Below are 139,583 nucleotides of genomic sequence, written 5' to 3' on the forward strand. Positions count from 1 at the left end.
AAATAAAGTCACCTCCCTCCCCCACTGGCAGACACTCCCTGTCTAATCTCATGCCTGCAGGGTCCGCCACAGACTGTACAGGAAAATAGGACTTCCCTCATGTATTCTGATGTCCATTGTTATCACTGTTGATGTTTGAAGCTTGTTTTAAAGTCTTGTTATGAATTCCCTGAGCGCTGAAAACCACAGGAGTTTGTTCTCTCAGTTCTGGAGGCCAGAAATCTGAGACCTGGGTGTCGCAGGGCCGGTTCCTTCTGGGGGATCTGAGGGCAGATCTGCTGCTGCTTCTCCCGCTCCTGGAGTGGCGGCCCCGGCCCTGTGGACCACGCACTCCGGTCTCTGCTCTGGCCTCGCCTGGCCTCCCTTCCGTGGGCCCCCATCCCCCCTTTCTCTCCTCCCTTAGGGAGCCAGCCACTGGCTGTAGGGCCTGCCCTAACCCAGGATGATTCATCTCAAGATCCTCACTTTAATTCCACCTGCAAAGACCCCGTCTCTAAACGAGGTCGCATTCACAGGGCCCAGGGTTGGCACATGGACGTGCGTTTGGGGGGCTGCCATTCGGCCCACGACAGTCGGAGGCTGCTGCGACCCACCTGCCCCACCTGCCCCACCTGTTCTCCCGCAGGTGACTGCTCACAGCTTCAGCCAGGGCCCTGGAAGGCAGCGCAGAGACTTCAGAGGAGAAGTCAGGTGGGCCCTGTCCGCGCCCGGTCCAGGCTCGGGGTCACCCATGTCCCCAGGAGCACGACAGGTCCCCCTCCTCCCCTTCCTCTTGGACACCAGTGTGCACCTCTTCCAGGGAGAAACACGAAGCCACGAAGCCTGAAGTTCCTGCCACCAGCCCTGCCTGCGCCTGCCTTTGCTCCTTTCTCCACGGGGGAAGCTCTCCCCTCCTCCCCCCCGGGGAGCCTCTTCCTGGCTGCGGAAGCCCCTCCATCCCGTGTTATCTCCGCCCTCGCTTCGCTCTCCTGCACATCCAACCCGCCCGCTGGATGCTTCCCAGCCACGCTACGTGAGCTCGCACTCTGTCCCCCGACCGCCCACCGCAGGGCAGAAAGCCTGACCTTCTCTGATGAAGCGTGAGATGCCCTCGTGATTGGAACTCGCCCCTCTCGTCCAGGACGCGGTCAAACTGTGCCTCGGGCTGCACGCTTCTGGCCTCCCTGCCTCGTCCTGACCGCCGCTTCCCTCTTTCTTGCCGAGGCTCAGCCACTCCAGCCTGCCCCCGGTTCCAGAAGGTTCCCCGACCCCGCGCGGAGCCCGTCCTCAGCAGGTTCTCGCGGGATGACCCTTCCCTTCTTCACCTGTCAGGGCCTCCTGCTCGGCGGCTTCCTCCAAGGAGCCGGGCACCTGCCGGCTGCTCAGACCCCCTCTGCTACGTGCAGCCGCGGGCCCTCCCCAGTGCACAGCGCCTGTGCTCTGTGTGAGTGAGGCTGGGGCCCGAGCTGCCGAGGGTGTGGGTCTGTGTCTGGCCCAGAGAAGGGGCCGCGCCGGGGCCTCCACGGCTCCTCGGGCAGGGCCAGGGCCTCTGCATTCGGACAGGCCCGTGTGGGGTCACAGCCACCACGGGGCGGACGTCAGACTGCAGGACGGCAGCCCCGGGGGTGCACGGTGGGGGGATGCTTGTGCATGTGGGCCCTGAGAGGCACGGCAGCCTGACTGCGTGAGGTCAGGGTTCCCGAGACAAGAGCGACGCGCCTGCACCCCGGTCGCCGGGGAGATGCGAGCCCGCTTTCCGTCCCTGCCGCCCAGGCGTGGCGCCCAGCCTCCGTGCCCAGAAGAACCAAAGTCCGCGCAGACGTCAGGCTTTCACGCCGAGACGACGCGCTGCGGCCTCCTGGCCTCTGACCCTGGCCTTGCTTTCTGCAAAGCGGCCTTGGTGACTTATGCAAACCAGCATTTCCCCTCTCCACCCGGCCGCATGCCACCCACTCCGGCCAAGTCAGTCAGGCCCTGTCGCTGCGGGGGGCACACACGGGCACGCGCACGCACGCAGTCACACACACCACACTTGTGTGCAAGCACGCGCAGCACACACCCACTTGCAAGTCACCTCCACGTACACACACTGCACACACTCACACACACGTGCACACCTGGCAAAAAAGCGATCCCCACCCCATCCTGAAACAGCACTCAAATCTCCTTGCATGCCTGTCTTTGTTCACATCTCTGTTTTGGAAGCACACATAACTAGACGTGGTTTTGCAGTCAAAGGCGGGCTGTGACTGTGGGCACTTGGGTCGGTAGGGCTAGGTCACCCCCAGAAAGCGCCCACTTACTCTCCCTGTAGCGGGAGAGGCAGTGCCCGCCCCCCTCCCTCCCCGTGACCTCATGCTGTTCTTTCAGCCCCAGCCGGTCTAGCGGTTACAGTGATAGTTATGGATGTTTTAATCTGGATTTCTTTGGTTTCCCCATAAGTGCACTGGCCGTTTGTTTGTCTTTCCTCCTTTGTGAAGTCTCTTTCTGGGATGGGCGCAGGCCTTCCTGCGGGACGTGGGGCGGCGCTGGCTTGAGGACGCCGTCAGCCTGGCTGAGACTTTCCAGCTGCACCTCTGACTGGGCTCCCCGGCCCTGGTGCTCCTTCCTCCTGCTGTCCCGCAGGGGCCAGACCTGCTCGGTCTGAAGACGTCCCTGCCCACTCTGGTTTCCTCCCTCTCACCCTCTGCAGGCATTTCTTCCAATAGATTTCCTGTACCTCTCATCTGGTCTTGGCACTGAACTGACACAGTCGTGTACTGGCTTCAGGCATAGATTGATCCAGAGGCTCAATCACTGCCTCAGGGTCTTAGCTCTTCCCATCCCAAGGTTGTAGTTTCCCCAGGGGTTGGCTGCATTGTCCTTTGGGTTATTTCCATGCAGCGGCACTGGCTGCACCAGAGTCACAGCTCACAGCCCCCAAATCCGTCTTTCCTGGTCACTCAAGCGGAAGTCTTGGGTCACCTCTGACCAGATCCAACAGCCTGGTCACTGTCCATTTGCAAGCCGATCACGGTCACCAGCACAACACAGCGTCTGATCCGCCCACCTGATGCCTGCCTGCCACGGGGTGAGTGTGGGGTGGCAGGGGAGCCATGCAAGCCCCTGGACTGTGGCTGAATGAGGGGTGGCGCCCCCAAACAGACATTGTTTCCAGAAGAAGCGGTGATGGGTGGGCGGCAAGAAAACAGAGGTCCACCACAGGGCCGGTCACTGTCCAGGCCTCAGCACCCCCGTCCCCCTGCGAGGCTGCCGACTGAGCAGTCAGAGGGCCCCTCAGATAGCTTCTGTTCCTACATGGAGCTTAAAAAGAAGACCATGTTGGGACTTCCCGGTGGTCCAGTGGCTAAGACTCCAAATAAATAAATAAATATTACAAAAAAGAAGGCCATGTTAAGAACACGTGTGGCATGGGTGTGTGTGCGCATGTGTGTACAAAGGAATATAGTCCAGCCTTAAAAAAAAGGAAATCCTGTCATTTACAACAACATGGATGGACCTAAGTGAGATAATCCAGACACAGAAAGACAAACACTGTATGATCTCACTTACACGTGAAATCTGTATAAAAGCTGAAATCAGAGAAGCAAAAAGAGTAGGATGCTGGTTTCCAGGGGCTGGTGGGAGGGGGGGAATGGGGAGATGCTGGTCAAAGGGCACAAAGTTCCAGGTGCAGGTGGGATCTAACGTACAGTGTGGGGACTATATGTAACAACCCTGCACTGTGTACTTGAAATTTGCTGAGAGGAAATGTTAATTATTCTCACCGCACACACAGAATGGTAGGAAGTGGGGTGATGGATGTGCTATTAGCTTAATTGTGGTGATCGGTTCACAGTGTATACGCGTATCAAATCATCACATTGTACACCTTAAGTATCTACAATTTTTATTTGTCATTTATACCCCAATAAAGCTGGGGAAAAACCCCGATCTTATCGTGCGATTGTTCTGTGTCTACAACCTCCTCCAACTCCGCCCCGACGCTGATATCTTTCCAGGTCAGGTGGAGCCACAGAGCATGTCCCCGGGACAGGGACCCCTTCTGGGGGCCTTCTGCTCGCTCCCGAGCCACTGTGTGTCCCCCGGCTTCCTCTGTGGTCAGACCCCGCCGTCAGCTCACGAAAGTCCAGGCTGGACGCTCCCAGCCTCTCAGGGGCGTGTGTGGCCCGGGGCCACCTTTGCTCACTCACCCGCGCCCCATGCCGCCCTGGGAGCCGCGGCCCACGAAGGTCTGACTCCGGCCGGCCTTGGCGACTGCGTGGGTAGCACACCGCAGCCATCGGCGACCCACAGCTCCGTGCTGGGGCTGCTCCCCAGAGGCCGCAGCCTCCCTCTGCTTGGACAGGACCCCGCGAAGGCTGGGCAGTGACTCCACTGGGAGCCGTGGGTCCCTGGAAACTGTGAATGCTGTATTTTCAAGTCAGCCTAGGTTATTAGACCCTTTCAAGGGACCCGATAAGGGCGGGCTGGCCAGCTTACAGGTCTACTCCAGGCCTGGGAGCCGATGGAAATGAAAACTGTTTAGGCGGAGATTTTCTCCTCTGGCAGAAGGAAGAGTGTCCAGTAATGGCCTTTTCCAGCTGAAGTGTCCTCTGTGAGCTCTGAGCTGATTCTACCTATAGCAGGAAGGGAAATCAAAGACCTCCCTCTGCAGATGATGGTAATTTCATGTTCCTGATGCAAAGATGTCTGTTTGTCTTTGGTAGCACGCTGACCCAGGTCACATCTCTTCCCAGCACGACAGCAGCAGGAACCCTGGACAAAGGCCCTTCGTCGTGGTCTTCCTGGGCCTCAGGAACTGGCTGAGCCCCCTTATCCCGTCCTGGCAGCACACCGGGCACCTCAAAACGTGTCCTCCAGGGAAGGGGAGGTGGCAGCCCTGGGCCTGCATGACGGAGGCCCCGCCCTCTGGATGTCTTGAGATCCAAGTTCGCTTCCAACGGGGCAGAGCCTCCTGGCGGGGTGTGGACCTGGCGTACGACTGCCCGTGTGCCGACCCTGGCTGTGCAGCTTCCCCACTGTGTGGCCTGGCTGGTCACTTCACGTCTCTGAGCTTCAGTTTCCTTGTTTGCAAATTGGTAGTGATGACATCATTACCAGCCAGCCGTGTCCGGGGATTCCTGGGGGGGACAGTTGAGCTCGAGCACAGGGGCACGGGGCAGGCTGTTGGGGCAACAGCGCAGGTTTCCATTTTATCAGCCAGTGGTGAGGGGTGATGGGGCGCAGCAAGAGATGATGCTGGGGACATAGCGGAGGGCGAGCGTGCAGAGGCCTGAGGCTTGCCGGGGCAGACTTTATCCTGGAGGCACTAGGGAGCCATGGAAGCGTGTGAGGAAGTGTGGCACCCCTGCTGGAGCTGTGCTTTGGAAGGAATCCTCATGCCACCGTCAATGACGGACGGCAAGAGGGATGGGGGTCACGGGGAACAACTTTTTTAAAAAATTAATTTATTTAATTTATTTATTTTTGGCTGTGTTGGATCTTTGTTGCTGCGTGTGGGCTTTCTCTTCGTTGCGGTGCACGGGCTTCTCATTGCTGTGGCTTCTCTTGCTGCAGAGCATGGGCTCTAGGTGCGTAGGCTTCAGTAGTTGCAGCACGTGGGCTCAGTAATTGTGGCTCGTGGGCTCTAGAGTGCAGGCTCAGTAGTTGTGGCGCACGGGCTTAGTTGCTCCGCGGCATGTGGGATCTTCCCGGACCAGGGCTTGAACCCGTGTCCCCTGCATTAGCAGGTGGATTCTTAACCACTGCGCACCAGGGAAGCCCACGGGGACCAACTTGAAGAGGTGATGAAGACCTGCACTGTGTGGTCTGATTGGGAAGGAAAGAAAGGTGTGGTGTGGAATGAAGATTACGAAGTGCGGACCACCGAACCACAAGATGGGCAGAGACCGGGATGGGACCAGTCACCTGGACGGACCCGGGGAGTCGGCATCTCCATCTCGCTGAGGTCTCTGCCATTCTGGTCTTGTATCCGCAGGCTTTTCTCCTAAGCTCCACAATATGGGAAGAAGATGCTGACTTGGGACGTTCGGACAGAAATGGAAGCGGGTATGGATGCAGTCGGGTGGAGTGCATTGAAGAAAGGTCTAAGGACAGGGCCCTGAGGGGCGCCACACTTCAAGGCTGAGCAGGGAAGACCAGTCCCCACAGGAGACCCAGAAGGCGAGGCCGGAGGCACAGGAGGGAATCCAAGGAAGGGTGGTGCCACCCAAGCTGGAGAACAGTTTCTGAGAAAGGTGAGCGACCTGGTGTCAGGGCCGCCGAGAGAGGGGCTGGCCGGGCGGTGAGGCTCCACCCAGTGCACAAAGCCCGACCGGACCTGTCCCCAACTCTGCGTACAGTGGTGTCACGTTGCCAGCTTGAAACCAGCCATGATGGGAGTATTTACACCACGGAAACTGGCAAACCCTACACAAGTGCTCTCTTCCCCCTGCAGAGCTGATCGTTAAACACGTCCCAGCGCAGCAGGGGAGGGGCGTGAGGGAGGAACTGAGAGCGGGTCCCTGAGTCTGGCAAGTACCTTCACGAGAGCCCTTCTGGTGGAAAGGCAGGGGTGCCACTGAAGGAGGAACCAAGGATGGGAATCCAAGCAGGAAGTGAAGGCAGCCGCACCAGGAAGCTTAGCCACAGAGGGCAGGAGAGAGGGACAGGGATTCAGGAGGCCCTGGTGGTCCATCTACTCCACGGGGGCCAGATTCCAGGTCAGCACGGACCACAGAAGGGGCCCCATCAGAGAGAAGCAGGTGTGGGCTGAGCCACGCCCAGGCAAGGTGGGCACAGGTAGGATGGGGGTGGTGCCATGTGGGGCTGGCAGAGCCTGAAGCAGCATTCCCACCTGGGTGCAGGTGCCCCTCCTCAACCCGCAGGGCACTCGGCTGATGACAAGGCTCTGAGGGCGAGGACAGCCAAGGTCATGGGAAGCTCCCTCCCTGCCTCTTTCACTGCAAGGGCACCAAGCTGCCTGCAGCCTCTGGCCTTGGACTAGCCTGGGTGCCCTGGGCGAAGTGACAGCCCTGGACGCACACAGCCCCAAGCAGAGGCCATGGGCACTCAGGGCAGATCCAGGTTATAAGTGTTGCTTTGGCAACAGTTTGCTAGTGGCAGTCACTAAAAGCTCCTTGCTCAGAACACAGGACGGGGAAGACACATCACCCTTGTTCTCCAGCTAGGGCGGTAGACATTTATGGGGGTTAGTGAGTCGGGGACCATGGAAGTTGTGCTTGTGGTGGATGATTGAGTGGTTCAGCCGGCCCCAAACCGTGGAGCAGCTCATGAGGTATATTAATTAGGAATGCAGGGCTGAAAGCCTGGCTAATAGCAGCTCAAGCAATAGCAGTTCATTTGTTTCACATAACAGGATTCCACAGGCCAGCAGCCCCGTCCTGGAGAGCTGCTCAGCGATGCTGTCGGGACCTTCCTCCTTCATTCTTCTGTTTTGTCATCCTTAATGGGTGTTGACCTTCATCCATATGCTTGTAGCTTCATGGTTACCAAAGGGCTGCTGTTCCTCCAGGCATCACATTTGAGTGCCAGAGAGGACAAATGGAAGGGGGAAAGGGAAAATTGGCCAGATCAGTAGAATCAGTGCCTTTTAATCACGGAAGAAAACCTTTCCTACAAGCTCTACCCTGAAGACTTCTGGCTACACTCTAGGTCACAGCTGGCTAATATGACCACCTGTCTTAGTCCATTTGAGCTGCTATAACAAGGTACTGCAGACTGAGTAGCTTATAAACAACAGATACTTATTTCTCACAGTTCTGGAGTCTGGAAGTCCAAGATCAAGGCACCAGCATGGTCAGGTGAAGGTCCTCGCCAGGGCTACAGGCTGTCGACTTCTGGCTGTGTCCTTACATGGTGGAAGGGGCGAGGGAGCTCTCTGGGGCCTCTTTAATAAGGGCACTAACCCCACCCATGAGGGCTCCACCTCATGACCTAATCACCTCCCGAAGGCCCCACCTTCTACGAATGCCATCACCTTTGGGGGTTAGGATTTCAACATATGAAATTTGGCGGGGGGAGACACAAACATTCAGACCATAGCACCTTCCATAGACCTATCATGGGTTGGTTTCAACTAATCAAGATTTACTTCTTGGTCTGAAATAGGCGTTTGTGGCCAAGAGGCGTTTGTTGCTGCTCTTGCATCAGGGAAGGAAGGGAGGCTGGGTCAGCAACTGATGGCATCTGCCCAGCTGGGACCCCAGCCCGGGATTTATGACATTAGACTCACCTGCTCAAGTGGGGTAGCTGTTAAAACCTAACTGCAATCAAGAATAATGCCCATATGAACGAGACCCCTGGCTCCACCAAGGACTGGTCCTCCGTGCAGCTAGACTTGAGCCATATCCTTCCAACAGCTGGGAGGTGCGAGCAAGAGACATTTCGTCAGACTGGTTAGGGGAGAGGTCCCCAGGTAGAGTGATTCCAAAACATGTCCACAAAGAGATGTTGTCTGTGTCCCTCCCCTCAATCTGGGTGGCAGAAGCAACACTGTGTGACTTGAGGCTGGGTCACAAGAGGCAGTGTGGCTGGCCCTCTAGGCAGGCTTGGTCCCAGAACTGGCAGTCACGTTGTGAGGAAGCCCCGGCCACATGGAGGGGCCAGTGTGAGCGGAGGGGCCAGCATGGGTGTTCCGGTAGCCCAGCCCAGGTCCCAGCCAACCACTGGCCACAACAACAGCCACGAGTGAATGAACCTTCATATGATCCCATTCCACTCCTTAATGCCAACTGGGGCCCCAGACGTCATGGAGCAGAGATGAGCCTGACCTGTGAGCCCTGCCTTGGTTGTAGACGCACCTGCTGAATGACTGAATGCTGTTGATTTAAGCTGCTGTTTGGTGGCGCTTTGAATATCTTGGTGGATTAATGATTCAGCAGCCCAGGCACCTGTGATGAAGGGACAAGTTAGCATTATGGGCGAGTAGGAAACAGGAGAGATTAATCTTCACTATGACAAAAGGAAGAATATATTTTAGATAGCTTACTGGCAGCAGAGGCATCTGAGCGTAGAGTTTAAAAGCTGGAGCCAGGTGGCCTGGGTTGCATCCCAGCTCCATCTCCGATACCTGTGTGACTTTAGGCAGTTACTAAACCTCTCTGTACCTCTATTTCCTCATCTACAAAATGGGCATAATGGCGCTTCCCTTTGAGGGTTGCTATGAGGGTTAAGTGAATGCATTTTGTAAAGTACTTGGACCAGTGTCTGGCATGTGGTAAACGCTCTTTAAGTGTCTGGTAAATAAATTAAGAGTCAGACAGGGAAGGCCTCCTAGATGAGGTTTTTGTTTTACATGAGACCAGTGAGGAACAGACATCTGAACCTGCTGACAATTATTGTCAGGAAGTAGACGGTGCTGTGTGCTGGAGCAGGTGTGAAGCTGGGTTATAGCTTCCGAGCCCAAGGGCCAGAGGTGATGCAGGCAGTGAGGATGCTTGCAAATTCGATCACCATTTGAGAATGCCTTGGGGAGAAATGACAGCAGGAAGCGACACCCAGCGTCTTCCATTGCGATGGACGCTCCTTTCCACCCCACCTCCCACCGAATTCTCTTTCTCCTCCGCCCTCCCTGTCCTTCCCCTCTTTCTCTCCCTGTCCATCTCTCTCTCTCACAGCCCCCCGCTCCCCCCTCCCCACCCCTTGCACTCACCTTCTGGTCATCCTGGCACTACTTTCCTCTCTTGGCTCAGTGGAAGGTGCCCTTTGTGCCCGGAGAAGGCAGGTGGTGGCCTGGCCTGCAGATCTCAAATCTCCCTGCCTCTCCACCCACTGTGGACCTGCATCACCTGCCCGAGGACTGATGTACCCATCTGTGGGGGTAAAGGGCTGCGGGCCCACCAGCTGGCATGGGGGGCATCCGAAGGGTCCTGTGGTTAATGAAGCGACTCTGCCAACATCTCTGTTGCCTCTTTAAAGCTGCTTAGAGTCAGACCTGGTGGCCTAAGTCAGAGGCAGGGGAAGACAGGACTGGAGTTGGGATCCTGGGGGTCATTAGCTCCCCACTTTGTCTCTGGTCATGAACTGGAGCTGTTGGAGCGTTCCTGCAGCTCCGCGTCTGGGGGTCAATCGCTCAGCGAGAACTTGGCCCGCACAACCTCTGCCCTCGTCTTGGGCCCCTGCCAGCTGAGAATCCCCAGGGGGAGGAGCCCCATCATTCAGAAGCTCAACTTTCAATTCTCAGAGGATATTGGCTCAGGAGCAGATGCCTGAGATCCAACCTCATCAATGAGTCTTGTCTAAACCAAAATTCACTGCACTTTTTTGGTTTTTTTGCTTTAGTCTTCCATAAAATGGTTGCATTAAATTTTAATTTGACAGCAATCATGTGCTGCTACCCTGGGGAGCCTGGTATTTGGGAGTGTGGGGGGAGTTTGGAATAAAGTCCTAATTTTCTGGAAGGTTTTTGCTATGCAGATCCTGAGTGTTACCCAAATATCTCCAGATCGCCCTCTTCCAAGTGCACAGTAGAATTTCACTTCTACCCCAGCTGTTGGTGCAGGGCGGTCCACATGACACTTTCTGGATGATACATTTTGAGTAGAAATAGCAGGTGTCACGTCTAGGCTGGGGGTTTAGTGACCAGCGTGAGGCCCTCCTAAGCGCTGCAGGCGACCCTCAAGGTGACTGCTCTCGGAAGACTGGGTCGCGAGGTGAGTAGTCAGCAGAACTCCCCTGTTGACCCCCGTGGATATGCAGCTTGTTCGAGAAATAGCCCTGCATTGTTTGAGCTGCTGAGATTTGGCCGTTTGTTTCCGCAGCATCATCCAGGCTCTCCTGACTGATACGTTTAGATAATAAAACACCGCAGGCCATATACTCAGGCTGAATTCTGAACAGGAAGTGCCCTCCTCTCCATGAGCTAGGAGAGAATCATCTAGTGAATCTTGAGTTTCAGTTTGTGGTCCACAAAAGGGCAAGGCCCAACTCAGAGTGAATGCTGTTCAGACAAGAGTGTTGTCTCAAGGCAAACCTCGGGAGGGGGGCTGATTTCAAGGCCATCAGAGGACCTAGCACGTCCCTCCCCAGGGCCACTTCGTGTTTCCATGGTTCCGCCTACCCGTGGCCTGCACCAGCACAGACGCCTGCCCTCCGCAAGGTTGTGACCACAAGACGCCCTTAGTCCCGTGGACGCCTTCGCACTTGGTATCCGCAATTCCAGTGAGGGTTTTCCCAGGCTGGCAGATCAGCACCCTGGATTGCAGGCTCCCTTGCGGCTCCTGAAGGGCTGGCATCTGAGGAAGCCCCTGGGAAGCCAGAGCTTTGTCAGAAGGAAGATGGTCATGGTGGAAGGGGGGTGGTTCTTCTCCTTCCATGGCCCTGCGTTAGATCCATATTACTGCAGCACATCTCACAACTCACTGCTGAGCATTCAGTAGATTTAAAAAATCAAATGAATGCCAGTTTGCTGGACTGATGCATTTCCCTCCCTGCAAAGTACCCCCCAATTTTCCCAAGTCAATGTGCTTGTATTTCAAATGAAATGTAGCCATATATTAATGCATATTGGGGATGTATCATTTCCTGCTAAACCTTAGAATGCAGCACAATGTATTTACATGACCAAAATAATGCTTCCTTCTGCAAAAACACTTTAACATCATGTTCAATAGACATATAATGAAACGTGCTTGATTTTTTTTTTTCTTGAGTGACAGTGGCTAATAAATTTGATTCTGGAGCCAAATTGTCTGGGCTTGAAGCCCAGATCCATGCTTTGCCCTTGATGTGACCTTGAACAAGGCATTCGCCCTCTCACTACCTCAGTTTCCTCATAGTTTAATTAGGTCATGCCAGTTGCTGTTGGTCTTAATCGGTTAATGGCCATAAAGCACCTAGAACAGGGTCTGGCACAATCTTACCAACTGTGTAAATGTTAGCCGTTTGTATTTTTATTCCAAAAGCCATCCTTGTAAAATGGGGAAACATCTTACAACTTGGCATTTTATAAACAGAAAAATACAGTATTTCTTAAGGAGGGACAGGGGGATGGTTATTTATCAAGAACAGACCAGTGTTTATCAAACTTGCTGCATTGTGAGACTCTCCCAGAATGATGATGAAAAACAGAATCCCAGCTTCCTCTCAGAACAAGTGATTTATCTGGTGAACACCCTGTAGACAGCTGGCCTCAAGTCCCAATGGCTGGGTCCTTCCTGGTGATGGTCTTCTGCATTTCTCGGACAAACTCCCTGAGAAAGAAAAGAAAGTTTTGATGAGGGAGAGGAGCAAGGGGTGTTTCGGCTCAAGAGAATCTACCAAGAGGCACAAAACCTCCATGCTGGATAGGCTAGTATGTCTGATGTTTAGAAATGTATGCTTGCAAAAAGAGCACTGGGGGCTTCCCTGGTGGCGCAGTGGTTGAGAGTCCACCTGCCTCACGGGTTCGTGCCCCAGTCTGGGAAGATCCCACATGCCGCAGAGTGGCTGGGCCCGTGAGCCATGGCCGCTGAGCCTGCGCGTCCAGAGCCTGTGCTCCGCAACGGGAGAGGCCACAATAGTGAGAGGTCTGCGTATCGCAAAAAAAAAAAAAAAAAAAAAAAAAAAGAAAAAGAGCACTGGACTAAGAGCCAGAAGCCCCCAAAGTTCCCCTAAACACTCATACATGGATACACACACATACACACATGAACACACACATAGACACATGCCCATGGACACATACATAAATGCACACATGGACAAATATGCACATGTACACATATGCACACACATAAATGCACTTTTGGACACACAATTGCACATACGTGGACACACATATGAACACACACACTCAAATGCACACACAGAGGAACTTCCTTGGCGGTCCAGTGGTTAAGAATTTGCGCTTCCAGGGCTTCCCTGGTGGCGCAGTGGTTGAGAGTCCGCCTGCCGGTGCAGGGGACACGGGTTCGTGCCCCAGTCCGGGAGGATCCCGCATGCCGCGGAGCGGCTGGACCCGTGAGCCATGGCCGCTGAGCCTGCGCGTCCGGAGACTGTGCTCAGCAGCGGGAGAGGCCACAACAGTGAGAGGCCCGCGTGCCACAACAACAACAACAACAAAAAAAAAAAAAAAAAAAAAAAGAATTTGCGCTTCCACTTCAGGGGACACAGGTTCGATCCCTGGTCAGGGAAGTTCCACATGCCACGTGATGTGGCCAAAAAACAAAATGCACTCACAGAGACACACGTGCATACAGACGTGCACACACGCACACACGCCAGAGCTCCCTGAAGCCCAAGGGCCAGTATCTTATTCATCTCTGTATAGTGAGGGACCAGCACAAAGCCAGCTTTTTTTAAAAAAATTATTTATTTATTTATGGCTGTGTTGGGTCTTCGTTGCTGCACGCAGGCTTTCTGTAGTTGTGGCGAGCGGGGGCTACTCTTCGTTGCGGTGCACAGGCTTCTCATTGCGGTGGTTTCTCTTGTTGTGGGGCACGGGCTCTAGGCACGTGGGCTTCAGTAGTTGTGGCTTGCGGGCGCAGTAGTTGTGGCGCACGGGCTTAGTTGCTCCGCGACATGTGGGATCTTCCCGGACCAGGGCTGGAACCCGTGTCCCCTGCATTGGCAGGCGGGTTCTTAACCACTGCGCCACCAGGGAAGCCCCACAAAGCCAGCTCTTAATGCATGTTCCCTCAATTATTCACTCAACAAATATTTACTGAGCACCAACTAAACATCAGGCACTGGTGAGACAGCGTGAAGCAGACAGAACCCCCTGCCTTCTGGCCGCTTAGTTTCCAGCGGAGCCCAGCTGTCTCATCTATAAAACGCGAGCTTGGGGCTAGATTGGAGATGGGAGAAGGGACGCGGTGAGCCGGGTTTGCTCTCCCCTGAGGTCCGAGGACCCCGACCTGGAGCACCCGACGCCCAGGGTCTGCGCCTTTTCCCCCTCCTGGTGGGGTTCGCAGTTCTGCCTGGAGGTGCCCCTAGGTACCACCGACTCTCAAGCGCGGTCCACCCGTCCTTGGACTCAGCTCTCCCCAGCCTTCAGCCCCAGAGAGGGGCAAGGGGAGGGAGGCCGGGAGTAGATTCGGTTTGGCCTAGGGAAGGGGGAGACGAGCCACCGAGGTGGCTTTGACCCTACTGTCCCCACTCCTGCTCATAAAGACGCCGCCGCCTACCCCTGCTCATCCGGGCGGACTACACCGCCCTGACTAGGCGGCCCCCAGGACCCCGCTTCGGCCGGTCAAGTTTGGGGAGGGGGCGTGGAGAGAGACTGCGCGCGCGCTCCGCCCCCCTTCCCCCGCCCCGCCCCCGCCCCCGCCCGGATGCCCTTGGTCTGGGTCCCCTGAGCGCGAGGCCCCGCCCCACCCTGCTCGGGCACCCGGAGCGCGCGCCGGACCTTGCGCCCCGCAGGGGAGGGAGGGGAGGGCAGGGTGGTCCCGGAGGGGGCGTCCCGGGAGGGCGGGCCTGCGGGGGAGGGTGCGGGCCCCGCTTGCATGCTGATGAGCTGGGCGGCCGCGTCACTCCGCACCGGCGCCGTGGCGGCGGGGCGGGCAGGAGCCGCACGCCAGCCGAGCGCCAGGCGGCCCGCACCTCCGTCGTTTCTCCGGGCCCCGAGGACCCCTCCCCGCCGCCCCCGAGACTGGGCCGCGCCCCTCTGCGGAGGATGCCGGGTGCCCCCTGCATCCGCGGCCCCGCGCAGCCCCTGCGCGTGGGGAACCCGGGAGGCGGAGGGGCGTGCTGAGCCGGCGCGGGCGGTGCTGAAGGGACAGCTCCCGGGGACGGGCGGCAGAGCGCGCGGCGGGTCCGCAGCCCCCCAGCCCGCGGCAAGCCGGGCTGGCTCATGGTCCCCGAAGCAGCGGGCCAGACGGAGGCTCCTGCGGCCGCCGGGCCCACGGGGATGCCCCGCGGGTGAGGCAGCCCCCAGCTTCCAGCCGCGTTCATGGCGGTGGCCAGGAAGATCAAAACTTTGCTGACGGTCAACATCCTGGTGTTCGTGGGCATCATCCTCTTCTCGGTGTACTGCCGCCTGCAGGACCGCTCAGAGGGGCCGGTGCAGGTCGTGCGCAGCGCCGACCGCCGGGTGCGCAGCCGGCACGCCACGGTGGGCGCGCTGGCGGAGCGCGAGGCCATTCTGCAACGCCTCGACCACCTGGAGGAGGTGGTCTACACCCAGCTGAACGGTGAGCCGAGCCAGCGCCGCGCTCGGGACAGGGGCGCTGGGCAGGGGGGAAGCGTCCCCGTGCTTGGGACGCTGCACTGCGCCCGACCGCTAGACCCTCCGAGGACCCCAGGAGCCCTATGGCCAACCAGGGCTGGGATCGAACTCCTGTTTCTTGGGAGGGAATTAGGCAGGAGGCCGATAGCGATGAAGCTTCCGTGTGGCAGAGGGCACTGGCCTGCTTGGCCACTCACGCATTCACTCGCCCAGTGGACCCTTGAGTACTGCCCGCCCCCCAGCACACATGAGGGGAATCCGCCTTGTCCCCCGAGGGGATGTGAGAGAACTTCTAGAGGTTGTAGGACCTGCGTTAAGAGCAGGCGGTGCCCAGGACAAGAGCTGTGATGCCCCGGGAGATGTGGAGCATCGGGGCTTAGTCCGGACTCACTCCCATCCCTCGGGGAGGAAGTGCAGAGAGGTGGGGTGGTGACAGTGCCCTTCAGAGGTGTCCTTTAAATGTTGGTGGAGAAAGGTACCCCCGGCCACTGGGCCCGTTCAGCCCCCTGTCCTGGGGATGTTCGGGGCTCACTCCACAAAGAGTCGTGGGCCACGTCTGAGGCCGTGAGCCTGTGGCTCATGGATGAAGAGACTCCAGGGCCTAGCAGGGGCTTGGCAGGTGTTAGTTACCTAGATGGACCCTGGAGTCCTTGGGAGCTTCTACAGGAAGCCCAGCTCCTGGAGGTGGGCTCCTTGTTTCATCCCAAGCAGGTGTGGGTCACCCTGAGAGTCAGAGTGGGAGCCAAGGAGGGTGAGGGCCAATGTGCAGCCGGGGGTGAGGGGAAGGGGGGAGGAGTACTTTTCCATTTGGGGATGCAGCGGAGCAGAAGAAAGCGACTGCTCCCCCCTCGGTTCACTCGGTGCCGAGGTACAAGGGGGAAGGAGGCAAGTTTGTGCTTACCTCATTCGTGGGCTCCCCTCTGTCCTGTGCTATTCTGGTTTCTGCATCAGCAGACCCAGCAACACCCCTCAGGCAGCATCAGTAACAGCTCCAGCAGGAGCTGTCTGGGAGCCAGCTTGCACAGGCAGGGCCTGTTCTGCATGTCGCCCCCCACCCCCACCGATGTGAGGGTCATCTCAGGATTTTCTTCTGGAGGCCCAGCCGGCCTCGGAGCAGCGGCTCTGAACCTGAGGCTTGGTGACGCCCAGGAGGCAGGAGTTGTCTGCAGCCTTGCCCACCTGCTCAGGGAAGGCAGAGCATCCTCTGACTTCCCAAGCACCTTCTCACCACCCCCGAACTCCTGATTTTTCTCTGGAGGTGCTTGTGCTGGGCTCCGTGGCTTTTCTGATCTCTCCTGCTCAGCTGAAGCCACAAAGGGAGAAAAGTTTGGTTCAACTGCCACTTGACCATTCCGGCAGTGATTCATCTCCGGGAAGGCGGCGTGCCCCAGTAATAGCACACAGCTTTATTGAAGTGTACTTGCCAGGGTGTTATGGTCTGTTTTATGGGGAAATCAGAGGATTATATAAAAACACTGGCAGCGCGTCGGGCTGTGTCACATCATGACGGCCAGCCCAGCACCGAGAGCCGTTCTCCCCACCCTTCAGGGTGAGAAGGGACCAGGATTCTTGGAGGCAGAAAAAGCCAAGACCTTCGACCGACTGTCCCGACACTGATGGGAGATGGTGAAGGGCTTCGGGAAAGTGGACTGTTATCCCCAGCCCCGCCCCAGCCTCTCCCTCTCCTGTCTCCCGGCTCCTCCCTCCTTCCTCTCTCCCTTCCCCTCGCTCTCCTCTTCCCCCTCCTCCCACCCTTTCTCCTCTCTTCTTTTTAAAGTCTTTCCTCCCTCTTCCCTTCAGCAAACCTCTTCCTCCTCCTCCTTCTCCTTTCTCTACCCACCCCTTCCTCCTGCTGTCTGTCCCTGTGTCCCCTCCCCCCAACGCCACTCTCTTTGATGAGTCCATCTTGCATCCCTCTCTTAGGCCATAGCATCTTACCCAGGGGTCATTCAGTATTTGTTCCTGGAAATGACAAGAGAGCCCCACTCTAGCACTCATCCCAGGTCGGTCCCTAAGGATAGGACAGTGCAGGAGTGGGGTTGACCGTTGTTCACAAGAAGCTGTGTGAAAGCCGTGCTCACCCCTTCAAACTGGCACCAATTCCTGTGTTAAAGGATGTTGAAGAACGGCAAAGAATGCTTCCTGGAAGAGGCGAGCCGCTGCCCTTTGCACTAGAGTCTGTTGTGTTTTAGATCCAAGAAATATGAAATGGATTCCTGGCGTTTCTAGTCGACACGAATTCAGCTGAGTTTAGAAAGGAGAGGGAGAAACCCAAACAAAATTGATTTATGGCTTATATTTCCTTTGCTTTGACTGCTTTCTAGAAATACCTCTCCTGGCTTGAAAGAGCTGGTGGGAAGGAAAGGCTGTCCCTGGGAGCAGGACCCAGAGGCAGGGTATTCTCCCCATCTCTCCCCACACCCTTTCTTTAGCTGGTCCAGTGACCTTTACTCGAGATGTCTTCTTGACCTCAGTAAAGGCTTATTAAGTGGTGAGTGTAGATTCACATTCACAGGCCCTGGGGGAAAATATTCTTTAAGGAAATGTAGTGTAGTCACATCCTGTATGTACACGAGAGTTCGCTTCTAAATTCAGTGCTCAAGGCAAGAAAAAAATGTTTATAGACAAAAATCATCCTTCTGAATATCTTAAGCTGCACATAAAATACATTATCCCTGGTTCCGTTGCCTGCAACTGGCACAGTGAGTCTTTCGAAAGTGGAATTGGAGAACCTCTAAGCTCAGTGAGAAGGGAAAGAGAGTCCCATTCAGTTGATCGTACGTTCAAGCCCTTCTGCCTTCTTATGACCCCTTAGGAGCAGAGGCTGAATGCAAGCTGGGGATGGGATGGGAGGGTTTCCATTTGGGTGGGTTGGTTGGTTTTTAAAATTCAGACACATGTGCGTTAATTCCCTCTAACCAGACCCACCCCAGCCCAAGTGCTTTACAGTCAGAGGTCAAAGCCATTACAGTCAGAAGTCAAAGCCATGGGCCCATTGTACAGATGGAAAAGCTGAGGGCCAGTGAGACAGAAGGACTTGCCCCAGGTTGTTTAGAAAGTTGGTGGTGGCAGCTGCTAAAAGCATACTTGCTTCAGAATGATCTACATTTCTGCACTTATTAAAAGTTCAAGTTAAAATAGCAGAAGGTCCAATTGTGGTCTATCGGGCAAGGGCCTTGGGCATCTCAGGTGCAGGCCCCCTCCCGCCAGCCCTGCCAACGCCACTTCCCCTCCATTGGGAAGAGGTACTTGCTGCCCCTGCTCTCTCTCAAACGAAAGACATTCACAGAAGCCTGGTACTGTTTTACCATATTTGTGCACGACACCTGTTCTGCTATTCATCTCAGGGTGGGGATTTTTGTCTGTTTTCTTCACAACTCTAAATGCCAAGGGTCTAGGGAGGTACCTTGCATATAGTTACTGCTCTATAAATATCTGTTGGATGAGCGAGTGAGCGGATCTTTCTCTAAACAATTGATTGTTTTTGTTTAGAATAAATTTATTTTAAAAGACAATTGCAAATCACCACTGTACCCATAAGCAGGAGGGGACTATGTGAATGAACGCAATGGAAACAAAATCATGCTCTTTAATTCCAGCGTGACGCAGCTGTCACCGGAGGCTCTGAGCCAGAAGCCTGCCCTCTCTTTGTTAAAAGGGAGATTCTCAAGTATGGGGGATATATTGGCATGAAACCAAGACTTTCTCCTTGAAGAAATCGGGAGATTGAGACAGACTTTAAAAGGGGATAAGTCGCAGGGCGTGCGTCAATGCTGTTTAACACTGTGTTCATTTTCTGCCAACAATCCTGTCCTGCGTGCCGGTCCTGCCAGGGTTCCGACCCCACACTTTGGGAAGCCCGGGTCTGCATGAGAGCAGTGGAGGGGATGGTACGGGGGGTGCGGGCATGGAGGAAGGGCTGGGAAGAGTGGGGAGCTGGGCTGTCATGTTGCCAAGGGGCGTGTGTCCCCGAGGCTGCCTCCGCTGCAGCGGGGCCCAGGTTTCAGATCGGGAAGCTGAAATCCTACCAAGAGTCTGAGCACCATGAGTTTTAATAATCGAAGCTTATAGGACCTGGGACCAGGAGGCCCCCTGGGGAAGGTGAGAAGCAGAAGGGTGGAGGGAATGCATTTACCTTGGACCCTCGGGCCACAGAGGGAACAAGTATCTCCTCGTGCAGCCGTCCTCCCCGTGCTGTGGTGCTTGCTTTGGCAGTAGGCAGATGTCACAGCTGAGAAGCTGAATTTGGGGAGGCGTCCAAGGTTTCCCCACCTGCGACGGGGATTCAGACGTCACACTAGAGCACAGGCCACATGAGGACAGCGAGTGCCTCAAGCTCTGGCACCGGGAGGTTGCCTCATCAGTACCGTTTACGTGACAAAAGTATGAATGACACGCTTGGGTGGAGCCTGCAGGAGAGCCTCGTGGAGAAGGGGCTGGGTGGGAGTCTGAGGAGCGCATGGAAGGTTCTTGAGGCCTGAGAGGGGCTGGCCGCCCCACTGGACCACCCCTTGCCTCCGTGGCACTCCTGTCCTAGCCCTCCCACCCCTGAGAGCCGGCTTCTCAAGAGGGGTTTCCAAGCCCCTTCTGTGCATGAGCAGCTCCATTTTGAAGACCATATTCCACCTGTAGGGCATGTGCATTTCATCAGAAAGCTTTCCCTAGTCACTGTGAGTTTTAATTCCAGAAGTAGCTCCCCGCTGGTTCTGGGGCCTTTCCAGCTTGAGTTCATCTATCTCCATGCGCCTTGAATCTACTTTATGAGTTAAACTGTCCTGCGTTGCCAATCCCAACAGTCCAAGCCACCGTGGCTGAAAGAATAGCTGCCGTTCGCTCGGGATTTAATCACGGGTCCTGGCAGGTCTTGCTTCAAAATGGCAGCATTTAATTGGTTGGCCGTTTCCCACCCACCCACCGCCGGGTCATTAATTGAGTGGCCTTATCCCCCTGCATCCGTCTCACACCTCCCCCACTGTTGTTGATTTACTACAGAAAGTGAGAAGGTAGTCGGTGCTCCCAACAGGAGCCCAGGCCTCACACAGCCTCGGCCGGCGGGGTGTTTGACAAGAATCACCTTTTCCCTTCTCCTCCGCTGGAGCTGCCTGCAATTACATTTCACTCACCCTGAGAAGATTAAGAGCATGTTGGTTTTGCTTTTTTTCCTCTTCTTTGCCTGTGATCCTCTGCCTGCTGGTCTGGCTCTGACCCCAACTGGCCACACTGGTGAGTAAGAACAACCGAGGCCACTTCCGGTCACAGAGGTTAGTGCTGTGCAGACCTGGGTCTTGGCATTTTCAGGGGACGAGAGGCAGGCATGCTTCACCCTGAGATAAACACACCTCACGTAATTCCCTTGGGAGGAGCGGACCTCACCCGGGCTGGCTCTATCCGCAGACTTCTGTCTGCAGATCCAGTGGGGCCGCGCTTCTAGGAATAATTCATGCACGCGCTGATCCCCGCCTCGGGAGTGTGCTGGGGCTAAGTGATTGCATTTACAATTCAGCTCAGCCATCTGCATATTTCAAAGTTTCGGCACTATATTCTGAAAGGACAGCTTATCCTTCATTGGCTGGAAACTCGACAAAAAAAAGTCTCTATCCGTTTCCATATCCGATGTCCCACTGAGGACATTCCCAGATGGGGTCCAGGTCTTGGAACAGCTTCTTGGTCAGCTTCTCTGTTCTGCTCTCAAAAAGCACAGGTACCCTTGAAGGGAGGTTGGCCAGGTGTCAAAGGAGGGAGGGGCAAGGCCGATTCACGGGAGCGGGGTCCTCGGAAACCCCCCTGCAGGAAGCTCTCCCTCTCTGGAATGATGGAAAATCTTTTTTTTTTTTTTTTCGGTACACGGGCCTCTCACTGTTGTGGCCTCTCCCGTTGCGGAGCACAGGCTCCAGACGCGCAGGCTCAGCGGCCATGGCTCACAGGCCCAGCCGCTCTGTGGCATGCGGCATGTGGCATCCTCCCGGACCGGGGCACGAACCCGTGTCCCCTGCATCGGCAGGCGGACCCCCAACCACTGCGCCACCAGGGAAGCCCAATGGGAAATCTTTTATCCATGTATTGTTCACTCCTCACGTGTTCCTGATGCTGAGTCAGGAGTGACTGAGGCACAGGTTCCTGCCTCTCGGGGCTGACGTCCCAGGGGGGACGTAGTGGTGGGATTTGGAGCCCTGCACGCTGGCGCCAGAGTCCTTGCCCTGGACCACCTCCCTGGGGACAGACTGGGAAAACATCAGCCTGGTCAGCTCGGTGGTGAGGGCTTATGCCTCCGGCTAGAGAGAAAAGAACTGCTTGTACTTTTAGCAGAATAGTCCAGTCAAAGCCAGCTCTGGGTGCAGCCTGCATCTGAAACCCAGCAAGCCTTGATTTTATTTCAGAGAAAGAAAGTAACAGAAAGTGCCTGGGTTATGCAAGGGACTATTTTCACACTATGTGAACAGACTGTGGAAAATGTGTTAATATTCCATGTGCTTGAGCTCTTAGCAGTGGACGCAGGGAAGGAAAAAAGCTTATCTTCCTTGGTGGGGCAGAGCTTTGCAGCTAAAATGTGGCTGCAGAGCCAGACCACCTGGGTAAGCAGCCCTGCTCCCTGCAGCCTTGGGCAGTTTCCTTCACAGCCTTGCTCTCAGTTTCTTCACCTGTAAAATGGGATGAAATACTAATTATCTCTCAGTATCACTGTGAGAAGTGAGGGAAGCATGTGAGCTCTTGGGCGATGCCTGGCACGTGGGTCTTGCTCAGCCGACTTGGCTGAGAGCTCCAGCTCTCCTTCCGCTTGTCCACCGTCCCCTGACCTTCCCCCCACCGACTCCACCAGCCCTGTGGTTCCCTTTCTGATGCAGCCCCACCCCTGCAGAAAAACGCATGGCCCCCAGGCATCCACGGGAAGTTGGGGAGTGGGGATCAGGGAGGTGGATTCATCCAGTTCACACTTTATTCACAGAACCAACGCTGGCTGTTGTGCAGAGCACAGGACAGGGTGCCCAAAGCTCAGAGCCTGGGTGCCTTCCTCTGAGAGTTTACAGCCAGGTAGGGGGGAGGCAACTGCCTGGCGTTCTCTGTTCTCTAAGGCAGTGAGTGTGAGTGACAAGAAAGAGCTTTGTGTTGCTGGGCTGTGTTGAAGGTCAGGAGGGTTTCCTGGAAGGAGAGGAGTTTGGAGCTGCACACTGGAGTTGGATAGATGACCCAAACCCCAACTGGGAGACCGTGGCAGGTCAGTTCCCCTCGCTGAGCCACGGTTTTCCCATCTGTGAAATGGGGAGGGTGATCATCCTTCCATGAAAGGATTTTTTTTTTTTTTGCAGTACTCAGGCCTCTCACTGTTGTGGCCTCTCCCGTTGCGGAGCACAGGCTCCAGACGCGCAGGCTCAGTGGCCGTGGCTCATGGGCCCAGCCGCTCTGCGGCATGTGGGATCTTCCCAGACCGGGGCACGAACCCGTGTCCCCTGCATCGGCAGGCGGACTCTCAACCACTGCGCCACCAGGGAAGCCCCATGAAAGGATTTTGAGGTGATTAGACAAGATGATACATGTGAAAGTGCCTGACACATAATAGGTCCTCAGAAATGTGAACAAAGACAATGGAAGGAAAAAAATTGAAATGAGGCAGAATTTGGACAGATGGCTAGCATGATGCCTGACACATAATAGTTTCTCAATAAATGTTTGTTCACTGGATGGGTGGATGGATTTATAGTTGGGGGGAGGGAGGGAGGATGTTTGAGTGGACAGGGGGATGGGTGGGGAGGTGGATGGATGATGGATGAATGAATATGGGAGGAGGACAGGGGGCCAGGAAGGCGGGGGCCCCGCGCACCCTCGTGGAGGTGAACAGCTGGCCTGGCGCAGGTGTGAGGAGGACAGCCTCGTATCCAGCGTGGCGCTGGTGTAAGGGCGGCCCCGCCCTGTGGCACAGTCAAAGAGCGCTAGGCACTGCCCGGGGCTGCAGGAAGCCCTCGCTGCCCCCGCGAACAGGGCTGTGAGGCACGTGCTCCCTCCCGGGCTGCAGATATCAGAGCAGCTGGGAGTGAGTGTGTCCGGAGAGCTACCCAGAGAAAATTCACGCGGTTCTGAGACCTGTGGAAGTCACACTGCCAAGCTCTAGGCCTCCATCTCCTCGCTTCCAAGGTCCCTCCGCTGCTGGAAGGGCTGGCATCTCTGTTCCTGACCTGGTGGCCTTTGGGGTCAGAAGGACCCAAGAAGCAGGGACCTGCTGGTCCTCACTCAGGGCCACTTAGAGCAGGTATCTTCACGCTGCACCCCACCTCCCTCCGGAAAGGCAGCTCTTCCGGGCCCAGGACTCTGCCCCCGACCTGGGGCCCTGCGGCTGGAAGGGCCTCTGGGGATTAGAGGGAACCCCCTCGGGCCGGTGGGTACCACAGGTCCCCAGCCCTTTTCCTGGTCTCACTTCATCCCAGCTCTAGCGAGGAGCCAGGAGGCCACAGAGCTGTGTTCAGTGAACTTGGAGCCGTCGAGGGCGATTCTGAGGGTGGGTTGGGGACAGGCACTGCCGGTCTGATCTGTCCTGACTCAGCAACCAGCCCTGCTCACAGCGGTCCTGCAGATTGGAGCCTGCAGACCGTCCCCCAGCAGGAGCTGGTCTGCCTACTGTAGCCTCGCCCAGCCATGCGTTCCCTCCTCCGCCCAAGCCACGTAACTGTGGTCGCCGTACCTGCCCACGTCTGGCTGCCCCTGCAGCACTCTGCCCTCGGGTCTTCCCGAACGCCCTTGACAGTGGGCCCATGACTCTCCTGTCTTGGTGGGAGTGGCTGGGATGCTAAACGTGGGTGAGAGAAACCCAGACGGCAGGGAAATGCGAATAGCCCCTGTGTCAGGAGACATTCGACTGTGTGTTGCCAGAAGGACAGATAACACAAGCACCTGTCGTCCTGAGCACCACATGCACCATCTCGTTCAACCCCACAGCAGCCCTGGGATGGGGGCACTGCCCCCTTCACCCCAGTGGAGGCACACAAAGGCTGAGCGTTTCGCCTGAAGTTAGGACGTGGGTGAAGGTGGGGTTTGAAGTTTGGTGGCTTGGCTCCAGCCCCCAACTCAAACACATTCCAGCTTTATTTAGGGTGGGCGGGGGAGGGGTTGGACCAGGAGCAAAATGAGACATCGGACTCGGCCCCGGCCTGCTCTGGGTGCTGGGGAGCCCAGCACCACAGCCGTCCAGCTGGCTCAGATTTGAGGGCATGTGAGTGGCTGATACACATTTAGAGAAGCCCTTGACTTGAGACTTCCTAGTTGATGCTAGAGCGGATGAAGGCTTTGGGGGTTGTTGGGAAGGAGTGAGTGTATTTTGCATGAGAGAAGGACATGAATTTGGGGGGCCAGTGGTGGAATGCAATGGACTAAATGCAATGGAAGTTGAGACTTCCTAGTTGATGCTAGAGCGGATGAAGGCTTTGGGGGTTGTTGGGAAGGAGTGAGTGTATTTTGCATGAGAGAAGGACATGAATTTGGGGGGCCAGTGGTGGAATGCAATGAACTAAATGTCTGTGTCCCCCAAATTCTTATGTTGGAGCGCTAATCCCAGTGGGCTGGTGTTAGGAGGTGGGGCCTCTGGGATGTGGTTAGGGGGAGGTGAGGTCATAAGCGTGGCCCCCATGATGGGATTAGTGGCCTCATAAGAAAAGGAGGTCGGGGATCTCATTCTCTCTGCGTGCACACACCGAGGAAGGACCTCTGAGGACATAGCAGGGAGGCTGCCATCTGCAAGGCAGGGAGAGGGTTCTCATCAGGAACCAAATTGCTGCCTTGAGCTGGACTTCCAGCCTCCAGAACCGTGAGAAACAGATGTGTGCTGTTAGGCCCCCTGTCGGTGGTACTTGTTACGAAGCCCAAGCTGACTGAGCGGGGGGGCACCGTGCCGCGGGGCGCGCTGCATCTTCAGGGTCGGCGCGAGCTCTTAGGCTTGTCCATCCTTCTTTGTCTGGAAACACACTCTCCAGACGGAGCTTGGGGGCAACACCCCGGCTCCAGTTCCGTTTCCTTCGGTGGGCGCCCTGCAGTGGCCCATTCATTCATGCATGTGTGCCTTCATTCATTCATTCCTAAGCACCTACTATGCACAAGGTCCTGGGGCTCTGGCCTGAGCAAGGCAGGCAGCCCCTGCCCCGGGATGTCAGCAGCTAGGCCCAGGGCGGGGCCGGGCCCTCTGTACCCACCCAGTGGGGCTATGGGGACAGAGCCAGCCTCACTCTCTGGGCTGCCCAGACTCTCGGCTCCCTGGGGACCTGAGTGGGGGCTCTGAGGTCTCCTCCTGCCTGTGACCCCCAGAGCGGGGCTGGCCCACGGGACAAGCATTTCACGGGAGATTCTGCCGTCGGGAGCAGAGCCCGATGCGGTGGGCGTGGGGAAGTTCGGGCCCCAGCCACCCTGACATCCTCGGGCAGCTTCGCTCAGAGCCAGGTCACCACTGAAGGGACAGGACGCCCAAATGTCCCCCGTGCCCACTCCCCAGCAGTGACCAGGCCCAAATTTGGGGCAGGTTGGCACAAGAGCTGGCCGAGGGACATGCCATGGCCTACGTGCTTTACAAAGTGAAAGAGCTAGGAACGCATTTCGCCAGGTATTTCCAGTCATCCCTTATCTCCCAGGCTTCGGCCCCATAAATATTCATATTAGTTGAACATGAGTATTATATATGAAGATTTATCAAATACTATGTTAGTCTCACTGAGAATATACTTTACAGGTATTGCCGTGTCCTGCAAAATATTCATGACTTCGTAGTTTCAGGGCAGTCCGTCCTCCCACTATTGACAATGTGTTATTGGTTTGGGTCCCCAGGGCATCTTAAAAGACCTGTCTGTGATGGACTTAGCCGTTGTGTTTGGAGAGAGTGGCCACAACTGAAGCTGGGAGGGACGCTATCTTTGAAGGCGAACCACGGGCTCTCGCTTTAATCTCCGCTTTGTAATCATCCAAATTACTAACCAGGCACGTTAAATCAGCCTAAATCCTCATGGGGAGGAAAAGAGGGAAGCCGGGGCCGCCGGGGCCACCCCTCATCCCCCAACCCCAAGGTCACAGGCACTGGAAGGACACTACCTGGAGCCCGGCAGGTGACGGGCAGGTGACAGGGGATTTCTCCACTGCACACTGTGGAGTCCCACTTGCTGGGTGATGTCAGGAGAGGAGACTGATGGCCTCTTTGATCCGAGGGCAGCGTGAGGACCCACCACCCGGCAGCGCCCGTCTGAAGCCCGTCTCTGTTCTCTCGAGTGTCCTGTTGTGTTTGCTGCGTGCTGGCCATCGTCAGGAAACATGGAGTTGTGGCCTCATTGGAGGCCTGGACGGGTAGGATCTGTATCTGCTCCTCCAGGCTTGGGGTTGGGGGCGGGGGGTGGGTCTCTTCAGTGGAGCCCCTCCCACCCCGTTCAAGGCCTGCCGTTCCCCAGGCCTTAGGGAGGCTGTATACCCCGCACGGGGGTCCGTCTGGCCCTCTGACTTCCTCCCCCCTGTGCCCCCAAGCCCACAGAATTCAGAACATCCTCCGGGGAAAAAGCAAGTCCTGGACTCATCTCCCAGATCTCCACTGCTCTTCACGTTCGTCCCAGTAATTTCTCCCCGTCTTGTCAGATACTTGGTGCTTTTCCACAATTGATTTTGTTACTTTGTTTTAAATCTTAGTGGTTTTAGGGCGGCGGGTCAGTCCGACTGGCCTGGCCTGTCCCTGTGGGGACCCTGCTGACGGAGTCCCCTTCTCTGGGCCCAGGGGTGTGTGTGTCCCCAGGGGTGTCCCAACACCGAGGCCGTACCTCATGGGCCTGTCCAACCCGGTTCCCAGAGGTGTCTTCATTCTGCTTCTTCCTCTCAGATTATCTTGTGACCGGCAGCCTCTCCATTGGGGCTGTTTCCTCTCTCAGAATATTGGCTTAAGTTGCTATGACAGATGGAAATCAGTGATTCAAAGAGAAGCTGGAAGCTTGAAAGCCACGCTTCCTTCCAAGTTGAAAAATCGCAGCCGCCCACATAGCCCAGGTTTCTGTGCTGGAAAGAGTGGGTTGGCCAAGTGTGAAATGACTCTTCTGGGGGAGAGGATGCTCAGGGGGGTGGTCCTCGGGAGCTGGCGGCTCCATCCACGTCCCTGGAAGGCTCTCGGCTCAGGATGAGCGGCCAAGTCCTCCTTGGGTGGGAGGCCACTGGCTGGGGAAGGCGGCTTGGCCTTTCTTGTTGCAGTGTCCTCTTATTCCTAACTTGAACCCCCTTGCCTCTCTGGGTGAAGAATTCAGAGTCCTGACAAAACCCCAACTGACATGACCTAACTGCATTGTGCTTTGTTTTTCTTGTGAACGTGAAATGCCGAGGCTGGTAGATGTCCTCAAGAGCCCAACCCCATTTGAATTGCAACTCCCCCCTTCCTCTTGTGTGGCATTCCACCTCATGGTCACACAATGGCTGCTCCAGCCCCAGACATTGAGTTCCTAGTTCCAGGTAGGAGAAAAGGGGAAGGGCTGTAGATAAAAGGCAAAAAACAGAAACAAACCCCACATATACCAGCTGAGTCTCTGCCCCTTTTAGACACGTTTCCCAGAAATTCCACCCAGCAAATTCCATTTAAATTTTATTGACCAGATCTTGGTCACATGCCACTCCTAGCTGCAAGGTCAGCCCAGGGAGGTGAGCCTTTTAGCTGAATGCATTTCTCTCCAAAACAAATTGAGGCTCTACTAATAAAAAGGATGGAGAGAATAGATGCTGGCCAAGCAACCACAGGGTCTGCAGCTGGCCCTTTTCCTCCTCCTACCCACCCCTCCCTCTCCACCCCCCCCCACCTCCTTCCCTCTCCTAGGAGCTTCCTGGGGCTGCTATAACAAATGACCACAAACGGGGTAGCTTTAAACAACAGGAATTTCTTCTTTTACAGTCCTGGAGGCCAGAAGTGTGAAGTGAACTTGTTGGCAGGCTGATCCCTCCTGGAGGCTCTGAGGACGTCTGTTCCAGGCCTCTCCCCAGCTTCTCGTGCCCCCAGCAATCCTCGGCAGTCCTTGGCTTGTAGACGCCTAATTCCAGTCTCTCTCTCCCTCATCATGTGGCTTCTCCTTCTGTGTCTCTCTAAATTGTAAGGACGCAGGTCGTTGCATTTAAGACCCACCCTCATCCAGATGATCTCATCCAAAGTCCTTACCTTAGTTACATCTGCAAAGACCCTTTTTCCAAATAACGCTACTTTCACAGGTTCCTGCTGGACAACTCCTTTGGGGCCACCATTCAACCCAGCACCCCTCTCTACCCATCTAAACCAGGGGCACACCCTCTCGACCTCCAGGGCACCGTGCAAAACCTGCAGGGAGGGCGAGAGAGCAGAGGCCCTGCCTGGGTCAGGGGTGGAGCTCTCGGCTGCAGCCCATCGCTGCCCTGTGGAGAAGCAGGCCCATGCGGCCAGCATGCCGGATCCTTCCAAAAAGCTGGAGTCAGGCTTCCACGTGAAACCTGCTTGGGCTGATTTCCAAGAGCACCACGTGGGGAAAACACCATGACCCCACAGCGGCACCCCTGGGACTTCATCCCCACTCCAGCCCTGCTGGTTCCTCCTGTTGGCTGCTCCTCTGCAGGGTCCGGACTGTCTGCATTAGCTGAGGGTCAGCGCCCGAGGGTCCTGAGGCATGTCCAGCTGCCGGGCACCTCAGAACCCAGGCACCTGCACTCTAGCCGGCTGCCCTGAGGTTTTGAGGTGCCCAGCAGCTGGAGAATCCCCGGGCCAGGGCTCATCTCCAGAGCACCTGGACTCCAGGGCCAGTGTACCTGGGGCAGCTGCACTCCAGGGCCAGTGTACCTGGGCGCCTGGACTCCAAGGCCAGTGTACCTGGGCGCCTGGACTCCAAGGCCAGTGTACCTGGGCGCCTGGACTCTAGGCCTGGCCCTGCCTCCACCAGCTCATGTGGCTCCTCAGCAGATGCCTTTGCCCCTCCACCCCGCAAACCTCTGGGTCTGACAATCTGTGCTCCCGCCACCCCTGGGGCACCACGGCTCACGTGTGCTGACGGCAGATGAAATGGCTTCGACTGCCCAGCCCAGGGTTACTGGCAAGGGCTGGTGAGAGCGGACCAGCCCAAGACCCCAGCTCTGGGCGCCTCCCCACCTTGGCGGGCAGCTCTCCAGCGAGCGCTCTGCCTGGTCCCCTGCCACATCCTGGGGACGTCAGGGCCCCAGGGAAGAGGAGCGAGGGAGGAATCACCCAGGACATCAGCTTCCCCTGCTGTTACAGCAGCTTTGTCTGTCGAGTTCATTTCCTGGAGCTGCTGTGACAACTCATGTGCTGGGGACTTAACGCCACGCAGATTTGTTCTCTCACAGTTCTGGAGGTCAGGAGCCCAGAATGGGTTTCCCTGGGCTACAGTCGGGCTGTGGGCAGAGCCACGCTCTCTGAAGGCTCCGGGGTGGGGGGGGCTTCTTCCTGCCTTCGCCGCCCGCTGAGCCTCCACGTCACGTGGCTCCCTCTCTGTCTCTGTCAAATCTCCCCCAACCCTCTCCATTCCGGGACACTTGTGATGGCGTTTAGGGCCCTCCTGGGTAACCCGTCTCTCCCCATCTCAGGGGTCTTAACTTAATTCCACCTGCAAAGTCCCGTTTACCATTTAAGGCAATGTGTCCACAGGTTCTGGGGATTAGAACCTGGTATCTTTGGGAGCCATTACTTAGCCCACCACACCGGTCCTGGCTAACTAACAGATAGAGACCCTATTTGTTAGTTAACTTATGCGATTTTTTTCCAAAATATGAATGAGTTGCTGATAGTTAGAGAGATGAATCTGTACTGCTGCTTTCTCTCAAAAGTCTAGAAGATCTGGTGTCTTTGGACCTGTTAGGTCTGGAGCAGTCGTCCCTGCAGGTGGGATGTGTGCACCCACTCGCCGCAGTCCCCACCCCTCCCTATTGCCCTATGACACATGCTGAACGACATTTCCTATTTATCATGAAATGCCATTGTCACTTTTCTCGGGGCACAACAAGAGAAAGCGTCTGGGAAACGGGCTCCAAACTCCTCCCCTCAGCTCCTGAGTCGTCTCCTCAGTTGCACCTTCCTGATGTCCTGCCTTCCGACCCAAAGTCAGTCCCCTGCCCCCCGTGTGAATAGGGTCTCCCACCCGCGCTTGGATAGAGCCATCTCCTCGCCACTGCGTCTTCCAAATTATCTCTTGTAATTAGAGAAGTGTGCTCCCTCAGGTCGTGGGAAAGGAACTTCAAATGATTATTCCATAAAAGCAGAATTGCTGTGGGCGATCGGCGGCCTTTCACATAAGTGCACGATCCCTGCCAGTTACCACAGAGATGATGAATTTGAGACGGTTCACCCAGGCCCTCAAACGGAAGACACTTTACCTCTGGAGAGTCAAACTGTTGCCTCTGAAGCCAAATGCGTTTCACCAGAGGTGTCCCCTCGGGCTCTGGGCAAGAGCAGCAGAGCAGAGAATGTTCTGGAAGCAGTGGGCACCCCGACGGGCACTCCATCAGTAGGAGCACGCTGGGACTTCGGATTTGGAAAGGGCCTTGAGTTGTGCCTGCCCCTCGGAGCCTTGCTTTCCACCCGACCTTGACGACTTGCTTCCTGCAGCTCGGGACCCACCTCTGCCCCCTCCGCCTGGGATCCCAGCTATCTGGGCCCCTGGGAGAGCCACCCACCCACCAGGCCTCTGTGCTGGGGCCTCAGGCTCTATTCTGCCTTGGCCAGCTCAGCTCCTGTTTACCTGGGCTAGGCTGGGCTGGAGTGTACCTGAGTGGGCCCCCCACCCGGGCTGGGATGGAGCACACCTGAACGGGCAGCCTCCCTCTGTGTAGACCAAGATGGCCCTCAAACCCCTTATTCTTGGTGCTCAAGATATCAGAGGAGGGGGCTGTGCCTCCTGGTTATTCATCTTCCGGGGGCACGTGCCCACCGTTGGCCAGTGTCCGGGGGATGAAGTGTCTCATTGGAACCCTGTGGTGGAGAAGACAGGCCACATGGGTGACAGCCATGGAGAGGGCTGGTTCCTGAAAGAACTAGAGAGGGTCTGCTGAGGTCGCGGGGAGAGAGAGGGAGGGAAGGTACTGGGTCATCCGTGTCCACAGGCCGTCTTGCCCGCAGGGAGCCCTCATCCTCTCCCACCTGGACACCGCCGCCAGACCATCAGACAGCACAGGCCCCTCCGAGCCCCCCACCCGATGGTTAGTGTTCCTGCCCCTTCCGTGGGCCCATTTTCTGCAGCTCAAGAAGCTCCCTGGAGGCTCCAGGAGGCTGTATCTGACCCCCAACCCCAAGCTGCGGGGCCAGCTGCCGTGTGTCTTCCCATGAGCGTGGCGGACCTCAGCACACTGGCCTACGATTGCCTGTTTGTGTGACTGTCTCCTGCCCGGACAGTGAGCCCCTTGAGGGCAGGCATTGTGCCTGTTCCCCCGGGTACCTACGCATAGCACCTGGCACAGCTCTTGGCATTTGAGATGCTTCATATATTTTTGATGAATGGTTGAAGGAATAAATGGTACAGCCACAAGATGAGATTTTATGTTTGCAGTCATAAAAAGTTATGCTTACGCAGAATTTTTGTGCCATAAGAAAATGCTTAGGATGTAGTGATAAGACCAGAATGCAGACTTGTATATACATCATGTGTGTTTATTAAACTTAGTTGAAACTATTATATACAATCTTATAAAAATAATATAGAGCACTGAAATACTGATACTGCTTTTCCCTGTGGAGTGGGACCCTGGGTAGTCCTGTGGGCGTGTGTGTGTGTGTGTGTGTGTGTGTGGCTTCAGAATTTTCTGCAATAAGTATTTATGATCTTTTCAATCAGAAGAAATGTACTTTCTAATGAGAAAAGTAAGAACATACATTGCTGGCAACAATATAAAACAAGTCTAAACTTTCTGGAAAGTAATTTGGCACCAAGATCCACAAAAGTATTTCATCCTCGACCCAGTAGTTCAGTATCTGAAATAAGGAAACAAAGCTAAATGCATAAAATAAATAAATAAATAAATGTATAAGCGCATAGGAACTGTTAAGTAAATGTTTAAATATCGTGGTGGTTTAAAAGGTGATTATTAATTATAATTATTATCGAGTCACATAAAACAGCGTAGGAGACACTCACAATAACTTGAAGTGTCAGCAAAAGCAGGATGCAGAATTGCCCCTTGGTGCCCCCCCGGCCCCTCCCCAAAGGCAATGCAGAAGCGGGGAGCCAGTGGGCGCTGGGGAAGGCTGCATCATCCGACTCCCACTGAGCTGGAGAAGCTTCCTGAATGCCAGTTGGCAGCTCATCTTTTGAGAGAGATGTGAGGCCCCTGTGGGTGTGCAGAGAGGTTCCATAGATCTCCTGACCAGGGCTCGTATTCAGTCTGGGTGCTGTGATATGGCTGCACCTGTTATCCACCGTTACCTGGTCGGTCCTCATGCCATGCTGACTGTGGGTGTTCCCAGCACCATCCCTGCCTCTAGCCTTGACTGGCATTCCCCCCCCCTACCCACAGAGGGAGCCCCTTACCTGCCTGGAGGGGAAGTGTGCAACCAGGAGCCCCGTGGACCCGCAGGTGCTGGGAGAGCCTCCTGTGGCTCATCTGTACTGTGGGCCTGATACTCACCCCAGCGCCCTCCACCTGCCTGGGCAAAATGAAGTCCAGATGTATTTCACTAAAATATTGTCATGAGGTGCATCCTTCCTGCCCAGGGTGGGTATAGTGCAGGACCTTCCTTTCATGAGATGGTAGTCATAGTGACAAGTAATTGTAATTAAAATGTCCTTGATGTCAAAGTGAAAAGCTAGTGACCTCTATGAGTCCCCTCTAAGAAGCTTCTATGAGATGCTTTGAAGTTTACAGCACGTGGCTAAGAGGCTGGGCTCACCACCTCCTAGCTCTGTGGCCATGGCGAGCCTTGGTGGTCTCCTCTGTGAAGTGGGGGGATGAAGGCACCTGGCATAGAAGGGTCCGTAGGGAGTAAAGGAAGCAGGTGTGGGCAGTGCCTGGCACGGGCGGGCCAGTGCAGCAAACGTCAGCTCTGACCTCCAGTCCCAGAACTGCGTTGAGGATGCTGGCTTTTGTTTCTTTTGTCAGAAAAGCTGTCCAACAGAAGTTTCCGAGCTAATGAATGCAAATTTCCCATTGTTCTCAAAATCACGTCTATTCAAGGATGAAATGACGATTTGCGGCACCCTCCGCTGGAGGAGGCGGTGGAGGGTTTCAGACAGGAAAGACAACCCCCTGCTCCTGTTAAGGAAGCCGGGCGCCTCTGGAATCTGCACCCACATCCGCGCAGGTCAGCCTGACGATGGCCTGAGCGTCCATCGGATGTGAGGGATGCTCCACCTTGGCACGTGCAGTGCTCAGGATCCACTGGCTGCAGGTCACGTCCCAGCGGGCGGCGTGAGTGGTGGCTCTGTGTGTTCGTTTCCTGGGGCCACCCTAACAAAGCGCCACACGCGGATGCCTGAAACAAGAGTCATTCGTTCCCTCACGGTTCTGGAGGCCAGCAACCTACAGCCAATGCGTGTGCAGGGCCGCGCTCCCTCTGGAGGCTCCAGGGGAGGGTCCTTCCTGCCTCTTCCAGCTCCTGGTGCCCCCAGGTGTCCTGCGCTCGTGGCCGCCTCTGTGGTCTCATGGCCATCTTCTCTGTGTGTGTCTGTGTCCAAAATTCCTTCTTTTAAGGGGCTCAAGTCATTGGGTTAGAACCCACCCCAATTCAGGATGCCCTCATTGTAACTGACTACATCTGTAAAGGCCTATATCCAAATACGTTTGCACCCACGGGTCCCAAGCGTCAGGACTTGGGCGTATCGCTGGGGGCCACAGTTCAACCCAGAACCGTCTGGAGAATCTGGTTTCTTGCTCTTTCAGGGGCCCTCGCACCGAGGCTGGCTAATTGGAGCAGGAGCCCCCAGAGGCAGGGCGGGAACCGGGCACTTTGCTGCCTCCCCCCACCCCCCCCACCCCTCCGTCCTCAGCCCCGCCCCCGCCCCACCCCGGTCCCACCCCCCGGCGCCCCTGGCCCCGGCCCCGCCCACGGCCCCACCCCCGGGCCCACCCCCTGCGGACTGCTTGGTGAAGCCAGGAGCTGAGAGATGAGAGGACAAAAGCCCAGTTGCAGGCGTGGCTCCAGCAGGCCTCGACAGGCCCTGCCTGGCCATCGGTTCAGTGGGCCTCAGACCCTGCAGTAACGGCCGAGCCATGTTTGATCTTGACAATTTTCTTCTCTCTCCGTTTTCCCTCATTTCCCGGGGGTACCAATCAATCCCGCCTCTTTAGAAGGAATTCTCTGGGAGAAGAGATGTGAGTCAACGCTGGGATACGAGAAAAGGGTGGGGGGGGGGGATGAGAGCTCCGGGAACCCCGCGGGGAAGCACCGATGTGCGCGACTTTCCTTAAAAGCGAAACGAGATCCGTGGGTTCTCAATCAGGCGAGGGGTTACAGATCTTTACTGCTCCGGAGACTACGAGGGGGACCATCGGAGACCCGCGGCGGGCAGCTCTGACCCCTTGCCTCCCCGCAAGGGTGCTCTGGGGGGCCAGCCTCTGAGAGCCGCTGCAGCCTCCTCTGGGTCGGCCATCGCCGCAGGGCCAAGAGGGCCCAGGGTGAGGCCCAGAAGGTGCCGACCCAGGATCCTCCCCTTGCTGCCAGCCCCACTGGAGCCCGAAGGCAGGGTGTGCACCATGTTCTCGTCTGCAGTTCGTCTTGTACCCGTGGCGGGGTGAAAGGCGGTGAGCGCCTGTTCCACGACAGAGGCCCTCCGAGTGGCGTCCCCAGCCGGCAGCATCAGCATGCCCTGGGGGCTTCTCAGAGATGCCAGTTCTCCGGCCCACCCCGGACCTGCGGAATCAGATGCTCCGGGTGGGCCCCTGCAGTATGTGTCCTCCAGGGGTCGCTGCCCAGGTTTGAGAACAGCCATCTAAGGGCAGCTGTTTCTCCGCGGAGCCCCCGACTCCAGGGCCCAGCAGGAGAGTGTCTCAGGGGTACAGCCCCTTGGGGTTGGCGTGCTGGCTCCCTGCCCACCCTCTCTGTCCATCGGGCTCAGGCATTCATTCTCCATCCACTCTCCCAGCTCACGTCCCTCCGGGCTCTGTGGCTGCTGGGAGATCAGCAATGAAGAGCACGGACAAGGCTCCCGGGGCTTTGGTTCCAACGATGGCCAGTGTCCAGCTGGTCCCACCAGCACGTCCGCAGCCGTGCTTTTGTGGTCATTTGCGGACGTGGGCACCTGGCAAATGGCTGATTCAAGGAGCAAAGTCGTGGAGAACTTTGAGAGACAGGGACCCTGAAGGCGGTCGTCTCCTTGAATCTTGCACCCAGGCACCTCACTCTAGTCCCAGCTCTGCCGTAAGGAGTGTCTGCAAGAGGAAACTGGACCCTGTCTCACGAGGCAGGTGATTCGGAAGCTCCTGGGAGAGTCGGCAGCACACAACAGTGAAGCACCTTCCCTTGGTGCCACGTTGCCTGCGTACAGATGCAGGTTCTGGTGCTTGCAAACTATGTGACCTTGAGCAGGTCACTGGACCTCTCTGTGCCTCAGTTAACTCATCTGCAAAATGGGGTGAATTATAGCCCTACCTCACAGGGGTGTTGTGGGGAGTGAATGTGCTGGTATCTGCAGGACACATGCTAGCTGAATGTTACTGTTATTCATCTTAAAAAGCTGTACAGAAAGTCAAGATGCAAACCTAAAGCAAACCAAAATATGCATACTTCGGGAAAATTAACAGAGTATCACAAAAGCAATCAATACTGCCTTGACATTTGGAAATTCTTCACTAAGTGCACAGGTTCAGTTAGTGATAGAATTCCACTTCAGTCCTCATGGTCCCTCACTGCTTGTCTCCACAGTGAATAATATTTACATAATCACAGTGTGGCAAATGTGGACTCCTCTCTCGTTTTGGAATCAACCTATGGACAAATCTGAGGAAAGCCCAAACGCAGTTACAGAGCAAAATGTAGATGTTAAAAATGATCTTTGACACCATAAAAGGGATGGCCCAGCTAAGTGGGAGATGCAAAGGAAGGATGTTAATGTCTTTTCTTCTTCTTTTGCAATTCAACATTTTATTTATTTATTTATTATTTATAAATAAATAAATAAATAAATATTTATTTTTATTGTGGTAAGAACACTGAACATGAGATCTGCCCTCTTAATACATTTTTTTTTTTTTTTTGGCTGTACGTGGGCCTCTCACTGTTGTGGCCTCTCCCGTTGAGGAGCACAGGCTCCGGACACACAGGCTCAGCGGCCATGGCTCACGGGCCCAGCCGCTCCACGGCATGTGGGATCTTCCTGGGCCGGGGCATGAACCTGTGTCGCCTGCATCGGCAGGCGGACTCTCAACCACTGGGCCACCAGGGAAGCCCCTCTTAACACATTTTTAAGTGCACAATACAGTATTGTTAACTAGGCACTGTGTTGTACAGCAGACCTCTAAGTTTATTCAGAGGTATATGTGTGTGTGTGTGTGTATATATACCCCTGAAACAAATATATATAACTGAAACTTTATACCCATTGAACAGCAACCCCAGGAGTATGTTAATTTCTCCTGTAACCTGGTGAAGAGTCCATAGACAGCAGCTAACGTTGATACTTCCAGAAACAGAGCCTTAAGTGTTCCTTTTTTTTTTTTTTTTTTTTTTTTGCGGTATGCGGGCCTCTCACTGTTGTGGCCTCTCCCGTTGCGGAGCACAGGCTCCGGATGCGCAGGCCCAGCGGCCATGGCTCACGGGCCCAGCCGCTCCGCGGCATATGGGATCCTCCCAGACCGGGGCACGAACCCGTATCCCCTGCATCGGCAGGCGGACTCTTAACCACTGCGCCACCAGGGAGGCCCAAGTGTTCCTTTTAAGGTCACAAAAGTAACCACCAGAACAACTAAAAATAATAACATAGCTAAGAAAAATCAAGGGAGGCAGGAGCGGGGTGTAGGAGGGTGGAGAAATGGACTAAATCCTCATCTTTCATGCCAAGAAGTCAAGGGAAATAGTCTCTGGCTGACAAAAACTAGACCCATAAAATGACTATGCGTGTCCACAGTGGACAAAATGAGAAGGCCTCAAACCAGAAAAAATCATTTCCTTTGGAGAGAGGGAGAGAGCATAGGAGACGTCAGCTCTTCATTTTATAGCTTTCTGGATGGTTTGAATTTTTCAACATGTGCATATTTTACTTCTGTAAGTGGAAACTGGTGTGATGGCCTCAGCCACACTACCAGGGCCTGGCTGCTGCAGGCGGTCCCACCCTGGGCAACCCCTGCCTTCTGGCCACCTGAACTCACTCTGAGGCTGGGCTGCCATGAGCAGTGAGACTCTCTCTTCAGGTTTGGAAGTACATTTGCCTGTGGGAGACGTCTATTTACAGACCTTTCAAAGAAACTGCAAGTACAGTACAGACGTTTAAACACAGCATGATTATATATATATATATATATATATATTTTTTTTTTTTTTTAAGGTGTTGGGGGTAGGAGTTTATTAATTAATTAATTAATTTTTGCTGTGTTGGGTCTTTGTTTCTGTGCGAGGGCTTTCTCTAGTTGTGGCGAGCGGGGGCCATTCTTCATCGCGGTGCGCGGGCTTCTCACTATCGCGGCCTCTCTTGTTGCGGAGCACAGGCTCCAGACGCGCAGGCTCAGTAGTTGTGGCTCACGGGCCTAGTAGCTCCGCGGCATGTGGGATCCTCCCAGACCAGGGCTTGAACCCGTGTCCCCTGCATTAGCAGGCAGATTCTCAACCACTGCGCCACCAGGGAAGCCCTATATATATATATATTTTGCAGTATTAAGATAAGTGGAAGTGATTTGTGTCATGTGATTTTTCAGCTTTACATCCAGTGAATATCCTTCAGTCCTACATAGATACCAACGCTACATTTGTCATTTACAATGGATTATTCCCAGGACTTCCCTGGGGGTCCAGTGGTTAAGACTCTGCACTCCCAATGCAGGGGCACGGGTTTGATCCCTGGTCTGGGAACTGGGGGCGGGGGGCGGTCCCTGGAGCCTGCAGCCTTGGCTCTGGTGATCAGAGGAGCCCCCGGCTGTGTGGAGGATGGATGGAGGTCGGCTCCCCACCCCTGCCCTCGCTGGGAACCGCTAAAAGACAAACTGAGGCATATTGCAAATCTTAAGATTATATTGGACATGGGAACTTCCTGGTGGTCCAGGGGTTAGGGCTCCGGGCTTCCACTGCAGGCGGGCGTGGGTTTGATCCCTGATTGGGATCCCGCATGCGCGCTGCCAGCCAAAAAACAAACAAAAAGGATTGTATATGGACAAAAACTGATTGGAATGGGGCAACCTAGAACTGGAAGTGGTTAGGAGCGCCCCACCCATAGCAGCTGGAGAAAGTATAGATTAAGCGCTGAAGCAAAGCAAAAGTGATCGTTAACTGGTATGGCTTAAAGCCCAGCTGTGAGTGGTTGGCTGTGATTGGCTGTGTGTGATTGGCTGAGGTTGGCTGTGTGTGGTTGTCTGTGGTTGTCTGTGATTGGCTGAGATTAGCTGTGTGTGATTAGCTGTGTGTGATTGGCTATGTGTGGGTGTCTGTGATTGGCTGTGTGTGGGTGTCTGTGTTTCGCTGTGTGTGATTGGCTGTGTGTGGCTGGGTTTCCATTTCATAACCTTGAGGCATTCACAGGCTTAGGTTTGGGTTTGTTTGCATAGAGGTCATGTATTAGACCCCCTCAGCCAAGTGGCCTCCTTGTTTAATTTAAAAACCTAAGGAGGGAGTGGGTGTCACAAAAGAAGATCCTGGTACCCAGTGTGGGGCAGCATGTGACATCAATGTTAGATATTTCCCCGAGTTTATACTTCTAGTGGCCTGAGCTAGGACCAGAGACTTCTCTGTGGAAGCTAATAAATGCATCTCCAGGATGGGAATTCATCCCAACTCTTTCTGGCTTAAACTTCTGCTCCCTGGACCTCACTCCCAAAACCAAGATGCCCCAGAATCATCCATCCCAGAGAGAGCAAGGGGTGTTGTCCTTGCTTGATTGGCACTGCTCTGGTCCCTGGCATCAGGGGGATGATGTCTCCTCTCCTGGCACAAGTGACCAAAGAGAACATTCCAGAAAACACTCCCTTAGCCTGGCCTTCTCAGGCACCCACACATGCACACACACCCTGGTCATCCCGGGAGGGCTCCTTTTCAGCCAATGCCACCTTCCACCCCGGTGGTCCCTGCTTTCACTGCTGTCACCATAGAGTAGCTTCCTGTTCTCACAATTTTGTAAATAGAGTCGTACATATGTTTTCCTCTGTGTCTTTGGAGGCTTCTTGCTCAACATAATGCTTTTGAGACTCATCCAGATTGTTGCATATTTGGTTAGTTCCTTTGTTTTTATCCCAAAGTAGCATTCCATTGTGTGGATGTACAATTAGTTTAAATTATAAAGACCAACAATATCAAGGATTGGTGAGAAAGTGGGGCAGCTGCTTTGCATTTTTTAAGTTAATTTATTTTTATTTTATATTTTAAAAAAACCCATGGGACTTCCCTGGTGGTCCAGTGGCTAAGACTCCTTGCTCCCAATGCAGGGGGCCCGGGTTCAATCCCTGGTCAGGGAACTAGATCCCGCATGCATGCTGCAACTAAGAGCCCACATGCCGCAACTAAGAGCCCGCATGCCACAGCTAAAGACCCCGTGGCAGTGAAGACCGGGGCAGCCAAAATAAATAAATAAATATTTTTAAAAATAGCTTTTGCTTCTTAGAACAGTTTTGGGTTTATAGAAACATTGAGTGGCGAGTACAGAGAGTTCCCACATAGCCCCGCCCCCCCGCCCAGTTTCTCCTATTATTAACACCTTGCATTAATGTGGTGCATTTGTTACAATTAATGAACCTGCACTGACGCATCATAATCACTGAAAGTCCGCAGTTTACATGAGGGTTCACTCTTGGTGCCGTACTTGCTCTGGGTTTGGACAAATGTACATGGACATGTACCCACCATTACAGAATGAGAGAGTAGTTTCACTGCCCTAAAGGTCCTCTGCGCTCTGACTATTCATCCCTCCCCACAAACCCCGGCAACCACTGATCTCTTTACTGTCTCCATAGCTTTGCCTTTCCTGCAATGTCCTAGAGCTGGAATCCTGCTGTATGTAAGGAATTTGCTGAGTTTGCACCTGAAAGAAAGGGCCCTTTAGGGTGAGGCTGGGAGAAGCGTGGGGGAAGGACACGGTCGGTCCTGGGACGTGCCTGACCCCCTCTTTTCTCCTTTCTGCCAGGGCTCGCCAAGCCCATCGGTCTGGTGGAGGGGCCGGGCGGCCTGGGCCAGGGCGGCATGGCGGCCACACTGCGTGACAACAGCCAGGAGACAGAGGGCAAGTTCGAGGAATACGGGTACAACGCACAGCTCAGCGACCGCATCTCCCTGGACAGGACCATCCCCGACTACAGGCCCAAAAAGTGAGTACGCGGCCCCTCCCACAGACCCCTCCAGGCAGCCCCCCGCAGGCCTGGGCTCCTGGCACCCAGATGTTCACAGGAGCTGCTGGACAGGCAGAGTGGAGGGAGGGGGGCCCTGGCAGGTGGGGCCCTCCCCATCTGTCTTCTCTTCTCTGGTTTCTCTGCTCTTGGCCATGGGCATCCTCTGCAGGTGCCCAGTACAGGACTGAGGCTGCTCAGGGACGGCGCTGCCCAGGAAGCTGTGCAGTGCCATCTCCGATGCTCCAGGTGCCGCCACTTATACAAATGACACAAGTGACAAGTGACACAGCTTGAAGCATAGTCTCTGCCAAATGCATTTGTCCTCCCGCTTTTGGTGCAGGAGCTGCGATGGTGGGTGGAGGTCCTGCTTGACATGAGCATCGCCCGTCTCTAAAAGGCATTCCATTTCTGTCACTTGCCTGTAAACCCCTGTCCTCCCCACTCTCAAAGCCACAGCAGTTGATTAGTCAGAAAAGTCAGACCCCTCGATGGCTGTGCCTCGCCTTCTGGTCACTCAGGACTCCTGGACTCAGATCACTGCATCTTGTAGTAAAGCAGAGGCGAGACTGGAACAAAACTCCGTGTTGAGTGGACCTCATTGCTTTAATAACTTCAGCCAAGCAGGGCGCCTGCACCCTGGACATGAAGCCAGGCTCCTTTCTGTGGCCCTGGCCACAGGAACTCAGCCTGCAGCTGGCAGCCTTGAACAGGAAAGCACTTTCAGCAGCACCTTCTTCCTGGCAGGGGCTGCAGTTCAGGGCTGGGCTGGGCCGGGCAGCCATGTGGTCAGCGTTGCCACTCTGAGTCCTAAGTCCGCGGAGCAGCCTTCAAGGAAAGGTGGATGGGGGGTGCGGGGGAGTGTCTCCTTTTAGCTCCTGTCTTGGTTTGCCCCTCTTCCAGCTGTGGCTTCTGAGCTAGGACTCTGGTTTGGGAAGTGGTCCCAGAAGCCCTGGGAGGGGGTGGGAAGGCTGACAGGGAAGGGCCCAGAGCATGAGAAGGTGCATCATCGTTGCGGGTACAGGTGGTCGGCAGCGGATCAGCTCCACTGGGGACACAGGGCCTCGGGGCTACCCCAGCCCAGGGAGGGCCAGGAAGCGGTTCTCACAGACTTCCTGTTCCTCCAAGCTTGAGGGTTTGCTGTGCGAGGAGTGAGGTGAGATGCCCAGAAACGAGTTTCTAGGGCGCTGGGGCAGGGCTGGCAGTGAGCGTGCGGTGGCACCAGAGAGTGCTGGGGCCTGGGGCGCGGGGACCAGTGCATCTGCCTAGTCTCCGTGTTCTAGCACAGCTGGGATGCATGGTGGGAACCGGCTGGCCTGAGCTGCGTAGTGGGAGGTTAGGCCCTCTTGTGACTCCATTCCTGAGAAGCCCCCTTCTGTCGCGTTATACCCAGAGAGCCTGGAGCGGGCGGCTCCCACTGCCTCGACCATGCGCGGCTCGTGATGGTGCTATTTTATTTTCATCGCATTTATTTTCATGGTTACCATTGATTTAGCATAAGTAGTGCTGCTTTCCATTTGCAGAGATGTTGAATTTAAAAAATGCATTTAGGTGTAAAACAGCCCAATTTGGAGAAACATACAAAGTAAATAATAACGCAGGTGGTGCCGAGATGTGACGGCAGTCCCGGACACAGACCTGAATGAGTCAGGTGCTCTGAGGTTGTGTGTGCACGTGTGTGCGTGTGCATGTGTTTGAGTGTGAGTCGATTTCTGAAAGCCCCCGTTGTGTCCTGACTTTTGGAGGATGAACTAAGTTGCCCACCAGCGGGGTCAGCACAGCTGCTGGCGTTTAGCTCTGAGCACCTGGGCAGCCCTGGTGCGGTTCGGAGGACCCCCAAGGCCAACCTCAAGTTCAATAACTCACTAAAAGGACTCATAAGGCTCAGCAAAGCTGTTACACACGTGGTGCAGTTTGTTACCGCTGAAGGACACCAGGCAGGAGTTTCCAGCTGGCCCTCATGGTGGGGCTCACAGGGACGCTGCCGGATTACCCCAGAAGCGAGGTGTGAGCACGCTATGACATACTGCCAGCCGGGGGGCTCCCTCGACCCGTTTTATTTTTTTCCCTTGAGCCTTGGTGTCTGGGTTTTTACTGGCTGACCTCAGTCTCCAGCCCCTGCAGAGGTCAAGCCGAGACCCCACATGAATCCCACTGTGGCAAAGACTACCTGGCAAGGCCCCAGGCCCCCAGGTGAAGGTGACGCTCTTCTCAGGCAGGATGTTGCAAGGGCTCAGAGGTCACCTCCCAGGAGGTGCAGGGCGTGGACAGGCCAGACCTGTTGCCTTGACCCCTTCCTGTGCACGTGCTACCAGTGGGGACACCTCAGCCGATTTGGTACGGAAGTGGCGCCGTGCTCCACCTTCCTGAGCCACGCGGCACATCGGGTCACAGCACCCCGTCCCTGTGACTACGGGGGCTTTTGCAGCCCCTGGACTTGGGTCGGAGGCAGTGGGCGGGGGGCGTTCTCCTGTTGCGTCTCCTCCTTCACCTCATGGCGTTTGTTGTCATAACTGAAGAAAGCCCCTTCCTGCCCGGTTTCCCAGAGATCGTGTTCTTTTGGTGGTTCTGCAGAACCCTCTAGAACCCCTCCACGCTGCCTCTGCATGGCTGGACACCTTGCCCAGTGGGCATTGGGCTTGAGTCCAGTCATGACCAAATTATGATGAAGCTGAAGCCTCTCTGTGACCCCCTGAATCCCCCCAGGGCCTGCTTTCAGAGCAGTCCCAGCTCACAGGGGTCAAGGCCACCAGACCTCTCACTGTCCAGCCCACCCCACCGAGCCCTGGGCCAAGGGCAGAGGTCTCCTAACGGTCCTGCCGCATCTCCCAGCATCAGAGCAGCGGCGCTTACAGAACAGATGTGCGTCTGCGTGTAGCAGACGCTTCTCTTTCGCTGCCTCAAAATCCAGTTCTCTTTCTTTGGGCAGTAGCTCCCTGTTTCCATGTGGGGACCCATGGCAACTTCCCACCCCTGCTGCAGGGTGGGTCACATGACCAGGGCTAAGCCAATCAGAGTTCACAGTCCACCAGCCACAGTGATTGGCTCAAGGAGATCACATGGTCTAGGCCAGTCCAGCGTGAGCCTTGGAATTACCTGAGGCCATGGCGGGGAAAATCAGGATTTTCCCCAGAAGTAAAACTGCAAGTTTAGGAGCCTGGGGATCTGCACTATCTTATCATCATGAGGGGAGAGCTTGAGCTCCCAGGGCGCACTTGTGAAACCGAAGAAAAAAATCCCGTTGCAGGGCATGGCAGAGATGGGAGGTGGGGAGGAACTGGGTTCCAGTGCTATGAGCACCTGGATCCAGCTGTCCCTGAAGCCACTTGCAATAAATTACAAATAAATTTAAAAAATAAGTCCTCTAGACTGTGTAGTAAATTAGTATACACACATACACATATATATTTTAAATTTTTTGCTTAAGCAAATTTGCACTGGATTTTCTGCTTTTTAAGCTGAAAGGGCTCCACCCGATGTGTGTGGTGTGTCACTGCACACTCTCCTGTCCCCGGGAGCACTCGCCTCCCATGTCTTGCTGGGCCTGGGATTTGCTCAAGCAGCAGGAGTGGTTCTGGCTTTCCCTTTGAGGATTCAGATGCCCCGTAAGAAACCTCAGCCTGAGGAAATAAAACCTGACAGAGTGATCAACCCCGGTTGTCAGTCTCACGTCACAAAAGAAGACATCAGGGCGGACTTTGAAAGAGCTGACCTTTACAATCTGCCTTAATTGATAGAAACCTGCTTTACAGAAACTCTGATTTAAAAGGGCAGAGCTCTCTGCCTCCCTGAATTAGAGAATGTGGATTTTATTTGGTTACTTACCTGGTTGTTTATATCCCATTTCTTCCCAAAAAAGAAATGAGGAGGCTTTGGCACCGGGCACATGTGCAGACCACCCCTCCTACCCCCATGGGCGATGTGGCTGATGAATCAGAAGTGGAAAGGGGCCTTCCCACGCCCCGCCCCTCACGCCCCTCCCCCCAGTCCCCTCCTGTCCCGCAGGCTCTGTCCAGGGCCTCTCTGGAGCTTGTTGCCGCTGTCACTCAGCCCAGAGCTTCCCTCTGCGCTCAGGGGACTGCATCACGGGGATTATTCAAAGCAGTGACAGCCCTCATGAGAGCCTCGCTTAAAACACGGGCTCCAGTCCCCCAGGGGCCTTTCTGACGAGGAACTGGGGTCTCCTCATGAGCATGACCAGGCATCCAGTCGTCTACGTTTGGAAATGAGATCTTCCCTGAAGCTTAGTCCTCCAACAGGAATTCCCCTTATTGTCTACCATTCTGGGGGCTGGGCTGGTAAGACCTAAAACCCAGTTTGAAACGGCTTAGGCAAAAAAAGGGAATTTATTGGCTCAGGCCCTGAAGGGTAGGCTTTCAGGCACGGCTTGATCTAGGGGCTGCTGCTGTTAGCCCTCAGCTCTGCCTGTGTTCAAGTCGGCCCTTGGGTCAGTCAGGATCCTGGAAGGAAATTGGTGACATCCTCAAGAGGGATGGGGGCAGAATCTAGGAACCCCACGAGGGATGTTGAGGCACCCAGGGAGTGCAGCAGTGGGTGAAAAAGCTGCTCAGTAAAATGTAATATCCTTGTGCCTGATGTTCTGCAGTGGGCGGTCTCAGAAAACTTTTCCTGAAAACGGCCACGTGTAAAAACCTCACTGTTTTTCTTTACTCTCACAAGACTGCCACACTCACAACACTTGTGACATCAGATGTGTGGGGCTTTCCCACACCAACCAAGTCTCTGACACCAGCTGGGCGTCCTACACTTCGATTCAGTTCTGACACTATCTGCCTGGAGTCAGCATCGGACTCCACAGGTGCAGGGCTCAGACGCCAACCTCAGATCCAGGCTGCCCCAGCACTTCTGACCCCTGCTTGGTTTCAGACACTTGCTAGGACTGCTCACGGAACTTAGGGAAACACTTGCGTTTACTGGCCTGTTGTAGAATGAAGACGTGATGAAGGACATGAGGAAGAGCCAGAAGAGCTGCATGGCGGGAGGTCTGGGAGGGTCCTGAGCACAGGAACGTCTGTCCCTGAGGAGCTGGCGTATCCCACCCTCCTGGCACTGGATGTGTTTGGGACCCCAGAAACTCTCCAAATCCCGTAATTTAGAGGCTTTTACGGAGGCTTCATCACGTTGGCATGATCCATTTTTAGCTTCACTTTCAGCCCCTCGTCCCCAGAGGGTGGGGAGGAGGGGCTGAAAGCGCCAACTTCTAATCGTGGTTTGGTCCTTGTGGTGACCAGTCCCCAACCAGGAGCCCACCCAGAGTTGCCTGATTAGAACAAAACTCCCTCCCGTCAGCCAGGGGCTCCCAAGGCACTGGGGAGCTCAGTATGAACGCTCCGACCTCGCCCATCGCCCTGGAGGTTCCAAGGGTGCAGCTCCGTGTCTGAGAAATGGGCGTGAGAGACCAGTGCATGTTCCTCATTACTTCATGAACCAGATAGTACATGTTTCAGGTTTTGGGGCCGCGTGAGAGCAGCCACAGCTAATAGGTACATGAACGGGCATGGATGGCTCTGGCCCCAAAAAACTTTATTTGCAAATCCAGGAGGCAGCCTGCATTTGGCTGAACCCTGTTGTGTGGCGTGATTTCCCCCAGAGCCTCACCTTCCTCACGTCACCTGGTGTGACCCATCGTATTTTCCAAAGGTGGATGCAAACCCCTCGTCTGGAACCTTGCCCTGCCCGCATCAAGAGGTGGAGACAGCGCCCGTCCCCTTGCAATCAGGGGGGCTTTTGAGGCTGGTCATCCCGTCGAGGAGGGCGGAGGTGAGGCTGTGGAGCTCTAGGGCTCCCTGCCAGCCTGGCAGGGGCCCTGGACCAGGGGTCGCCACGTTGTGAGGAAGCCCCCGCGCGCTCCGGCGAAGCGTCCATGCGGCCGGGCGCTGAGAGCCGGCGCTCAGAGACCGGCCAGCCGGGGCCGCCTCAGGCCCACCCGACAGCCCGCTCCCCAGTCCCTGACCCGGCACTGCCAGCCGAGGCCTTCCAAGGGGCCTCGGCAGGAAATGAGATGACGACGATCCCGCGCTGACGCTGGCGCTGCAGCAGGCTGACGTGCGGGCTTGCGAGGCTCGCTCACGGGCACTGGGGAGACTTCCGCTCCGCAAACAGCAGCAGCTGCGCGTTGTCACACACCGGTGGCCGTGCCTGGTGCTTAGGAGCCCCTCAGGAAATATTCATAGAAGATTAAATGAATAAATACATACATGCAAGCTCCGTCTATGCCCGTTTGAAACTTTCAGAGTTTGGTTTCCTGAACAGCCTTTAGCCCCCGGAGCCCATCCATCCAATCTGGCAGGTGTAGTCATCAGAAACACACGCGGGTGTGGGAGCGTGTGCGTGTGTGTGCGGGCACACGTGTGTGGGCATGTGTTCCCACCTCAACTGGCAATTCCATCCACTCTCCAACCAAAGTTCTCTCTACCTTTCTCCATTAGATACATTATTGATTTCCCTTTGTCTGCAGGTAGATAGCTTTTCTGATTAAGCGGTGGCTTTAATTATGCCACAGAGCACATAACAAAGATCTTGATTATTAAGACTGGCCCACGGGATAATGGAAGGAAGACCGGCAAACCCAAATTAAACAGCATCATAAAAACGAACGGCCCTGTCCGAGGCCCCGTCCTGCATTCCCGTGCAGTGATGCCCCCCCATTAGGTGTCGGAGAAGTCTTAGTGCGTAAGAGTCGTCTCTGCCGAGCATGGCTCGACGGTCAAGCGCAATGAGTGCGGATTTAGTGGATGGTGATCGCGAGGCACTGGAAGCAGGCACCTCATGCCACGTGCCAATCCGGCTCCACGTGAGGGCTCTGATGCCGCTGGCATTGAGGGTCTGCAAGTGGAGGCAAGGGTCCCAGATGACGGGATGGAAAGCAAGGTGCTGTCAGGGAGACGGGCTGGTGTCCTTCCTCCCGCTGCAGCCGGTGGACCCCCTTCCCTTCCCACCAGGCCTAGGAGCTCAGGGCAGGAGGCGCTTGGGGAGGGCGGGGGCCCCTCAGCTGAGCCTGCTCCTCGGCCTGGGATGCTCGCCGAGGGGCACAGCCCCCACCCGCTTACCCTCCTGTGCGCCGGGCTCTTCCTTAGAGCCAGCTGGTCCCCCTGCAGCAGGGTTGGAGGCTAACAAAGCCAGACAGGAAAATCGGGGGCCACCTGCCCCGTGGCTCCATCTCAGCTGGGGATTTGCTGGGAAGAGGGAGCCCACTCAAGGGCCCCGTGGAGGGTCCACTCAATGTGGGGCTGCCCCAGATCCCGTCGGGGGCCGGACAAGCAAATGCCGGGGTCCCGCCTCTCCCTTCCCTTCCACTGTCCACCCTAAGGGCTCACTGATGATCCTCAGGGCCCTGCTGGGGCTGCTGGGGCAACAGAAGACATCTGTGCTGAGCTGGACCCTGGCATGGGACGGGTCGTCGGCCTCTGGCCCAGCGACCCCAGGGACTGCCCTCTGGAGGGGCTGGGGGTCACAGGCCCTGAAGGTCGCACACTTGGGCCCCGATGGACCTCACTGCCCAGGCAGAGACACTCCAGGTGGGCCCAGGGGTCCTCTGCAGCACTGCACCCAGGGATGTGTGGTCTGGCCACCCTTGCAGTCCACTTGCTCTCCTGGGCACCGGCAGGCCTCCAGGCAGCCAGACGGCGACCGTGCCCATGAGCGCACGACCCCACGTGTTACAGTCCCACCGGGCTCCTATGAGGGGTGTGTGTGAGGGACCTTTCTGTGCACGGTCCAGTGTTCTGTTTCTGACCGGCTTTTGCTCTGAGCTCTGAGGGTGGCGTGTGTGCTCATTTCTCCTTGAACATGTGGTGCAGTGATTCTCATGCATCTCAGCCCAAGTGTCTCTCCAAAGGTGCGTGTGGGTTGCCCGCAGCTGTGAGTGAGGGCCTGGGTGTGGAAGAGTGAGTCTGAGATCTTTACTCAGCCTTAGCTCCGCGCACAGGCTCCTCCAATAAATATGAGCCATTAATGTCTCCACAGAGTGTGGCTGTGCGTAAGGTGCCCTGTGAGTGCATGCGTGTGAATGCATCATGGGCATGTGTAATGCGCGTGTGTACATCTGTGTTGTGTGTGTGCAGTTGTATGTATGTGTATTTGCATAGTGTTTTACTTGTGTGCACGTGTGCTTGAACACGTGTGTAGTATATGCACATCTGGGTGTGTGCACGTACATATTGTTTCTGGGAGGTCTTGCAGCCAGCTGCCTGGACGGATGGGTGGCCTCAGGCTGGGAAAGACAAGACCCCAAAGCAGGAGGCTCTGGCGTTTCTCGTTGCTCAGGTTCCCTCCTCCCCACCTTCCCAGGCAGCCTCTCTTGTGCCGGTTTTCCGTGGGGCTGCCCTGTCTCTGTGCCCACCAGGATTCTGCCTTGGGCTGGCAGGAATGCCAGGCGTTGGTGTGGGATGCACTGGTCTGGGATTCCAGGCTCGCACCGATGTTCCCAAGAGGGCAGGAGCATGTCAACCCAGCAGGCAGATGCTGCTGCCAGGAAGGCATCCCCGCTCCCCGGTGACGCGCTTCCAAGAACCCCCTCCTGACAGCCGTTCCCAGAAACATCCCTCTCGGTTTCCGATGGTACAGCTTCCTGGGTCTGTGCTCAGCCCAGACCCGTCTCCTCTGGCAGGAGATGGATGTGTGTCCTGTTGTCAGAGGCAAAGCTTGCCGCCCCCCGGGAGGCCACTGCCACGTCACCCCCGCTCCATCCTGCATTTATTTCTCCAGCGGCCCAGAGGGCGTCCCCACCAACTTCCATCAGTGTCGCTGCTATGGCCCCGTTTCCCCAGAGGCCAGCTGGGATGCGGCGTGCGACGCATCCCAGTCAGGGCCTCGGAAGTGGCTTCGAGAGCTCGTAACCGCGCGGGCTGCTCTGTGGGTTTATAAACCGCGTGGGTTTATAAAGCCTCCGTGAAACGGCTGGGTGGTTGAGGATGTCCTGCTTCTCCGGCTCCAGATGGCACATGCGAAGCCAAGCCAGAGCCTCTCTGGGGCCCACAGCCCAGCCCCTCCTCCGGCCTTGACCTGATGGGGCGGGCGTGAAGCCGGCCAGCCTGTGGGAAGCGTCCAGCGTGTACCCAGCACCGTGCGGGACGCGTCCAGCGTGTACCCAGCACCGTGCGGGAAGCGTCCAGCGTGTACCCAGCACGATGCAGGACAGTGGGTGTCCAAGAAAAGGACAGAGCCGCCGGGCTTTGGGGAACGAACCTGTCCTGGTTACGACTGCTGCTTAGTCAGCTGCGTTAAACCACGTTTTAAGGTACTGAGGGGCAGGAGGTCAGATGGGGCGCAGGGGGAATAGCCTCTCTGAGCAGTACTTCCTGAGACCTCAGCTGGGAAGGTGTGATGCGGTGCTCAACGGTGGGGGCTGGAATCATCTGGGGGGGCCATCGTGCACACGCCTGGCAGCAGATGGACGGTCCACCCGAGCACCCACGCGTGGACCCTCTGTGTGGCCTGGGCTTCCTCACAGCGTGGCGGCCTGGGCAGAGGCCGGTTGCCTCTCTGGGGCCACATGGCCCCGGAACAAAGTCCCAGCACACGAAGGCTTGTTGCTCTTCGTGACTCAGCTCAGAAGACACGTAGCATCCCTTCCCTGTATCCTGTTGGTGAGGGGTGGCAGAGCCCACTGTCATTCAAAGGGAGGGTGGCAAAGTCCCCGGGGACTTGGGGGCGGTTGTTGCAGCATCTTTGGAAAGTGTGATCTGCCACAGCACCCATCTCAGACTGTCGTGAGGTGACGTCTGAGGGTACAAGGGCTAGATGACATTCCGAGGGAGGAGTGGGATTTCCCTAAAAAGAATGGATGTTCTGTGTCACTCAGAACGCTTTCAGATGAAAAACCTAGCAAGTCTGAAGTGGCTGCAACAATACTAGGATTCCTGATCTCCGATGGTGAGAAGTCCACAGCTCGGGGTGGGGGGGCAGTGTTGTTCATTGGTGGTTCAGTGACATCGTCAGGGACCTGGGCTCTTCCCAACTCTCTGCTCTGCCACGCTCAGCGCATTGGGCTTCTCTCCTCATGGTCACAATATGGTCGCCATAGCTCTCAGCGTCACGTCTTCACAGGTCAAATTTCCAAAGGGCTAGAATAAATATGTTCCTACATCTTGTCCCTCTTTAAGAACAGAGGACTCTTTCCCAGAGCCCCCTACAGACATCCCCTCATGTGTCCTGGGTTGTCTGTGTGTCTCACCTTGCACCATGGAAGGCAAGGATGCTTTCCTGCTCCTTCTCAGAGCCCCTCCAGTGTTTAGTTTGCTCAGTCTTTGCCTCTCAGGATGGCGGGGACACCCAAGTCTCAGAGAATGGGGTTTGCTGAGAATTTAGCTGAGGAGGTTGGCAGTTGGCTCTCTCCTCCTCTCGAGGCAGCCGAGGTCCCAAGCTGGGACTGTCTGTGTCCTAGACAAGGACAGGGTTAGGATGAAGCAGCTGGTGTCATCTCTACCAACAATGTGAGAAAGCCCCCAGCTCGCCTGGATGGGGACGTCCTGAGACAGGGTGTGCAATGGCCAAGGCAGTGGCCAGACTAACCTCTGTGAGCACTGGACCCACTGGTCCCTTGTCTTCTCCTCTTGGCTTGGTCTGGGGTGTGGCTGACTGGGCAGACCCCTCCTGAGGGGCATTCACAAGTGTGTCCCTGCATCATGCACATGTCAGGACCTGTGCAGGATCAGGACTGACAGAAGATCCATTTCAAATTGGCTTAAGCTGGAAAAAGAGAGAGAAAGGGAGAGACGGGGAGAGAATGTATTATTCCTGCAACTACGAAGCCTGGAGGAAGCACTGGCTTCGTGTAGACTTGGATTTGAGGCTCAGCTGATGTCATCTGGACCTGGCATCTCACCATCTCTCTGCTCTGCTATTGGCCTCATTGGCTTCATCCTGACCACTGGATGCAAGATGGATGCAGCTGCTCCAGCCTCACATCCTATCTCCCCAAGGCCCCAGCCAACCTCTCCATGGCTCTGACTGTGTGTCTGTTCCTGAGCCTATTGCTGAGCTGCCTGGTTCAGACCCAGTCACATCCCCCTCCTTCATCAGGAGCTGGGATTCCACCCAGTGACTTAGAATGTGACAGTGGGGGGTGAACCACACATGTTATGGGGGACAAGGAAGAGACTGTGCAGGACCACAGCAGACGTCCACAGCCTGAGACAGGATGGACAGGACTCGACTGGAGTTCGACTTTCAGGGGGAGGAAGGGACCTAGGGAGGGTTGCACTCCAGCTAAAATCAGTCACTGGGCACGCCGGGCTGGGTGCCGGGAGCCTCATGATGCTGGAACAGTTGCCAAATCCCAGCCCCGCCAGGGCCAGACCCCAGATCCTGGACCAGGACTTCTCACCAGGCGATTTCACCCCGGGGCACATTTGGAGATGTCTGGAGGCATTCTGGGCTGTCTCAACCCGGGTGGGGGCCAAGGATGCTGCTAAGCACTGTATCACACACAGGACGACTGCCACAACAGAGAATTATCCGAATTATCCAGCCCCAAAAGTCCATAGGGCTGAGACTGGGAAACCCTGGTCTGGATGGATTAGACGTGGCTCAGCCAGGACGGGAGAGACCCCCAAATAAGGCAGATGCCCCAAGCGGGGCGGGGGCACAGCCCTATCAAGGGCTCATGGGTGTGTGTGGTGTGTGTGAGTGTGGGCATGCACGTGCCCATGTGGTACGTGCACATGTATCCTCAAATTCAGCTCAAGGCTCAAGTTTAGACTTTTAACGTTTCCCTCACACAAAATTATTCAGAGCTCTGACACATGTCACAGCTTTTAATGTGCACCTCATGCCCCACCTTTGATTCCACCAGGAGCTGTGATTGGAAGCTTCTTAGATGTTGTGGATTGAAGCCCATGGAGTGTCTGCCGTTCTAGATGCTGTGAAGCAGTGACCTGACAAACCAGAGGCCCTGCCCGGGGGCTCCCAGCCCAGGGGAGAAAGAGCAGTCAGTGACGTGGCTGCGTGGGGGAGACGTGTGCCGAGTGGGGGAGGGCGTGCAAAGGCCCTGAGGCAGGAGCAGGCCCGGCGTGCTCCTGGAAGCACTGGGGCCACGTGGGGCCATTGAGTGAGCAAGAGGAAACAGACAAAGAGGTCAGGTCAGAGGGGGCCCAGCTCGCACATCCTAGAGACCGTGCCCTTTCTCAGCAGACGGTGAGCGCATCCAGGAAGAGGGTCAAGGGAGAGGCGGGGGAGACCACAGTCAAGGCCAAGGCTTTGCCAGAGCAGGTGGGCCAGAAAGGGACCGTGTTCATCGCTAAGGGGAGCAGGTCGGGGGCAGCAGGAGGGAGGGCTTAGGGAGATGTCGGCTGGCTCTCTCCTGACTTGTACCTGTTGACTGTAAGTCTGAACGTAGACATGTTACTCGGTCAGATTGAAACCTTTAAAGTGTGTCACCTGTCTTCCTTCAGTTTTACGGTGAACCAAGATCCTCGGCGTGTGGGAGTGCTCGGGGTCTCCCTCCACCTCCGGAGGCTCTGGAGGGGCCGATGGGGTCCTCCTGCCCCAGGGCCCGAGTCCCTCTATCCCAGCCACTGCCCCACTCCTGGGGCCCACCCTGGGTCACCAGGTTTACAAGCTCTCAGAGCCGCCCTCTTGCTGACCTCTGATTCTTTCCAATCACCATAAACGTGGTTTATTTTCTGTCGGACAGGAACAGGGCTTTCAATTACAGAGGAGAACCTTCCGGCTCCGCTTAGACCGACTTCTTCCAGGGCTGCAGCGTGGCGGCCAGTTTCGTTTCCCCTGCCCCACTGGGTGCCTCCCGGACTTCAGCGCAGGGACAGTCCCTGCAGGGTGGGGAGGACACTGAGCCTTGAATCTGAGGCCGATTCAGGTGCAGAAGGAAACCCAGAAACACAGCACCTCCTGCCCGGAGGAGGGAAGCAGGGACATCGTGGGACAGTCCCACCCAGCGGCCACAGGAGCTTGTGCGGGTGCAAAGGCAGGACAGGAGGACTCCGGCCTAAGGTCAAGTCCAAGTGCGCTACTGGCCAGGTGCCCAGGGTCAGAGACTGTAAAGAAAAGCTCAGGGGGAGGATGGTAATCGTCTTTGTCTTCCACGGGGTTTTAGGCGTGGGTTTCTTACTTCCTCACTGACATCAGACCTCCCTGTGTGTGAGGAACATCCCCTTCGATCTGCTCAATATTTACTGATTGATTTTTATCTTTTTTGCCTGCACCGCTCGGCTTGCGGGGTCTTAGTTCCCCCACCAGGGATTGAACCCAGGCCACAGCAGTGAAAGCACCAAGGTCTAACCACTGGACCGCCAGGGCATTCCCTCTGCTCAATATTTAACACAACCAATTTTGTTTTCAACTGAGAAGGGGATTATATTATAAGGAGAACAGATTATTTTTATGCAAATTTGTGCTGGACAAAAATGAGCCATATATATTGCACGATTTCTAATTTAAACAACCATTTGTAAGCTGCATATGTTTCTAACGGGAGTGATTTGTGACGTGTAGATAAACAGAATAAAGTGAGAGAGCGCATCGCCCCATGGGAGACGTGCCCACACCCTCCTGCCGCGCTGGACGGCCCCGGTCCTGGCCTGGCTGGGCCCTCCTTAGCCTTTGGGTCTCGTTAGGGGCTGAGTTGTGTCCCCCGACCCCAATGCACAGGTTGAAGTCCTGACCCCAGGACCTCAGGATGTGACTGTGTGGAGACCGGGCCTTTACAGAGGTGACGGAGGCAAAATGAGGCCCTAGGGTGGGTCCTCACCCCATAGGACTGGTGTCCTTAGAAGAGGGGATCAGGGCACAGACACACGCAGGGACGACCGCGTGAGGACACGGGAGGACATGGGAGGACACGGCCATCTACACGCCCAGGAGAGAGGCCTCGGGGGGACCAGCCCTGCGACACCTCCATCTCGGACTTCCCGCCTCCAGGATGTGGGACCATAAATGTCTGGGTGTTTGCTTCGGCGGCCCTAGCAGCATGACGCAGGTTTGGGCTCCCGACACCTCCCCACAGCTCCCCCCGGCCTGGTCTAAAGACACCTCCCCATCCCAGCCCTCTTGACCCCATTGCCCCGTTCTGTCACTCCAAAGGCCCACCCTCTCTGAAGTCAGATCCTGTTTCCTTGCTTCTCCCCTGTGCCCCACAGGTGGAAGCTGTGCAGGCAGGCACACCCCTGTCCTGCCCCCAGCCCCTGGAAGGGTGTCTCGCGCGGGTGTATCCCCGGGAGATGGCTATGGACGCTGGAGGCTTCTCCACGGGCAGCAGGAGTTGGCTCTTACCAGTTGGAAGCTCTTAGGATAGAGCCTCGTGGCCCAGTGGCCAAGCCTGAGAGGTCCATTGCCTCCTGACCTGCTCGTGGAGGGAGAGGAAGTAGGTGACAGCGCCCATGCCCCCCGAGTCCACCTGCTTCCCCCAAGCCCTGGACACACGTGGAGTTTCCTGCTGAGCTGAGGATGCTTCACACTGAGACGGGGTGGGGGGAGCCATGAGTGACAGGACTTGGCCCCACGTGGCAGCCTGTTCACTCGTTCTTGTTCTTTCTTTCCCCTTGTCAACAAATGCTCGTAAGCCCTACTGTGTGCACAGCTCTGGGGTCTTGGGGTATGGCGGTGAAGGAGCAGCTCTTGGGGGGCCTGTGTTGGGGGTACAGAGACCCTGAAGGAGCCGCGTGAGGACGCCTAAGGATGGTGAGCTGGGGAGAAGGCACAGGAGGGCAGAGACCAGGCCTCTGGGGTGGGGCACTGCAGCCCCTCCCTCAAAGGCACCTGCGAACTCGACCTTCCCGTATGCAGCTGCAGCCACAGTTTCTCTCAACATGTATTTCCTTCCTCAAGGTGGCGTTTTTCCTGTTTTACACAATTTGCAAGTTCATGAAAATTGTGCATTCCAGCTTTTTTCCTCTACAGAAAAATGGAGTGAAGTTTTCTTGTCAGAAAGCACTTTTCTGAGTAATGAAATCTCCCCAGCAACACTGCAGCCCATATCAATGCGACAATGACGCAGGGCTCTTGTCCATCGTGAAGTCTGGCGCTCAAACCCCAGCTGTGAGCAGGGGCTGGAGGGCAGCCTGGGAGGGCGGGCAGGAGCACCATTTCTGCCTGCAGCTGGTGGCTTGGGTCCGGCTCTGACGCCAGCGTGAGCTATGGAAGGGGGGCGTTACCCCGCAGGAGCCTCATCTTTGAAACGGGGATATTAGGTTCCTGTTAGGGTTGCTCGGGAAAGCAGAGCGCGTGCTGCGTGCCAGGGGCCCTTAGCTGTTGCTCTCATCCTGGTTGGTTGTCGTCATGATTGATTATCCATTAGTAGTAGCATGATTGGTTATCATCTGTATCAGTTATCATCATTATTATCTATCACCATGATCAGTTATCCTCATGATTGGTTGATGTAGTTATTGTTTATCATGATTGGTTAGCCCCAGTATTGGTTATTTTTCTCAGACAGCTCTGGCCCACGTCCATCAGCCCCCGATAACTGCAATAACCTCCCCACCTTCAAATAAAACTCTTTCTCCAGGTGTGGGATAAGAATAACAGACTATGGGATAAGTTGTGTCCCCCAAAAGCTATGTCCACATCTACCCCCCAGGACCTCAGAAAGTAACCTGATTAGGAAATGGGGTTGTAATTAGTTAAGATGAGGTCATACTGGGGCAGGGCGGCCACTAATCTAATGACCTTATGAGAGTAGGAATCACATGGGCACACAGGAGAAGGCTGTGATGGGAGCGAGCCCTTCCCAGCGTGGGCCCCGTGGGACTGCCCAGGTCACACGCCCACAGACATGGCCCTGCCTGTAAAATCCCTGCTTCATAAAAATCTGAGGTTTTCTGTTCTGCAAATACATGACCACTTTCTCTAAATGTCCTATGAGCATAAGAAAAAACTTTTCCGAGAAGGAATTAGGGGATTCGTTATGTAATTCCTTCATGGTCTATACTTTTTCAGTCTGCCCAGTCTGAAGGTGATGCACGCTTGTAGACTTTTCTAGTAGTTTTGCCTTTTATACCCAGCTGCCAGGTCACTGTGTGATAATGGTTTATAACTAGTCTACCTCCTTCATCCTGTGTGATATCTGTGCTGAATTTCTGGTTTAGGGTGGGGTGATATTTGTCTGGCATCCCTTTCTCACTTGATTATATTTCCAATCTTTTTTTAAAAAAATCACTCCTGGACTTCCCTGGTGGTGCAGTGGTTAAGAATCCGCTTGCCAATGCAGGGGACGTGGGTTCGAGCCCTGGTCCGGAAAGATCCCACATGCCGTGGAGCAACTAAGCTCGTGTACCACAACCACTGAGCCTGCACTCTAGAGCCCACGAGCCACAACTACTGAAGCCTGTGCACCTAGAGCCCATGCTCCGCAACAAGAGAAGCCACCACAATGAGAAGCCCGCACACCACAGTGAAGAGTTGCCCCCGCTCGCCACAACTAGAGAAAGCCTGCACGCAGCAACGAAGACCCAATGCAGCCATAAATAAATAAATAAATAAATTTATATAATTAATTAATTAATTAATTTAAAAATCACTCTATTTGAACTGTGTTTATTGTAAACTGCACACAGCAGAGCTGTGTGTGACTGAGTGAATGTGTGCATGTATAAGTGTGCTTTAGTGTGTATGTGTCTAACTTCATTGAAAAGCCTCTAAAAAAAAAAAAGAAAAGCCTCTGCCATTTTAAGGAGAGAGTAAGTTTATTTGCATTTATTGTAGCAGCCAACATACTTGATTGGGTGTCTTCTGTCTTACTTTATTTTTTGTTCCTTTTTCCCCATTTCTCTAGTTTTGAGAGCTCCCTTTGCCCCTTTGTGAACTTATTCTACTGTATTATTACATTAACAGCCACTCACTGGCCTCATCCCACACCCAACACGGAATATTTTGCTTTCCCTGCCCCCCAACTTTTCCCCTCCCCACAACCCTACAGCCAAGATAAGACCTTTGGAAGAAGATACTTCATCCTTCTATTTCACCCTCGATGCTAAGGTCAGGCGGAGGCCACGATTCAGCTGTCCCGTGCAGACATCTCTCCTACTTCAGCAGCCCTCGTCTGGCACTAGCGCTCCGCCCTCCTGGGCAGCCCAGCACTGTCTACTTAGACCCCACTTCAGGCGACAGTGCCTGCCAAGTGCAGGACCCACCCAGTAGAGGCCACCTGTCCAGCAGCTGCCTGTGCCGTGACCACCCGGTGCTCAGATAGAGCTGGGCCTCAGGAGCTGACATGGGCTCCGGGCTGGGGCTCTCTCCCAGGCCCTCCACTGGACTGCACCGTGAGATGACCACCATTCCTTTCACCTCTCTTCCACGCCTTCCAAGGGCATCAAGGGAAACTGCTCCGTGTGATCCCAGTGGGACTTTACCCCGTACAAGTGCAGGTTCCCTGAGTTCCTGCACGGAGACAGTGGGGTTCAGGCTCAGGGCCTTGACGTCCGGAGCTTCTGGGACCAACGTCATCGTGCTGTTCCTCTCGCCGCGCTCGGTCCTTTCCCATCTGTGGCATTGCTGTTGCTCTTCCATTGGGAGCAGGATGTAGAACTGGTCCCAGCAGGCGTCCCGCGGGGGCCCCAGGCTCCCACCTCCCCATCACATCCCGACACTGACCACGGCCCCCAACCCCGTCTCTCCCGCAGGTGCAGACAGATGACCTACTCGGGCGACCTGCCCCAGATCTCCGTGGTGTTCATCTTTGTCAACGAAGCCCTCTCGGTCATCCTGCGCTCCGTGCACAGCGTGGTCAACCACACGCCCTCCCGGCTCCTCAAGGAGGTCATCCTGGTGGACGACAGCAGTGATAATGGTGAGTGGGACTGGCCGGCCCCCCGCGAGGGAAGCATGTCAGAGCCCTGGAGGCCGGAAGTCTGAATTCGGGCTGTGAGCAGGGCCACACTCCCCCCAGGGGCTCCAGGGGAGGCTCCTTCCTGCCTCTCCCAGCTTCTCCCGGCTGCTGGCATCCCTGGTGTCCCGGGCTTGGGGCCGCATCCCTCCCACCTCTGACTCCACCTTCACGAGGCCTCTTCCCAGTGTGTCTGTGTCTCTCTTCTTCTAAGAACACTTGTCCTTGGATTTAGGGCCCACCCTAATCCAGAAGGTTTTCATCTCAAGATCCTGAACTAGTTATATCCACAAAGATCCTATTTCCACTTGAGGTCTCATTCTGAGGCTCTGGGTGGACCTGGCAGGGTGCTACTCCACTCCTCCAGCCAGGAAGTCCCCCCAGCGTGCTGAGTTCTCCCATATGCTAATCGTACCTGGACAAAGCTCCAGTGGGAGCCTTGCTGGTGGGGAAGCTGCACTGGCGCTCACGGCCGGAACCTGGGCCCTTAGCGTGGCCCTGCGTCAGCCTCGGTCCAGCCCAGCACGCTGTCCACACCCAGCAGGCACAGGGGCTCCGAGCCTGGGCTCGGAGGTGCCCCGCCTGCCCTCGTCTGCAGTCCCCACACCGAGGTCCTGGCGTGCTGAGCCGGGCCTGCTGGGCCTTCCTCGTCCCCATTCTCTCCCATCACAGCAGCCTCTCCTCCTCACCTCGGGGGGCGGGGGCGGGTGGAGGAGAGCGGGGAGAGGCCTCCCAGAGCCCTCCAGGATGGCAGAGGTGCCGCCCTTGGGCCTGAAGGAGCTCCAGCCTTGCGTGTGCTCTGTGTCTATGCAGGGGAGAGCCCCCCCTGACACCGTCAAGGGAGCAGGGAGTGGGCGGCTGGCGCCGGCCTGCGGGGCCCTGGAGAGGGCAGGACAGAGCACAGGGAGGCTGCTCCTGGAACCCCTGGCTGCTGCGGCTGGGGGCACCCCTGGGACCAGGGCTGCCCACACAGGAGCGTCCACTGGAGCCTGGTGATTGAGGGGGAGGGATGGAGACAGGCCGCCCCTGCACGTGCTCAGCCGACCCGGAGGAGCCCCCGCCTCACTCAGATGCCCACTCCCTTTTCCCCTTTTTCTTTTTCCTACTGGCTAAAGTCTGTTATTATTGTGACTTATTCTGTTGCTTGCACTTTTGGCCACTGGGAGCTTCCTCACATAGACGCCTGCGCCCTCATCAGTTTTTTAATAATTTACTGAGTTGAAATTCTCATAACATAAAATTAACCATTTACAAAGTAAGTGTAGAGTTCAGGGGTATTGAGTACATTCACATCATTGTGCAACCGTCATCATCATCATCTCCAGAACAGTTTCACTTTCCCAAAGTGAAACTCCGTCCCCATGAAACACTAACTCCCCACCACCCTCCCCGAGCCCCTGGCACCCAACACCCTGCCTTCTGTCTCTGTGGATTTGTCTGCTCTAGGGACCTCAAATAAGCGGAATCACACAGGATGGGTCATTGGGCGACTGGCTTACTTCACTGAGCATCATGTCCTCCAGTGTATCCACGTAGTAACATGCATCAGAACTTCCTCCTTTCTCAGGCTGGATCATGTTCCATTGTATGGATGGACCACACTTTGTTTATCCATCCATCTGTCCATGGACTGCCTTCCTTTCTACAGCTGAGTAATTCAGCCCCGTTTTCTCCTGTCTTTATAACACGTGCCTCTGTCTGAATCAGTCTGGCTTGATAGTTCATTGTCTCTCCCGCTGGAATGCAGCTCCATGAGGTGGGCTCTTACCTCTCCGAGGTCCCCCCCAGCACCCCGAACCCACATCCAGCAACGGTGGGTCCTCTTAAATGTTTATGAAATATGCATCCAGGGCACACAACGACCGTGGGTCTCAGTGACCTCAGGCCCTCCCAAGGTGTCACGCCCGAAATATCTCTGTGTCCCCCGCAGTGGAACTCAAGCTCAACCTGGACCAGTACGTCAGCAAGAGGTACCCGGGCCTTGTGAAAATCGTCCGAAACAGCAGGAGAGAAGGCCTGATCCGGGCTCGGCTGCAGGGCTGGAAGGTCGCCACGGCCCCTGTCGTGGGCTTCTTTGACGCCCACGTGGAGTTCAGCATGGGCTGGTAAGGGCGGGGCCGGGCCCTGGGCGGGGTCGGCGGGGTCTGCTGGCGCCTGCAGGACCCCCTCAAAGAGGATGAGCCTGGCAGGGCTGGGGGCAGCTGAGTCCAGCCACGTGGCCAGTCCATGTCCAGCTCCTGGACCCAGAACCCTGTTTGTGTTGCGTAGATATGAAGATTGATCTGTATCCCCACCTTGTCCCCAAAGGAATTTGGCCAGTCATTCCAGCAGGTGACAGTCAAATGAGGCTGTTCATGTGACCTCAGGCCAGGGGAATACACAAAGGTTGGGGGCAGTTGCTGCATGAACACGTGGTCTGTGGGGTCTCAGTTAATGGAGACCTAAGTCTAGGGCACAAGTTGGAAGCAATTTCTCATCCTTATGGAAAATTCTAGATCAAAGCATCCACCCATTCTCTCCCACCCATCCATGCAGGGGTGAGGTGGGCTTCTAATGAGAAACCTGGAGGGAGATGTGGCCAGGGGAGCGGCAGGGATACCTCGGTGACTCAGGAGCACCTGCGCAGTGCCCCGGGGCCTGCCCCACAGGAAGGCTGGGACACCTGTCCTGGATTTGTGTTTGTCCTGGGGAGGCAGGGGCCCTGCAGGTCCTCAGTACTCAGTGTGGACCCCAGGCCAGCAGCATCCTCAGCCCCCGAGAGCTCGCAGGATATGCAGCTCTGTGTGACCTACGCTCTCTGGGTGGGACCCAGGGGTCTGTGCTCTCCCACCCGGGACTCTCATGACGCTGTGCCCAAAGGTGGCCAGCGAGGCTTTAAGAACAGAGGCATCTGTCCAGCAAAGTATCCACATCCAAAGGGGAGGCGGGCATCCACACGGGGCGTCAGAGCTGGGCTTGGTCCTGGTGCCTCTCTCCAGACCCTGTGGTCCCTAGGCCAGCCGTGAGCTGATGTTCTCACAGCAGGTGCCTGAGGATGTGTTGATAGAGCAGCAGGATGTGCTTCAGAGTTTTCTGGAAAGCGCCCACTGGGCTCTTGGCATGTTTCCTTATTTTCCTGTCTGGCGCCTGCATCTGGAAGGCGCCACCCCCCGCCCCCGGCAGCCCTCACTCCCTCCAGGACCTGCAGTGGATGCGAGAGGACTAAATTGCAGCAGGCGGGGAGGGCAGAGGGGGACCCCCCCCGGGAAGGCTCCCGGCGTGCAGGGTTGCAGCGTGACGCTCGGCCCGCCAACATGATGCGAGGGCTTGAGGCCCTGGCGGGGGGCGGGGACCTCAGTTTCCTCCGGTGCTGAGTGGGGATGTTACAAAGTGAGACTGTTGCCAGGGTTACACGTGTGATGCTTGTAAGCCACACCCTGCACCCGACGGTGCCGGCTCCGGCTCACAGGCGTCAGGCAAGTGTCTAACTGGGACTGCAAACCAGGACCCCAGGGGACCACCTGTGTTGGAGCGGGCTGGGACACGAGCGGGTGAAGGGAGGGTCACCCAGGGCGTGAGTGTCCTGGGGCCGCCATAATGAATGACCAAAGGCTGGTGGCTCAAAACAACAGAAATTCACTCTCTCACAGCTCTGAGGCCAGAAGTCAAAGTCAAGGTGTGGGCAGGCCTGCACGCCTCCCGGAAGCTCTAGAGGAGGAGCCTCCCCCCTTCCCAGCTCTGGGGGTTCCAGGGGCCCAGGGCTGTGGCCACGTCCCTCCATCCCCGCCTCCATCATCACGCTGCTTCTCCTCTGTGTCCGCATCTCAAACCTCCCTCTCCTTTGCCATAGAAGGAGACGTCTTGCATTCAGGGCCCAGCCCAATCCAGGTTGATCTCATCTTGGGCTTTTTAACTGAATTACATCTGCAAAGACTCTATTTCCAAATAAGGTCCCATCCCAGGTTCCAGATGGACAAATCTTTGCGGGAAGACACCGCTCAACCCTCTCCCAGCTTCTGGGGGCGCCAGGAGTCCCTTGGTTTGTGGCCGCATTCCTCCAATCTCTACCTCTGTCTTCACACGGCTTCTCCTCTCTGTGTGACTGTGTCTCTCCTCTTCTCTCTTCTAAGTACCCTTGCCAGTGGGTTTAGGGCCCACCCAGGTCACCCAGGATGATCCTGTCTCGAGATCCTTAAGTTAAACCCACAGTGGGAGGGTCTGCAGGGGGTCTACAGTGGGCGGGGAGCAAGAGCCCTGCACCCAGGTGCAGCCTGCAGCACCTACCAGATGAGCCGCAGGGAAAAGTCAGCCCCACGGTGGGTGGGCAGCTTGCCCTGTTTCAAGAGAAACTAAACCTCACCGTTTTTATATCAAATCTCCCACATTATACCTTCAAACTCTGTGAAGCCTAAACTAAAACGCTCACTGAGATACTCCCTTGGGGGAGATGCGAGGGCTGCGGATGCCATAAGGAGGCGTTCGTGGTGGACGCGCTGATCAAGCCCCACAGCGCCTGGCCGGTGTCCCCAGCTGGGGGCCACGAGGGTCTGGCCTTCGGGGTCTCTCAAAGTTCTTGGTTTTCCTAACGGCTCCTTCTGGTTGGACCAGGGCTTTGGTGCCTTGTCGGCAGGTGAGTGGAGCCCTCTCCTTCCACGTTCCCTCCACTCTCGCTGTGGCATCTCAGTCACCCCAGGACCACGAGTTTATTCTCAGCGCTGGTTCTTTGCCAGTACGTTCCTGACCGAGATTCGACTTCTTTCTGCTTTGACTTCCCCTGCTGGCCCCCGTTTCCCTCTCCTCTGCCACCCTCAGCAAGCGAGTCTTCTCCTCCCATGACACCTGTCACGGTCTATCATTAATGACGTGTTACGGTCTGCCCTCCCCACCAGGGTCACTCCATACTGTTGTTCAGGTTGTGTACTGCACAGCTGTACTCGGAGGCCTTTCTGTCCCTCTAATATACGTTAAACTCCCTGGAGCACTTGGAGGGCATTTGGGAGAACCACAAGTCTACCACATCAAAAGGGAACTTTAAACCGGTGTAACTTTAATTTTCACAACTGAAAACCCGGTTATCCATCTGCAAATAGCCCTCCCCTCCAAGAATTGCCTCCACAAAGATCCTGCCTTATTAGCAGATGTGGCATTTGCAGAGAGCTTTTCATTTCTGAAGCACTCTGCTAACAGTAATTAATTAATCCTCCTCACAAAGCTGAAAGGCAGGTAAATACCAGGCTCTCGCTTGGAAGCACAGGAAGGAAGGCGGGCCACGTGGTGAATCTTGCCAGGCAGAGGGTCAGGGAACTGCCCCAGCCCCACCCTGCCCCCACCGTCCCTGCCTGAGCTTGGCCCCCTGTCCCCCTGCAGCGTTCGTCTCTCTGGCCGCCCCGTCAGTGCCCTGCTCACAACCATGTTGAACTCCAGCTTGGTGACAGGCCCTCGGGCAGCATCTCATCCTTGCGGTAGACAAGGCCGTCTCTGGGGTCAAGCTGCACCTGCTTGCCTCTTGGACTCCTGCAAGGAGAATCCGCAACCGACAGCCCATGGCCTCTGGTCCCTCTCCTCTCTGGCTTCGTTGCCTCCACTGCCCCCATCTCTCCACTCCAGGCCCCTGGCCCGCTCCCCGAGTGCACCAGCACATCCCAGGGGCTCAGCGCTGGCTGCTCCCTCTGCGTGGAGCACCGCCCCCCCCCCCCCCCCGCCCACAGCTCTCCCAACCACCTGCTACTTCCTACACCTCCTTCTGGTCACCACCCAGGCCAACTTACACCAGGCACCCCATTTAAAAGTGCAATTCCAAATCATCCTTACTTGCTGTCTTTTTCCACCACAACAGCTAGCACCTCCTAATGTATTATATCATTTATTTATAGATTCTTGTCTGTCCCTTGACCCCCACCCAGTCAGGGCCACCACGTACTGCTGTGTAGGCTGTGCACTGCACAACATCCCCTGGTAGCCTTTCCGTCCCTTCAGTGTGTCCTAAGTTCCCTGAGGCATGGATTTTTTTTCTTTTCTAGGTCGTGAATGTACTCCGGTGTGTTAAAACAGGGTGTGGCACATAACAGGTCCTCAGTTCATGCTTGTAAATGAACATATGGCCACCCGTGCGGGGAAGGAGGGCCGGGAAGTGGGCTGCGCTGGAGGGACAGACCGAGCTGACCCACAGGGCCTCTGGAGCCAGGATGGCCCCGTAGAGATTGGGCCCAATTGTGTGCCCGTATCCCTGATGTCCATCAGTCCTTAGCCACGGGCTGCCCCGGGAAGGGCGAGACCTCGGCAGGCGGCTCTGCAGCCCAGGCGACCCTGGGGCTTCCAGAGGTAAAGCCCTTGGATCTGCCGTCCGCAGGCGCCATCAGACCCTGGTGTGGCCACCTCCCTGGAGGAGGCCTGGCTCCGGCCCCCCAACCTGGGGGAGTGGGGCGGGGGCTCCTGGCATCCATGCCTTTCCACATGGACATGCACCGCCCCGCAGGGCCGAGCCCGCCCTCTCGCGGATCCGGGAGGACCGCCGGCGCATCGTCCTGCCGGCCATCGACAACATCAAGTACGACACGTTTGAGGTGCAGCAGTACGCCAGCGCGGCCCACGGCTACAACTGGGGCCTCTGGTGCATGTACATCATCCCGCCCCAGGACTGGCTGGACCGCGGTGACGAGGCAGCGCCCATCAGGTGAGCCGACCCCCGGGGCCCCTGGGGCAGGGCCTGCCCTGGAAGGAGCCAGGACAGCGTGAGGTGGCGGTGGGGCAGGGCTGCCGCGGGGGCCTCGGGGGCTGGAGGGACGGGGGTGCTCCTCTGCAGAAAGCCAGGGCCTGGCGCCATGTGGGGAAGTACATGTGGTGGCATGCAGCATCTGCCCAGATGTGCAGAGGGACATGGGGGTGTGATGGGGAAACTTGGGAGTGGCTCCAGTTTGTGACCTGAGAGATGATGGGGGCGGGGGCAGGGGAGAGGGAGGGAGAGGGAGGGAGACAGACAGACAGACAGACAGAGCTAACACCCAAAGAGAAAGAGTCAGTAAAAGAGACTGAGAAAAGGAACACAGACATGGAGAGAGCAGAACAGGGGACTCGCCAAGGAAAGTGAGAGGGAACAAGAAAGAGAGATGCACAGAGGGAGAGAGAGTCAGGGTAGGGGGCAGGGAGACCAAGAGACAAAACTGGGGAGGCGTCATGGAGTGGAGAGGACGGGAGACGCAGAGAGGGAGACAGGGAGGGAAAGGAGACAGAGACCTAGAGAGAACGAGGGAGAGACAGACACACAGACAGACAGAGGCAGGGACAGCGCCACAAGGGTCAAAACCACGAGCCGGGGAGCGGGGCAGAGACCTGGAGGCCACAGGTGCTGTGTGTGCTACAGAGACCCCAGGCGCTTCCGCAGACCCCAGAGATTGGCCTGCAAAGCATTTATTCTGTTTTAAATCGGTTCCCAAACATGAAAACGGAGAGATTTTCACATGTTAAAAATACACAACCCAGGGACTTCCCTTGTGGTGCAGTGGTTAAGATTCCACGCTCCCAATGCAGGGGGCCCAAGTTCGATCCCTAGTCTGGGAACTAGATCCCACATGCATGCCACAACGAAGAGTTTGCATGCCACAACTAAGGAGCCTGCCTGCTGCAACTAAGACCCGGCACAACCAAATAAATAAATAAATAAAATATTTAAAAATAATGCACAACCCAGGGTTCCCTGGTGGCACAGTGGTTGGGAATCCACCTGCCAATGCAGGGCACACAGGTTCAAGCCCTGGTCCGGGAAGATCCCATATGCTGCAGAGCAATGAAGCCCGTGTGCCACAACTACTGAGCCTGCGTTCTAGAGCCCGCGTGCCACAACTACTGAGCCCGCATGCCACAACTACTGAAGCCCGTACGCCTAGAGCCCGTGCTCCGCAACAAGAGAAGCCACTGCAGTGAGAAGCCCGTGCACCACAACGAAGAGTAGCCCCCGCTCGCCGCAACTAGAGAAGAAAGCCCGTGTGCAGCAGTGAAGACCTAATGTAGCCACAAATAAATAAATAAAATAAATTAGAAAAAAAACTCAGCCCAGCATCTTTATAAAAATGGGAAGGTGCACATTCTCACAAGGCAGCAGTCCCTGGGGCTGAGAAGCAGTCCCCTGTCTAAACAGGGTGGTGGTCTCCAGTTCCCAAAATCCCCACCACTCCCCATTGTCTCCCTGATGCTCTGCCTTCCTGCCTGCGCTGTCGTTTCTTGCACCTGGCTTGCTTTGTTTGTTTCCATCACTGACTGAGCTTCTGTAGTTTGCAGCCTTTCCTTCCACTTCCCTAGTCTGCTGAGCCCCTGGGAAATCTATGTTTCAAAATCTAGTGGGGCTACCACTTCCTCCTGGGGGCCCAGCAGGATGGAGGTATTTTTTTCCTGGAGTGAATGTGCATCTGCAGGATCTGTTGACACCTTAGAGCCTTGACCAGGTCTCCCCCTGTAGAGGTTTGGATTTTAGGGCCTCGGGCTGGGACCCCTCCTGCGTCATCTGTACAAACTGATGTGTCCCTGCTGAAACAAGCCACTCTGCCCGCAAGTGACCAAGACCATCCCTCACTGCGCCTTTGATAGCTCTCTCTTCCACTAGGAGTGTCTTACGGGGGCTTCCGGGCACCTACCCTCCATTAGCAAAGAGCCATCCAGCGAGAAATTGTCTCAGAGCAGCCTGGATGCCCCGAGCTGCAGGAAGGATGCTCTGGCCAGATTGTGTGTTGTTTCAAACTTTGGTCCTTATTAGTATTACCTGGAGAGCATTTGAAAACCCTGATGCCCAAAACCCAAATAAAAAATGGGCAAAGGCCTTGAACAGATACTGCACACAGGAAGGTAGACAAAATGCGAACACACTCATAGAAAAACGCCCACCACGGAGTCGCACAGTGTCCCAGTGAGGGGCCCTGCACGCCTGCTAGAATGAACAGACAGACCGGTGGCAGCGGGGTCTGGTGACACGGAGTAGTCGGAACGCTCAGCACGGCCGGTGGGAGGAGGCGTCGGCAAGGCCACTTTGTAAAACTGGCAGCTTCTCAAAGAGGTAAAAACACTTCCTGTATGACCAGCCACTCTACCCCAGGTGTCTTCCCAAAAGAAATGAAAACACACGTCTACAAAAGACGGCTGCGAATGTTTGTGGTGGCAGCTTTATTCACAATAGTCCCGAATTGGACCCAAATGTCCACCAACAGGTGACTAGATAAACGAAGCATAACCTGTCTATGTAATGGGAGACTTCTCAGAACTAAAAGGGAATAAATCTTTTTCTCAAAGGCCTGCCTGTGATGCTTCAGGACGGCCCCCAGCCCCCCAGCCCCTCTTCCTGGGGAGAGAAGAAGTCACTCTGAATCCCATCTCAGTGTGCACGGCACCCAGGGAGCCAAGAGTGGCGTAACCGCGTCCTTCAAGTTCTAGAAAAGGCCGCCTCTGAGTTACAGTGTGTTGCCTTGATTGTACCGTGTATGTTTTGAAATTGGAACCAATGTTTACACTTAAGAGATTTCACATGAAATTGATATCTACTCTCTGAAAAGTAGAAGATTCTGGAAAACCCAGGCCCCCATTCCTACCTGGTGACGATCCACTGGATCTACCGATCCCCCGGGAGGGACAGCGCCACAGTCCCCACTGCTCCCAGCAGCCTGCTCCACTTGCCCCGCGAGCTGGAGGGTCAGGAGGAACAGGACTCCAGGGGCAGCCTCGAGGTCCTTTGCTTCCAAGGTTGTTATCCAGAGGACGACCCTACTCTCCCCCTTCTCAGGGAAGGGTCTTCACACAACCTCCCCGCAGCAGCAGACCCCTCGGGAGAAGCCCTGGCACCCCAGTGCCTGCAGAAAAGGCTCCCGGCCACCCTCTGATGGAGCCCCTCACCCTGCGCATCCCGAGACCCTGACCCCAGGCTGGGAAACTGCATCCCCGGGGACAGCGCAGGCCTGGAAGGGTCTCTCCTGAAAACCACCCTGGGATTTCTCGTTTCCCTCGGACCTGGGCGCGGAGCCGCCGCCCTTTTCCTGAAGGACGCAGCTCGCACACCCACCCTGGAGCCTGGGTGGGAAATTAGCCCGGGAGAGGCTGATGTGTGAAGATTTCCTTTAGGAAATTTCCCTACCATTCATTATCCTTGAAGCTCAAGGAAGAAAAAGGAGTGAAAAGAAGGCTTGGATTGCTGGAGGGAAGTACCTCAGTCTTGACAGAAGGAGAAAGACGGCTTCCCCTGCACGTGGAAAGGAGTGAGGGGCCCGCAGGCCTGGTGTGGGCCCAGGGGTCCTGCATGCTGGGGGCGGCTGGCCGCACGCGCAAACCCTGTCACTGAAATGGAGCTGCTTCCCGGGTCTGAAGAGGTCAGAACGGGACCCGTGACCAGCGGCGTGTTTGTCCCCGTCTCCACATGGCTCTGCGCTGCTAGCAGGGTGCGGGTGCGGAGCATCTTGGCTGCGCCGTATGGACCCCCGCCTCGGGGAGGGCAGTGCAGCCCCTTGGCGCACGCGGCTCACGTCTTCCAGGGGCCGTGGAGCTCGTGTGAGGGTTTGCACCCCGTCCCCCGCAGGGGAGTCCAGATCCGGGCCAGTGTGTCTGGTGGACGCGGAGGGACCGTGGGTGTAAGTCGGCTACCAGTGGGGCCAGAGGAGCCCGGAGGAAAGGGGGACGCTCTGGGGGTGGCAGAGGGGCCCCTCCCAGCACCCAGTCCCCCCACCAATCCGGGGAGCGTGGAACGAGCCCCCAAGTAACACACGCACACTCACACACACATGCGCAAACTCACACACAGATGCACACACGTGCATAGAGACGCACACACAGATACAAATGCAAGCACACAGACACATGTACACACTCACACACACAACCACACATAGACCCGCCCACCCAGACACACACGCACACACACACACACATACACGCAAGACCACACATAGACCCGCATGCACACACACGTTCACACATAATTGCTTCTCCGGTCACGGTGGTAGGATAGTGACATTTTCCTGCTGACTTGTCACTTACCCTCTCCTGAGCCGTCACTTCCCGTGGTGCTGGGGGTCTTGGTAAGCACCTCGCCTGCTGGGTAAGTAACAGTCCATCCAAGGGATGGCTCGAAATTCATTCGACCGTCTACACTGATGGACTGTAAGTTGATTTCCCTTTGGCCACTATAACTCACGCTGCAGTGCACAGCTTTGTGCGAATAGCTTTTGGATTAGTCTCCTAGGATAAATGCCAGCTGTGGAATCAGGGGATAAAATAATAACAGCAAACGGTTCCCAGGCTCCAGACGCTCCTCTATGCAGTTTTCATGTGCACAGCAGCCTGTGGAGGAGGCACCGTCCTGCCATGTTATGGGTGGGGAAGCCGAGCCCAGAGAAGCTGAGTGACTTGCCCGAGGTCACACAGCCGGTGCGCACCGAGCCGGGTCGTCGTTGCATCACTGCACAGGTATTGCTGGCTCTCTATTCATAGCTTTGGACTTTTCCAAGGCAGTTGAGCCACAACCCACACCAGTCTCTCCACAAACTCGCCACCAGTGCGTGTGACCCCTACACCCGGTTTGGCAGCGAGTCTGTAAGATTCTGCACACACCTTCACTGTGCTTGTGCTGATTGCCTGGCCGTGCCCTGCCTGCGAGCACGTGTTCTTCCTCAAGACGCCAAGAGCAGATGACTCTCTTGTCCCTTGTCACTCTCCTGAAGGCTGAAGGACCCATTTGTGATCTTAATTCTATCCGCTCCCATTTACACAGAACTCCAGAATTCCATGGACTCGAGGATGTGTATTGTCTATGTGTGGGTGTCTGGGTGTGTCTCTGTGTGTGCATGTGTTGTATGTGTATCTGTGTGTGTGTTCACTGCAGGTGTGGGTCTGTGCTTATGTGTGCGGGGGGTGCACATGTGTGTTTCTCTGGGTGTTATGTGTGCATATATATGTGTGTCTGCATGCACCTGTGTGCATCTGGGTGTGTACGTGTAGGTCTGTGTATCTGTGGGTACATTTGTGGGACCATGTACGTGTATTACATGTGTCTGTATATTTGTACCTCTGTTTGTTGGGTGTGTGTCTGGCCTTGTAGGCGGTGTGTTGCATGTGTGTCTACATGTGTCCGTGTACCCGTGTGTGCCTGTATGTCTGTTGCATGTGTGTATTTGTGCATGCATGCGTGTGTGTTGTGTGCATCCATGCATCTGTGTGTATCCCCATGTCTCTTGCCTTTACAAGGCAGGAGCCTAGGTGAGGACCCTTTGCAGAGATGCTGCTTGCTATATCCCGGCATGCTGCACATCAGCCCCGATATAAGGATGCCCCCAGGACGACAAGTCTCCCCCTGCCTGGCCAAACCTGAGAACCCCTCCCCGCTGGCTGTTTTCTGTAAACACAGCAAGAAGTTCTCATGCAAATAAATTCAGTACCAGCTGATTCTGCTTCCATCGCCTTCTGAGTTTATTTTGGAACTCTGAGCAGTAATAAAAAAATTATTGCTAGCTACAACAGACTTGGCAGGGATTTGGTAGTTAAATTCACCAGAGATCACCTGAGATTTTTGTGTCGTTAAGAAAATGAGAGAAATATCTCTCTTTGCTGGTGAACTATAACTTAAACCGTCAAACGCTTGCTATTACACATCACAGATGACATTAAAATTTCATTGCTATTAGATTTGTGGCTCAAATGTCATGACTGAACAAATTGGATCTTTTTACAAATAAAAGGATAATCGCCTTTTAATGCCTCTGTTATTCTTGGACAACTTATGGGCATTTGCTTCTGATGTCCTAGTCACATTTAAAAGAAATGCTTCTTTTAAATTGTGATTGAGAACAATTTATCATGGCGTTTTCATGAGTGACTTCATACCTGTGGGAGCAGCGGGAGGGCACAGTGGGGGAAACAGAGCAGGAAACAGCCTTAGCCTTCAGCCTTGCTAGGACCACAGGGGCCTTCGGGGACAATGGGGAGCCTTTTTAAAAAATATATATTTGTTCTATTTATTTATTTTTGGCTGCATTGGATCTTCTTTGTGGTGCGCGGGCTTCTCACTGTGGTGGCTTCTCTTGTTGCAGAGCACAGGCTGTAGGCACGCGGACTTCAGTAGTTGTGGCTCGCGGGCTCTAGAGCGCAGGTTCGGTAGTTGTGGCGCGCGGGCTTAGTTGCTCTGTGGCAAGTGGGATCTTCCCTGAGCAGGGATCGAACCCTTGTCCCCTGCATTGGCAGGCAGATTTTTAACCACTGCGCCACTAGGGAAGCCCCAGTGGGGAGCCTTTACTAGTCCTCTCAGAGCTCGGAAGAAACTAAGCCCTCAGCCTACAAGGGAGGTGTCTTTGTTTTGAGGGAAACATGTCCTTCAAAAGCTTGGAAGGTCCTGCTTTCTTACAAAACAGAGACTGTGCCTACTTCTTGCTAGCAAGATATTTTTCCTTTCTCTTTCCTTTCTCTTTTTTATCCCCTCCAACTAATAGGCACTCAGTATATCCTGCATTCATGATGTGAATGTATCAGGAATGAATGAATGAGCCAGCAAATGTGCAGGTCTATTCACAGGGACACCGTCCACTTTTCTCTGCCACTCTGTCTCACCCTGTCCTGCTTTGACCACCACTGCTCCATGAGACCCGTGGAGGTCTCAACACTGATAGATTGTTAATGCATTTTAGAAAAAACTATAACCAGCACATTGACACATGATTTCACAGATACGATTACTTGGGACAAGGCAAGATTTACTGACATTTTAAATATATGTAGCTGTAAATAGAATTACTACAGGAATAATTGTACAGTTGGCAGTCTTTTGCAGACAGCTGCACAGGTTGTGTACTGTACAACTTCAAGGTGTGTCATTCAGAGAGAGTCTGATATTGAGGAGGTTCCGTAGAGTTGAGCAGTGCACGGCCTGTGCAACTGCCCATTACAGCCCTGACTACTGATACGCAGATAAAATAACGAAGGAGGTAGGCAAGTGACAGATGATCACGGCAACTAAACCACTCATTGGGTAAAAACAGATTTTTAAAAATTCACACTAAGTTGCCTGAATTTAACACTGGTTTTTGTCATCTCCGAGGGATGCAAAGACAAGTCCTAGGCAGCCCTGCCTGTGCCCCAAGCCCTGGGCACAGTGACCAAGCGGAGGTGAGGAGCGCAGGGCTGAGGTGTGAGGACTTGGGAAGTGGATGGTGAGCCCACCCGGGCTGTGGGGACCCGGGGCCGCACACCAGCAACCGGCTCACGCACCGTCCGCTTCCCTCCAGGACCCCGGCCATGATTGGCTGCTCCTTCGTGGTGGACCGGGAGTACTTCGGGGACATCGGCCTGCTGGACCCGGGCATGGAGGTGTATGGTGGGGAGAACATCGAGCTGGGCATGAGGGTAAGTGTCACTGCCTGGACACCGAGGCCTCTTGAGGGGACCGTCTGCCGAGCAGACCTCTTGGCCTGGTTGTTCCGTGAGCTGCGTGTTACCAGTAAGGGGGACGTAAGGCCCCAAAACTTAGGTCAATGTAAGAAACCTCGATGGCAACGGGACTGGGAAACTTCATGAATATGGAAACAAGAGATTGTGTTTTGGATGTGACTTTACATCTCAAGCCACGCGTTCTGTTGCATTACACTAACGTGGGGGCTGGTGGGGGGGGTTGGAAATTGTAAAAGCTGGTCCTCGGCTTGGGGAGTTTGCGCGATGGCAACGAGGAGACCCACCCTGTTTTGTGGGCTTGTCTTGGTGGATGTGTGTAAAGCAGGGTGCAGATGGGGGTTGTGAGCATCCGAATTCCCCACGGCTGCTCCTGGGGGGGCAGCTTGTAGAGAAGGCTCCAGAGAGGACGTTTTCTCCTAGGAATTTTATGATTCCAGGCCTTATGCTCAAATCTTTAGTCCATTTTGAGTTAATTTTTCTGTATGGTGTAAATAGTGGTCCAGTTTTACTCTTTTGCATGGAGCTGTCCAGTTTTCCCAGCACCATTTATTGAGGAGACTATCTTTTCCTCGTTGTATATTCTTGGCTCCTTTGTTGTAAATTAATTGACAATGTGTGCATGGGTTTATTTCTGGGTTCTGTATTCTGTTCCTTTGATCTATGGAATGTTTTTATGCCAGTGCCATATGTTTTGATTCTTATAGCTTTGTAATGTAGTTTGAAATCAGGGAGTGTGATGCCTCCAGCTTTGTTCTTCTTTCTCAAGATTGCTCTGGGGTCTTTGTGGTTCCATACAAATTATAGGATTGGTTGTTCTATTTCTGAGGAAAAATGTCATTGGCATTTTGATAGGGATGTACTCAATCTGTAGATTGCTTTGGGTAGTACGGTCATTTTAACAACATTTTTCCAATCCGTGAGCATGGATACTTTTCCATTTATTTGTGTCTTCTTCAACTTCTTTCATCAATGCCTTGTAGTTTTCAGTGTGCAGGCCTTTCACCTCCTTGGCTCAGTGTATTCTTAGGATAAAATCAGGTTGGGTTCGGAGCCCAGTCAAAGGCTAGTATCCTGGGTTCTGTTCACGGCTCAGAGAAGCGGTCACAGCATGATTAACGTGACGTGACACAGCCCATCTGGAGAGGGATGGGCAGGGCTTTCAAGGACAGTGGACCTGGGGTGCCAAAGGACCCTGCTTCCAGGAGAGTTCGGGTTTGAGCCCTCAGCACCAGGTCGTGGGTTACGACCAGGTCACCAGGTCACCAGGTCACCAATTCCTTGCCCTTCACGCGCAAGTGCTCCTTCTGAGGTGCCGTGACCCCGCTCCACACAGACTGCTCAGAGGCCCAGGATGGGGAAGCAGCTTAGCCATTGGTACTAGGGGCCGGAACGCAGACCCACACTAGCTCAAGCCTAACTAACCAGCTGGTTAGCTGTCTCTGCCCAGTGGCGACACCAGAGTCCCCAAATCAAAGAGTTTTTGACACTGGATCTGTTAGCCTTGACAGAGTGCAGTCACCTGGGAGGCCTAAAGCCACGGCTCCCTCCTCTTACTGCACTGAGGCTGGAGTCTGAAGTCTCCGGGGCTGCGCCCCCTGGGGGCTCCCAGGGAGGGTCCTTCCTGCCTCTCCCAGCTCCCGGTATTTGCTGTTAACACTGGTGCTTGTAGATGCGACCCTCCAATCACATGGCCGTCTTCTCCCTGTGTCTTTACGTCCCCTCCCCCTGCGTGTGCTCCCCATTAGAAGGACACCAGTCACACTGGATTAGGGCCCACCTGAATGACCTTGTTTTAACCTGATTACCCCTTTATTTTTTTTTAAGAAACACTGTTTTAAATTTTCTCTCTCTTTTTTTTAGGCCTATTTTTTAAAAATAAATTTGTTTATTTATTTATTTATTTATATTTTGGCTGCATTGGGTCTTGTTGCTGTGCGCAGGCTTTCTTTAGTTGCAGCGAGCAGGGACTACTCTTCGTTGCGGTGCACGGGCTTCTCATTGCGGTGGCTTCTCTTTGTTGTGGAGCACGGGCTCTAGGTGTGCGGGCTTCAGTAGTTGTGGCTCACAGGCTCTAGTTGCCCGGGCTTCAGTAGTTGTGGCGCACAGGCTTAGTTGCTCTATGGCATGTGGGATCTTTCTGGACCAGGGATCGAACCTGTGTCCCCTGCATTGGCAGGCACAGTCTTAACCACTGCGCTACCAGGGAAGTCCCTGACTATTCTTAATTATCAACATGGCCAGTACGAAGAGCTTCCCATCCAGGGGCAGAGTAACTTAGGCAGCTGTTGGTGCCCCAGTTGGTGAGGCCCTCTCTCCAGGGGAAGCTGACTGAGCTTGGTCATGGGTCCAAACTGTGAAACAAGGCAACTCCAATGGCCTGGAAATGACAGGTGGCCCACAGGGCTCTGGCTGTGTGGGAGCGAGGCTGCCAGCAGCTGGGAAGCCAGAGCCGGAGGTCAGGGATGTGAACCCCACGCTGTCACCTCTGACCTCACTCCCGTGCCCTCCTGCCCCTCTTCAGAGAGACCAAGACTCAGGGTTTGGGGACAGCCAGTGAACTGACCAAGTCCTGCAGCAGCAGATGGGCCATGAGCTGCCCACCCACCAGCAACCAAGCCTGAGGTTCAGAGCTGTTTCTGGATTTAAAACAAGAGGAAGCCAGTGTGTGCAGTGACTTCCCAATTTTTAGGACATTTTATGGGGAAAGAATCACAATTAGCCATGACGCTGAGTCCTGATGATACCGACCAGGGTTCTTGACCTTCCCCAATCAATAGAAATTGGTCTGAGGCCAGACAAGAAATTCAGGCAAGGCTTTACTGGGGCCCCTGCTGCAGCGGGGCGGTGTGGGTGGGGGGGGGAGAGAACAAACAGCAGCTTCCCTTGTTTGCCTGCTCCCTGAGGGGGTGCCAGCTGGTTCCTTACACGGGGTGAGGGTAGGGGTGTGTTCAGGGGTCGGGCTGGAGGCGTGGCTCAGGTGGTCTGCCCACCGCTTAGGTGGTGTTGAGTGCAGGGGGCATGTGCAGTGCCCTGCTTTTGCTCCCAACACCCTGATTTTGCTCCTGGCTCTTCAGAAGTGACAGTTGGGTTTTACTTGGTCTTTTTGTATCTTTTGTCCATAATTTGCCACAGCTGCACATGCGTGCATTTATTTTTAGTCCCATATAGTTTCTTTGTATTTATTGCTGGAGGAGACACGTGTCCAGGTGCAAGCACTGCAGCAAAGGGGCCCAGGTTCCAGGTCCCAGCCTGTCTCACTGAGGCCCCAGGATGCTGTGACAGCCGCTCCACCACTCAGAACGCCGAGCAGAGCACGTTCACAGGCAGAGCAGGAGGGGCCAGGAGACCTACCAGAAGGGTGAGGCAGGTCTCTGGGCCTGGTTCTCAGACTCCAGCTGCACCAGAATCCCTTAGAGGCTCCTTAAAATAGATCACTGGGCCCCAACCCAGAGACGTGGATTCAGTACGGCAGGGTGGAGCCCAGGAATCTTTTTTTAAAAATTCATTTATTTATTTATTTTTGGCTGCGTTGGGTGTTCGTTGCTGCGTGCGGGCTTTCTCTAGTTGCAGCGAGCGGAGGCCCCTCTTCGTTGCCGTGTGCAGGCCTCTCATTGTGGTGGCTTCTCTTGTTGCGGAGCACGGGCTGTAGGTGCACGGGCTTCAGTAGTTGTGGCACGCGGGCTCGGTAGTTGTGGCTTACGGGCTTTAGAGCGCAGGCTCAGTAGTTGTGGCACATGGGCTTAGTTGCTCTGTGTCATGTGGGATCTTCCTGGGCCAGGGCTCGAACCCGTGTCCCCTGCATTGGCAGGCGGATTCTCAACCACTGCGCCACTAGGGAAGCCCAGCCAGGAATCTTAATTTCCAACAAATTCCCAAGGGTCACTGACTCTGCTGGTCCAGGGAACCCACTTTGAGAACCAGCCTCCGCCCAGCCGCCACTCCGAGGACCGTAAGCCAGCCACGCTTGCTCTGCACAGGGCCTGGAGCATTACTGAGCACTCTGTAAATACCCACGGATGGAGGGGAAGCGGCCAGGGGCCAGGCCTCGGGGTCTCCTGTGGCCGAGCTCTGCTGATGTGGGGCTGAACTCTAATTGGTTTGGGGTCCTTGGGATTTTGTGGTTTTCTTCTGGGGTTTCATTCAGGTTTTTGTTTGTCTGTAGGGACTTAGGTCACAGAAAAGATTATTTAAGGCTAGTTTTTAAAAATTTATATACAGTTTATTGAAGTTACACCTTTCCAAACCTGTTTGCTTTAAGCTTTTAAGTTAAACCTAGAGATCATACTACTGTGGTTGTAAATAAAATAAGAACACTCAGCTTCCCCTTTTCTTTGATTAATGCTTGATTAACTCAGATTGAACAGATTAGATGCTATTAAACAACTATCAGTTCCATTTCTGCCTTAGTTAATTAAATTCCCTTGAACTTTTAAGATGACACTTATAAATGGGGTGTATTTTCTTTTCTCTTTAAGCACCTTGAATGCCTGATATCATTGCAGAAATTCCCCTAAGTGCTTAAAAAACGCTAGTGTGTCTAGTATATTAAACTTATACCAAATCTCAACTTCTCTGAAGCATTTCGGTATTGTTTGCAAATGTTTTAAATTCTCTGACAAGGTCCAATTTTAAATCACAAATTTATAATCAATCCTCAGTTATACATGTTAAAATGGAATCAGAGGATTAGCCCGGCAGAGTCTTCAGTATGCTGACTTTTCTCAACTGTTTTCGTCATTAAAGACAAATCCTTTCCAGTGATTCCTGAACCTGGCAGAAAGTGCCAGTTCTCTGTGTTTGATTGATTCCTGCATCTGTACATTGGATTCTAATCCTTCCCAGTGTTAGAGGATGTCAGCTCAGGAACCACAGTCAGAGTCCCAAGGAAGCTGCAGGGGCCCTGGGGGCTGCCCCGGACCCCTGGCCTGGGTGTGGGTAGCAGGGGGCTCAGTGGACATGCGCCTGGGTGGAGGGACCGCCCTGGGGAGGATGAACCACCACTGGAGATGCAAGGCGCCCACACAGGGAGGGGCAGGGGAGAAGCACCCCGACAGACCTCTTGCGCCCGTCTCCTTCCAAACCAAACCCAGCTGGGAGCCTGAGGGCAGGAAGGGACCTGCCTGGAAGGGCGACCGGGCCTTGCCAACACAGCCAGGTGGGCCGGGCCAGGGGTTGTGGGCCATGAGGGCGGGAGGAGGAATTTGAGGGCGGGGACCCCCAGGGGCTTGCAGTGGCTCAAGTTGGGGGCAGTGCAGGGTCAGGCAGAAGCCAGCATGGGGGAACGGACCAGGGAGGGAGAAACAGTGGGGGTGGTCGAGGTGAGAAGACGCCAGGTGTCGGGGGGCCGGACGAGGGCAACAGCCACACCCCGCATGCCGGGGGGAGAGAGAAGCGAGGCTGGACGCCGCCACCGGCATCCAGGAAGCAGGCTGTGTATGGGGTCAGGTTAGGGTCGGTGTCCATCTGAGACCCCGATCTGTCTGAAAGAGAACTCGGTATGGGGGGTGGGGGAGGCAATGCCCTGGGTGTCACCACGTAGGCGCCTGGGAGAGGGCCAGCCCTGCTGGCACCTGGGTGGGAATATCCTCCTGGAGGATTTTGCAGCATGGGGAACGGGGAAGGAGGTGAGCCTCCACGAAGGAGCATCTCCTGAAAGAGAGGCAGGAGCCTGTTGCCGTAGTAACTAACTGGGGGCCTGAGGGCACCTCAGTTGCCCCCAGTTGTCCTCACTGGGAAGAGAGGGCACCGTGCGCAGGGGTCAGGGAGACAGAGGGGACAGGCGGGGGGGGGTGACCCGAACGTAACACGAGCAGTGGCCACGCCCACCACGTACAGTGCGCGTCCTGCAGTGAGGGGGCGTCCGGAAGTGGGGTAGGTGCCCAGTGCACATGGGGGACAGCCGAGGCCGCATGGGGGTCACGAGGTGCTGACCGGCGCAGGGGGAGGGCAGAGCTGGGGAAAGCCCCCGGCCCCAGCTGGTGAGGCAGGGAGGGGTCCAGGTGTGGAAGTTTCCTTGCACCCAGCTGTAGCTGGGAGCCCTGAGCTCTGTGAACACACGGTGACTGCGGGTTTGGCCATTAGACAGCAAGGAAGGGCCAGGATGGTGCTCACCTGGGTGACTTCTAGCCGGTGGTCACAGTGACAAGGGATTGGAAGGCCAGGGGTTATGTTAGCAGGAAGACAGAAACCCTCCGAGGTGTTGAAGAAGGCACGTCCAGCAAAAGGAGGCCCGGCAGCAGGCTCTGTCTGGCCCTGGTGCTTTGACCACAGGCGGGTCCCCAACACCCCTGGCCTGGGTCTCCACTTTGTAAAGGGGGCTCTGGGCTCTGAGCTGGGCAGGGTCCCCCTAGCTGTTGGGGAGGGGTCTTGGATTGGCGTTTCCTGTGGGACATCAGGGGACGTTTGCTGACTGGGGTGAGGCAGGTGTAGGTGTAGATACGGATTAGGCGTGGAAATGGGTATGGATGTAGCTACAGAGGCGTAGATACAGATATTGCTGTAGATCTGGATATAGATATGGATAGACAGGCATGTAGAATCCATACAGATGATAGAGATAGATATGCATATACAGAATCACACATACTTATGTACATTAAGTGTACAGATGTGTGTATATATGTATATCTATTTTTAAACCTTAATTTTTTCAGTTATAGATATATATATACATTCTTTTTTCTATTCTTTTCCATGATGGTTTATCCCAGGATATTGAATATAGTTCCCTGTGCTCTACAGTAGGACATGTTGTTTATCCATCTTATATATAACAGTTTACATCTACTAAACCCAAACTCCCACTCCATCCCTCCCCCACCCCTTTCCCCTTTGGCAACCACAAGTCCATTCTCTTTCATAGATAGGTTCATTTGTGGCATGTTTTAGACTCCACATGTAATTGATATCATATGGTATTCGTCTTTGTCTGACTTATTTCACTTAGTATGATCATCTCTAGTTGCATCCATGTTACTGCAAATGGCATTATTTCATTCTTTTTTATGGCTGAGTAGTATTCCATTGTATATATGTACCCCATCTCCTTTATCCGTTCATCTGTCGATGGACATTTAGGTTGTTTCCATGTCTTGGCTATTGTGACCAGTGCTGCTATGAACATGGGGGGTGCATGTATCTTTTTGCAGTATAGTTTGGTCTGGAAATATGCCCAGGAGTGGAATTGCTGGATCATATGGCAACTCTATTTTTATAAACTTTAATTGTTGAGCGGATTTAAGGTAGCTTGCCGGGAAACAGAAAAATCCCAGCAAGATAAAGTAAATTATAAATAGCAAGAAAGAAGAAAGAAAAAATCAGACAGAGACATGAAAGGGAGGTGGGACCTCCACAGGCGAGCCCAGAGGCCAGCATAAAGACCCCAGGACCTCACCTCTGGCGTCGGGTAAAGGCAGGCCCACCATCCAGGGGCAGCAGGCTGTTCTTGCAGAGGCCTGGGGTTGGGGAAGGCCGGCGGGAGGCCTGAGTGATGCCTGCCCTGTGGTTTGCAGGCTGCCCTCGGCTGTTAACAGCCAGTGGCAGGAAACCCATGGGCCCGAGGGCAGCAGCTCCACTGTCTGTCCCCCGGGCTGGGGGCTCTTGCTCAGTCCCTGAGTGTAGGGCAGGGTCTCCTTACCAGCCCAGCAGCCCGTGGGCCACAGCAGAGTGCAGAGAAGCAAAGCAGCAGGCCCGGGCCGGGGTGGGGGGGTCAGAGTGGGCAGGTGCGCCCCGCCCCCGTGTAGAGCAGGGACGAGAGTCATTTCAAGCCGCCTTTCCTAACTGTCATTCTCAGTGGAACAGCTGTTTAACGTCATACAGCAATGTGTCCCCGTGGCCGTCCCCGACCCACGGCACCGGAGCAGTTCCATACACCACCGCTGGGGGGCGGGGTGGGCCACGCTGTCCTCCACGTTCCCAGTCTCGGGGCTGTGCCCGCAGGGTCCCCTGCGGGCTGCACGTCCAGCTCCTGGAGACGCTCTGGCGGGGCCGGGCTGGCATCCCTCCCCCATGCCTGAGCTCCAGCTCCTGCCCTGACAGTCCCTAGGTGCTTCCGGCAGCTTCCAGGGAGAGGCCTGGGCGCTGTGCACCCCGTGCCCCTCACAGCCCGGCTCTTGCCGGTCGCTGGCTGCCTGAGCCCCGCCCTCCTCACTGCCCGCCCTACCGGTGACCAGTCCTGTGTTGCATCCCCTGTTTGAAACGACCGGAGCAGTTTCTGTTCTGGTCGGGGGCGCCTCGCAGCCCTGGGCAGTGTCCTCCCAGAAAAGCCACCTGTCCCTGGAGGAGGGGGACCTGGGTAGAAGGCCTCCACCTCACAGGACACGAAGAGGGACCGGAAGTGAGTGGAACGCGGGCCCAAAGCCCAGGAAGGAGGCTGGATGGCGAATCTGCCCTGAGGGTGGACGCGATGGTGAGTGGGATCGTTTCTTGAATTTTTCTGATCTTTCGTCGTTAGTGTAGAGGAATGCAACAGATTTCTGTGTATTAATTTTGTAACCTGCAACTTTACCAAATTCATTGATGAGCTCTGGTAGCATCTTTAGGATTTTCTACGTATAGTATCATGTCATCTACAAACAGTGACAGTTTAACTTCTTCTTTTCCAATCTGGATTCCTTTTTTTTTTTTCTTTTTCTTCTCTGATTGCCGTGGCTAGGACTTCCAAAACTATGTTGAATAAAAGTGGCCAGAGTGGTCATCCTTGTCTTGTTCCTAATCTTAGAGGAAATGCTTTTTGCTTTTCACTGTTGAGTATGATGTTGGCTGTGGGTTCGTCGTATACGGACTTTATTATGTTGAGGTAGGTTCTCTCTATGCCCACTTTCTGGAGAGTTTTTATCATTAATGGGTGTTGAAATTTGTCAAAAGCTTTCTCTGCATCTATTGAGATGATCATATGGTTTTTATTCTTCAGTTTGTTAATATGGTTTATCACATTGATTGATTTGCTTATATTGAAGAATCCTTGCATCCCTGGGATAAATCCCACTTGATCATGGTGTATGATCCTTTTAATGTGCTGTTGGATTCTGTTTGCTAGTATTGTGTTGAGGATTTTTGCACCTGTGTTCATCAGTGATATTGGCCTGTAATTTTCTTTTTTGTGGTATCTTTGTCTGGTTTTGGTATCAGGGGGATGGTGGCCTCGTAGAATGAGTTTGGGAGTATTCCTTCCTCTGCAATTTTTTGGAACAGCTTCAGAAGAATAGGTGTTAGCTCTTTAAGTGTTTAATAGAATTTGCCTGTGAAGCCATCTGGTCCTGGACTTTTGTTTGTTGGTACTTTTTGTTTTTGTTTTTTTTATAAGTTATATTGACTCTTTTTAAAAAAATTATTTATTTAATTAATTTATTTTTGGCCGCGTTGGGTCTTCGTTGATGCGCACAAGCTTTCTCTAGTTGCGGCGAGCGGGGGCTACTCTTCTTTGCAGTGCGTGGGCTTCTCATTGCTCTCTTGTTGCAGAGCACGGGCTCTAGGCGCATGGGCTTCAGTAGCTGCAGCACACGGGCTCAGTAGTTGTGGTTCGTGGGCTCTAGAGCACAGGCTCAGTAGTTGTGGCACACAGGTTTAGTTGCTCCGTGGCATGTGGGATCTTCCCAGACCAGGGATCGAACCCGTGTCCCCTGCATTGGCAGGTGGATTCCTAACCATTGTACCACCAGGGAAGTCACAAAAGTGTGGTTTTGAGACAGGCTGGGACCTGGGACCCTTTACTGGAGTGCTTGCAGCTGGACAACAGAATACGAAGAAAGTATAAGGGACTAAAAATAACTGCACGCATGCTCAGTTGGGGCAAATTTTGAACAATAAGGTACAAAAAGGCCACAAACCAGCTGCCATTTCTGAGGTGCAGGGAGCAAAACCGGGTCCTGCCCACGATCCCTGCACACGGCATCACTGAGTGGGTGGGCAGACCACCTAAGGCACCCCTCCGGCCTGACCCCTGGACCCACCCCTACCTGCTCCCCATTTAAGGGACCAGTCCACCTTCCCCGGGAGCTAGCAAGGGCCCCTGTTACTAGTTCTCACTCCCTGGTGCTTTAGTATCAACGTCTACTGATTAAAAAACCCAGGTCGGTGTCAATCCCACCTGGAATTCAGCTCATCTCCAGCCTGCACCCTTCTCCCTTCTCATCCATTCTACGTAAAAGCTAGGAGAGGGCTATTTCAACCTCATTAGGGCTTCCCCACCCTGAGAATGAATCCCAAACTCCCTGCCATGGTGTGCAGGACCCTCTCACCATCCTGCTGACCATGTGTCCCGGTGCCCACCCTCTCGCCCACCCGCACCAGCCCCTTACCTTCGGCCTCCCTCATCCAAACTGAGCTCCACCCCCCTCAGCCCAGGAGCCCTGCCCAGCCTGGCTGCTTTCTGACCCTTGGTCTTGGCCCTGCCCAGCCACAGCCCACCAAAGCCTGGCTGCGTCTCCTCACACGACGTGGCTCTGTCCATCACTGTCTCACTGGTTTGCTTACTTTTTACTGCCTGTCTCCCCGCTCCGTCACCAGCCGGGATGTGAGTGAGTCCTTGTGCCCGGGGCTGGGTCTCCTTCACTGCTGCATGCGACTGGCTGTCGACGTTTAGGTTTACTTACAGAATAAATAGATGAACCATTTGGGAAAGCAGGGCCTCTGTGCTGTGCTAAGTGCTGGGTTGGTGGGGGGGCGTCAAAGGGAAGCAAGAACAGGGTCCTGTTGATGAATACGCGTGTCCGAGTGCCGACCACCACCCTGGGTGCTGGGGGTTCAGCAGGGTACAGAGCAGTCACGCGTCCCCTCATCCCCAGGGTAGCAATGTCTGGGATGGGGGAGGCTGTCATTTTAAAAGGGATAATCAGGGAAGGGAATACAGAGATGTGACATCTGAGCAGACATGAAGGAGAGGAAGCAAGCTGTGTGGCTACGGGGAAGTGTTCCCGGCGAGGGAATAGCAAGTGCAAAGGCCCTGTGGCAGGAGCAGAGCCCTCCTGGCAGAGCCCACGGGTGGCCCTGGTGCGCGTGCTCCACCCCCGCCTCCCTGGACCCCTGCTCCTGCCCAGACGCCCTTGAGGCCACCACTGAATCCGATCCGTCGTTAACACAGATGGCCACGCAGCCCTTCTGTTAGATTCAGTCCAATGAGAGGAGTAATTCTGTGGTCTCGGGGCTAGTTTACATGTCTGTGATTGTCGAAATGCCAACTTCTCGTCCCGTAATGAGGAAAGTCCTAGAGCCAGTTAGTGGAAATGAATCCGTCGCGTCCATTAGGTTTAATAAAAGTCAAGACAGAATCAAGAGGCACGCGCCTGGTCAGGCAAGCTCTGCCGCACAGAAACTGGAAATCGTTGGCTTCTCTATTTTAAAATGTTCCGACTCGCTGCCTTCCCAGGGTGTTACAGGCAAACCTCTCAGCACGGAGGGCAATTACTGCGCCTTCAACTCCCGACCCTTTGAGGGGCTGTCTTAGCGCTAGACATCTGGGGGCCGCGTGGTAGGTTTTCCCTATACCCCAGGAGTGAGCCATCACAGGCTCCTGTCCTGCCAGAGCAGGGAAGTGGCCTCGTTACTCGTGGAGGAATCCACACTGCTCCACGGTCCACACCAGAGGGTCTGTGGGTGTCCCCCAGGCTGGTCCTGGACCTTTCTTGGTGGTGGTAGGGAGTGGACTGTGAAGTCCCATTCTGGTTCTGCTTCAGGAAGGGCTTGTTCTAGTCACAAGTGGGTCTGTTTGCCTGATAAGGTGAGGACGTGCGTCCTCACCCCAGTAGCCCACAGGGGGACCCCTCACCTGCCCAGCCAGCCTCCGCTCCCCCAAACAGATGACCCAGGCCTCCAGACAGCGGAAGCAGATGCAACGTGGGAGAGGGAAAGTCTCAGTCCACTTGAGTGTCCTGTGGAAAAGCCCCGTGGCTACATGGGGTCTTCAGATGTCCCCTTGAGACTTGCCTTTGGAGGGGGCCCTGCCATCAGCCACCTGGGCCACCTCCTCTCTGAGCCTCAGTTCCCACTTCTGTCCCCAAGGGGCGTATAGGATGCAACTCCTGGGGCCGGCTGGGGATTAAATGAAACGTAACCAGCATGTGATGGTGCTCATTGTTTGTGCAGGGATTTCTGGAATACTATTTTTCTTCCCTTTATAAGAGCGACTTTTATTAGAAAAACACAAGGTCAGCAAACAGGAACAAAATTAAGTGACCCAGGATTCAGTCTCTGTCGTCGCCAGGGTGGACATCCTCTCAGAGGTGACTTGCGTGTGTCTAAAATTCTCTCCATGTGCACGTGTACACGTACACATAATGTGTGCCACATTTTTGCCTATGTTTCATATATGTGTACATTTCTTGAAAGCCATGACCCCAACAGTTACTCGACGGTGGGTCTCTGTCTATAATGGGGCAGCCCCTCCCCATGGCACAGCTCTGAAATCGTGTTCTCATGTCTGGATCTTCCTTCACGTCTCAGCATTTCCTCAGGATGAGCTTCTAGAAATGGAATTGCTAGATCAGCTGAAACACATAATTTTATGGTTTTTGATACAATTTGCCAAATCCTCCTCCCTGCCCCCCACAAAAGTCTGTGTGTGGTGTGTGTCTGTCATGTGTAGGTGGTATGTGGTGTGTGTGTGTGCTTGGTGTGTGCTGTGTGTTATGTGTGTCTGTGTGTGTACATGCCTGTGTGTGGTGTGTGTGCCCCTGAGTACGTGGTGTGTGTCTGTGTATGTGGTGTGTGTGTGTGTGTGGTGTGTGTCTGTTTTCTCAAATGGTACATGAGGAGGCAGTTTCCCAGGCATATAACACATGTGATCTGATTAAATATAATCTTCCTTTTTTCATACGTGGCAGACACACAGGGAATGTCTTGTTGTTTAACTTGCTTTTCTTCAATTACTAATGAGGTTAATATTTTTGTACGTTTGTTGACCACATATTTTTCTTTCTTTGCTAATTTTTTTCTCATGACGTCCCTCATTTTCTAGTAGATTTTAAGAGCACTTCATACATTAGGGATAGTAACTCTTTACTGTGTGACACAAGTGCTTTCCTTGTTCTTAATTTTATGATGTTGACTTTTTATAGAGAGAATTTTTTAATGTAAGTACCTACTTTTTTAATTAAATGGATTGTATATTTGCTGTCCTTCTTAGAAAGGCCTATTTGAAAGACTATTTGACCACATTTCCTTCTGACACTTTTATAGTTCCTTTTTTTACATTAAAATCTTTAATCCATTTGGAATATGTTCTTTATATAAGTAAGGTTGTGATGTTTCTTTATACTGTTTTAAATGATGGACTATCTCCTTTCACACCATCTGCTAAACATTCCATCCTTTCCCACTGATGAGAAAGGCAACCTTTATCATATTCTAAGCGCTTCTAGATACGCTTGTGTCTATTTTGAACTTTCTACTTTTAGCCATTATCTCCTGCTTTATAAAATATGCTAATGTCTAGCAATTGAATGCTTCCTCATTGTCATTTTAGAATCTTCCTGGCTGCTCTCTTGCTTTTCCTCTTTTGTATGAACTTAGAAACATTTTATCAGACTCTGTCCACCTGTACATCAGTTGAGTTTGCAAAGTGTCACACAGGAATGGATGGGAAGATAGTGCTGGGCCCTGAATCCCTTGTGTCCTATGACCCTTTGCCTTATATTCTTCTTGAGTCCTGGTGTACGTCATCAACCTGAGGCTTCTGTTTTACAGATCCAGAAAGTGCTCGGGTTCTTAGTATGTGGCCTCACCTGATCTGGAAATCCTGTTGGATGCCTGGTGAGGCTGTTCCATCGACCCTCCAGGTCTCTTCAGACCTCATCCACTTTACCACGTCTTCCTCATCCTACCATGTGTTCTGGGTAATTTCTTCAGCTCCATATTCCAGTGAACAAATTCTACCTTCAGCCAGGTCCAGATGACTATTTAAGCCACCTATTTAGCTTTGCCTTTTAATTTTAATGAATACATCTTATATTTATGAGATCTTCCAGTGGTATTTTTCATATCTGCTTGTTCTTTTTTATAATTGCCTGTTTTGATTCATAACCTCCTGTTCTCTATTGATGAGTGCTTTTCCCTCATTCCTTCATCTCTTTGAAAAATGTCAATAGTCTGCTTAAGACCTTTTTAGTCACTTTTTCTCTCTCTCTTTCCTTGGGTTTAAATCCACCCATCTTTGGATTTGTTGGTGACTCTCCTGGAATCGGGTTTCCTTGTGTGCTTTGTAATTTTTTTGAGAGCTCATCTTTCATGGGAGCTGTATCTTCACAACACACTCACTTATTCCTGGGAGGAAGTTTCAGGTTATCTTGTCCCCAGATCCATGGCTCAGAATTTAGTGGCTTAGGTTTGTTTTTCCTTTTTTTCTTTTTATTGAACCATAGTTGATTAGCGATAGTTTTCACCCTGAGATCTCCAGTTTCATTTCTCATGCAGAGAACCAAACTGATTCCAGGTGCTGTGTACACGTCTGCTTCCTCTCTTGGTAGATTATTTCTGGCTGAACCCCAGGGATCAGTCAGATCTGGTTTCACCTTCTACTGGTAATCAGGGAGCCCCAGGCTTCACACAAGGATCCTGGCTACACATTCAGCCCCCGCTCCTCGTCAGGGTTAGATGCATTTGCCTTAGAGCTTCAGCCTCACTTATATCAGTGCATTTCTGCTCTTTCTGAGCTAAGCGGAATTTCATCTTGTTTTCTAGTATATATTTTTACCCTTTAAAATCATTTTGTCTATCATTTCTATATGTTTGGGGCAGATAGGGGAGATTTTCACATCCATGATATTAGCTAGATGTCTTCTTTGTCATTTCATCCAGCTGCAGTGGGCTTGGTTCCATGGGAATCATGACCTAAAAAGTATAGCCTCACTTCTGTTTGAGGACAGAAAACTCAGTAAGATGTGGTCCCACCCTCAAGTAGTGTTCAAGGGACAGAGCTTCTGAAGTAGACGATTATGCCAAGTGCTCAAAGTACTAACGAGAAGGTGGGGGGAGGGATGAGAAGCCTCAGCTTTTAGCACAGCTGTTCTCAAATTACAGCAAACATCAGAACCCCCCGCAAAGGGCTTATGAAAACATTCCCAGAGTTTCTGATTCAGCAGGAATGCAGCCGGAGTGCAGCCTGGGAATCTGCATTTCTAAGGAGTGTTGGGGGATGCTGATGCTTGTGGTCCAAGGACCACACTTTTTTTTTTTTTTTTTTGGCCACCTTCCCCAACCAGGGATTGAACCTGGACCCCTGGCAGTGAGAGCGCCAAGTCCTAACCACTGAACTGCCAGGGAGTTCCCCAAGGACCACACTTTGAGCACCACTTGTTTAGAAGGAAGGAAACAGTTTTTTTCTTTTCTTTTTTTTGAGAAGTTCAAAGCATTCAGTGAAACAAGTGGGAGGAATCTGGAATGAAAGCTCAGCTTGAAAGTTTCTGTGTGTCTGGCATAAGAACAGAACACTGAAACAGCAGTTTTTACAGCATATGTGTATATATATATATATATATATATATATATATATATATATATAACCTCAGATAGTCCGGGAAGAGATGTTTTCATGTCAAAAATTTATACATTGAGCCCAACTGAGCCCTGGGAGATGGGACTTGCTTTTCCAAAGCTAAATACAGTCAAATTCTGCCCCTGGAGATGAATCATTCCTGCAGAGCGAGGAGGCTGCGTGACAAGAGGGAGGCATCAGCCTTGGCTGCCCTGTGGGAATTATTTCCTGAAATTGGACCTGGGCTGGAGGGGGGGGCAATTGAGCACATTGTAAATCTTTTTTAAAAATTAGGTTCAGATGTGAAGTCTCTAAAAATGAGGCACATCGTTTTCTTCAGAGTGAATATAAAGCCCTGTTTTTTGGTTAAAGGTGGAAACTCTGTACTGCCAAAAGGAAGATGATGGTTGGTACCTCTTGGGCATGTGCCAGGTGTGAGGCAGGATGCCTGGGTTCCTGTCAGCCTCAGCCTGGACCACTGGTGCATCCAACTTTTTTCCTTGAGGCCTGGGCTAGGAACACTGAGCTTGCTTCACCTCTCAATTTGATTTCCTGATCTTAATACAGCTTTGCACATTGCCTAGAGTCATGTTGATTGTATGCACTAATGCAGATGAATGGGTGGGTGGATGGATGGAAGGATGGATGCATGGGTGGATGGATGGATAGATGAGTGGATGGATAGATTGGTGGTTGGTGGATAGGTGGTGGATGGATGGATGGACGAGTAGATGGGTGGATGAATGGGTTTATCAGTGAGTGAATGGGTGGATAGATGGACAGTTTGATCAGTTTTGGATCCATGGATTATTACAAAGGTAAAAAAGAGAGAGGCCAGGGCTTCCCTGGTGGCGCAGTGGTTGAGAGTATGTGCTCGGGTTCTTAGTATGTGGCCTCACCAGATCTGTCCCCTGCCGATGCAGGGGACACGGGTTCGTGCCCCAGTCCAGGAGGATCCCACATGCCGTGGAGCGGCTGGGCCCGTGTGCCATGGCTGCTGAGCCTGCGCGTCCAGAGCCTGTGCTCCGCAATGGGAGAGGCCACAACAGTGAGAGGCCCGAGTACCACAAAAAAATTAAATAAAATAAAAATAAAAAGAGAGAGGCCAACCTGAGTAGATGTTGGCCATAGCTTGACAGGCAAAGTCCCATCCTAAGTATTTTCAAGGTGAAAACCAGCTTCTCTCATGTTCAGTGGATCCCAACACCCAGAAGGAAATGTGTGTGTTCATCACATGTAAACCTAGGAGTTAAGAACTAAATTATCCCCAAGTCGTCCTCACCATTTACAAACGCAGGCTAGCCCAAGGATGACAAGCCCAGAGACTCAAGAAGATGTTCCTCATAATACACAGCCTGGACAAAGCCAGCTTTAAACTCAGAATAACACTCAGTAAAGACATCAGCTTCAGCCCCTGTGGCTCTCTCTGGCCTTGCCAGTGAGTCCCCTGCTCACTGGTCCAAAGAGAAAACACATTCCCCACAGACTGTGGAGCCCCTTCCCAGAGAGGTGACGAGGGCACATGGATCTCAGGAGGAAGATGCCCAATGAAGGCCAGGGACACATCGAGGGGAAGCCAGGGTTGGGTGCTGCAGGCCTGGGGACCCACGACATCTGCCACGAGCCTCCTGCCATAGAAAATGCCTTTCAGGGCTGCAGGGTGGCGCAGAGGGAGATGCCAGGCTGGGCTCCCACATCCCACCTCCAGCTTCCCCACTCTGCCTGTTACACTGCTGCAGCGCCTCTTGTTCAGAACCAAGGAATTGACTCACGCGGATAAGCCCCCCTGGGAGAAGCCTCGGAAACGCCAGCCCTTCCCCAGCTCTGGCACAGACGCCCCTTAGAAGGGATGAATGGAGGTGGGCCGTTCTGGACCTCTCATTTGCTTCTCCAGCCTTCACTCAGCACGTGCTCCTTCTCTTCCACGGGGTCTCCCACGCAGGCCGGATCGCCCCCCTCCATTTTGCTTCTCTCCCCTCCCCTCCCCTCCCCCTCCCCTCCCCCTCCCCTCCCTCCCCTTCCCCTCCCTTCCCCCCTCCCCTTCTCCTCCCTCCCCCTCCCCTCCCTCTGCAGCAAAGCTCCCCTGCGTGATCGCAAGCCTCCCTTTCCTGGAGTCCAGCACCAGCCCACCCCATTAGGTGTGGCCTCCCACCCCCGGCCCCCCACTCCCAGATGGGGCAATGCGGGGATGGGGCGGCGGCTCCACCCTCAGGCCTGAGCAGGGACGTCCTCCCACGCCGACCTCCGCGCCCGCGCCCGCGCTCCTCCATCCAACAGCCGCTGGGAGAGCATGTAGCTGCCGCGAAGGTGCCGGGTCCCCAGTGGCTGCGTGGAGCCGCCCGGCCTGTGTCCCGCTGCCTGCAGGGCGCTGAGACGGAAGCCAGGCGTGAACTCCTGTGCGCATCCAGTGAAATCTGGTTGCTGATTAGAGCGATCAGCCTATCCTGATATCGCAAAGGGTCATTCTCTTCATCCTCAGGTCTAGGGCTCAGAGACTAAACGGCCAGCTGGGGCCATCGGGGTGGATGTGGGACATGCCAGCCTGGGCTGGGCCCTCAGAGAACCCAGCAGCGTGAGCTCCCCGGACGACGGGAGAGGACGTCTGCTTGGGTGAGCCTGTCCACGCGTCAGCCGAGGCAGCTGCCAAGAAACAGCGTCACCAGGAGCCGAGGGCCGCGCTCAGAGAACCCTTCCCGCCTGGACGCACAGCAGAGTCCGCGGAACAGCCGTGACTCCGACGCCAGCAGGCATCTCTGCGCACACGACGAGGGCTGATACAGCTGCAGCTCAGGATGCGTGCCAGGGATGCTTTGTGTTACTGAAAGCCTCCCTGTGTCACCTGCAAATCACGTGAGAAAGACTTGAGGGTCCCGAGCAGGTCGCCTGTGAAACTGACGACTTCTGTTCTGCCAAAGTGGCCCGGGCGGGGCCCACGGCGCCTGACTGAGGTGTGCACCCCCGAGAGCCAGAGTTTGTGCATCATTCCCTCCCAAGTGGACTTAAACAGGCTGGACCAGAGAGCAGTCACGAGGACGCTGGCAAGGCCACCAACAGCGGCAGAAGTTTCTCCCAGGCCCGCACGTGGGAGCCAGCGGCTTCTCAGGCCTCCCAGCAGCTTCTCAGGTCTCCCAGCAGCTTCTCAGGCCTCCCAGCAGCACACTCTGAGTTTGCCCAGCAGCCAGAATCTTCCTCCAGGGCAGCTGGAGAATAATAATGGGGACGGGCCTCTGTGGAGTGACCAGGCGCACCCTCCCCTGTGAGATGAAAGCTGAGAGGGAATTGGGGTCTAAGGCCCCTGCTGTCACCTGCTGTCCCAGCCCCCAGGTAGCCGCCAGCCCTGGCCAGCTGTTTTATTATTATTCAGGTATGGAGCGGCCAGCGGATCAGGAGATCACGTCCACTGACGGGAGAGGGTTACTCCCAGTTCCCAGGAGGAGGGGCTGTGGGGAGGTCAGGAGGCAGAGGGTGGGGTGCACCAGGCTCAGAGCCTTGACTGGGCTTCCCAGGGGAGGATGCCTCAGGGGAGCCCAGCAGTGGCTGGCTGAGCCATTCCCGGGGCTCCGGGGCGCGGGGCTGGCCCTGCCCTGGGTGTGAGAGCCCACAGAGGGGGGTCAGGGTGGGGCTCAGGCTGGCTGGGTTACATGTGACGGGGCGCTCAGGTGAGTGGTTTACAGCCTCCTGGAATCAGGAACCTGGGAGAGGCCGTCCCTCCGGGTCAGCGAGGCCCCAGACGTCAAAGTATCAGAATAAAGAAATTTAAAAGACAGGGAATTCCCTGGCAGTCAAGTGGTTAGGACTCCGAGCTTTCACTGCCGAGGGCCCAGGTTTGATCCCTGGTCGGGGAGCTAAGATCCCACGGGCTGCTTGGAGCCACCAAAAAAAAAAAAAAGACACAGTTACTACACAGGCCAGCCCTCCTCTCCCCTTGCATAGCTCCCCTCTGGCCTGTCTCGAGTCTGTGCAAGCCCAAGCCAGTTGTCTCGTAATAAGCCAGCATTATAGGTCATGGACGTTTGCATTTGGGCACATGAATCAATGCCCTCTTTTCCAATGCCCTTTGGGGTGATCCTTCCCCTGACCCAGCCTGGCAGTGGCCACGTGAATCAGGCTGGGCCACGCCAGCGGTGCTCCCCAGGTTCTCTGCAAGTACAGGAAGGATAGACAGACGTTTGGGGAGGGGCTCAAGGCTCAGTCTGCCTGCATTTCCAGGCTGGTGGACCAGCCCAGTGGTTTTGTTTTGTTTGTTTTGTTTGTTTTGTTTTTCGGGGTGTTTTTGGCCACGCTGCGTGGTTTATGGGATCTTAGTTCCCCAACCAGGGCTTGAACCCTGGGCCATGGCAGTGAAAGTGCAGAACCCTAACCACTGGGCCGCCAGGGAATTCCCGCAGCCTGGTGGTGTATCTGTTTGCCTGTTATCCGGCACTGTTTCACCAGTCAGCGCCCACCTGTGGTGGGACTGGATACATAAACAGGAGCACGGCCACCGTGGCACCTCCGCCAGGTCTCCCAGGGGCGCGTCTCAGCTCTGATCGGGGAGGGCGGGACGGGCCTGAGCATCCGCACTGCTGACCGGCCCCCAGACCACTCTGCGGGGAGAGGAGTGCAGCAGCCCCGGCCTCTCTCCAGCTTCGACGCTGGGACCCCTGAGGCCTTCGGGGTCAGCCCTGAGGCAGCGGGGAGCAGACGTCCGACCCCCATTCCTCCTCCAACCCCCTCGGGGACCAGGGCTGCGTCTGGAGAAGCAGCTGCAGTTGTTTGCTGGGCCGCCAGCTCCAACGGACCTGAGATTTGCTGGGTCTCTGCTCTGGGCCCGAAGCTCTTTACTTCGGGTCCAAGATGTGTCCACGCAGATCTGCCTTCTGTCCCAGTGGCCGGCGCGCTGGGCCCTAGGGTTCCAGCAGAGGCCCCGGGGGGCTCGTGGATGTCCCTCCTGAAGCCCCCCCACGGGGCAGGGGGCTGCTCCACAGAACAGCTGCACGCCCACAGGGCGAGCTGTCCCCAGCGGCAGGTGTGAGTGTGCATGTGTGTGTGCGTGCGCGTACGTGTGTGTCCTTCCCACCCACCTGGCCATCCTGCGGGTCTCGCTGCAGGGTCGAGCCGCAGGCCCCGTCGCTTCTCTGGGGGGACTCAGTTGGAAACCCTGGTTGCAGCAGCAGAGGCCCCTGTGTTCAGCTACATCCAAACAGAACCGCGGGGCTTGCTCCTTCCGCCTCCCCAGGGGGCCCCTGGGACAGCACGGCCTCCCCTGAGTGCAGACTCGGGCCCCAGGGACCCAACCATCAGACCATCAGTTCTGAAGTGGTCCGCAGGGGTGGGGATTTTAAGCTCCACCAGGAGATGCTACCGCAGAGCAGACTGGGGAGCTCGTGCCCTGGCAGCGCGGCAGTCCCCCTCCGTGTTCCTTGGCCCCCACGGGAAGGCTCACAGAGAGGCGGGGCCAGCGAGGGGCCGCGTGCCACGCTCCTGGGCTGTGCGGCCAAGGGAATGAACTCGGAGTCCAGAGAAGTGTCTCCACACAAAGGATGCACAGACACGTGGCCTCTCCCGCCAAGTGGCTGGGACCATTTTCCTTCTCCGCTCAGGTTTCAGGAAGCACTGGCTTTTTAGTAGCAGGGCTCTCCAGAAATGTCATGTTGCCCATTGTGGTGCAGGAAGAAGGTGGGGAAGAAACCACGAGAAACGGCAGCTTGATTCACGATGGACGTCCTAAGAGCGTCGATTCGAGGAAAGGCACTCAGGCCCTGTCGCCCGCTCTGCCATCCCCAGGCCACACGCGGCCGCCCTGTCACCGGGTCCTGGTCCCAGCCCCTCGGCTCCTATTGGGGCGCCTGTCGGGCTCGCATTACCAGGGTGGCTGGAGGGTAAATAAACCTTCACTGGCATTCCTGCTGATGGGCCATTATCTCTGGACTTTGTAAGGAGAAGGGCTTATGTATAAAGGCTGCTGCTCTGGAATCCCAGCCTCAGAAACCAGCACCAAGGCTCCAGGAGCTGAGATCTGCTGGCTGAGGGGCAGGGGTCCCTCTGGGCGGGGTGGGCTCCCCCCCACCCCGTGCCCTCCGCCCTCCCTCCAAGCAGCTGCCTGAAGGCCTGACACCTGGTCCTCTGCCTCGTGTTTGCTGTTTCTGTTTGGGTGGCAATTAACCAAGTCGATTGAGATAATTAGTGGTTGAGACACAGGGTGGGTGTGACAGGAACACTTAGACCGTGTGAATCGTCCCCATGACACCTTTCACAGCTGTGGGTGAAGCAGCAACTTCAGGGCCTTCGTGGGAGGGTTCTGAATCCCTGTCCCACCACGAACCAGCTGTGTGACCCTGGGTGTGTCTCTTAACGTCTCTGAGCCTCAGTTCTTATTTTCATCTGCAACGAGGGCGAGGTTAATCCCCTGCCTGCCCCCGCATGGCATTGTTGGGGTTTATCGTCATCCCACGGCTGCCTCCTGGTCCAGCTTTGTCAGCTGGGAATGCAGCAATGGAAAACCCCACTGACCAAGGCTTACATTTTAGTGGGGCAGACAGACAACATGGAATCAGCAGGTAAACGGTGTCACATGTTAGAAAGACACAAAAGCCACAGAGGCTGACAGGGCTGGCCGGGGAATGAGGCTTGAGGGGCTGCGCTTTAAATGGGGTGGTAAGGAGGGAATCGCGGAGGAGGTGACATCGAGCAGAGTTGAAGGTGGAGAGGCAGCCGGGCAGGCAGAGGTCGGGGAGGGCGTCCCGCCAGAGGGAGCAGCCAGCACAGAGGCCCTGGGCAGGGTGTGGGGTGGGCTCTGAGACGAGCAGGGGCGAGGAGTGGCGAGTCCTGGGAGGTTCAGAGGCCTGGACGGCTGGACAGAACCCCCGGCCCCGGCTGGGGACTAGGCAGGCACGGACAGCAGGGAGGCCCCTCAGGAAACGTGCGGTGACGGTGGCCACAGAGGATGGGCAGGGGGACCAGGCGCTTGCCCTGCGGGTGTGCAGAGCTTCCTCTGTTTGTTTCAGTGTTTGGCCTCCTGGAAGGTTCCCGGCTCACCAGGTGTCCACCTGCGCTCCCAGCCTCCTGGGCAGCTGGGCCACGTGCCGGGGTTTGACAGAGGTGTGTGAGCGGACGTGGTGGGAGTTGGCCGGGGCCCTCAGCCCTCCCCCTGCGGCCCCACCTCCAGCCACGTGGAAGCAAAACCACGTGGAAGCAAGACCGCGTCTGCAGCTCGGGACCTGGGCGTAAACATCCGCCGCGTCTCTGACACAGAGCATGTGCGGTTCTCACCATCAGGCGGAGGCCGTGGATGCTGCCTGCTGAGCCTGCAGGGTGCCAAGCACTGGTTCTGAGTGGCCATGAGCCAGGCCAGGGGAGAGTGTGCTGGGCACGTGCTCAGTGAGCCACAAGGAACGGGCAGCCTCCCCTCCCTCCTCAGGTGATTTCTTATCCCAGCCGTGGGTGGTGTCAGGAGGGGCCGCCCGTTACCCGCTGTGAGATTTTCACTGCCTTCTTCCTCTGCTTTCCGGGGGCAGAGAGTAGGGCCGAGGGAGCAGGCAGGGCTGGGCCGTGCTCTTCCCCGAGACGGGGGCCTGGCGTCTGTGGTGGGTGAATGGCAGCCCCAGAGACCTCTGCCTGGAAGCTGTGAGGGGGCTCAAGATGAGATCCTCCTGGAATTAGGGTGGGCCCTAAATCTGATGGCTGCTGTCCTTACCCGAGAGAGGAGAGGGGAACCTGAGACACAGACCCACAGCGGGAAGGCCGCATGACGGGAGGGATGAGGCCACAAGCCAAGGGCATCTGGGGCCACCAGAAGCTGGGAGAGGGAGGTGGGACCCTCCCCTGGAGCCTCGGAGGGAGTGGGGCCTCAAGGGCTGTGAGAGAATGTGTTGTTTACACCTGGTCTGTGGTCCTCGTTATGCGGCCCCAGGAAACAAAGGTGGCCTCTAGTTGGTGTGAGCTCTAGCAGGCTCTGCCTTCCATGCCTCCCGTGAAGCCAGCCCCGCTTCTCAAGCCCCTCTCCTCATGGGCCCCAAAGTGGGCTCTGGAAATTCAGGCTGGAGCCCAGAGGCATCAAGGCCACTTTGTGCAGTCGCTGTCCAGGAGGAATGGGCCTTGATGAAGCCGGCGCCACTTAAACTGGGCGTAAGGGAGAACATTTAGGCTGAAGAAGGCTAGACAAGAGGCCAGAGGGACCCACGGAGTGAAATCCATGCCCAAGACTGAGAAACACCCAGTTGTACTTGTCAGCAAGACTTTCGCTTAAAGTACCCATGCCTGCCAACTTATGGTGACAATTTAGCCCAAGAAAGTGTTTCTAATGTGGAGTACAGCCTTGATTTTAATAGTGAAGAAACTACAGGAGGAAAATCTAAATGTCTAATAACTGGGGCAATAGGGAAGTGAATTAAGGCCCATCCTCTCTGCGATAAGAAATGACAACTTTCAGACTTCCCTGGTGGTGCAGTGGTTAAGAATCTGCCTGCTAATGCAGGGGGCACGGGTTTGATCCCTGGTCTGGGAAGATCCCATACACCACGGAGCAGCTGAGCCTGTGCGCCACAACTACGGAGCCTGCACGCCACAACTACTGAGTGCGCGTGCCACAACTACTGAGGCCCGTGGGCCTAGAGCCTGTGCTCTGCAACAAGAGAAGCCACCGCAATGAGAAGCCCACACACCACAATGAAGAGTAGCCCCCGCTCACCGCAACTAGAGAAAGCCCATGAGCAGCAACAAAGACCCAACACAGCCAAAAAAAAAAAAAAAAAAAAACCACAACATTGTAAATCAACTATATTTCCATAAAAATTATTTTAAAAAAAAAGAAATGACAAATTTCAAGTGTGGCTGCATGGACAAATGTTTGTAAACTGATGTTGTATTTCAACTATAAAATACAGCAGTTTCCAGAAGACAGTGGCTGTGTGTGGGAGGTGTGAGCAGCACAGCATTGACAGTAAGAGGCTGTGGGATCAGTCAGGTCCCGTGAGCTCGTGTGACTGGCTTAACCTCTCTGACCCTCGGTATCTTCTTCTGTACAGTGAGGAGAACGTTGCCTGTGGTACCCGTCCTTCCTGGGTCGTGGTGGGTTGAGTGAGATGAGGCGAGTAAGGTGCTTAGCACATGCCTGGCACCTCCAAAATGTCTGAATTAGAAGAGGCTTAGGGGTAAGAATCTGACCGAAGAGAGCTTGGGCCAAGTTGATCAGACTGAGTGGTTCATGATGAAGTCAACCTGGTGGGTTGCACCAGCATTTTTTCAGTGGGATGGGGCGGGGTGGGATAAGATAGGGTAGGACATTAGTCTAGGTTCTCCAGAGATGATAAGGAATTGGCCCACACAGTTACGGAGGCTCAGAAGTCCAAGACCTGCAGTTGGCAAGCTAGAGGCCCAGGAGAGCCAAGGGTGTGGTTCCAGAGCAAGTCTGAAGGCAGGAGAAGACCAGCATCCCAGCGCGATGACCGTCAGGCAAAGAGAGTGAATTGTCCCTCCCTCAGCCTTTTTGTTCTGTTCAGGCCTTCAACTGATTGGTTGGGGCCCACCCACACTGAGGAGGGCAATCTGCTTTACTCAGCCCACCACCTTGTGTTCATCTCACCTGGAAGCATGCTCCTGGACACACCCAGAGCTGTGTGAACCAAATATCTGGGCGCCTCATGGCACAGGCAGGATCGCATAGGATAGGGTAGAATAGAACAGACTAACACAACCCATGCCTAGTAAGGCTAAGTTTTGTTAGGTGAAGCTGTGCAGAAGCAAGCAGGCATGAAAGGAGATCCTGGTGCAAGATAACATTTCTATTGCAAGTGAGGGTTCTAGCAGTTAGGGACTTTGGGGAGCCTTGTTGGCAGAGGAAACGGCTGTTTGTTTAGACTTTTCCTTTAGACCGAGACTGTGTCTGGGGTGCTTGAAGCACTGTTTGCATAGCAAGCTGCTCTTTTTTTTCTATATAAATTTATTTATTTTATTTTTGGCTGCGTTGGGTTTTCATTGCTGCGCACGGGCTTTCTCTAGTTGCAGCGAGCAGGGGCTACTCTTCATTGCGGTGTGTGGGCTTCTCATTGTGGTGGCTTCTCTTGTTGCGGAGCACGGGCTCTAGGCACACGGGCTTCAGTAGTTGTGGCTCGTGGGCTCAGTAGTTGTGGTGCGCGGACTCTAGAACGCAGGCTCAGTAGTTGTGGCTCATGGGCTCTAGAGCGCAGGCTCAGTAGTTGTGGCGTGAGGGCTTAGTAGTTGTGGTGCATGGGCTTAGTTGCTCCGCAGCATGTGGGATCTTCCCGGACCAGGGCTCAAACCCGTGTCCCCTGCATTGGCAGGCGGATTCTTATCCACTGCGCCACCAGGGAAGTCCCGCAAGCTGCTCTTTTAAAATTAGATTGTAGGTTGGTTCTCCCAGCTGTGGGGGGAGGACAGCTGCTGTTGGGAAGTAACCCCTCTCAGGCCAGGCTCTGGGCCCAGAGCAAACACTGAGTGGGGGCAGGGGCCATAGGAAAGGGATAATAATGAATTGTCAGGATGTCAGAAAATATCCCTCCATTGTTTAGATCGTGGGACGTGCAAGAGAAATGAAATTCGGTGGGAAATCCGGAAGGGGAGGCAGCCTTGCCCCCAGGCTCTGGTGGGCTTAACCCAAGGCCACGGCTTCTCTTTGGCATCTTCCCCTGGAACGGCCCAGGCGGCCGGGCCTCCTTGCCCTCTGGAAGGCCTGTCCCGGGGAGTGCGAACAGGGGATGCGGGGAGGGAGGAGGGTGCCCTTGGCCCCGGGGGCTGCCGGGAGGGGCGGCCCGCCATCCAGGCCCGGGTCCCCACAGGTGTGGCAGTGCGGCGGCAGCATGGAGGTTCTGCCCTGCTCCCGCGTGGCCCACATCGAGCGCACCAGGAAGCCCTACAACAACGACATTGACTACTACGCGAAGCGCAACGCCCTGCGGGCGGCCGAGGTGTGGATGGATGGCTTCAAGTCCCACGTGTACATGGCCTGGAACATCCCCATGAGCGTAAGCTGGCGGACCGGGTGGTGAGGGGGAGGGCTGGGGGCGGGGGCTGCCCCCGGGGACAGCCTCGGGGGTCATCCAAGGCATAGCCCGGCCACGCGAGGTGGGGCCTCCTGGACAGCTCAGCCAGGATGAGTCTCAGGAACGTCATGACCTTCACCAAGCAGAGCCTGTTTCCAGCAGCTGTGACGCTGCTTGGCACGCCTCCCTCCCGCCACGAGAGCTCCTTCCCTCCATGGTGTGAGCCCCTGAGCGGCTGCAGACGTGGCGCTGCGGGGTCGCAGTCGCTGCTGCGCTGAGAGCTGCCCCAGGGTGACCACAGCCCCTCCTAGGACACGTAGCAAACCCCCGCCACGCAGAAGCCTCTCCCCATCAGTTCTGCACGAGGCCACAGTGATACGATGACTGTAATGATGACCCCACCACTTCCACACGGCAGACGGGGAAACTGAGGCACACGAGGGTGCGCGGCTGAGAGGGGGCAGAGCCGGATGTCACTCGGTCCTGCGCAGGACCCGGTCACGCGGCTCTCGGGGCCCGCCTGCTGCGGGGGTGGCGGCTTCTCCCGCGTGCGGTGTCTGCAGCCCGATCTGCCTGCCCTGCAGGGAGCGGGGGCAGGAGGGGTCTGTTCGAGGGGTCTGCCTGTGGCCGGCGGGAAGCAGGGTCTGGGTGTGCACCAGGGGGTCCTAACCAGTGCCTGGGGGGCGGGGAAGCCCGGAGAAGGGGCTTGGGCGTACACGTGTGTGTACACTCTGTGCACGCATGTGTGTGCGTGTGCATGGGAGTGCTGAGGACAGGCTGCCCGTCCCGCTCGCCCCCACTGGCTGCAGGACCAGCCTCACACACTTCTGCTCCCCTGGACACGGGAGGATTCGAGTCTCTGGGGTAGACTCTTCCTGGAAACAGCTTTTTTTTTTACATCCACCCACAGAAGGAGCTTGATCTTTTATTAGGATACACACACACACAGGCACACGTGTGCATGGATTTCTAGCTGTCAGCAGATAGAGCTTCGTATATATAACAAAAAAGTTAAGAAACATTATCTTCATTATGTGCAAAACGTCCTGGTATTTTAAACGTCTTCACTGCAACCTCCTGAACTGAGTTGGATTCACGGCCCCACGTCTGGGTGATGCCGCCTTGTAGGTGGAGGGCTCCCAAGGGCACTTGCTCCCGCATCCAGCCCAGGGTCTGCCGTTCACATCAGGCCCACGGTCCTTCCTTAGCTGGTATCAGAGCCTCGGGGACCTGGGCTTGGGGAGGGGGCTTTCTCAAACCCACCCACGTCCCCAACCTGTCACAGAGTGTCAGGGCCCCCAGGACCACCCTCAGGTTCAGTGTTTCGCTACAAGGACTCAGAACTCAGGAAAGCTGTTACATGGGGGCTGTGGTTTATTATAATGAAAGGATACGACTCCCAGAGGGTCACAGAAATTGCGCTTAATTCTCCCAGCTGCAATGTGTGACAATACGTATAGCGTATCACCAACCCGGGAAGCTCACCCGAGCCTCAGCATCCAGAATTTACTGGGGCTCACGTGCACGTGGCTGACCTCCACGTGCCCGGCCTTGGTCTCCAGCCCCTGCAGAGGTCAAGCTGATACCCCACGGCGACCCCCATAGACCACCTTGTAGCACAGACGACCTGGCCTGGCCCCCGTAAACAATACCCAGGATGTCTGAAGTCACCTCCCGGGAGCTGGCTGAGGGCAGGTCTTTCGGTCTTTCCTTCGGAGGGGGCAGGGTGTTACAAGCCTGGCCCCCACACACCGCCGGTGGCTGCCTGTCCAGGCCGGCTGCCCTCCAGCTGGTCCTGCTGCAAACGGGCCGGAGATGCCAGGCCTTTCCCATCGGCCCCGCTGTCCTGGACCTTCCAGGAGCCTGGGAGGGCAGAGGGTCCCCAGACGAGGCTCGGGGCCGGGAAGCCCTGAGCACGGGCATGCTCTGTGGTGGGGGGCCTGCAGGTCCTGGGGCTCCCCCCGCCCCGGGCAGAGGCCTGGCTGGTGCGGGCTCTGCACACCGCAGTGCCCGTCCCGCCTTGCTTCCGGCTTCGCAGAACCCCGGCGTGGACTTTGGGGACGTGTCCGAGCGGCTGGCCCTGCGCCAGAGGCTGAAGTGCCACAGCTTCAAGTGGTACCTGGACAACGTGTACCCGGAGATGAGGACCTACAACGACACGCTCACGTACGGAGAGGTACCGCCTCCGAGCGATGGCTGCAGCCTGCACCCCGCACCCACGCCCCACCTCCCGGCGTCCTGGCCTGTCCCCGGGCACACGTTCACGGACAGCAGCTGGCAGAGCGCACGGGCACACTCATGCGCACGTGGCACACACCAGTGTAAGATCCACAGGGACACACAGTCATGCCTGCATACCGAGGTACACAAAGTAGATTCAGAGACACGTGTGTGCATATGTATCTGTGTTGCACACATGTGTTTATACATGCCCTCATGCACATGCATTGATCCGTGCAAACATGCATATGGGTGTAAGTGCACACAGACACAGAAGTGTACATTTGCACACAGTTTTGCTCACAGACACACAAAAAGCTACCTGTACATCTTCACCTGTGTATGCAGACCCCACCCAAGCTGCCTGCCCTGAACGATACAAATACTTGTTACTGAGACAAAATGACATGTGAACACATAAGTACATATGCTCAGAGGCCTGCACATGGATGCATTCACACACACAGCCGCGTTTGTGTGCCACAATACCTGCATGTGAGTGCACGACAGAAGGACACACAGACTCACACCAGTACAGGCACCAGCTGTGGGAAGACCCACGTGTCTGCACCGGCCCCCATGTGCATGGCCACGCACACCTCTCCTTAAAGCCGGGGGAGGGCACTGCATTCCTGCCCACTCGTCCTGGTCTGTGCTGGGGGACAGGCCTCCCCCTACCCCAGGCCTCAGCTCCTCCACGGGGACCCAGGCTCCCCAAGGCGAAGGAATGCATGAACTTAGGTGGGCCAAGCAGAAGTGATACCAGGGGGCGGGGGATAATCCCAGGTGGCCTGTCTGTTCCTGGAGCTCCTGGTCCACCCCCAAGCCAGATTCCCACTCCTCTGGACACAGAGGTTTCCCACGTGACAGGGAGCTCCACTGATGCATATCAGCAGCGTGGGCAGGAGGCCACTGTCCTCCCAGCCCCTCCCAGGCTGCCCTGCGTGCTCCTGACCACGATGAGTCAAACTCATGCATCGCCCACCCACAGAAGCTGTAACGTTAGGAACTTTGCCAGCTGACAGGGTTCAAACCTGTGCTTCCTCTTGGGGTGGGAGTGCTGTGTCAGTCAGTTAGTGCCGCCAAACAAACATCCCTGGAACACAGAGGGTTCAGGCGGTAAGCCTCTGTGCTTGCTCACAAGGCTAGGGGTCATCCAGGTAGCCCTGACCTGGGGCAGGCTGAGCTGACCTCGGCCAGTCTGACATCAGGTCTCTGGGGACAGGCTCACCCACACACCTGGAGGGTGGCTGGCTGTCAACAGGGTACTGGGGCGCAGGTGACATGTCTGTCACCCCCAGCGGGCAGCTCGGCTTGTTCTCAGGGTAGAGTCAGGGTTCAAGGCACAGTGGGAGCTGCAGGTGTCCTGAGGCTCAGAGCTGCACACAGCCACCTCTGTTGCGTCTACTGGCTGAGCAAGCCTCCAGGCCAGACCAGACTCGGGGGCTGTGGGAGTAGCCCCCCGACCCCCGGTGAGGGGGCGAGCTGCAGTCACGCGGCAAAAGGCGTGAATGTGGGGAGGCTGTTCCCGGGAGCCAGCCAGGCCCTCCTCGCTGTTTTCCAAGGCTACCGCTTCTGTGGCGAGCTTCACCTAGGGAGGGTGGCCGGGTCTGCACGCACACGCACGCGCACGCACACGCGCACACACGCACAGCACATCTGTCCACATCTCCCCCAGATCCAGGCATGGAGGAGCCCAGCCAGTCCCTCCGCAGCCAGCCCACCGGCCAGAGCACTGTCCTCTCCTCCCCCCGGCCTTTCCCCTCCTCTCCCTCCTCCCCCCTCCCTCCTCCCCTCCTCCCCCTTCTCACCCTCCCCCTTCCCTTCCTCCCCCCCCCACCGTCCCTCCTCTTATCCCAGGAGGGCCACCCCTTCCTGAAACCACAGGCCCTGGGCAGGGGACAGGTCAGTAAAACTCCCTCTAGCCTGCCTCTGCCTTTAGGACCCATGTGATGGGGCCTCTCCTTTGATTTCTGGTCGTAGGTGAGAAACAGCAAAGCCAGTGGCTACTGCTTGGACCAGGGGGCAGAAGACGATGACCGTGCCATCCTGTACCCCTGCCACGGGATGTCCTCCCAGGTAGGGGTGGCGGTGATGCTCCTGAGGGTCACAGCCCCGAACACAGGTAGAGGCGGCTCCGGGGGGGCGGAGGCAGGCCTGCCGGGGCATTCTGATGCCCTGCAGGCTGTGAGCTCAGGACCGGGGTAAATTAAGAGCAACGGCTTTGCTCTGGGCGAATCACCTGACACCTGTGCCTCAGTTTCCCTATCCATCAATGGGATGATCATGGTGCCTATTTCTCAGGGCTGCTGTGTGGACTGAAGTGGAAAATGAGGGTAAATGGTAGCCACAGTGTAGACGTAACGCAGGAAGTATCACAGTAACCACCAGTTCTTATCAGCTGAATGCCTACCAAGCGATGCTCCAGCTCAGACTCACCTGGAGGGCTTTAAAAACAGCCGCACGGGTGTGCAGACCCCAGGCAGGTATGTTTGCAGAGGCAGTGGAGCTGGTGTGCTGGACCCCGATGCAGAGCCTGATGTTTCTAATCCCAAGTGGATCCGCCCTCCGCTTGCGGTGACAGTGCTTCTTATCAGTGGGTGTTATTTAAATTAACCCCCGAAATGACACTCGGCCCCCTAGAGTCCTCTGAATCTGCTCCCGCTCTGGGGCATCCACGGGCGCTGGCACATCCACACAGCTGCGCGGGGTCCATCGCGGGCGCGAGGTGCCAGGCCTGTGGCGACGGAGAAGACCGTGCTCCCCTGGCGGCCTTGCAGCCTCTTCACAGGACCCCCGCTGGCACATGGCCTTAAGAGAGCGAAGCAGAATCACCCATCGAGGCGCAAACGTGGCCTCCCGGGAGAAATCCAGTGTGCTGGGCCCTCAGCTGCAGGAGGGGAATCCTCTGGCCGGCACAGACCCGAGGTGAGAGGCCACGTCTGTGGGGCGCTGCCGGACACGCCCTGCTCTTCTGCGACTCCAGGTGGCTGGGTGGACGGTGGTCATTTCCCAGCGAGCCCTGCTGTGGAGCGAGGCAGCGCGGGGCCAGCCTCGGAGGTGTCTGGGGCAGTGAATCAAGTGGCTGAGTGAGGTGTGGGTGCTCCAAGGACGCTGCGCCACGCCTGGGGGAGCCCCGCCCCCGCGAGTGGACCCTGGGGCGGCCGGCGCCTCGCTGCTGGAACTGGGGTGAACGTGGACGGAGAGGCCAGCCCACGGGGCCGCTCCCCACGGAGAGGTCGGATGGAGCCACGTGCCCACCAGGCCGGACACGCCCACGGTGGTGTCTCCTTTGCAAATGACCTCAGTCGGTTTGGTCTCAGTGGAGGCTGCTGAAGTGTTCACGGGGACAAGCTACATCCCCAAACCCCGATCCCCGGCTGTGTTAGTGTCCTGGGGCCAGCTGGGAACTGGTTTAAAGGACAGGTGTTTATTCTCTCAGCTCTGGAGACCAGAAATCTGAAATCACGGCACGGGCAGGGCTGTGCTCCCTCCTGAGGCTCTAGGGCCGCGCTTCCCGCCCCAGTGGTCCCACAGATCTCGTCTGGTGGCCGCATCCCCCCAGTCTCTGCCTCCGTCATCGCGTGGCCTGTGCGGGCCTGTGGCTGGGTCTTTCACCCTGCCTTCTCCTTGTGTCTCTGTTTTCTCTCCCTATCAGGACACCAGTCACGTTGCATTAGGGCCGCCCTAACCCGGTATGGCCTCATCTTACCTGAGCGCCTCTGCAATGATCCTATTTCCAAATACGGCCACGTTCACAGGTGCCGGGGGGTTAGGGACTTCAACATGACTTTTTGGGGGAAACAGATCAGCCTACAACATAAAGAAAGCCAGTCTCGGACCAAAATGTGCACACGTACAGATGGTTCGTAAACAGGCTTCAGGGAGCAGACACAGGCCAGTGTGTGGACCCCTCACGATGGGGCCCAGCCCTCTGTCCTCTGTCCGCTGCGCTGGCCTGACCAGTGCGAGTGAGAGGGACCCGGGGCAGGCGTGTCCCCCTCCGTGTGGGCAGGGGACCCCTCCTGGGCTGGACTCGACGTAGCCTGGGGGTCGTTAGGAGGCCCTTCCTTTAACCTGTCAGCTTTTATTCTGACCATTTTCAAACTTCCAGAAAAGTAGAAAAGTCTTCAGATGACCAACCACACACTCATGGGGTCAACAAACAGCAGCCTGCCGGCCAAAGAAAAGTTTTTACCTTTTTAAAGGTTTATGGAGGGAAAAGCAGGATCCACGAAGCCCACACGCTTGTTCCCTGTCCTTCACAGACACGGTTTTCCACCCCTGACCCAGAGGCAGTGGTGTTCAGATCGGGCCGTATTTGCATCATTTATTTGTTTCTGAGTAATTTTAAAGCAAGTTGCAGGCATCAGGTCCTTTCACCTCGGAGTATTTCAGAACGCATCTGTAAAAGTACACAGCTTCCCCACAAGCCAGCGGTGACGCCTGTGTCACCGAAGCCCTTCCCAGCCTGGCTCGCTGCCCCGCTCGGCGTCTGGCACAGACCCCCCTGAGCATGGGCCGTGCTGGCTCCCCGGCACTGGGGCTCCCGCTTCTGAGCTCCACCAGGTCCTTACCTGCGAGGCTGAAGCTACAGGTGGCAGGGGCTCCGGCTTGGAGCTTGTGCTGGACATTTCAGGGGCTGCGGGCCCCATATTCAAACCTCCGTGGCTTCAGAAAGTTTACAGAGAAGGGACACGAGCATATCTGTGACCACCTGTCCTCAGGCAGAATGGCCCGCAAGGACCACAGTCTTTATTTTGCTCACAGATCTGCAGCAGGACCCACTGTCTGCATGGCACTGCCCAGGCCACCCGGCAGGCTGGTGAGGCCACCTCTGAGCTGCCGTGGGCTGGCCGCTCCGGGGCTTCAGCCCCTCCCTACACGGCCTCCCCCCACTGCTCTGGCCTCCTCACCTTGGAGCAGTGATGCCAAGGACGGTGGTCCCAGGAGACGTGGGAGGTGTCACGCACGTTTACGCCCAGCCCCCCGAGTCCGGCGGCACCAATTCCGCAATGTTCACACGCCGCCCCCAGAAGGACGCGGGAGAGAACGTGGGCCCCATGCTAGGCGGGGGTGGCAGAGTCGCAGGGCCGCGCGAACACGCAGGGGAGGTGCTGTGCCATCAGATTGAACTGGAAAACACAGCAGAGTGTGTGTGTGCGCGCACCCACTCTTATGGGAGAGAAAACGCGAGAAAGGAGAGGAGAGAAGCACTTCACCGACCCCGGCACCTGCTGTGCTCAGCCTGCGCTCCGCACGCCCGTGGGTTCCTCACGGTGGCCCTGCCAGGCAGGCACTCTCATCATCTCCCGCTCACAGATGAGGAAACCGAGGCACAGAGAGGTGACGTGACTTGCCCAAAGCCACACAGCCGGGGAGCGGAGGAATATAGCGCACTGGTTTCCTCGTGAGCGCACAGGTGTTACTTAGCTGGTGTTTGGCAAATGACGTGACCTGGAACCATGAACTTGGGGGCGACCTCCGGCTCCAGGGCAGATGGGCGGCCCGGGGCACGTGTGAAGTCCTCCTCGTCTGAGGCCGAGGCTCTGGGCCCCATGCAGGGAGGGTTCCGAGCAGAGCTCCGGGGAAGGAGTCCAAGAGCATCCTGCTGGGGGGATTTGTGGAAGAAAGGGGGCTGGGGCCGCGGGGCCACCGGAAGGCATCCCCCGTGGGCTCCCTGCCCACGGCCTCCCCGGCGCCCTGGGGCCGAGGGGGCTTCTTGAGGGCCCGGCCCCTCCCCAGCAAGGCTGGCCCTGTGACTGGGCTGGCCCCGCCCGCGATGCCCACTCCCTCCAGGGCCTCGGGCGGCCCCTGTGAGGCCAGCCCCGCCCACGCGCCGCTCCGCGCCTCTCCCCAGCTCGTGCGGTACAGCGCCGAGGGCCTGCTGCAGCTGGGCCCCCTGGGCTCCACCGCCTTCCTGCCCGACTCCAAATGCCTGGTGGATGACGGCAGGGGCCGCACGCCCGCCCTGAGGAAGTGTGAGGACGTGGCCCGGCCAGCGCAGCGGCTGTGGGACTTCACCCAGGTCAGCGGGCTGCTGGGACCCCGAGGCGCTGGACCAGCCTGTGGGGAGCTGAGGGCAGCGGGGGCTGCCGGGCTCGGGGGCTGGACCAGCTGCTCCCACGTGACCCTCCTCACGGACGTTAGGGGACCTGCCTGCAGCCACAGCCAGGGAAGGGCCGGGCTGTTCTCAGCCCCGTGGCAGCCTCTTCTGGCCTCCTGGGGAAGGGCTTTAGGCAGAAGGGATGGGGTCTGACTGCCCCGGAAGCCCCGGCCCAGCTGCTGGCCAAGTGGGGCCAGACTGGACTCCCCAGAGATTAGGTGAAATCGACCCAACCCCTCCCAATCCCTGGGACAGACGTGCGCACGGTCCCGTCTGGGGGCTCCCGGTTACAGGAAAGGCTGCAGTGACGAGCTGTCACTGTCTCAGGTGGAGCCAACGAGATCAGCGGTCCCCAGGAGGCCGTGTTTGGGGCCAGGACGCTGAGGGCCAGAGTGTGCATGGGAAGGACCTGTCTGGAGAAGGATAGAGGACACACAGGACACGAGCTCGGGGGTCCTTGGGTTTGGGGGACCAGAGGGCCTGCAGAGGTGGCCGATGGGCAAATCAGACGTGCCAGGGGTCAGGGAGGCATTGTGGGGGAAACGCCCGTCTCAGGGGCCCTGGAGTCCATTGTCTTGATCACTCCTGGGACTCCAGGAGACGGGAGATGGCTGGTGGGGGCGGGGGTGGGAGGACGGAGGGATGGGGATAGGGGGTCAGGAGGGACCGAGGGTCAGTGGGGACCGAGGGACTGGGAGAGTCAGGACCCCGAGTCTCAGGTGGCCGTGCGGTGACCCGCTTGGCCTTGGTATCGCCCCCACTCCTTGGAAGCTGTTGCGATGGGACCCCCGGGCTGACTGGGTCTCCCTCCCATGCAGGGCGGTCCCATCGTGAGCAGAGACACGGGTCGGTGCCTGGAGGTGGAGATGTCCAAAGACGCCCACTTCGGGCTCCGGCTGGTGGTGCAGAGGTGCTCGGGGCAGAAGTGGACCATCAGAAACTGGATCAAGCCAGGGCGGCACTGACCCCCAGGCTCACCCTGTGCCCCCGCCCCAGCGCAGACCCCGAGGACCTGGGGCAGGCGTGGGGCCCCTCCCACTCAGCCCACCACTGGAACCCAGAGGGCCCTGGCCGTGCCCGCACCACCTTGGGGTGGGGGGACCTGTCCTCAGCTGCCGGCGGGTCCTGGGGACATGGGGACCTCCCCCCTTCCAGAAGCGTGGTACCCCCGCAGCTGGCGGCTCTGCCTGAGCGCATCAGCTGACCGCCAACTCCAGATCCGAATCACGTGCCTTTTCTACGATATTCCTGTCGAGCCGCCAGTGACCACCTCCTTGCATGTGCTGAAGCTCCCGTCCATCCCCCAGGCAGCAATAGCCCCCTGTGAACTCTGAGCTCCTGACCTCTCCGCCCCTTGGCGGGGCTGCCCCGGTGACCACCACCATCTAAACCGAGCGGAGCAAGGCTCTCCCTGGCTGGTGAGGGGGGATGGGGACAGCAGCTGCAGTGGCCTCAAAGACAACCCCCCGGCAGCGCTTGTGCGAGGAGACTGATGTGACTGCTTCAATCCAGTAAAGAGTGATTAAACCATACAGACCTGATGTCTCATCCACAGGAGCCAGAGCTGGTCGGCCGTCCAGGGAGGAACCCTGTTCTAGCGGCTCACCCGGGGCCAGGCACCTCTTGTGTTGTTCTAAGGCAGGGGTCAGCAAACAATGACCCACGGCCCCTTGCCTGTTTTTATAAATAAAGTTTTATTGGCACACGGCCACACCCCTCAGTTTATGTACTGTCCACAGCGGCTTTCACACTCCAGGGCTGGAGCTGAGAAGCAGCACACCCCCACCAGGGCTGTCCCAGGGCCTCTAGGATGTCCTCTCAAGATTGCATTTAAAATTGCGGACAAAAAGTTCTGCCTGTCCCTCTCCCCCATCAGGTCCAGTGCCAAGCTAGCTTCTTCCCAATCCTAGCTGCTTCCTCCTGCCTCCTGCCCGATGGTGGAAGGCCTCAGCTGTGCAACGGTGAGGGGCCCCAGGGCTTGGCTCACCCAGCCATGGAAATGAACAGTAGATGGGATGCCAAGCTCCTGAAAGCCAACCCACCTAGCTCCCGCCCGCCCATGCACAGGGTCTCCTGGCCCCTTTGGTGGTCTCCCAGGGACAGAAATTGTGGGCACCATCAGTAACTTCCAAGTTTCTCCCCATTCGTATAGAGTAACCTGGAAAGCAGGCTGGCAGGGTTTCCAGACATCAGGGCTTCAAGCTGGGGGCTTGAAGATCCTACCTGTTCTCACTTTGCTGTGGCCAGGCAGCCCATCCTTCCAGAAGACGGGGAGCCAGTCCATCTTCCACACCTCCCGGGCTCCCCGCTCTTGCTCCCTGCCTCTCAGTCAATAATCCCCTAGTGCCTCTTTCTGGGAGAGGAAAAGTCCCTTCTGGTAGTGCCAGGGATCTTATATCTCGTGGGGGAATTTTCCCCAAAGAAGAGATGGAAGTTTTCCTGGAAGATATGAAAGAAGCAGAAGAAGTGTTACTGAACCAAACTTGGGTCCGGTCGCCTGCACACAGTAAAGCTGATCTACTGACACGAGTTGTGGTGGAGGGAAGGACAGCGTTTATTGCAGGGAGCAAGCAAGGAGTCTAGGTAGTTAGTGCTCAAAAGACCCGCACTCCCTGAGGGCTTTCAGGGAAAGGAAAAGACAGGGTGAGGGAGGGGGGTTTCCAGGTGCAGGATCACCTTGTGGACCTTCTTCTGATTGGTTGGTAGTGAGGCCATCAGGAGTCAACATCATCAACTTTCTGGTTCCAGCCGGTCTGGGGTCCACGTGCTTGTGGTCAGCATAGAGTTAACTTTTCCCACCTGGTGGGGGTCTCAGTATCTGCAAAACAGCTCAAGGACATGGCTCAGCATAGTATCTACAGCCCTTGAGGAGGAACTAAAAGTCCTTGACTTTGTTTAATGGCTAAACTATTATAGTCTTGCTTGACTGTTTTCCTTTGTTTTTGCATTTTCTCATTTCTCTGATTAAATTTATTCTTTGAAACTTGGGGAAGGCCTAGGAGGCTAAAGTTTTTCTGCAGACAAGAGGCAGGCAGAGGACGTGGCGGGGGCAGGGGGTCTGTTCCAAGAAGGCCCCACAGGGTCCTGCTCAGTTACAGAAGCAAACTCTGGGTCTCTGGGGAGAGTGAGGGCTCTGGCCTTCCCTCGGAGTCTGAGGGGGCAAGTTGTGATGTATCCATGGCCCCCTTGCCCTGGGGTGAAGTAATGAATCTACACTTCATTGTCCTCCATCCCAAGCCCGGTGGCATGTGCCCCTCCCCCAGTGCCCTGCCCACAGGGCATACTCTTCCGCTTCTCCTTCCTTGGGGATCCTGACCCCATTCCTCCAATTCCTTGCTTCCTGCTGCTGGGAGAGCTCTGAAGTGTCCCAATTTCTCCATTCTCGGCAGAGAATTCTACCAGCTCTAACCTAAGTCCCCCAAACCCTCTCTCTATTCCAGATTGTCCCCCAAATTTAAGATGATGATGGAGGCAAAAAAAACTGGCAATGAGTGAAGCCTTAAAGCCAGTCTCTAGCCAAGGACTGGTCTGCAGGAATCCAGAAGTTTCTTAAGTGAAATTATGACATGTCGTGGCCATTAGCATGCAAAGTGCATTGCCTGTGGTTTAAAATAGAAAATATCACAGGCTCGAACTTCTAAACCTCACTTGTGTTACAATTCATTAGGCAAATTGACACTCCCATCACAGTCGGCTGGTTTGTAGCCCACACAGGATCCCATGAAAGCCCAGCACCTGGAAAATTGCTTCTCAGTGTCTTGACAAACCTCTCCTCCCCTTAGGAGGTGGTGAGTGCCCGTGTTCTGAAACCCTGCTCGTACTGTCAGGGTCCTGCCTGGCACCAGGACACGTGAGGACAAAGGTGCTGACCAGGCAGGGGGTGCTGAGCTGGGCCCACGGGCAGCGGGACTAAGTCAGTCAGCCCATGACGGCCCAGCGCCGTCCACGGTCTCCTAGTGGGAGGCAGCTGTCTATCGGATCCGAGTGGCCTTCATCCTAATACATGGCCCTGGAGCACGCTTACGTCTATTCCCTGCAGTCCTTACCTGCCTCATGAGCAGGTGTATCTCTTGTGAGGATTGCCCTTTTCTAGAAGAACCGCCCGAGAACCCTGGGGGTAACTCCATGCAAATAGTCCCCACCCAAACGTCAGCTGGAAAGAGAGTTGAAGATGGACCATGGTTTCCATGCTGCTGTATGTGGGGCAGCCACTTGGTGGTGCCACTGGGAGTGGTCCCTGCAGTTTTGTGGTCGACACTTGGCCACGGCTGGTGGGACATCCCTGCTGGTCGAGACCCCTGCCTGCACCCCAGGCGTGCCTCTGTCTGGGGCCAAGTTCACAGAGCTTTCTAATTCATGGTGACATGTACATTCATTGACCCCCGCCTCTGTAATCCTGGGTTCAGAAAAACCACTAACGCCATCCACGGACAGTACTGAAGCCATCCCGGCCCCCTAAACCGTTTGGCCCTCCTGTTCATACTTCCTTTACCTTAGGGACAATGTTTCTTCTTTGTCTTGTTTTCCAACCACTGGCCCACGGCTGAGGCCACCCCTGTTGTACCAGCCTGCATCCCATCTGTCAGACAAAGGGACATTTTTTTTTTTTTTTTTTTTTTGCGGTACGCGGGCCTCTCACTGTTGTGGCCTCTCCCGTTGTGGAGCACAGGCTCCGGACGAGCAGGCTCAGCGGCCATGGCTCACGGGCCCAGCCGCTCCGCGGCATGTGGGATCCTCCCGGACCGGGGCACGAACCCGTGTCCCCTGCATCGGCAGGCGGACTCTCAACCACTGCGCCACCAGGGAAGCCCAGACAAAGGGAATTTGATACCAGGGATTGATGACACAAGTTACGGAAGGGCTGAGGCATCCCAGGGACTCATCTTCCACCGGCTGAAGGGACCCCAGAGGGGGTGGTGTAACTAGAGCCAGGAGCCACAGCCAGAAGGAGGGATGGACGAGACATGGCGCTTCCAGAAAGAGCCCTAAAGCCAGAGATGGGGAGGGAAACACCCTGGTTTCTCTCCACCCTCCAATTTTCCAACACATCCTTTTGGCTGACGCTACCTGGAGCTGAAGGACAAGAAACATGGGACACAGAACGCTCTGCTTTGCAGGGCAGGGGCATAGAGGCAGGAGGCGCGTCTGAGCGCAGGCCCGGAGGTGGCGGCCACAGCTCATCTCAGCTGGACCGGACTCCTGACTCGGACGGGTTGAAGCCGGGCCAGAGGGTCCCCCTGCCCTGCAGAGGGCCCGGGACGCCCTCCCCCCTCGCGGGGCCCGGGCTGAGAGGCAGCCATGATGAAATCAGGCTTGCGCTGTCACCCGCAGCAGCACCTGAAGCTGGACCACTCCAGCTGGCAAGAGCCGGTTTTGAAATTTTCAGGAATTTTGTGCACCAGTTGTGAACCAGAGCTATTACTAAAAATAAACTGCATGAACTTACAATTCAATTATATTAAAAGCAAAGGCAATAAATATTCAAAACTCACCACTTCCTGGTGATTTACTCTATTTGAGATTATTTGCGTTTATGTATCCGTATGGTGAGGACAGTGGTGAGCTCCTGTTCTCAACTCCACGCTCCCAGAGGGCAGGCTGGGAGCTGGAAATCACCCCTGGTGGGAATATTTGTAGATGGCAATGGGCCAGGCTGCAAACCAGGCCGGGCGTCACAGAGCCGGTGGTTAGGGTCTGACCAGCACACTGCGGCTGTGTCCTCCCCTGGGACCCCGACAAGGAGTCTTCTCGGTCTCATGACCAGGACTAGGATAGACACACAGAACAAAGGGGATCTCCTGCCCAGCGATTTCCTACCCCCACCCGCTTGGGGAAAGAGCTGGCAACCATTCTCTAGAAGGAGGAGGAGAAGGAAGGAGGGGAGAGGGAGGGAGAAATATGTTTAAAATGCCAGGTTTTAATCCCGCTTAATTCTTGAAATAACCCCAAGTAGCGCTGAGAACTTCTGTGCCCATTTTGCAGATGGGGCAACAGAGGCCCTGGGAGTGAAGTGACCTGGCACAAACACACGCTTTGCCCAAGGCAGGCCCCGGAGGCCCACTTAGATCTGCTTGACCCCAAGCCTCTGCTCTTCCACTCTGTCCGGCTGCCTAGTGTTTTTTTTCCTTTTTAAACAACAGTCGTGTTTTAAATGGCAAAGATACAAGCAACTAGAATTCAATAAAACTTAATAACAGGCCCACTTTTTTCATTAATTCAATTATAAATTGGCTCTGTAGCATATTCAGAAAAATCCATGTCGTTTGTTTAAAACGGTTCATTTGTAACCCAACCTAATAAACGGGTTTCTGGGAAAGGCCATTAACAAGCAGATGCTTCTGATGGGAAATAGTGAATGTGCAGTGTTGGGTTTTTTTGTTGTTTTTTTTTTCCTTTCCTCTGCTCTTGAGAGATAATGTATATCAGAATTTAATTTTGTCTAATAAAAATGTTCATCACTCCAATGCATCTTCATTTATAGCTCAGACTGTCTGAGTGAGTGACCCTGGGGGAAGCAGACTGCAGTGGGATTGGGCCCAGGGAGTGGGGTCCCCAGGAGAGAGGCAGCCCCCAGGGGCTTCAGGCCGGGGTGCAGGCCTGGCAGGGGCTGGCCAGGGACCCAACAGACACAAGGGATGGAGAATCTTCTGAGAATCCAAGAGAAGCATCTTGTCTCTGTTCATGAGCAAAATTTAGCTAAGAAGGAAGCAAAGGCAACAAATAAACAGGGGCAGCTCCGGGGTCTGTGGGACCTTTGGGAAGCAGCCCTGTGTCCTAGGGAGGGACACCAGGAGAGGCTTCTACTTGCTGTGTGGTTTTGGTCAACTTCCTTCCCTGTCTGAACCTGAAAAGGAGAAGTTAATTCCTGCTCCCAAGTTTGCTCTGAGGATTAGGAAAAAACATATAACAGATCTTATCCACGGTGGTTTTGATTTTTTTCATTTGCTTCTTTTTCTTATCTGTATTTTTAAAATTTTCTGCCAAGAAATGTGTCGGCTGCGAGCAATAATTTACTCTTTCATTCATTCGTTTATTCAACACCCACCACCCACCCTGGTGCGGACGACCCGCCCTGCCGTGGACCTGGGCCTCACCTTTACAGAGCAGGTCAGACAATGATAAGCAATAGGCAAAATGCGTGTTGGATGGTGGTAAATGCTGAGGAGAAAAATAAAGCACCACAGAAGAGGGAGAGGCTGGTGTGCAATCCTTAAAGAGACATCAGGGGAAACCCCACGGAGAAGGTGCCGCTTGAGCAAAGACCAGAGAGGACAGCTTGTGCAAATGCCCTGGGGCAGCAGCAACCAGAGGGCAAGTGCCCTGGGCTGGGGCAGGCGAGGGGAGAGGAGTGGAGGTGGTCAGAGCAGGGCAGCGTACAGGCCTTGCAGACCCTCGGGGAGTGCCTCCAGCTGGGATGTGGGGTCATCGGAGGTCGGGCGGGGCAGCGTCACTGTCTGTGGCGGCAGAGACCGTGAGGACTGGACGAGGGGGTGAGAGAGAAGAAGCGGCCTCCGCCGATTCAGGTATCTGGGCTCAGGATGGGCGGAGTTGCCATCAACCAAGACAGGGGTCTGGGGAAGGTGAAGGTGGGGGAAGGGCACAGGTGCATGGGGGCCGGTGCCCCTCGGACAGCTCACTGAGGGCACCGATGGAGTCTGAGCTTGGGGGAGAGGTCCGGGCTGGGATCAGGGATGCTTCAAGACATCAGATTAGGTGAGATCACCGAGGAGTGGGTGTGGCCAGGGAGGAGAAGCCAGGGAGGGCTCCAGTGTAGCGGCCTCGGAGACAAGGAGGCCCCGGGGAAGGAGAACCCGTTTGCTGGGGCTGCCAGACAAAGTGCCACGAAGTGGGCACCTTCAGCAACAGACACATATGTCTCCCAGCTCTGCAGCCAGAAGTCCAAGATCAAGGTGCCGGCAGGGCTGGCTCCTCCTGAGGCCGTGCAAGGGGGTCTATCCCCGCCCCTCCCCCAGGTCCTGGCGGTCCACTGGCAACTTCCCTCGGTTTGTAGGAGCATCAACCCATCTCTGCCTCTGCTGCACGTGATGTTCTCCCTGTGTGCGTCTGTGTCCAAATTTCCCCTTTTATAAGGACATTGGTCCCGTTGGATCAGGGCCCACACCCTAAGGGTCTCATTTTAACTTAACCACCTCGGTAAAGGCTTCATCTCCAGATAAGGTCACAGCCCGAGGTCCCGGGGTTAGGGTTTCCTGTTTTTTGGGGAAGACACAATTCAGCCCACAGCAGGGCAGCTCAGATACTGAGGCCAATGAAGAAAGCACATCACGGGGGAGAGACAGAGCTTGTGTGCCCAGAGATGGCACGAGAGGACAACGGAAATGACCGCCAGACAGTAGAAGAGCTTCAGAAACACGGCCCATCACCGTTTGGGGAAAAGCACAGCCCACAGAGCTCCTGGCATGAGAACAGCCAAAGACAGTCATTATTAATAGCCCTCGTGCAGCCCTGAGGGAGGGCCTGGCCTGGAAGAAGAAATGGGATGAGGGGGCCCCCAGCACCTACCCCGTCCTGGGGTCCCTGGGGTCCCTGGTCCAACCACAGGCACAGAGGGGCCATCGCTGGGCGTTCTCTCGGGGATAGACCCCACCCCCAGGCTCACTCACTAAGGTCAGCACGGTGCCACCTGGCATCCCCACAGTGCCCCCCTCCCCGCTCAGAAGGACCCCAGCTGCACTTAAGACTTACCCGAGGTCCCTAATCATATCTGAACGAGGAGCTGGGCAAATCGAGTGGTCGGTCCGGCCACACGCCCGCTGCCCCCCGGAGCCTGTCCTGAGCCCCCCTTTCAGTGGTGACTGGAGGGAGGGACCTACCTCTTGCCTGGGCCATTCATTCACTTATTCACTCGCTCACTTATTCAGCGAGGGAGCTCTGAGCACACCGGCTGGGAGTGCGGAGTCTTGGGGAGTGAACGCCGGGGAAGCAGAGGGGCCAGGAGCCCCCAGAGTCGGGGCGAGGGTCCCAGTCCTGCCTCCCCAGGGCCCCCCCGGAGAGGCGAACTACGAGCACTCTCTCAACAAAGGTGTGCAAAGAACTTTATTCACGACGAGAGCCTGGAGCTCGCTTGAGATGTGGGCTGAGACTTTATGAGCCTGCAGCCCCGAGCATGGCTGGTGGCCAGCTGGCAGGCACTGAGTTAGCCCCTACTGCGTACTGGCCTTGGGGGAAGCCCCGCTGGTCTGTGGATCTCTGCCATTTTAAGCCCAAAGAGCTGCTATTTTCTGGAGTCACCAAAGCTCTCCAAAAGGAAATAAAAGAATCCCCATCAGAGGGGCTTTACCGTGTGGTTCCCAGCTGATCCATGGTTCTCATCTACTGGGTGACCAGGACGCTGCCCCTGTCATCCCCATCACAGCATCCGGAAGCCTTGCCGTTTGCCTGGGAGGGGACCCTGGAGCATCCCTGAGGCTTGGCAAAGGGAACATCCTCCCCCTCCTGGACCCAGGCCGTCATACCCCCTTTTGCTTCAAAACGCTGCTGCTTCGAGCCGCAGCGCATGGTGGATCTCCCACCAGCGTCGCTTAAAGGAAGATGAATATCTGCACAGCGACAGCAGGAGCAAAATCGATAAACTGTCTTCGAAAAACGTCTTCTGTGTCTGGCAGCAGAGGATTAAAAATGAGGACATCAACTGCCCCAGGCCCACGGAACATTTCAGACAGAGGCTCCCAACCCTGCCTCTCCCGGGCAGGTAGGGGCAGCCAGGGACGCGGTTTGTCCTGGGGCTCCGAGTAGACAGCAGAGGAAAGACCCCCAGAGCCCAAGAAATCTCCTTCAACAGCTTTGAGAAAGCACGGGGGCCTCCTGCAGAGAAAGGTGTTACTCAGAGCCACACCGTAGACTCAGGGACCGGGGTCTCCTGGCACCCTGTGCAGCTGGGACCCTCAAAGACACAAGATAGGTCTCCTGGACAGTAAAGAATCGTGCTGCCTTGGGCACGGGGGAGTGGAGCCCGAGAGAACCCTGCCAGCCCCGAGGCCGGGAGGGGTGCATAAAACGGGACCACAGCGCTGACTGCCAACCACCATCACTCCCAGGGGAGCCGAGGGCGTCAGGAGGCACATCCCAGGCGCCCCCCACCGGGACCCCGCCCGCCAGGCTGCCCAGGCCTTCAGGATAGCGCCCCCCGGCGTGGGTCTGTGCCCCTCTTCCCGGCTCCTGAGGACACCATCCGTGGATGAAGACCCACCCCGGACGGCCCCATTTCCACTTAAGGTCACGAGGAAGCTGCGAAAGCAGGGGTCAGTGATTAGGAGCTAAACACGTCTTGGGGCGGCAGTGGGGAGGGGGACACGGTCCCCACCCCACGCTGATGCTTTAACGTCTATGGAAGACAGAGCAGCCTGGCAGGCTGGCCCCATGACTGGGGGAGCACATTGGCCGGGTGCGCTCTCAGCGGTAAGCTGTCCCACAGAACTTGATGGCAGACAAGCGCCCCCAACCCCCAGGCTCACCCACCCTGAGGGCTGTCCTCCCCCAGGGCCTGCGTGAGGTACACGCCCCGACGCTGCTGTGCCTGGGCCTCGAGCAGACGGGCTGTCCTGGCAGAATGGGAGGGGGGCTGGAGCGCCCGCCTTTGAGACCAACAGCACCGTCTGGCCCCGGGGAGGCGAGACCCCCTGCAGAGCGAGAGACAGAGGGGCCGGGCCGGGGGCCACATCCCAGCCCAGTGACAAGAAGCCGGGTCAGGGGGGTGGACACTGGAGGCTCGGCTCCCCGGGTAGAAGGGCTGAGCCGCGCTGGGGGCTGCCGTGAGCGTGCGGGGGGCCGTGTGAGGCGGGAGGCCACGCCCCCGTGGACGCCCACCCTGGAGCCCGGCTTCCCTCCCTTCCAGGGGCCTCCTACGGGCTGGAGGGAGTCACCGCCCGACCAAAGCCAGAAACCGTCCTTGGGGACCGGGACTCACCCTGACTCTCGGGCTTGGCTCTCCTTTGCCCAGGGTCCCAAGCCCGTGGCGTGTCCAGACCCTCAGGAGTGCCCCGGGTCCCCTGCCCTGTGCAGCGGGTCGAGGATGGAAGCCGTCCTGGCAGGGGCAGCTTAGGGACCGAAGGGGGGCCGCCACCAGGTCCCCTGAGTCGAATCTGGCTCCGAAAATACACGCTGCCGAAGCGTCAAAGGGGCACAGAGTTGGGCCCAAGCAGAAGGGGCCCACGGGGTGCAGAGGGAAGCACCACAGCCACCAGCTCGCCCTGGGCAGCGTAGGTGACAGCGATGCCCTCCTGGGACATGGGCAGGCCAGGGAGAAGGTCATTTCCTGTGCTGGGATCGGCAGTGCCCCTGAGATGGTGTCCACCTGGAACCTCAGAAGGTGACCTTATTTGGGACTAGGGTCTTCGTGGAGGTCATTGATTAGGAAGAGCTCAGCCAGGAGTAGGCGGGCCCTAATCCAATGACGGGGTCCTTAGAAGAAGAGATTAGACACAGGCACACACAGAGAACACGGCCACGTAAAGACAGAGCCAGAGGTCGGAGTGATGCAGCCGCACGCCCGGGACGTCAGGGACACCGGCAGCACCCGGAGAGGGAGAGAGGCCTGGGCCGGCTTCTCCCTCTGACACCACAAGGAACCAACCCTGCCAACACCGGGGTCTCAGAGTCCTGCTGTTTTAAGCCAGGATGTTTGTGATCACTTGGCACGGTCGCCCAGGACACAGATGCAATCCTTTAGCGATAACTCCCGTCTCAGAGATGCGTGAGGTACCGCGCTCACCACCCATGGCACCTAAAGGACAGAGCCGGGACCACAGCCTGGGCGCTCAGCTGACGTCTTTGTATCCCGGACACTCCCCGCGCAACAACCCCTAACGCTCCCCACTCCCTGCCGGCATCTCGGGGCGGCTGGACCAGCACGCGTCCACCGCCTTCAGGGGCTGCAGAGCAAAAGTCAGATCTCCCAGGCCTGGTGGCCGAGGATGTGTCCACACGGAGACTGCACAAGGATGAGGCCACCCGGGCTGACAAAGGACATGGGATTATAGAGGAGACCAGTTCTGCTGGGATCCAGCCAGCTGGCAAAGTATTAAAAACAAACCCAAGGGCTTCCCTGGTGGCGCAGTGGTTGGGAGTCCGCCTGCCGATGCAGGGGACACAGGTTCGTGCCCCGGTCCGGGAAGATCCCACATGCCGCAGGGTGGTTGGGCCCGTGAGCCATGGCCGCTGAGCCTGCACGTCCAGAGCCTGTGCTGCACAACGGGAGAGGCCCGCGTACCGCAAAAAATAATAATAATAATAAAAACAAACACAAGTGTGACAGACAGAATCGGCTGCTTTATCTGAGCTTCAGATATGAAGCTGCGGCCACAGGTGTGAGGGCGCCTCAGTATCCCAGCCGTGATGAGGCGGGAGATTTCTTCAGCGACGGCAACGATGCAAATTGAAACTCTGAGATTTCCACTGACGACATCGCCATCCACACGCTCCTAATAAATCCGAGGTTTGCCACCGTGCAGCCCCCCGTGTCATTCACAGATCCTGTATTTGTGATGTACCTGCCTGTTAAATCTCCCTGTAACCCCAACACCAAGAGTTGGGTGCTTTCGTGGGTGCTGAGCACGTGGTAGAGCAGGAGACCCGTGACTGGCCCAACACGCGTGTTCCCGGCGGGGGCGGAGCCAGGTGACACTGTCTTGTGTCAGCTCTGGGGCTGTGAGCAAGTGCCCTTTGTATCTGTTTAGGGTTTTTTGCATTGTTGTGTTTTGTTGGTGGTTTTGCTGTTTAAAATGGCCCCAAGTTCAGAGCTGAAGTGCCATCCAGTGTCCTAAGGACAAGAAAGCCGTGACGTGGCACGGAGAAGATGCGTGTGAGACGAGCTTGGTTCCAGCGTGGTCACAGCGCTGTGGGCCCAAGGTCCACGTTATGAGTCCACAACGTAGATTCAATGAGGTGTCTTTAAACAGAAACACATGGAATGAAGTTGTCTATTGAACGGTTGACAAAGCACGCCCAGAGGCTCATGGGACCCTGACTAACCCCGCGTTTTCCCTGGAGCAGGTTTGGTAACCACGAATTCCGCGTTCATGCGACCTCATAGCCCGGGACTCCTGCAGGCGATGAGAACCGAGCGTGTTTATAACTGAAGGAAGCTGCTTTCCATTTGGAAGTTAGCGAGCACGAAGACGTGGTTTCTCCCCGCACGGTCACAGGCCTGGGAACAGCTGCCGCGTGCTGCACTGCCACCCCCGCGATGGGCTGGCCCTCTTCTGGCCCCTGTCATGCCCTGTGAGGCCACAGAAACTCGGGCCCAGGGGAAGGGGATGAGGAGGCCCTCGAACTGGCTGAGATGCGTGTTCCCCCTAGGAGGAGGGGCCTCCGGCGCACAGAGGTGTTGAGAGCAGCCAAGTTCCGTTCCTCGGGCGCCCAGACCCGGGCGGCACAGTCGGGCTCGGATGCCCTCACGTGCGTCGGGCTCCGGGAAGCAGGAGGAGGGACCGGCGCCGGGGCTCGGGGTCTGAGCAGAGGGCGGCCGAGGGCTGCGCGCCGGAGACAGGGCCGATGGGCGTGAGCCCCCCGATCCGCTGGGCCCCGGCAGAGCCACAGCCGCGTGAACGGAGAGGGACCTGCAGGGTCCGGCCCAGCGGTGCTGCGCTGCCTTCTTGATGAGAACTGCTTCCCAGGCCAGAGTCAATTAAACTGACAGCCTCGACAAGCCGCAGGGGTAACTGCTCAGGGATAAATAAGAGGAGATGCCTTGTTTGTTATTCCTTCTTGCTCTTTTAAGCACCCGATAGACATTTTAAAATTAAATTAAATGTCTTATCTGGGCTAATGCAGACGGACGGGTGATCTTCCTCCAGTGGCTAAGCGATGGCCGATAGTATCCTTGCCCTGCAAACATCACTCATCTCAGCGCAGCTCAGCCCGGCCACGGGCTTCCAAGTGATGAATAGCAAAACCAGCGTTGTTTTCCTCCTGCAGGTCACAGGTGAGTGGGCTCCAGGTTGTGTCCTTTCTAACCTCAGACCCCACCTTCACGGGGTGTCCAGTGCGTGCTCCGGAAGCCACAGCAGGGGGATCTGCTCCCAATGTGCCCACAGAGACAGGAACATCCTCGCGGCGGGCTCGCTCCTGTTTCTGGGCAGGGCTGTGGGGCTGCAGGAGGGAAGACCCCGCGCCCACCATCAGGAACGCACGGGCGCCCGGCGGCCCCTCGTCCTCCCCTCCCCCGACAAGTGCAGCCAGAAACTCAGGACATTCCGGAGAGAGACCCTGGCAGGTGCAGAGAAGGGCAGGCTGGCTTCGGGCCTCGGGCCTGAGGAGCGACAGGTGAGGGGGGCTGCTGACCCTCGGCGTCCGTGCGCCGGTGCCGAATAGAAACGCGGAGACAGAGTTCTGGGTGAAGGAGAAAAGAGGCAGCTTTATTGCTTTGCCAGGCAAAGGAGGCCACAGCGGGCTACTGCCCTCAAGACTGTGGGCCCGGACCTGAAGGGGGTAGTGAGGAGCTTTATAGCAATGGTTAAAAGAGGAGGGCGTGGTCAGCCCATGGACCTTCTTCTGATTGGTTGGTGGTGAGGTCATCGGGAGTCGGCGCGGTCGACCTTCAGGTTCCAGCCAGTCTGGGGTCTACGTGCTTGTGGGCAGCAGACAGTTAACTTCTCCCACCTGGTGCGGGTCTCAGTACCTGCAGAACAGCTCAAAGGACACGGCTCAGCATAGTATCTACAGCCCTTGAGGAGGAACTAAAGGTCCCTGACTTTGTTTGTCTCACTTGACTGTTTTCCTTTCTTTCTGCATTTTCTTACTTCTCTGATTAAATTTGTTCTTTGACTAAAGTCTTTTCTACAGACCGAGGGCAGGCGGAGGACACGGGTAGGGTCTGTTCTGGGAAGGCCTCACAGGGTCCTGCTCGGTGACAGGAGTGGCTTTCTTCTTGCCGCGTCAACCCACACTGACTGGGAGCCTCAGAAGGCAGCAACTCAGAAACCACGATGCGCCCAGCAAACAAAACCTGCTCTTTGCCAAAGGACCGGGAAAGGGGCAGCTAGCAGGACAGAAAACTCCCAAACCCTAACTCTCTCCTCTACCCAAAGGCCGTGGAAGGTCTGGGCCTCACACCCACGCACGCTGGCCAAGGCCCGACCGTAGGGTCAGCGGAGGCCACGTGGGGAGCCAGGACCTCTGCCCCCACCTGCTCCTGCCGGGGCTCTCTGCACAGAGGCCAGCGGGGACTAGGATCCCCCAGATGGAGACAGAAACAAAACATCAAATGTGGGGGGCATTTGGGACGTGCAGCCCCCAACGCTCACAGGAAAGGGAAACGTTATCAGATCCATCATCCAAGCTTCCAGCCCAAGAAGCTGGGAAAGACGAGCAAAATGGGCCCAGAGCAAGCAGGCAGAAGAGAGAATAAACAGCAGAAATGAGTGACCCCGAAAAAGGAAAACAGTGCAGACCATCAAAGCGCTGGTTCCGTGAAGAGATCAGTAAAGTGGACAACTCTCTAGTGAAAATGACAGACAGAAAAGGTGGAAGACTAATCACCAGAATCAGGAATGCAACCAAGACACCACTACCAGCCCTACAGACGCTGAAAGAATCAGGGACGCAGGGGACAGCTGGTACAGATGCAGGCTCCCCTTGGGACCTGGCCCCATGATGTCCTGCTCTATCTTCTGACCATCTTCTGCTGGCCAGGCTCCTGGTCAGTGTCGTGGAAGGGACAGTCTTCCCACGAGGGGCCAGCGATGTCATCTGTCACCTGAAAAGTCACCTTTGGGCCCATTGGCAGCTGTGCATCACTGAGACCGCCTGCTGGGCTGGGGTCCAGGCAAACCATCCCGGGTCCCTGACTGGCGCCCACCTGCAATTCCGTGCAGGGCCCACCTCGTCCCAGGAAAGCCCAGGCCCGCGGGAGTGACGGACGACGTCCTCTGGGAGAGCCACCGCCCCTGCGAGGGGAAATGGGCAGCAGGATCCTCCAGACCCGAGGCCCCACCTCGCTCCTCAAAGGCAGACCTAAAAGCCTCGGGTGTGGCGTGTGGGGCCCTTACCCCATCCTCACCACCTGGCTGCCCGCCCCCCGCCTCCAGCCAGGCGTTGCCAGTCCTCCCCGTCTCCAGCCCCTCAGGACGTGCTCTTATTTAATTCCGGGTCCACCCCACAAAATGAAGCCTAAGGGCTTTAGGAAATGCTGTGCTTCTTACAGTAAGAGCAGGTCTACGTCTGCCCCACTGCAGCCAGTGGGCAAAGCGATGCCTCTTAACAAACTCTGCACCGCAACTTCAGGCGCCACCCGAGACAGGCCCCATCGGCAGCGCCGAAAAGGCCCCCTGCTAGCCCGGGGCGGGAGGGCCCCAAGCACGTTGGCGCCTCTAAACCAGTGCTGCTCGCCCTGGGGGCCTGTGCAAGAACGAGGCCACCCCACCCTTGGAGCTTCCAAGCCACGTGAGGCCAGAATTTGCATTTCTTTTCTTTGTTTCTAGGGCAAAAGATATTTTAATACATATAACGAAGAACCACAACCAAAATGTATGTAAAGAACATCTACAGGGCTTCCCTGGTGGCGCAGTGGCTGGGAGTCCGCCTGCCGATGCAGGGGACGCGGGTTCGTGTCCCGGTCCGGGAAGATCCCACATGCCGCCGAGCGGCTAGGCCCGTGAGCCGTGGCCGCTGAGCCTGCGCGTCCGGAGGCTGTGCTCTGCAACGGGAGAAGCCACAACAGTGAGAGGCCTGCGTACTGAAAAAAAAAAAAAAAAAGCAAGAAAGAACATCTACAAATCAACAAAAGTTAAATAGAAAAATGGGCAGGACGCTTGACCAGACTTCTCGGCACTGAAGACACATGTGAAGAGTCTAGCTCTCACATTAAGAGTTCTTATCACAATAAAAAGTGCTTTAAAATACTCATACCAATACTAATAATTGGCATTTTTAACAAGTTCCCAGGTGCTGCTGACGCGGCTCCAGGGACCCCACTTTGAGAACCAGGGGTGGGAAGCAGCCCAGGCTCCCTGAGAAGCTCAGGTGTGGCCTCGAGCCCAGGAAGACACTCCTCTTGTTACTGGGACCTCATTACAACAAGCGTAAAGGTGAGTTCATCAGATGTTCGTTCTGAGACAGGGTCTGGGCAACTTCTGTTAATTTCACTCTTCCGCACCTCCCTCCCCACTTCCTGGTCCCTCCCCAGGTGCCCCCTTTCCAGCATGTCTGATATTTATCTTTAAATAGACACGTATTCTTGCAAAATGTGTAGGACTGTTTTGTGTGTGTTTCCCAGTCACACCAGGGGTGTTGTGTGTCCACGTCTCAGTCTATTTCCTCTCCTTTTTCTCATCAAACCCTGCCTGTCACCATGTTTGCACGTTGCTGTCTGCGTGTCTGGTCCCCGCCGCTGTGCCCCCACATTTCACTCATCCATCCCGTTGTTTGGAACACTCAGCCAGCCTCCCGCTCCCAGTCATCCACTCTGGGTGGGGAGTGTGACAGAGAACTCGTTGACAGGGTTAGACCACACTCACTCAGAAGTTGCATGACTTTGGGCTCTAGGGACAAATTATTTGAGATAGAAAACCTCTTCGCACTGATTCAAATGATAAAGGAAGATGTCGGCTCACAAACTAGAAAAAACACAGGGTTCTGGCTTAAGGCTTGGCTCGACCTAGGGGCTGCATAAATTCAGTGGCGTGCCCAAGACTGCTGCGGGCGCCTGGGCGTGCCCCTTTGCCCCACTGTCTGCAGAAGATCCTGTGCAGTAAGAGACTAACTGTGCCCACAGTGAGAGCTGGCCCTTGACCGGCTCCTAGGAGGTGACTCCCAGACCCTGAGTCCTGCCTGATCAGTGTCTCTGTTTACTAGGGGGTCTTGGGCCATGTGGTATCAGCTTGACCTCTGGGGGCTCGTGGTAGGTCAGCCACGTGCCACATCTAAGTGGCCAAGCTCCAGTAAAAATCCTGGACCCCCAGGCTCGGGTGAGCCCCCTGGTTGGCCACACTCCACACACTGTCACGTGTCGCTGCTGGGAGAGCTCAGTCTACATTACCCCGGGAAGGGATGGATGGAGCTCGTGCCTTTCTCCTGGACCTGGCCCCATGCATGGCTTTTTCTGTTGCCATTTTTAGTCTGTGCCTTTCACTGCAATCAATTATGAGTGAATCATGAGTATACTGGCTTCACCAGGCAATGTTGAGCCCCTTTATCGAATTGTTGAACATGAGTGTGGTCTTGAGGACCCCTAAGCTGCAGAACCAAAGCATTTTCACATGATTTCTTGGAAGGAGGGGTGGGTCCCGCTTCAGGCACAGCTGGATCCAGAAGCATGAGTGAATGATCAGGTTTCCCTCCATGCACTGCCTCTGCTCTGCCCTGGGTCCCACCTGAGCCCCAGGCACTGAAGAGGCTCCCTTTGCTCATGGTAGGCAGTACAGAGCCTTGGGGGCAAGGCAGGGACACCCCAGTCCTCCCACATCTCCCACCCCAGATGCTCTGCTGAGCCCTGTGGGGCAGAGACGGGCTTTGCAGTCCTCAAGAGGCTACAGTCGGGGCTCAGTCGCTGTGTGACCCTGGGATCCCTCAAAGGGTCCGTCCTTGATGGGATGGGTGCAGCCGGCTCCTGGCCATGTATCCATCAGAGAGGAAACGTCATCACACTCCAGAGGCCTTGCTGCCTGTGCGAGCAGCCTCGGCAATGACTTCTGGCTCTGTGCGTGATGCTGCGACACTCTGAGGCTTCAGGGCAGAGTCTTCTGGGGATGGCCCCGCCCTGTCCCCATCCCTCCGGGCGCTGGACAAACTCAGAGACTAGCCTCTGAGGTCGGGTCTGCACAGCACCGTGAGTGAGTTGTGAGCAAGTTGCTGGCATTTAAACTCAGGAGAGAGCTCAGGTGTGGTGGGGGGGTGAGGTGTGACGGAGGTCACAGCTCTGGAGCTCTGGGGTCTTCCTGCAGCCCCTGCCCCCCTCGGCCCAAGCAGCAGAAGCCCCCTTCTGCCCACCCGAGCCCCCTGCCGTCTCCCGAGGGGCCCGAGCCTGTCAGTAACCTTGCGCGAGTCAAGTGCGTTCTCGGGAAAAGGAAACGTACAGGCGTCTAAGAGCTCCCACTTGCCTAGAGGTGGACCTGTCAGCACGGCGTCATTTAGGAGGCCCCGGGCTGGGTGGGTGCAGCGAGGTGGGCTGTCAGAGAGAGGAAGGGCCAGGGAAGGGGGGCCGGAGCGGGAGGACGTGCAGAGGGAAACAGATACAGAGGGAGACGGAGGGAAAAGCAATGAGCCAAAGAGCAATGGAGCCAGAACCCCGACCAGACGCCCCTGGAGCCATCACGTTACAGCCAGGACAGGTAACGAGGGTCGGCCCTGAGGTCCAGACGGAACAAACAGCAAATTCAGAGATGGTTTCCCGGTCTTCCCTGAAAAATGACTAACAAGGCCATTGCCCGACGGTGAGGACATTGGGGGAAGGGATTTCCCAGGAGCCACTTCGGAGACCAAGAGCCGACGAGCTGTGCCCCTGCCCCGCCCTGGGCCCTCACGGGTGGGCCGCAACCTCCATCCACCCGGTGCTGGAGAAGCAGGACAGCGGCCGCAGAGGCAGTGAAGAAGCCCTGCCAGCCCCTACCTTCCCCCTTTCCAGCCACCACTGGCCGGGAAGACAGCCATGCCGTTACTGCATTTTTTTTTTTTTTTTTGCGGTACGCGGGCCTCTCACTGTTGTGGCCTCTCCCATTGGCTCACGGGCCCAGCCGCTCCGCGGCATGTGGGATCTTCCCGGACCGGGGCATGAACCCGTGTCCCCTGCATCAGCAGGCGGACTCTCAACCACTGCGCCACCTGGAAAGCCCCCGTTACTGCATTTTAAACGAAGCCCAGCTCGACTGTGGAGGCGGGGGAAATGTTTCATAACAGTAATTTTTCCTCGGAGTGCAATTGCTGATCCCATGAAAATAGCTAGCTCCGGAATCAGGCAGTGGTGCGGGGCCCGCCTGGAGGACCCCGCTTCTGGTCCTGACCCGAGACGCTGGCCGAGACCCCCCCCCCCCAACAGGCCACCTGGCCTCCTACCTTTTTCTTCCAGACCCTCCCACGCAGCTCTCCTCAGGGCTGCCTAGCTTCCTGGCGGCCTGGCATCACCCAGGGGTGAGTGATGGAGAGAGAGGACACTGAAGACCGAAGCCGTGGTCTTTCACGCCGAATCTTGGAAGCGACACACCATCTCCTCTGCCAGGTGCTTTTGGTGATGGTGATGCGGCTCCACCCTGGTCCAAGGCTGCTCGGGCAGGGATCACTGGGGCCACCTGCAGGCTGGCCCCTCACCCAGGAAATGCTGGAATGTAGACTCTAAGATGGCAGTGACCTCGTGGGAGCTGGGGTCAGCACAGGTGATGGCCATAGATGTTGAACCGCAAGGGGCTGGCTCGCTCAGCCAGCTATGGACCGATGGCTGTGTAACAAAACATCCCCAGTCAAAGGTGCACCACAGTTGCTTCCTCACACCATTGGTTCTGTGGGTCAGGATCAGACAGGACACAGCAGGGCTCTGACACAGGACCGGAGGCCTCTGCTGGGAAGGTGACTCCATGTCTGGGGGCTAGAATCATCCAGAAGCTCATACACTCAGGCACCCTCTCAGGACCCCCTCCCCTGGTTTCCCAGGAGCAGGCAGAGCCCCCGGGGGTGGACCCCTCTACCCCAGTCACCATGGCCACCCTGGCAGGCTCAGAACTCCACAGACCTGGAAGTGAGACCCGTCCCTGTGACCCGCACCCTTAGCTCTTGATTACTTCTCTCGGCCCTCCGCCCGCGGTTTTCATTCTCTTCTGCAGCTGAACCCGGATGGCATGGGGTCAGTGGCATACCCACCCCCGACTCAGCCCCCAGCCGCACCGGCCTCACCCGACAGCCCTGTTAGCCGTGCCTCCATCGGGCCGCGGTGATGATGCTTGCAGGCGGCTGGCCACTGCTCATCCGCCGCGCCAGACCCAACGCCCAGGCCCCAGTGACAACAGAGGGGCCCGCAGAGCCCACCTGAGCTGGGCCTTGGTGCCCAGTGCAGGGATTTCGGAGTGCCCTGGACTTCCGTGTGGACAATGCCTGGGTCCGTGGGGGGCGGGGAGAAAAGCTGAGAGAAGGGGGGCCGTGCCCGCCCCCCGCCCAGCCCACCTGCCGCGTCCTAAACCCAGAAGCCTATGCACATGTTGCCTCACAGGGCAAAAGGCACCTTGTAGATGAGATTAAGTTAAGGGTCTTCTGATGCGGAGATTGTCCTAAGAGACGGATCGGTGGGCCCAGGGTCATCCCAAGGACCCCGATAAGAGGGAGGTGGGCCTGAGGAAGCAAGCAGAGGTTGGAGTCGTGAGCTTTGAGATGAGGAAGGAGCTGGGTGCCCAGGAACACAGGCGCCTCCAGAGGCTGGAAAAGGCCGGGAGCGGTTCTCCCTGGAGCCCCAGAGGGACCGGCCGGCCCACACTTCATTTCACTCAGCAAGACTAGTGTGGGATTTCTGACCTACAGACTCTAAGACAGTGGGTTTGTGTTTGCTTCAAGCCTTTGCTTTCCCACAGCAGCCAGGGAGCTCTGACGCTCTCTGCCCAGCGGCTTGGCCTCGGCCTCCTATGGGTGTGAGCTGGCCCGGGGTGGCCATCAATTGCCGTCAAAGGGTCCCGGCCAGTTCAGAAAGTGGGCCCGCAGTGCAGTGCTGAGTGGCAGGCCAGAGGCTGACTGAGTCCAGGAAGGAGGTCAGTGGTGGGGACCCTCCATTGGCAGCTGAAAAGCCACAGGCCTTGGGACAAAGGAGCCAAGTCGTCGCCCCCCCAAAGTGGGGCTCAGACCACGAGCCACTGAAGCCAGAGGCCCAGGGCGCATGGTGACAGCCGTCTAGGGGCCATGGAGAGAGAGAGAGACCAGGGACGGCCGCTCTGTCGGGGGAGGGGGCGGTGCAGCGGACAGCTTTGCGGAGACCCTTCCTGCCTGGGGACCCCGGTCCAAGGCTGCTGCCGCCAGAGAACCATTTGCTGCAAAAACAGCTTCTCTGTCCCGTGAGGAACATCCCTCAAGCCAAGGCACAGAAGTGGGGGACACGGTGAACGGTGAGGCTGGGATATAGGGGACCAGGGGGAGGGCCTGTCCTCCCCCCTCCCTATGGCAGGTGCCACAGCCTGTGCGTGAAAAGGCCCCTTCTGGTCTCACGGCCAGAAGCTCCCCGGGCCTCCCGGGTGACGTGCAAGTCAGGCCACTGGCCCCTCCGCCCCCTGCCGTTTCCAGCTTCTGGAGGCGCCCACGGCCCTGGGCTCGCGGCCCCTCCCTCCAGCCTCTGCTAATGTCTCTTTGCCTCTGTATTGTGACGCTGTCCCGCCTCCTCCTAGACGTCATCCCCGCTGTGATGACACAGGCCCCGGGACCATCCAGGGCAGGCCCCCATCTGCCCTGTGAGGTTCCAGGCTTAGGAGGTGGACACAGCTCTCTGGGGACACGCTTCAACTCACAGCGAGATCTGCTGAATGGCTCCAGCCCCTCTTAATGGTGGATGAGGGAGTCTTGTATCTTCCCTTCAGGGAGAATCTGCGTGTGAGCAGGCGACCCTGTACCCTTCTGACGCCAACCACAGGCCAGGAGGACAATTTGGAAGATAGATGGTAGTGGCATTTTGGTGCCCACCAAGGCACCCCTGCGGGGTTGCTCGGCATTGTCACCCCCCGACACCGCCCTGCCTGTGCCGCCCGTGACCCTGATGGCTACTGCCCGGCAATCTTAAATCGTGGCCGACTTCACTTCCAGCCTGAAATTAAAGCTCTGCCTTGTTCTTCTATTGACCAGCGAGCCCAGAGCAGAACAGCTGCAGGTCCAGCAGCCCGTCACGCCCTCCTGGTGAAGTCAGGGCACCTTCCAGGGAGGCTGCCCAGCTCCCGCCACCAGAGCTGCTGTCCCCTGGGGAAATCAAACCCCAGCCCCATGCCTCCCTCACCTGCGGAGCCCCGAGCTCACTCGTCACCTCTGCAGAGGTGCCCAAGAGCCAGATGGAATCCTAATCAAGCCACAGCCTGAGGACACTTTTTTGATGTACAAAGCCTGGGAAGTCAGTGGAACTGGCCTTCAACCAGATTTCCTAAGGGGCTAAAGCTGACCAGTCCAGGCGAGTAGAGGCTGCCCCAGCCAGGCAGCAGGATGGAGAGAGGCCAGGGCCCAGCCTCTGCTCACCCAGCATGACCATCTCTGGGTCACCTCCCCAGAGCACTGACGCCTTGAGCTGGATGCTGGTTACCATCTGGTAAATGCCAGCTAGGTCAGGGTTTGTGCTGCAGTGGGTTAAACAGTCTCCCAAAAATTCACATCCGCTGGGACATCAGAAGGTGACTTTGTCTGGAAATAAGGCCTTTGCAGGTGTGAGCAGTTAAGAAGAGGTTACCTTGGAGTAGGGTGGGCCCTGAATGCCATATAAGGTGCCCTTATACAGAGAGATGCAGACACACAGGGAGAAGCTATGTGAAGATGGACCCTCCTCTCCAAGAGACTGGGGGGATGCGGCCACAGCCAAGGACCATCGGCCATCACCAGAGCTGGAAGAGGCAGAAAGGGTCCTCCCCTAGAACCTGGGGGCGGGGTGGCCGTGGTCCCATGACCCCTTGATCTTGGACTTTTGGCCCCTAGAACCATGAAAGAATAAATTCCTGTTGTTTTATTTTGTTTAATATTTATTTATTTATTTATTTGGCTGTGTCGGGTCTTAGTTGTGGCACGCAGGACCTCTGCTGCGGCGTGCGGGATCTTTTGTCGCGGCGTGCAGGCTTCTCTCTCTAGTTGTGGTGCTCTAGAGCGCATGGGCTCAATAGCTGCAGTGGGCGGGCTGAGTTGTCCTGTGGCAACTTAGTTCCCTCACCAGAGATTGAACCCACGTCCCCTGCCTTGGAAGGTGGATTCTTAACCACTGGACCACCAGGGAAGTCCTAATTATTCTTGTTTTAAGCCTTGAAGTTTGTGGTGTTTGTTACGTGGCCCCAGGACACTAATTCCCCCAATTCTTCATGTACCCCTCGTTGTCCCCCATGGGACGTGTGCTGTTCTTGTTCCCACTTTACAGGTGGGGACCCTGAGGCCTAGCCAGGCCATGTCACTTGCCCACAGTGGTAGAGCCAGGTCAGCGTTTCCCTCCATGCACAGCCCTCCTCCCCATGCCTGTAAGAGGAAGGACCTTTCCTCCCCCCAGCCCGGGGCCAGCGGAGGCTCCACGGTTTGACAGCCTTCCAGTTCAGAGGTGAGGTCCGTGCTCCCTCCCTCGAGTCTGGGAGCACAGCCGGTGGCCCTGGGTGACTTCTGAAGCAGGGTCATTAAAGGCCACGCAGCGTCCACCTGCTCTCAGAGCCCTGGCCGCTCTGTGGAATCCACAGGCCCGAGGCCCCCAGAGCCACAGAACCAGCCCTGGGAATCCAGCTGCCTCCAAAAGACCTGGCCCTGCCATGGAATCCCTGCCAGGCTCCCACCATCCCGCTGGGGCCCCAGACACTGTGGAGCGAAGTGAGCCATCCCAGGGGGCCCTGTCTCTGAATTCCTGACCGAAAGAGCTTGGGAACATAGTAAAATGCCGTTTCTTGCCACCGAGTCTGGGGGCGGTTTGTTTCACAGGGACAGTGAGGGGAGAGATAGGAGGCTTGTGGGGAGACACGCACATCGTCCCAGAGACTGTCAGGGCCGCACCCTGCTCGGGGAGGCTCGCCTGGAGGCCCCATCACACAGCTTGCGACGGGCCTCCGACCCCAGCCTGGCATTATGCGGGGAGTGGGGCAGCGCTGAACGCTTTGCCCAAGAGCAAGGCCGGGCAGAGATCGGGCAACAGGGTGGGGGGCGGGGCCAGGAGCTCCTTCTTCTGGCAAGAGAGTCGGATTTCCGGGCAGACGCTCACCTGTCTGCCTCCACTACGTGGGGGTGGGCGCCAAGGAGAGGCCCCGCCACCCGGGACCATCCCTCCCCTCTGCCCCCCAACTGAGACTGGTTCAGCGGCAGCGTCTGCAGCTCCTGGGGTGGCGAGGATGCAGAGGGAGGGACACAGAAGGCGTCACAGCACAGACACTGTCACGTTCTCCCGGGAGAACACCCGGTCATACGTTGAATATTTAATCCACTTCCCAGGAGTCTGTTGTGTCCAGTAATTAACTAGAAATTAGTAACGGCCTCTCAGAAATTCAAACAAATTCCTCACGGGTCAAAAAAGAAAAGGGGTGGGGGCTTCCCTGGTGGCGCAGTGGTTGAGAGTCCGCCTGCCGATGCAGGGGATACGGGTTCGTGCCCCGGTCCAGGAGGATCCCACATGCCGCTGAGCGGCTGGGCCCGTGAGCCATGGCCGCTGAGCCTGTGTGTCCGGAGCCTGTGCTCCGCAACGGGAGAGGCCACAACAGTGAGAGGCCCGCGTACCGCAAAAAAAAAAAAAAAAAAAAAAAAGGGAGAATCAATGCTTCAATGACAGACATTCGATGACAATTCAATACATCACAACTCCGGGGACATGCGGGGCGGCCAGTCAGCGAGAATGCCACGTGCACACACTGTGTCGTCATGTTTCCGAGGCAGAGGGGTGGCCGGGGCACACGAGACCTGTGATGTGATGCTGGGATTTTTCATTAAACAGATGCTGGGGAGAGGGCAGATATGCACCAAGCTGGCAACCGTGGTCGTGTCTGGGACTGGGGTCCCAGGGACTATTTTTTAAATATATTTAAATTTATTTATTTATCTATTTTTGGCTGCATCGGGTCTTCACTGCTGCATGCAGGCTTTCTCTAGTTGCGGCGAGCGGGGGCTACTCTTTGTTGCAGTGCTCAGGCTTCCCATTGTGGTGGCTTCTCTTGTTGCGGAGCATGGGCTCTAGGCGCGCGGGCTCATTAGTTGTGGCACGTGGGCTCGGGAGTTGTGGCTCACAGGCTCTAGAGCACAGGCTCAGTAGTTGTGGTTCACAGGCTCTAGAGCACAGGCTCAGTAGTTGTGGCGCACGGGCTTAGTTGCTCCGCGGCATGTGGGATCTTCCCGGACCAGGGCTCGAACCTGTGTCCCCTGCACTGGCAGGCAGATTCTTAACCACTGCACCACCAGGGAAGCCCAATCCCGGGGACTATTAATGGTCAGTTTCTGTAAAAGGGAAGAAGCATAACTCACCTACAGATACAAATGGATGCCTGTCAGAGAGTCAATTTAAACGTTAATTCATGAAACGGCTGGTAAAACTTCAAACTGTTCCTGGGGGGTGGGGACCCGAGAGCAGGCCTATCGGGAGAACTGAAGTGAATCCCCCAAACTGATGCAAAGCTGGCCCCCTTCCACCTGCGGGGGGGGGGGGACACCACTGTCCCTTGTACAGACCAAGTTCATTCCGTGGAGAAGAACTGTTTGCATAGCTCTTGGTCATGTCCACCAAAGAAGACCCAGAGACACACAGATAGACCAGGAAGGTCGCTAGACTAGGGGTGGGCAAGCTGTGGCCCGCAGGCCGGATCTGACCCCGACTTTGTAGAGAGTTTTATAGGCACACAGTGTTCACATCTGCGCTGTCCTGGCGGCTTTCTACAGTAGAGGTGAGCTGTTGCCCCGGCCACCCTCTGGGCTTTCCAGAAGCCTCGTGGCTGGCCCCCCTGGGCAGTGCCCATCTCCCAGAGCAGTCTCCTGGGAATCTCCTTGATCATTTCAGAGCCTCACAGGTTCTCCATATGCAGCTTTCCCTTCCCACCTATGTCTATTTCTATAATAACTGAAGTTTTTATAACGAGCACAAATGAATTGTGTGGAGAAAAAACATTTTGCCCTATTTTGGCACGTCTGTCTTGGCAGGCCTTTAAGCCTCAAGCAATGTCAGTGGTCCAGGCCTCCTCTGACCTCTGACACGCCGTACTTAACGACCTCAATGGCTCCGGCTCTGACCCCAGAACAGCCCAGACCTCAGGAGAGCTCAGCCCCGACGTTCCAGCCGCCCCAGCTCCTGCCGAGGCGAGCAGAGACCAGCTGTCCCCCCCAAGCCCTGCGCAGGCTGCAGACTCATGAGCGAAATCGATGTTGTAGTAGTTTCATGCCTCTAAGTTTTGGACTGATTTCCTACGCAGCCACAGCCCCTGGAACCGCCCACTTTGTGGATGAGAGGACTGAGGCCTGAAGGGGCCGGGCAACTTTCCCGAGCGCAGAGCGGAGCATCAGCCGGTGGGCACCGAGGCCGTGACCTCACCAGGCCATGACCAGCTGGGGGCAGGGCTGGGGCCCCGGGAGGCTTCCGTTAACGGAGGGTGCTCCACGGAGGAGGGCGGCTCAGTGCCAGGGGGCCAGCTGCTGCCCCCCACCCCGTGCCCCCAGCCCAGCGGGGAAGCCCTGATGGGGGTGCCCATTCCCCAAGGTCTACGTCCTGACTGATGTTTCAGGAGGTACCCCTCTGACATCCAGTTCTCTGCAGCTTATTTGCTAAATGCCAATTAAATGCTTGAGCATTCCTATCGCTGGAGAGTGTTCTCCGCGTCTCGTGATACATCCCTCGTTACGCGTGTGACTATGACTTAATCATCCAACAGCCCCGTTCATCTCCTGGAGGGAGGCAGAGAGACAGACAGGGAGACAGGGGACAGAGGGACAGACAGGGCTGGCCTGTTTGTGCAGCAGGACCGGGGGACGGCGCCCCGGGCACACAGCAGGCAGCCCCCCGACAACGGGCCACCCCCGCCCTCCCTCCAAGCTTTTCTGAAACCCCAGACCCGACAGTCCTGGAGCCCTGGCATCGTGCAGCGGGGCAGTCAGCGGGGGCCCGCCGCAGATGCAGGAGGGGGTCCCTCATGTACCTGGCTCACTGGGTCTCAGTCCCTTGAGAGGCAGGACCACGGGTCGTGCAGGAAACACTGCGTCCCTGTGTTTCTGCCACAGGATTGAAATTCTACTTCAAGCTCCGGCTCCGGATGTGGCAGAAATGAGGTCTCTGTTGGTCGGGGTCCCCCCTTTCCCCGGTGGTGTCGGGACAGAGGTGTAGGTGCCGGGAACAGAGAAGCAGCGTTTGAGTCAGGGGGAGGGCGGGCTGCCCTGAGATGGGCAGCAAGGAAACCACCGTCACCCTGAGCGAGTGAGGCACGGAGGGAGGGCCCAGGCCGCCTAGACGGGCACACCCACGGCAGAGATCCCTGCGAGGAGCCTGGCCTCAAGTCACTTGGGAAGGACTTGGTGGTCCCCTGGCACACAGGGCACTACCTGTCCTCGCTGGCACCCCGAGAGACCCGTCGTCCCCTCCGTGCGGTTGGAGACCGCGCAGGGTCCCACCGGTCCTCTCTTCCCCACCGTGAGGCTCCCGCCTGCCCCGCTGCCCCTGGGGATCCTGCATGCCCTGTCCAAGACCGTCTGCCAACCTTTCTACTCTGGAGGTGCCTCCTGCCCTGCTCCGGACCCTCATCACAGGGGGGTATCAACCCCCTTACTGCTTGGTGGGGTGGCAGGGGCAGGGACCCTCTTTCTCAGGGGCCCTCCAACATCATGCACACTCAAGACCATCCCCACCCTGACACCGACGACAAGTCCAAGGCCCCTGAGATCCCCTCGGGTTGGACAACCCCCCGGGAGGACTACCCGAGCCCCCTCAGGGCTCTGTTCTCACGGTCCTGGTTCACTGCAGGGAGGGGGCGTGAAGTAGCCTCAGCCAAGGGAAAGGCGCAGGACAGACCCAGGAGATCCCCGACCCCGAGCGTCCGGTGTCCTCCTCGTGGGCCCTGACGTGTGGCAGTGCACGCACGGGGTGCTGCCCGCCAGGGGCTCCCCGCCTCGGCGTCCCGTTTTTACCGGGGCTGTGGGACCCACGTGGCGGCCCCCAGTGTCCAGCCCCTCCGGAGGGGGAGCGGATGCCACTCAGCCCAAAGCCCCGCCGTGACCCCCATCGGGGACTCTGACAGGCCGCGGCCCCGCAGACGGCGCTCCCATCAGGACGCCCGGGGCCTCGGGTCCCTCCTGGAGCCAAAGGCCAGCCCTCAATTCCAACCAGGTTAAATCCCCCACCAGACGCCAGACTCCCGGGGGTGGGCATGGCAGGCTGGCAGCCCAGAATGCGTGGACCTCCCTCTTACAGACCCCAGCCCAGGCGCCGACACCCAGGGGTCCTGGCTCTGCGCATCCACTCAGGTTTCTGATTCCTGCCAGAGGCCTGGGGCTGACCCAGCTCTGAGTGGCCACCCGGCCTTGGAGGGAGACGATGGCAGAGACCACTCCGTGGGGCCCCGAGCAGGCCTGTGGGGACTTCTGGCCTCCAGACACCTTCCCGTGGGTCTCATCTTGAAGCAGGAGAGGTCAAGATACGCACCATTCGGGGCAACAGAAAGTTCTAGAACTATATACAGGCAGTGGTCACACGTCATGAATGCACAAATGCCACTGAATCATGCATTTTTATAAATTTATTTTTGGCTGCACTGGGTCTTCGTTGCGGTGGCTTCTCTTGTTGCAGAGCACAGGCTCTAGGCGCACGGGCTTCAGTAGTTGTGGCTCACGGGCTCTAGAGCGCAGGCTCAGTAGTTGTGTCGCACGGGCTTAGTTGCTCTGCGGCATGTGGGATCTTCCCAGACCAGGGCTCAAACCCATGTCCCCTGCATTGGCAGGCGGATTCCTAACCACTGTGCCACCAGGGAAGTCCCTGAATCATGCATTTTACAGAGGTTAGCTTTATGTTTTGTGGATTTCACTTTGTAACTTTTAAAATTTAGTGCATCTCAAATATCAAACGGGGCATACTTACGCTGAAAAGGTATTCATCCTGTGTCTGAAATTGTTTTTTAAGCAGTTTGTAAAAACTGGACCTAGGAAACGACAGCGTCCCCCGTGCCACAAACAAGACGTCTACGTGGGCAGGTGGAGGGAGGCTTTGGGCAGGTGCACCAGGCCTCTCCCCCGCGCGGGCAGCATGAGGGTGTGTGTGGGCGAAGTGGCGGCAGAGGGGAGGGTGGGTTACGGGTGGGGACCGGGCAGGCTTCCACGTCTCCCCACACGCCGCCCTTTCACTTGAGTTGCCGGTTAGGCTCCTGCTGCTTTTGTAATTTACAAAGGACAAACAAACTGGGGCAGGGCTTTAATTAAGCAAAGGGCAGCTGGCTTCCCCTTCGTCCTCCAAGGGAGCCGTCGGAGGGGCGAAGCTGCCAGTAGCGGGTTCGCGGGTGCCTGTCTTTTTTTCTTTTTAAACATATACACGTTTACTCTTTCTAAGTGCCTGCATGCTGGTCTCTGGGCTCAGAGGGGGTCGCCCACAAGCGGCTCAGGACGGTCTCCTGGTGCAGGCCAGGGAGCCGCTGTCCTCCACCCTCAGGTACACCTGCCCGAGGCCCTTCCCTCCGCCCGCCCACGAAGACACCTTATTTGATCCCAGGTGGTTCCAAAGCCCTTGAAAGTCTGAGCTTGTACCTCCCCTGGAGGCAGGAGCCCTGCAGTCAGCCCCATGTGCCCCGGAGGCTGCCCCGGCCACCCCTCGGGCTCCTGAAGGACAGGCAGAGCCCCAGCGGTGCCCCCAGCCCCCGTTCAGTTCTCACCTCCAACCCACCATGCAGCCTCTCAGCCGACCTCACAGCCGCTGGGAAGGGCACACTCACCCCTCTTCCCCCACGGACAACCAGGGCCAGAGGACAGGAAATGGGGACCTGCCGGAGGGCAAACATGGCAGAGTGCAGCTGCTCGGGCACCAGCACGGCTATGGGCACAGCAAATACCCACGGGAGCGCAGGACGCCGAATCCAGACAAGACCAACAGAACCTGTTCAAGTGTTTTGTACTCTGTAATTTTTTTCACATAGTGGCATTTTTCAAGAAAAGCGGGAGGCCTCGGGCCATCCAGCACTGCCCCCTGGCATCCCCACACAAGGCCACGGCGGCCTCTGGTCCACTGGACACTCCTGGTGCCAGACGGCCAGGCTCTCTCAAGACCACCCACCCCCGCCCCCCGCTCCAGGCAAGCCCTGCGCCCCAGGGACAAGGCGGTTTCCAGGTCAGTAACGAGCATCCCCTGCTGCTCGGGGGAAGACGGGTGAAAGGCAGCAGGGCGCACTGGGACCCCAGGCCGGTGGGGGACACCTGGACACCAGTCTGGCGGAACCCTTCACTGCTGGGACTCCAGGGTGCCCACCTCGAGCTCCCACCCTGCTCCCCAGGGGCAGGGGCGGGGCGGGGCCAGGGGCGGGGCACAGACAGGAGGCTGCAGGGGGCAGCGAGGTATCTCCCTGTGGGCTGCCCCACCCCCATGCCCTCGTCAGCCCTGGCCAAGCGTGTGCCGGCGCCAGGCGTGTGCTGGACCGAGTGGGTTTTTTAAAGGAAACGGGGTCACTGCCAGAGCCTTCAGAAAACCTGGCACCTTTGGCAGAAAAGAAACCTCGAAAAGGTAACTGGCAACAACCGGGCTGTTGGCCCACTCCGCTCAGGGGGTGGAGGAACAGCCCGGCCCCGCCTGTAACCCCTCGACGGGGCAGACGCTCACCCCCGGACTCACTGCGCTTCTGGGGACAAAGGTGACCTCAGTAGGGCCTGGCCGGGCACAGAGAGCTCGTGCCCCTCTCTGTGCTCCCCACGGAGACTGACCAGGGCACAGAGCCCCCCCCACCCCGTCACTCCCACGTCACAGTCTAACTGCAGCAGAGAGGCTCTCGCGGCTGCCCTGTGTCAGGAAGCACAGCGATGCAGAGGGCCTGGCGCGTCTTGGGGGGGAATCGCGGGGGCCGACAGAAGCCACGACCTGGCGCGCTTGTAACTTGAGGCCCCGGAAGCAGGGGCTGCCCTGCAGCGCCCCCCATACCCCACCTCACCCCTCCCCACCAGGCCGCAGGGAAGGGAGGGCCCCGGGCAGCACCCTCCGGTGAGGCCAGCAGGGTGGGCGGGTGGAGGGGCGGCAGGTGGACGGGAGGGCACCCCGCTGGCACTCTGACCCCAGCCCCAGGGGCACAGGTGAAGGACCTGCACCTCCGGAGACCCCCGCCCACCAGCCCCCCGCAGCGGCTTTCCCACAAGACCGTCCGTCGGGGGCAGCGGGGCGCACAGGGTCAGCTCAGCGTGAAGTGCTGGGCACAGAGGTCGTCCCGCCGGCCCAGCAGACCCCGGGCCGGGATGAACTCCAGCGGCACTGGCTCGGGCCCTTTCTTCTGAAGGTCCCGCTCGAAGATCTGCAGGGCGGGGACAGGCGG

General features: G+C 56.3%; 2 protein-coding genes across 4 annotated transcripts in view; one reads left to right on the forward strand and one right to left on the reverse strand.

The window, feature by feature from the left end:
* The first annotated feature begins 14,851 nt into the window (after positions 1 to 14,851).
* Positions 14,852 to 109,189, forward strand: GALNT9 (polypeptide N-acetylgalactosaminyltransferase 9). 2 transcript variants are annotated; one of them, XM_060118483.1, is made up of 11 exons: positions 14,852 to 15,092; positions 40,333 to 40,513; positions 58,132 to 58,298; positions 60,265 to 60,439; positions 64,789 to 64,986; positions 72,557 to 72,674; positions 98,961 to 99,146; positions 101,203 to 101,340; positions 103,368 to 103,463; positions 107,245 to 107,412; positions 108,309 to 109,189. In XM_060118483.1, the coding sequence occupies exons 1-11, from the start codon at positions 14,852 to 14,854 to the stop codon at positions 108,453 to 108,455; spliced, it is 1,815 nt and encodes a 604-aa protein (XP_059974466.1). In that variant the 3' UTR covers positions 108,456 to 109,189. The 2 variants fall into 2 exon arrangements, with proteins under 2 accessions (XP_059974466.1, XP_059974467.1); XM_060118484.1 differs by lacking the exons at positions 14,852 to 15,092; positions 40,333 to 40,513; positions 58,132 to 58,298; ... (1 more) ...; positions 64,789 to 64,986; positions 72,557 to 72,674 and adding an exon at positions 80,663 to 81,126.
* Positions 109,190 to 138,169: 28,980 nt separating this feature from the next.
* NOC4L (nucleolar complex associated 4 homolog) overlaps positions 138,170 to 139,583 on the reverse strand; it is a 5,808-nt gene continuing 4,394 nt past the window's right edge. For both annotated transcript variants that reach the window (XM_060118564.1, XM_060118565.1), the window contains one exon: positions 138,170 to 139,562. In XM_060118564.1, the coding sequence (XP_059974547.1) occupies positions 139,443 to 139,562 (120 nt within the window). In that variant the 3' untranslated portion in view covers positions 138,170 to 139,442. The remainder of the gene's footprint in view (positions 139,563 to 139,583) is intronic.

The sequence above is a fragment of the Mesoplodon densirostris genome, chromosome 15 (genome assembly GCF_025265405.1).
Source record: "Mesoplodon densirostris isolate mMesDen1 chromosome 15, mMesDen1 primary haplotype, whole genome shotgun sequence".
In the NCBI taxonomy this organism is placed as follows: domain Eukaryota; kingdom Metazoa; phylum Chordata; class Mammalia; order Artiodactyla; family Ziphiidae; genus Mesoplodon; species Mesoplodon densirostris.

Bases quoted from the DNA above. Each gene is read 5' to 3' on its own strand.
- GALNT9 (XM_060118483.1), top strand. From the start codon at position 14,852: ATGGCGGTGGCCAGGAAGATCAAAACTTTGCTGACGGTCAACATCCTG. The intron at 103,464-107,244 runs GTAGGGGTGGCG...GCCTCTCCCCAG, and splicing joins GCCACGGGATGTCCTCCCAG to CTCGTGCGGTACAGCGCCGA. The intron at 107,413-108,308 runs GTCAGCGGGCTG...CCTCCCATGCAG, and splicing joins GGCTGTGGGACTTCACCCAG to GGCGGTCCCATCGTGAGCAG.